The 122500-nt window shown below is 50.1% G+C and overlaps 22 protein-coding genes across 22 annotated transcripts in view; 12 read left to right on the forward strand and 10 right to left on the reverse strand.

Moving 5' to 3' along the window:
* Positions 1-69: 69 nt before the first annotated feature.
* ENH_00042810 (hypothetical protein, conserved) lies at positions 70-6352 on the forward strand (the record flags this gene model as incomplete). Its single annotated transcript, XM_013585278.1, has 7 exons — positions 70-229; positions 1435-1525; positions 1735-1823; positions 3499-4632; positions 4817-5173; positions 5396-5658; positions 5924-6352. Coding segments are annotated over 7 exons (2523 nt in total), but the record flags the coding sequence as incomplete, so codon positions are not given.
* A 1078-nt stretch (positions 6353-7430) lies between these two features.
* Positions 7431-7868, reverse strand: ENH_00042820 (hypothetical protein; the record flags this gene model as incomplete). The annotated part of the gene is made up of 1 exon (XM_013585279.1): positions 7431-7868. One exon carries the CDS (start codon positions 7866-7868, stop codon positions 7431-7433), a length of 438 nt encoding a protein of 145 aa, XP_013440733.1.
* A 1375-nt stretch (positions 7869-9243) lies between these two features.
* On the reverse strand, positions 9244-12394 carry ENH_00042830 (hypothetical protein, conserved; the record flags this gene model as incomplete). Its single annotated transcript, XM_013585280.1, has 5 exons — positions 9244-9665; positions 10608-10652; positions 10877-11623; positions 11806-11877; positions 12157-12394. The coding sequence occupies 5 exons, from the start codon at positions 12392-12394 to the stop codon at positions 9244-9246; spliced, it is 1524 nt and encodes a 507-aa protein (XP_013440734.1).
* An 8220-nt stretch (positions 12395-20614) lies between these two features.
* ENH_00042840 (hypothetical protein, conserved) lies at positions 20615-23655 on the forward strand (the record flags this gene model as incomplete). Its single annotated transcript, XM_013585281.1, has 6 exons — positions 20615-20679; positions 21110-21281; positions 21479-21583; positions 21741-21854; positions 22691-22886; positions 23180-23655. 6 exons carry the CDS (start codon positions 20615-20617, stop codon positions 23653-23655), a joined length of 1128 nt encoding a protein of 375 aa, XP_013440735.1.
* A 1204-nt stretch (positions 23656-24859) lies between these two features.
* ENH_00042850 (hypothetical protein, conserved) lies at positions 24860-28664 on the reverse strand (the record flags this gene model as incomplete). Its single annotated transcript, XM_013585282.1, has 6 exons — positions 24860-24939; positions 25184-25272; positions 25367-25457; positions 26339-26478; positions 27978-28319; positions 28588-28664. 6 exons carry the CDS (start codon positions 28662-28664, stop codon positions 24860-24862), a joined length of 819 nt encoding a protein of 272 aa, XP_013440736.1.
* Positions 28665-29171: 507 nt separating this feature from the next.
* Positions 29172-32457, forward strand: ENH_00042860 (hypothetical protein, conserved; the record flags this gene model as incomplete). The annotated part of the gene is made up of 7 exons (XM_013585283.1): positions 29172-29403; positions 29553-29640; positions 29997-30264; positions 30572-30671; positions 31047-31234; positions 31480-31789; positions 31919-32457. The coding sequence occupies 7 exons, from the start codon at positions 29172-29174 to the stop codon at positions 32455-32457; spliced, it is 1725 nt and encodes a 574-aa protein (XP_013440737.1).
* A 611-nt stretch (positions 32458-33068) lies between these two features.
* ENH_00042870 (hypothetical protein, conserved) lies at positions 33069-39901 on the reverse strand (the record flags this gene model as incomplete). The annotated part of the gene is made up of 16 exons (XM_013585284.1): positions 33069-33094; positions 33218-33331; positions 33547-33906; positions 34240-34497; positions 34610-34651; positions 34903-35016; positions 35153-35335; positions 35572-36039; positions 36218-37117; positions 37278-37556; positions 37703-37849; positions 38061-38297; positions 38451-38615; positions 38737-39219; positions 39437-39559; positions 39658-39901. 16 exons carry the CDS (start codon positions 39899-39901, stop codon positions 33069-33071), a joined length of 4143 nt encoding a protein of 1380 aa, XP_013440738.1.
* Positions 39902-40347: 446 nt separating this feature from the next.
* On the reverse strand, positions 40348-41635 carry ENH_00042880 (hypothetical protein, conserved; the record flags this gene model as incomplete). The annotated part of the gene is made up of 4 exons (XM_013585285.1): positions 40348-40703; positions 40850-41023; positions 41144-41326; positions 41443-41635. 4 exons carry the CDS (start codon positions 41633-41635, stop codon positions 40348-40350), a joined length of 906 nt encoding a protein of 301 aa, XP_013440739.1.
* A 5976-nt stretch (positions 41636-47611) lies between these two features.
* ENH_00042890 (phospholipase/carboxylesterase domain containing protein, putative) lies at positions 47612-50364 on the forward strand (the record flags this gene model as incomplete). Its single annotated transcript, XM_013585286.1, has 9 exons — positions 47612-47687; positions 47830-47874; positions 48026-48088; positions 48183-48305; positions 48631-48709; positions 48939-49110; positions 49385-49489; positions 49813-49926; positions 50113-50364. The coding sequence occupies 9 exons, from the start codon at positions 47612-47614 to the stop codon at positions 50362-50364; spliced, it is 1029 nt and encodes a 342-aa protein (XP_013440740.1).
* A 2051-nt stretch (positions 50365-52415) lies between these two features.
* Positions 52416-59395, forward strand: ENH_00042900 (hypothetical protein, conserved; the record flags this gene model as incomplete). The annotated part of the gene is made up of 8 exons (XM_013585287.1): positions 52416-52431; positions 52550-52603; positions 52739-52849; positions 52960-53083; positions 53226-55288; positions 55605-55969; positions 56096-58212; positions 58477-59395. The coding sequence occupies 8 exons, from the start codon at positions 52416-52418 to the stop codon at positions 59393-59395; spliced, it is 5769 nt and encodes a 1922-aa protein (XP_013440741.1).
* Positions 59396-60897: 1502 nt separating this feature from the next.
* Positions 60898-62526, forward strand: ENH_00042910 (hypothetical protein, conserved; the record flags this gene model as incomplete). The annotated part of the gene is made up of 1 exon (XM_013585288.1): positions 60898-62526. One exon carries the CDS (start codon positions 60898-60900, stop codon positions 62524-62526), a length of 1629 nt encoding a protein of 542 aa, XP_013440742.1.
* Positions 62527-63155: 629 nt separating this feature from the next.
* Positions 63156-64391, reverse strand: ENH_00042920 (hypothetical protein, conserved; the record flags this gene model as incomplete). Its single annotated transcript, XM_013585289.1, has 1 exon — positions 63156-64391. One exon carries the CDS (start codon positions 64389-64391, stop codon positions 63156-63158), a length of 1236 nt encoding a protein of 411 aa, XP_013440743.1.
* A 1230-nt stretch (positions 64392-65621) lies between these two features.
* ENH_00042930 (hypothetical protein, conserved) lies at positions 65622-66122 on the reverse strand (the record flags this gene model as incomplete). Its single annotated transcript, XM_013585290.1, is given in 2 exon segments — positions 65622-66068; positions 66072-66122. Coding segments are annotated over 2 exon segments (498 nt in total).
* Positions 66123-66200: 78 nt separating this feature from the next.
* ENH_00042940 (hypothetical protein, conserved) lies at positions 66201-66557 on the reverse strand (the record flags this gene model as incomplete). Its single annotated transcript, XM_013585291.1, has 1 exon — positions 66201-66557. One exon carries the CDS (start codon positions 66555-66557, stop codon positions 66201-66203), a length of 357 nt encoding a protein of 118 aa, XP_013440745.1.
* A 2607-nt stretch (positions 66558-69164) lies between these two features.
* On the reverse strand, positions 69165-73783 carry ENH_00042950 (CMGC kinase, Lammer family, putative; the record flags this gene model as incomplete). The annotated part of the gene is made up of 8 exons (XM_013585292.1): positions 69165-69299; positions 69690-69857; positions 70184-70299; positions 70571-70721; positions 71117-71170; positions 71626-71925; positions 72166-72836; positions 73066-73783. The coding sequence occupies 8 exons, from the start codon at positions 73781-73783 to the stop codon at positions 69165-69167; spliced, it is 2313 nt and encodes a 770-aa protein (XP_013440746.1).
* A 1077-nt stretch (positions 73784-74860) lies between these two features.
* On the forward strand, positions 74861-78597 carry ENH_00042960 (hypothetical protein, conserved; the record flags this gene model as incomplete). Its single annotated transcript, XM_013585293.1, has 9 exons — positions 74861-75076; positions 75263-75392; positions 75634-75946; positions 76157-76235; positions 76451-76548; positions 76788-76891; positions 77134-77585; positions 77719-77822; positions 78552-78597. The coding sequence occupies 9 exons, from the start codon at positions 74861-74863 to the stop codon at positions 78595-78597; spliced, it is 1542 nt and encodes a 513-aa protein (XP_013440747.1).
* Positions 78598-80478: 1881 nt separating this feature from the next.
* On the forward strand, positions 80479-83209 carry ENH_00042970 (hypothetical protein, conserved; the record flags this gene model as incomplete). The annotated part of the gene is made up of 7 exons (XM_013585294.1): positions 80479-81072; positions 81426-81548; positions 81699-81872; positions 82023-82082; positions 82219-82475; positions 82762-82819; positions 82940-83209. 7 exons carry the CDS (start codon positions 80479-80481, stop codon positions 83207-83209), a joined length of 1536 nt encoding a protein of 511 aa, XP_013440748.1.
* Positions 83210-88773: 5564 nt separating this feature from the next.
* ENH_00042980 (hypothetical protein) lies at positions 88774-90560 on the forward strand (the record flags this gene model as incomplete). The annotated part of the gene is made up of 5 exons (XM_013585295.1): positions 88774-89021; positions 89359-89509; positions 89632-89739; positions 90104-90357; positions 90455-90560. 5 exons carry the CDS (start codon positions 88774-88776, stop codon positions 90558-90560), a joined length of 867 nt encoding a protein of 288 aa, XP_013440749.1.
* Positions 90561-90664: 104 nt separating this feature from the next.
* Positions 90665-95875, forward strand: ENH_00042990 (MIF4G domain-containing protein, putative; the record flags this gene model as incomplete). The annotated part of the gene is made up of 1 exon (XM_013585296.1): positions 90665-95875. One exon carries the CDS (start codon positions 90665-90667, stop codon positions 95873-95875), a length of 5211 nt encoding a protein of 1736 aa, XP_013440750.1.
* Positions 95876-102457: 6582 nt separating this feature from the next.
* ENH_00043000 (glyceraldehyde-3-phosphate dehydrogenase, putative) lies at positions 102458-107133 on the forward strand (the record flags this gene model as incomplete). The annotated part of the gene is made up of 8 exons (XM_013585297.1): positions 102458-102950; positions 103163-103425; positions 103477-103587; positions 103824-103911; positions 104005-104100; positions 104303-104403; positions 105199-105452; positions 106332-107133. 8 exons carry the CDS (start codon positions 102458-102460, stop codon positions 107131-107133), a joined length of 2208 nt encoding a protein of 735 aa, XP_013440751.1.
* A 577-nt stretch (positions 107134-107710) lies between these two features.
* On the forward strand, positions 107711-113256 carry ENH_00043010 (U4/U6 small nuclear ribonucleoprotein, putative; the record flags this gene model as incomplete). Its single annotated transcript, XM_013585298.1, has 8 exons — positions 107711-107778; positions 107869-107928; positions 109131-109288; positions 110483-110736; positions 111082-111774; positions 112173-112253; positions 112622-112816; positions 113059-113256. 8 exons carry the CDS (start codon positions 107711-107713, stop codon positions 113254-113256), a joined length of 1707 nt encoding a protein of 568 aa, XP_013440752.1.
* Positions 113257-120390: 7134 nt separating this feature from the next.
* ENH_00043020 (hypothetical protein, conserved) overlaps positions 120391-122500 on the reverse strand; it is a gene marked incomplete at both ends in the record, with an annotated part of 4326 nt that continues 2216 nt past the window's right edge. The window contains one exon of the mRNA XM_013585299.1: positions 120391-122500. This exon is cut by the window's right edge and continues 2216 nt beyond it. Within this exon, the coding sequence (XP_013440753.1) occupies positions 120391-122500 (2110 nt within the window).

Below are 122500 nucleotides of genomic sequence, written 5' to 3' on the forward strand. Positions count from 1 at the left end.
CTTTAGGGTTTAGGGTTTAGGGTTTAGGGTTTAGGGTTTAGGGTTTAGGGTTTAGGGTTTGTGTGTCAGTTTGGCTCCGTGGTGCCCCTGTGGAGTCGCCAAATTCCCTACACGATGGCCAAGTTTTTCTTCTTCGAAAAAATTGTCGAAACTTTTTATGACAAAGTTTTCACAAAGCCGAAAGAGAGTTATTCGAAAGCCACGCAACTCGGAGTTACTTTTGCTTCTGGTGAGCTTTTTTCGAGGGTTTTGCGAGGGTTTTGCGAGGGTTTTGTGAGGGTTTAGAGAGGGTTTTGCCAGGGTTTAGAGAGGGTTTAGAGAGGGTTTTGCGAGGGTTTAGAGCGGGGTTTTGCGAGGGTTTTGCGAGGGTTCAGAGAGGGTTTAGAGAGGGTTTTGCGAGGGTTTAGAGAGGGTTTTGCGAGGGTTTAGAGCGGGGTTTTGCCAGGGTTTTGCGAGGGTTTAGAGCGGGGTTTTGCGAGGGTTTTCGAGGGTTTTGCGAGGGTTTTTTGGAGGGTTTTGAGGGGGTTTAAAGGAGGGTTTAGGGAGGGTTTAGGAGGGTTTTTAATGAGGGTTTATTGGGGTTTCAAGAGCGTGTTAATGGCATGTTAATGGCATGTTAATGGCATTTTAAATGGAATTCAAAAAGGCATTTTAAGTGGATTTAAATGACATTTGAATGATATTTAAATGCCATTTAAATATTATTTTGACTGACATTAAGTGGTATTTTAAATGCATTTAAATCCAATTTTAAATGCATTTAAATTCAATTTTAAATGCATTTAAATGGTATTTTAAATGCATTTAAATGGTATTTTAAATGCATTTAAATCCAATTTTAAATGCATCTAAATGGTACTTTAAATGCATTTAAATGGTATTTTAAATGCATTTAAATCCAATTTTAAATGCATTTAAATGGTATTCTAAATTCCATTTCGATGGCATTTTAAATGCTTTTAAAGTAGCATTTAAATGCATTTAAATGCTATTTAAAATGGTATTTTTATTTCATTTAAATGGCATCTTAAATGGTATTTTAATTGCATTCAAAAGTACTTTAAATTTTGTTTAAAATCATTTTAATTCCTTTTTATTTTTTTATTATTTATCTCTTTTTAGTTTTCTTCTCCTTAATTTATTTCTTTTTTATTTATTTATTTTTAATTAAACTTTTCAATTTCCATTTTATTTGTTTATTTCTCATTTTGGGTTTTTCACTTTTACCCTCTTTTTCGTTTTCCCAAAAATGTGAATTAATTTTAATTCATTTTAAGTAATTAATAATTATCATTTTATTTATTTTATTTATTTTAATTGTTTATTTCTATATATCTTTATTTGTTTTATTTATTTTTATTTATTTTTATTTATCTTTATTTTTATTTATTTATTTTTATTTATTTTTATTTATTTTTATTTTTATTTATTTAGGATATCTTTCTGGAATTGTTTGCGCGGTGGTTTCTCACCCGGCGGATTCTCTGGTCTCTCTTATGGGCAAGGAGGAGAACAAAGGAAAAAGGTGAGGGTTTAGGGTTTAGGGTTTAGGGTTTGGGGTTTTCTAGGGTTTAGGGTTTAGGGTTTTCTAGGGTTTAGGGTTTAGGGTTTGCAGGAGCGCCGCGTGTGCGGAGTTCAGCAGCGGGCGCCTTGAGTCCGCCGTACCCAGGGTGTGGGGCCTAGGGTTTTCTAGGGTTTAGGGTTTAGGGTTTAGGGTTTAGGGTTTGCGCGCAGCTTTGGACAAATGGCCCGGGACGTGGGCTACCGGCAACTCTTCACTAAGGGTTTAGGAACGAGGGTTTTGATGATTGGAACCCTCACGGGTTTGCAGTGGTGGATTTATGACAGCTTCAAAGTAAACCCTAAACCCTAAACCCTAAACCCTAGCTCTGGCCTGGGGCCCCAAACCCTAATTCCAAACCCTAGCAAGCCCCAGGGGCGCACGCAGTGCCAAACCCTAGAGCCGGGCTAAACCCTAAACCCTAAACCCTAAACCCTAATGAGAAGCGTAGTCCCTGGGGGGCCCCCAGACTGTAAACCCCCAGTAAACCCTCAAACCTCAGCAAACCCTAAACCCTCGATAAACCCTAAACCCTCGTAAGTAAACCCTAAACCCTCGTAAGTAAACCCTAAACCCTCGCTGCTGTTGTCTTCGCAACGAAGGGCCCTATCCCCGCAAACCCAGCAAACCCTAAACCCTAAACCCTAAACCCTCGAGTTGGCTTTTTGCTTTCAGGCTGCCATGGGCATGGGCACCACTGGAGGAGCCTCAACAAAGAAGAATTAAAAACAAAATTAAAAATTAAAATTAAAAATAATAAAATGAAATAAATATTAAATGCACAAACCCTGTCGCTAGACAGACCCTAAGTTGCAGGCAGCAGCAGTGTCGCTTGGACCCTCAGTGTGGGGTTTGGGCTGAAGACGAACGAAGCAGCTAAAGATGAGCAAAGGTAGCTAGGGTTTAGGGTTTAGGGTTTAGGGTTTAGGGCTTCCAGCAACTCTAGGAAACTAGCCAGCAAGCTATTTACGTAGCTAGCTAGTTAGCCAGCTAGCTAATTAACTAGCCCGCCAGCTAGCTAACTAGGTAGCCAGCTAGCTAGCCGGCTAGCTAGCTAGCTAGCTAGCTAGCTAGCTAGCTAGTTAGCTTGCTGCTGTTTATTTGGAATCCGGCTCTGGCGCAGCTACCTAGCTATGGCAGCTGGCTATCTGGGCCAGCTAGCTAGCTAGCTGACTGGGGCGGCTAGCTAGCTGGCCAGCTAATTGGCTAGCTAGCTAGTTAGCTAGCTAGCCAACTAATTAGCTAGCTAGCTCCAAATGGGAAGCCAAAGAGGCAGAAAAGGGGGAGAGAGTGTCAAGACATACAAACGGGCCGGCGGGAGATTGAGAGCTGAAAACGGGGATGAAGTGGTGAGGGAGAAAGGGAATTTAAATGCAAATTGGCGGGAAATGAAGTAATTATTCAATTGCATTTATAAAAATAATAAAAAAGAAATGAAATGCTTTTCAAATGCGTCGATGAGGCGATAATTAAAGCAAGAGGGGGTGGCGAGAGCTGCGCATACACCCCAGGCGGTGTACAGGCAGCTCGTTGGTTCGGAGGCCGAAACGCGAATTAAAAACTGAAAATTAAATAAATTAAAATATAAATATAAAGTAATTGCAATTGAAGAAGGAATAAACGACTATTCTGCTGCAGCTGCGGGTCTTTTGCTGCTGCTGCTGCTGCTGCTGCTCGTGCGGCAGCAGTAGCGGGCTGTTGATGGCTGTTGATACACCTGAGGACTTAAGCCGAGCTCAGCAGCAATAAAAACTTATTTATTTTAATTTATTCTCCACATTTTAATCATTTTTAATCTATTTCTTCACTTGCATGCGGCGGGGCCCCCGGCGGCGACGAAAGGACTGGGGCCCCGGCGAGGTGTCTGTACACCGCAGCAAGCAGCACGCAGAGTTAAGCTGCGCAGCTTTTTATTTTAGCTGACTTTAGTGCCGCAGAGCAGCAGCAGCAGCAGCAGCAGCAGGAGCAGCAGCAGCAGCAGGAAAGGCCAGATGCGGTAGCCGCAAGTGAGCAACTGCGCTGCAGTACTGCCAAGATGGCGTGGCAGCAGCAGCTGCTGCAGCAGCAGCAACTGCAGCAACAGCAGCTGCAACAGCAGCAACTGCAGCAGCAGCAACTGCAGCAGCAGCAGCTGCAGCAGCAACAGCTGCAGCAGCAGCAGCTGCAGCACCCACAGATGCAGCAGCCGCAGCTGCAACAGCACCAGCTGCAGCAGCAGCTGCTGCAGCACCCACAGTTGCAGCAGCAGCAGCTCCAGCACCCACAGATTCAGCAGCAGCAGCTGCAGCAGCAGCAGCTGCAGCAGCAACAGCTGCAGCACCCGCAGTTGCAGCCCCCAATGGCTCGTAGCCAGTGGGCTGAGCAGCAGCAAGAGTGGCCTGCAGAGCAGCGCTGGCAGCAGCAGCAGCAGCTGCAGCAGCAGCAGCATTTGCAGCAGCAGCTGCTGCTGCAGCAGCAGCCCCACGCACAGGCTTCTGTAGCCGGACTCGCCTCCTGGCAGCAGCAGCTGGGGCCTCCGCAGCAGCATGTGCTGCAGCAGCAGCAAGCCCCGCAGCCGCTGCACCAGCAGCAGCAGCAGCAGCAGCACGGGGTGCCGTTGCAGCACATGGGCTTCCAGCAGCAACCTGTGCTGCAGCAGCAGCCTGTCCCGCCGCAGCAGCAGCCTTTGCTGCCACCGCAGCAAGCTGTGCTGCAGCAGCAGCCACTGCTGCAGCAGCAGCAACCTGTGCTGCAGCAGCAGCAACCTGTGCTGCAGCAGCAGCAGCCTATGCAGCAGCAGCAGCAGGCCTCCTCCCCACAAGGGGCCTCCATAGGCCAGCCCCTCAAAGGGCCCCCTAGTGCAGCAGCGCAGGTTATGTGGGGCAGAGAGGTGCAGCAGCAGCAGCAGCAGCAGCAGCAGCAGCAGCAACTGCAGCAGCAGCAGCAGCAAGTACCGCCGCCGCAGCAGCAGCAGCAAATGCCGCAGCAGCAACAGCAGTTGCTGGAGCAACCGTTCGCAGCTGCAGAGGGCCACCCGCAGCAGCAGCAGCAGCAGCAGCAGCAGCAGCAGCAGCAGCAAGAAGAAGCAACTCGTCAGTCTCGTCCCCTAAATCAGAGTTCATTGATGTTTGGGTGTTGCTGCTGCTGCTGCCTGTTAGTTGGTGGCTGCTGCAGCTACAGTTGCTGCTGCTGCACCATGCGCTGCTGGTGTTGCTGCTGAACTTAATGTTGCTGCTGCTGTTGCTGCTGCTGTTGCTGCTGCTGTTGCTGCTGCAGGCGAAGCAGCGGCGGCGCCCCCAGAGAAGTGTGGGCCCCCCCCTGCGTCCGGGGAAGCAGCAGCAGCAGACGCAGCAGCAGCAGCAGCAGCAGCAACAGCAGCAGCAGCAGCAGCAGCAAGCACTCCTGCTACGGGAGGGGAGACAGCCGTGGGGCCGCCTGTGTCTGATTCTCGCAGCAGCAGCGGCAGCAGCAACAGCAGCAGCAGCGTCAGCAGCAGCAGCAGCAGCAGCAGCAGGGGCGGCATGGAGGTGGTGCCGCAAGTGCAGCAGCTGCTGCAGCAGCTGCTGCTGCTGGCTGGCTGCGAAGAGCAGCTCGAGCCCCAGGTTCTGCCGCTGCTCGTAGATCTCTTTCAGCGTGAGGCTCTAGGGTTTAGGGTTTAGGGTTTAGGGTTTAGGGTTTAGGGTTTATGAGGGTTTGAAGAGCACACTTCAGCGTTTTCCCCACGCTGTTGTGCTTCCAAGTCCTGCAGCGCACCGCTTAAGATAAGGGTTTAGGGTTTCAACTCGAGGGTTTAGGGTTTAGGCCCTCGCTAGGGTTTAGGGTTTAGGGTTTAGGGTTTAGGGTTTGCGCGCGCAGGCGAGTCGCTGCGCATCTTATACTCCGCAGCAGAAATTGTGGACTACAGAGCCACGGGAGCAGCACAGGGGAGGCAGCAAAGGGGTTTAGGGTTTATAAAGGGGGGCCCCCTGTCTCGGGGGGCCCCCCAAACCAGGGGCCCCCCAGTACCCAGGGGGGCCCCCCTGGCCAGGGGGGCCCCCCTGGCCATAGAAGAAGGAGATGCTGCTGCTGCGCTGCAGGAGTACCTCCAGGTGGAGGCCCCCCAGTCTTCTTCCATTCAGGTAAACCCTAAACCCTCAAAACCCTAAACCCTAAACCCTCAAACCCCCAAACCCTAAACCCTCAAACCCCCAAACCCTAAACCCTCAAACCCCCAAACCCTAAACCCTCACCCCCAAACCCTAAACCCTAAACCCTAGGGGGCCCTGCGGGGGCCCTCCGCCTTCAGCCGAGCCGCGTCCGCAAGGCGCGCCAGCGAGGGGCACCAGCTGCCCTAGCAAGGGTTTAGGGTTTAGGGTTTAGGGTTTAGGGTTTAGGGTTTTGCAGGACCTGCAGCGGCTGGCGCGGCTGGCCAACACTATGACTCTGGGAACTTCTGCTGCTGAGCTGCTGCGGCAAAACCGCTTGGGAGCAGCATCAAGAGCAGCACTGGAGGAGGACAGCGACGCTGCTGCTGCTGCTGCTGCTGCTGCTGCTGCTGCTGCTGCTGCTGCAGCGCCAGCCACGGGGGCCCCCCCCTTCGGCAAAAAAAACATTTTGGGAAATGCCCCAGGGGGCCTCCCCCCTTATTTGCCAGAAGATGTAAACGCATGCAGTTTAATGCCCCCATGGGCCCTCACATTAGCGGACAGGGGCCCCCCGGAGGGGCCCCCTGGGGGCCCCCCAGGGGGCCCCCCTGGGGGCCCCCCTGGGGGGCCCCCCGGGGGGCCCCTAGAGGCCCAGGGGGCCCTCGGGGGGCCCCTACGGGACCCTTAGCAGCAGGGGCCCCTAGGGGCCCCTGCGAGCTACGGGGAATTTGAATGAGGACTGCGGAAGGGTTTAGTACTTGGCCGATTTAAAGAGGGTTTAGGGTTTAGGGTTTAGGGTTTAGGGTTTGGGGTCTAGGGCGTAGCGCTGCAGGCAGTTCTGCTGAGAGTAAGGGAGTGCAGCAGTGGCTGCTGCCCAGTGTGGCCGCAGCTAGCTGCAGCTAGCCACAGCTAGCTGCAGCTAGCCACAGCTAGCTGCAGCTAGCCACAGCTAGCCGCAGCTAGCCACAGCTAGCCACAGCCAGCTGCAGCTAACTACAGCAAGCGACAGTTCACTACAGCTAGCCACAGCTAGCCACAGCTGGCCTCAGCTAGCTGCAGCTGGCCGTAGCTAGCTGCAGCTAACCACAGCTAGCTACAGCTAGCTACAGCCAGCCGGTGCTGCAGCTAGCTGCAGCTAGCGAGAGCTTGCCACAGCCAGCCGCTGCTGCAGCTAGCTGCAGCTAGCGACAGCTAGCTACATTCAGCCGCTGCTGCAGCTAGCTGCGGCTAGCTGTGGCTAGCTGTGGCTAGCTGTGGCTAGCTGGGCTGAAGGATAGGGGGCTAAGTGCAATGGCTGCGGAAGGGAGAAAAGATAAAAAAGAAATTGAAGAAAGAATTAAGAAGTGAATTAGAAAGTAAAAAATAAATAATTAATTGAAGAATATATTGAAATATAAAAAAGAATTAAGAAGTGAATTAGAAAGTAAAAAATAAATTAATTAATTAATTGAAGAATATTGAAATATCAACTCATAAATTTGTTTGCGGGCCAATACTCAAGCAAACGCGCAGCAGCAGTCGCCTGCAAGAGCAAACGGCGCATGCAGCTGGGCTACTGCTGCTGCTGCTGCTGCTGCTGCTGCTGCTGCTGCAGGAGAGCAGCAGCTGCTGCTGCTGCTCTGCCCCAAGCCCTACAGGGCCGCTGGGAGCAGCAGCTCTTGCTGCCGCAGCACGTGGAGAGCCTGCCCCGTGCTCCCCCCGCCGCTGCTGCTGCTCCCGCTGCTGCTGCTGCTGCTGCTGCTGCTGCTGCTGCTGCTGGTGCTGGTCTAGGGCAAGCCCGCAGCAGCAAGAGTTGCGTGGGAAGCGCTGAGGGAGTCATGTGTTGTGACTATGGCAAATTCGTCTAAGTCAAAAGAGCGTTCATCTTCTGCTGCAGGAGGTGCTGCTTGCCAGTCCCAAACTGCTGCTGCTTGGTTTGCTGCTGCTGCTGCTGCTGCTGCTGCTGCTGGGTCCCCCGAAGCAACCAGCAGCCCCGCGGGCATGCGCACGGCCTTCTGCCGCTGCCGCTGCCGCGGCCGCCGCATCACGAGGGGGCCCAGCAGCAGCAGCAGCAGCAGCAGCAGCGCAGCGCCGCCCAAGCTCTTGCCGCTGCTGCTGCTGCTGCTGCTGCTGCTGCTGCGGCGGCTGCTGCTGCTGGCAGCGGGGTGCTGCAGCAGCTGCTTCAGCGTCTCCAGAAACAAAACCCGCAGCTCCGGGGAATCCATGGGGGGCCCCCTAAACTGCAGCCGCTCGGGGGGCCCCCCTGCTGCTGCAGCACTTTTTATTTCTTCGCATTGCTGCTCACTAGCAGCAGCAAAAGTGGGAGTCACCACGCAGAGGCCCTCCCCTGCTGCCCCCGACAGCAGCCGCCGCTGGAAACCCAGCTCATATTCTGCAGCAGCAGCAGCAGCAGCAGCAGCAGCAGCAGCGGCAGCAGCAGCAGCAGCAGCAGTAGCAGCAGACAGCGGCAGCAGCACAGCAGAGCAGCAGCAACAGCAGCAGCACAGCAGTAACAGAAACAGACTTTTAGTTGCTTTGTTTTCTTCGCTCTTGCGCTTTCAATTAAACTCTTTTTCATTTCTCCTGCTTATATTTACATTTGTATTTATATTTATATTTATAATTTATACTTATATTTATATTTGTATTTATATTTATATTTATATTTATATTTATATTTATATTTATATTTATATTAACATTTATATTTATATTTGTATTTATATTTATATTTATATTTATATTTATATTTATATTTATATTTATATTTATATTTATATTTAGACTTGCATTTGCATTTATTTTATTTAAAATTGTATTTGCATTAACTTCCAAAAAGTCTCATTTTGATTTTCTTTCCAAAAACTCAAAAAAAGAAATTAAAAGTCTTTTTTGTTCGTTTTTGATTTATTTTTTTGTTTACTCCTTTGCAAGCTTGCCTGCATACTCTTCGACGTCTGAAGAAAGAAACAAATGCGTCACTTGAGCTTCTTTTGGAAGATTTATTTCAAAATTTAAAATTCCGACAATTCGGCTTTCCGGGCCTGCGGTCTTCGCTGCGGTGTACGTACACCCCAAATTCGCGCAGTGTACGCTCAGCTTCTGTCGCGCTTTTCGCGAATTTCGACTCTTTTTTTCCACAGTTTACGAAATTAAAAGAATGTTTTTTATTTTAATTTCAAAATAATCATTTAAATGGAAAAAAATCGGAAAAAAAACCAAAAACAAACCACGGGGGACTGACAAACGGACCAAATTCAGATTTATTCATCACTCATTTGCTTTTGCCCATTACTCGCTCATCTATTTGCCTTTTATTGTTTATTTATACATTTATTTATTTATTTATTTATTTATTATTTATTTATTTATTATTTATTTATTTTCATTTGAATTGGTAGGTGTTCATTTATTTGGCAGTTCTGGCTTATTCACTTCTAGTAACTTGCCATTTGCGGCAGCAAATGGCAAATAAATAAAAGCCGAACGACTTGAGTTAATAAGCAATTAAGAAACAAATTAATTACGGAATTAATAAATGATTAATTATAAAATTAAATAGCAATTAATTAATTAATCATTTGACCATTTAATTAATTATTAATGTTTGGACTTGCCCAGCAAGGTGTGCCCGTGGGGAATTCCATGTTTGAGAGCAGCAGCAAAAGCCCGAATGTCTTTAATTGTTTCTGCTGCTTCTCTTTGCATCATTTCTTCTTCCTTTCTTTTCATTTCCTCTTCAAGCCTTTCCGTAATCTGCTGCTGCTGCTGCTGCTGCTGCTGCTGCCGCTGCGGATACTGATGCTGCTGCTGGTGTTGCTGGTGCTGGTGCTGGTGCTGTTGTTGCTGCTGCTGCTGCTGCCTCTGCTGCTGCTGCTGCTCGCGCTGCAGCTCCTGCAGCTGCTGCTGCTGCTGCAGCGCAGCAGCAATTGAATTCAAAAATCTATCGGCGGAAGGGTCTTGGGGGGCCCCCGGGCCCTCGATGGAAATCACTTCTACAGGGGGGGCCCTCCGCTGTTTGCCTGCAGCAGCAGCAGAAGTGCATTTTGGAGGATTTCTTTTTAATAATTCATTAATGCATTTAATAAAACAATAAAGCAAAAGAATAGACTAGTAGCTGAACAAAGATGGCTCAATAGGCCCTTTATAGCATTTAAAAATATTTAAAAACAATTAAATGAAGCTAAGTTGTTTTAAATTCATTTAAATGGTCTTTTAAAGCACTTGAAAATTTTTAAAAGCACTTTAGAGCTTTTTAAAGCGTTCTGAAGCATTTAAATGCTCTTTAAAAGCGTTTTAAAAATGCTTCCTTCCAAAATATACAAATATTAAAATTTTAAATTAAATGCTGTTTTCTAAAATGCAAAATGAGGCCCGCACAAGGCCTAGAGCGCTTGGGGTGTATGTACACCTCAGGGCCAGCACAAAATGCAGAATTTGAAAATAAAAGAAATTGCAATTAAATGCATTTTTATAATTCATTTAATCTTTCTAAAAGATACAAAAGGTCACATTGAATTAAAGTTGAAGAATTTTCATTAAAATTAAAATAAATCCATTAATGCATTCAAAATTAAGAAGGGTTTTTGGCTGCACATTGCCGAGGGTTTTTTATTTTATGTTTGCGGATTTTAATTGTTTTAATTAATTTACCTTTTATTTATTTTTGTGATATGTTTATCGTTTATTTACAAATAAATGACAAACAAATAATAAAAGCAAATAAAGTATTATTTAAATGAATTATTATTTATTTATTTTTACCATTTGTTTATCATTTATTTGTTTTTTAGTTTTTGTTTTCAGCACTTTTTCTTTTTTTGCATTTGTTCAGCTTCTTGGCAATTCTTTTTTCTTTTTTTTGACTTATTTATTGTTAATTATTACTAATTATTATTTATTATTATTTTTAATTATTTATTTTTAAATAAATAACTAAAAACTTAAAGTGCTCTTCTGCTTGCCTGCAGCAGCAGCAAGAGAAACAGCTTGGGGCAGCAACACGTCTCCTGCAGCATACAAACCCCGCAAACCCTAAACCCTAAACCCTAAACCCTAAACCCTAAACCCTTAACGCCAAACCCTCGGTTTTGATGGCTCCGAGGGTGCCCGCTCTGCCTGTCTGCCTCGGGCGGAAGCCAGTTTACGGCACGCTGCAAACCCGCTATTAGGGTTTGGGGTTTACTAGGGTTTAGGGTTTATCAGGGTTTAGGGTTTAGGGTTTAGGGTTTACGTATTTCTGCCAAACGCTCTAAAGTAAAGCTACTGGGGCCATTGTCGTAAGGCAGAGTCAACCGCCAATTAACTGTGGGGGCCCCCTGAGCTGGGGGGCCCCCCGGGTCATCTTGGGGGCCCCCAAAGTCATCTGTGGGGCCCCACAGGCCACTGTGGGGCCCCCCAAAATCACCTGTGGGGCCCCACAGGCCACTGTGGGGGGCCCCAAAACTGTCTGTGGGGCCCCACAAGCCACTGGGGGGCCCCCCAAAATTGTCTGGGGGGCCCCACAAGCCACTGGGGGGGCCCCCAAAGCCATGTGTGGGGCCCCACAGGCCACTGTGGGGGCCCCCCGAGACACCTGAGAGGCCCCACTCCTCTGAGAGGGGCCTCTCACCATTTGAAGGGGGCCCCCCAGCCTCTGGGGGCCCCATTTGGTCATATTGGGGGGCCCCCCTAGGCACTGTGGGGCCCCCAGAGGGGGCCCCCACGGTACCCAGGGGGGCCCCCTCTTCTGTGTGGGGCACCCCATCGGCCTCGAGGGCCCCCCCGGGGGACAGGGGCCCCTGCTGCTGCTGCTGCTGCTGCTGCTGCTGCTGCTGCTGGTCTGCTGCCACGTCTGCGGTGGCCCCTAAACCCTCAGGGCTAAACCCTAGCCGCAGCAGCTGCTGCACTGCAGCAGCAGCAGAAGCTGGCGTTGCTGCTGTCACCTCCAGGGCCCCTTCCTCTTCTGCTGCAGCAAGCCACTTCAGCAGCAGCTTCTCTTCTGCGCACGCACGCAAACCCTAAACCCTAAACCCTAAACCCTAAACCCTAAACCCTCGAGGGCTCGAGACTTCCGGGCTCGCGCGACGCCGCTCCGCCCAGCCCTGCCCAGCCTCCGCCCCCCGCCAAACACCTAGGGTTTAGGGTTTAGGGTTTAGGGTTTAGGGTTTGCAGGCGTCCTACCCACGAAGCTGGAGTTGGGGCCCCCCGCCACTTTAAACACTTTTAAATGTGCTTTATCTTTTTCAACAAACCCTGAAATGTACCCTAAACCCTCGCCTTCGCCATTGTACGCAAGGTAAGTAATATCACCAGAGGGGGGCCCCCGTGGGGGCCCCCCGGGGGCCCCCCGGTGGGGGCCCTCCTGGGGGCCCCACACGGGGGCCCCCATGGCGCTGTGTGTGGGGCTCTCCTGGGGGCCCCCCTGGGGGCCCCCGGGGGGGCCCCCCTGGGGGCCCCCCGGGGGGCCCCCGGGGGGGCCCCCGGGGGCCCCCTCGGGATGGAGAAGCTCCTGAAGGGTACCTAAACCCTCACTTTGTCGGATTTGTTCTGCTATTGAACGCCCCCAAGTGGCTAGATGGTGGGGCACTCTGTAGAAGCCCACAGAGAACTCCAGAGGGTCTGTTGCTGCATGCAAGTTGCTGAAGAGCTGGTGGAGGAGTTCGCTGCTTTCGCTTGCGCGCGCAGCAGCAGCAGCGGCGCTGCTGCTGCTGCTGCTGCTGCAGCAGCAGCAGCAGCAAACCGCAAAGAACCGCCTCCAGCGGGGCCCCATCGGCTTCGAGGCCCCCAACAATTCGCACGGACTAAAATGATAAACCCTGCCTTGTCGGTTGCAGCATCATCAGCAGCGGCGTGGCTCCGCGCGCCTCAAACCCTAAACCCTAAACCCTAGACCGTAAACCCTAAACCCTCTTCGCAGAGCAACCCGGCCTGTGCTTTCCCTTAAAGCGGCAGAGGCAGGCCGCGCGCCGGTGCCAGCCGAGCCCAGAGTTCGGTTTCGTTCACCAGAGAACTCAATTGGTACGCCAAATTAGGGTTTAGGGTTTAGGGTTTAGGGTTTCAGCTTTGTGGCCCTATTTCCAGAACAACCGATGCTGCGCCAGCGGCGCTGCAGCGGTTTCTGGAGATCGGGGGCCCCCTACAGCCAATTTTAAGAAATTTTTTCTCAAATTCTTGAAGTTTAGAGTTTATTTAATTAATAAAAAAGAGGGGTTTGCAGCAGGTAGGGTCTGGCGGCTCCCGCGCTCACTGAGTGCTGCTAGGGTGCCAGCGCCAGCCTTGCGGGGAAAGGGGGTAAAAATAGATAAATGACATACTGTTGGAATCAAAATCAAAAAAGAAAGACATTTGCAAAATAATATTGGAGTTAAGGCGCTCGATTAAGGGCAGATCACGCGGTAGAGTGTCTTTGCGTTGCCGCTCGCAGTATCGGCTCTGCAGCCTCCAATCTGCATACACCTCAAGTTCCCTCTTTTTTCCTAGTTTTCCCTCGCTAAATCAATTTAATTTGAAGGAATAGTGATTTAGAAGCAGTTTTTTTCCATCAACTCTGCGTAAAAACGCAGCCCTGGCGCACTTCAACGCTGGGCAGGCAGGCCCGTGTTCGGTTTCCTCTTTCCTCGTTCCCCCCTGTACATGCATTTCTTTGCAATGCACTTCTCCATTTTAGCATTATTCCCCTTTTATTCAAGTTTAAATTCAATTACAGGGTTCTTCTTGCCCTGCTACGCTAATTCCGCCGAGCCACTTGCTAGACTAAGTGCCCAGCCCAAGTTTGCAAGAAGAAGGTAACAGGAAATCAACTTTTATCCATTTCACACAGTAACTAGCCGTCATTAATGGATTTAGAAGGCTAAAGGAGCCTCTCCTTTTCTGTTTTCAGAGCTGTCTCGCGGGATTTCCCCTTCCTCATTTCTCGCTGAGTCAACGCCTGGAAGTAGTATTTTTAGTTTTTCCACAGAGGCCAAAGCGCCCACAAGAACCCTCACTGTGGACGCGGGAGGCCTGGGAATATGACTAAACATCTTTGGCCTATGCCCTGCCAGTTTGAGTCTTTCTTTCCTTCTGCAAAACCGAAAAAGTAATATCAGGACTAGGGTCACTTCTGCTTTCTAGTGATGGGCGGCGTCTGCGTGCATGCAGCCGAAGACTTTATCAACTAAATGACATTCGAGCTTCGATTTAGGTCTTTTGCCTTCCAATTTAGAGCCGGTCTCCTCCATTCTTTGGCTTCGCTTCGAAGCAGTTTAGCTTCCCTTCAGTCCCAGGCACCCTCTAAAGGCTTGCTGCCTGAGCGTGGCCACCTCATTCATCTTCCACTGCAACTGCATGCATTACAACTGCATGCATTCTACTTCATGTACTCCACCTTTTTCCCACTTTGGCTCACCCGAAGTCTCGATAAAGGTCCCTGCCTTAGAATAAGAGTTCCTATTGACAGCCTTGCCGTTTTGTTCTCATAAGAACGCGAACAAGAGCCGAAAGGAGCCTCGAAGAGAGTTTTTGTAGCGATTTTAACTTTCAAAATAGACGGTTGAATTTGCTGTTGCCACTTTTACGCCTGCAGAGTTTCTAGAGCCACGCTGGGCAGCAGAAAGAGATATTTGGGGAGAGCTCTTCTTCAGACTGCTGGACTCACTGAACAGAAGAAGCACGAAAGAGCCAGCAGCAAGCTCTAGCAATATTGTCTGGCTGTAGAGATTAAAACGTCCTTTTTTGTTGCTGCGCAGCACCGAGACTGCTTCTGTACTTTTGTGCAAAACTAAAACTATAAACGAGAAGCTACAGACTACAAAACAAACCAGGCTGCTTCTTGCATACTAGCTTTAAAATGGACTCACGTCTTCCCCCAGCTGGTGAAACTGAAAGCAGTTTTAGGGAATCATCAACCATAGAGCAGGACTACGAGGGGTAGACGGTCAACTTGCAGGATGACTCCATGGGCTGGAGAGGCGTCAGATGAGTTGGTGCCGTTCCTTAGATTTGAGGGTTTTCAAGCCCGTTACTAGAATATCAAGAAGCAGTCCGCCTCCCTTAACGAGGCATGCCGTGGTCGTTCATAAATGGATCTCCTAAGCAAACTTAAGCTCCGTCTGAGTCAGGAGGGAAAGCCAGCTTATCTTCAGAGTCCTCAATTAACGAGGAGCCTTTAAGCAAAGTGAATTAGACATAAGTTTATCGCAGATGCTCTAAATGCCCACCCGGTACACTCCGCAGCTTCTTGCCCTAGTTGGGATTTTGTCTTTTGGCCGCTCACATTCCAGGTGGAGCTTAAGCTCCTCTTTTCGCGTCAAGAGGCCAACAGTAAAGCCTCTTGATGTAGTAGCATATGACAAAGAGACTTTGGATATGATTCTCCGTATGAACAGCACAACACTACACTTTCCTGGAAATTGTGCAGGTCGAGCAGCCTCGGCCATTCCCCCTTTCAATTTCTAGCAGGGTAAAAGACACCTTCAGCCTCAACTCGTCCTTTTGCATACAGTAGAAATGCTGGTACTTTCTCGAGCTCAGGCACAGAGGGTCACTTTGCTTCTGCCTCTGCCCAAAATGGCCACATGCCTATGGAGAAGGGGTCTCCAATACCTGTTTGTTGCAAGCCCCCAAAATGCATGCGCAAGTATTTGCGTTGGCATGGGCAAAGCCAAGGGGAAAGAGCTCCAGGGGAGTTCGCTGAAGCAGGGCTCTTGAAGGCGACAAGCAGTTTTCTTTGCCCGCGCGTCAAGGTAGCTGCCTGCTTCGGGGCGAAGCTTCGGGGGCATTTTCATTAAAGGCCATTTCCCAAGGCTCAGCTCCCGGGGAAAAGTGTGTTAGTGTCGGGTGGACAAGAGTCAAAAGAAATGATTTCAAATGCTTTTCTTTGCTGGGCCGAAGCCCCGCTAGGCCAGCCCCTCCCCCCCGGGCCCAGGCGCCCTCGCGCAGCCAGGCCTCTCAAGGTCGACACTCACCTCCACTTACGCATGCAGAGTCTTCGCCGCTGGCTGCAGGCGGAAGGAAGCCAGGGGATATCTCTTGGCTCAGGCTTCTGCGAAACGGAGGAAGAGTGACCAGGAAGGCGCCCTGCAGATTAAAAGAGTTGCTAACTAGGCAAAGTGGCTGAAGTCGGGAGGAAGCTGGCCAGTTTAAGCTGAAAGAAAATGGTCTGGGATGCTTAGGTTCCGGCTGAATGTTACCGAGACCTAAACAGTGGGGAAGAACTGAAGTAATAGTACTTTTCTCTGTTTAAGTTTGATTTCAGTGACTGATGCATGGATGAACAGATGTCCAGGGGAGTAGCAGACAAATGCATAGGAGGATGCCACGGGGTGATTGCGCCCAAGCTGAAACTGGATGTAGGGATAAGGCTTTCGCGCTGCTTGTTGGCTCTCCTGACAGCAGAATTTAAAAGTTAGAAGTCTTTTTACTTGTTTCTGCATGCCTGATGCATTCGGGTGGGACTATTTGTGAGCCAGTAAGCCCACAGCAGGGATGCAGCTCCGGGGCCAGTGGCTGTAGGGAGTCTGTTGCCAGTGGAACCCTCGAACCTGCACAGGGTTACCTGCACAGGGTTTCTTTTAGTATACAATGGGCTCAACAAGGACCAATGCAGCCAGACGGCAAAAACAAAACTTCATTGGAAATATTCACAAAGCACTTCAGCGGTAAACTTGAACTTAGACTGATGGGAGTACTCAATGCGTTCTGAGCAATCATGACGAATCTATAGCTTTATTTATAGGGATTGATAATAGCAGCTGAGGGCGTGTTGAAAGAATGTACACGATTTCTTGATAAAGCACTGGAGAGATTATAGACAAACCAAATATTAACTAAAACTGCGAAGTGCAAATTGGCACGGCAAAAGGCTGAGTGTGTGGGGTTCTCCACTTGGGCAAAAGATGTGCATTCAGCTCGGGAAAAGGACAAAGATTGCTTTGCGTGGCTTGTTCAGCTATACAATGCTTTCTCAAGGTAGAAATGTAAATTGGGCAAGAAATAGCTCTCAGATATGCAGCTCTTGCACATCCGCTGAGGCCAAGCAGTTGTTCGTTCTGTCTTTAAACACTAAAAGACTACGTAGACACTTCGGTACAAAGGTACGTTCAGCGCAGATCTCCGAAGGCGCTTTATCTTGAGTAAAGCAGCAGATACAGAAGTTCATTTTGCCCTCAGAATGGTGAGCAACTGTATCAGGACTTCAGTGGATCTACTCTTGAGCCACTTGCTATTCGAGCAGTGGCTAATAGTTCTTTCAAAATGCTCCTTTAATCTCTCAAGGCGTCTGTGGATGTGGCACCGCAGCAGTTCTTGAATTTCACTTATGGCACGAGGCTTCTTTTCCAAATTTTAGGAGTTATTCTTTAGAAGCTCTTTGACTTTTACCTAAAGCCTCGAAAGGACAGCCAACAAGTCCAAAGCTATGATCTACACAAACCTAAATACTTGCATCAAGGCATTTTAAAGTCAGTTGCTTGGGTGTGAAAGCAGCAAGAAACGGACACTTGTTGCTTTTGGTGGCAACAGGCCAGGGAATGGAACACTCACATACGTGGTCTCGCGCTCCTGTGACGCAGAAATGTCGCTTAGAGATTTACTGAGGTGGGCTTGTACACTAAATTGAATTATTTGAGCTTATTTAAAAGGAAATAATTATTTCCTTTTAAATAAGCTCTGAAGCACATGCTCAGCAAGCTGGTAGGAACCGAAAAACATGGAATCCAACAGTTGCAGCTCTTGCGATCACAAGTCTAATAACCAGACTCTGCTTCGCGGGTGCTCTTGTTGTTATATTTTTTAAAGCTAATTAAACATATTTTTGCATTTTTGAAACTGTCTGCTGCAACTTACCGTTTTGCTTTTCTGAGAAGACTGAATTCGATGCTCGGATCGTTGCTGCATTGAGACTCTGCACGATCTCGCCTGAGCGCTGCTTCGACTGTTCAAAACAAATGCCTAGGGGCAAATAATTAACATACTAAATAGATTCCAAACACAATTACAAATATGCTTATGTGACCATTTGACCGGTGGACCACCGACTGCAGCAACAGGAGCTACTGGGGCTGCAAAGCCATCCACTGCAACACGAGCTTCAGGCTCTATTCCGCAGCAGCAGAAGCTGCAGCAGCAGCAGAAGCAACACGTTCTGCAGCACCAGCTCCACAACAAGCCTGAGCAGGAATAGTTCCCGCTGCAGCATCGGCGGAAGCTGAATGCGCTCTGGAGAGGGGGCAGGGTGGAGGCAGCAACAACAGCAGCAGCAGCAGCACGTGCATCAGCAGGTGGTGAAGCACTAATAACGGCACTAGTGGGCACAGCGACAGCAGCAGCAGCAGCAGCAGCAGCGGCAACAGGAGAGGCCTTGGCAACAATGCGGCAGTGAAAATGCTGCGGTAGCAGAGGCCACAGCAGCAGCAGCAGCAGCAGTAGCAGCGGGAGCGCCAGCAACTGCAACAGCCTCCGTAGCAGGAGGGTTTTTTGGTGCCTTTTTTTAATGCAGCAGCAGCAGCAGCAGCAGCTGCAGCAGCAACGACAGAAGTGGCAGAGCAGCAGCGGCAGCAGCAGCTGGGAATCTGCTCTTTTTTCAGTTTTCCCCGGAGAACGCACGGACTTTTTAAAGGCTTTTTGGAAAGACAGACGGGCAAGCTTTAGGGTTTAGGGTTTAGGCCTTGGGAGCTAGGGTTTAGGGTTTAGGAGCCAGGATGCCTCGGTGTTCTCGGGCGGGAGTTATTTTGTCTCGCGTCGGCCTAGTGGGCAGTTTGCTGCTGCTGGTTACTCTTGGTAAGAAAAAGGACTTTTTTTGTTTGTCTTTTCTTTATATTTCCTTTAATTCTCTTTGTAATACAAATGCATTAGAAAGAACTTGTAGCTGCTGCGGCTGCATTGGTCCATCTGCAGGTAGCGTGGCAGCTAGCTAGCTGGCTAGCTAGCTAGCTAGCTAGCTGTTGAGCTGTTTGATATGTCAGTTGTGTTGCTCTCTGCCTGCGTAGCTGACCCGTAGCTGTCCCAGCCAGCTAGCTAGCCGGGCGTTTAGCTATCTAACTATCTGGACTCGAGCCTCGCGAATTAAAGGGCAAGCTTTCGAAATAAGCAGCTAGCTAGCTAGCTAGCTAGCTAGCCATCTTCGAGAAACGCGTGCGTGTTGTTGTGTCTCAGGCTTGCTGTGGTGGTTCCAAGAGAAGCTCCTTTTTTTCCCTCAAAGTCAGCAGGGGCTGAAGAGCATTCATTTCGTTTAAATTGTTTTAATTTATTTTCCAATTACTTTCTTTGGACTTGTTCTTCTCTTTCCCCTTTTACTATTTTTGCTTATATTGGTGCAGCCTGCACTGTGCGATTTCGTGCCCCTTCCGCTGCTGTGGCTAGCTCGCTGGCTAGCTAGCTAGCTAGCGAGCTAGCTAGCTAGGCACAGCAACTGGATGACGCGCTGGCGAGCAAGCCAGATAGCCATGTCAGCTAGTTGTGCTGCTAGCTGGCCAGCCAGATCAGCTAGATAGCCAGCTAGCTAGCCAGCTGACTGCGCCTGCCAGTGATACAGCAGCTAGCCGCAGCGGCTGCTGGCTAGCCATGCAACACAATAGCCAGCTAGCTACACAGCCAGCAGCTGTGTGCTTCTGCCTTTTACAGCTTTTCACATTTTCATTGTAGCTTTGTCGATTGTTCGTTGTTTGTTTATCTTATTCTTGCTTTTCTAGTTTTTAGTTTGTTTTCTTTGTTCGTTATTTGTGTTGTAATTGGTTTCTTTCTGTTTATTTTATTATTATTTTTTTCCTGTTTGCCTTTTGCAGTTCCTTTCGAGTACAGGACCCCCAAAGAAAACCCTCGCGGTCTACGCAGCCCGGCAGAATGGGGTGGGTTGTGGGTCGAGGGTTTAGGGTTTAGGGTTTAGGGTTTAGTGTTTAGACAGGACTTGATGCTTGTGGGTTGGGGTTCAGGGCTAAGGAACGCTGAGGGTTTTGGCTTTGGGAGCGGATCCAAGGGTTTAGGGTTTAGGGTTTAGGGTTTGCGCAGGCTATAAGTACGACGATGTTGAGCTGACAACTAGGGACAATTTAAAGCTGCACTGTTGGCTGCTGCTAAACCCTAAACCCCAGGAGGTTCCTACTTTTATATTCTTTCACGGAAATGCCTCAAGTAAGACACATTTTATGAATGCTTACGTTTTTCCTGATAAACATATAAATTCATGTGAACGCATGCATATAAATGTATATATATATATATATATATGTACAAATAGAGATATTTATGCATCTTTCCGTGCATCAAAATGCAGTCCTATTGTTAGATGTATATTTCCATCTGTCTACATAAGCATCGGTATACATGTGATTGTATATAATATATACAAATTCTATATAGAGTTCATATCCACATATGCACATATTTATTTGCAAATATATATACTATATATTTACGCATCTCTATACAAATACATATAGTGATTTTTTTGCATTTGTGCATACTTCGCATATACTGTATGCAAAAGCACATATGGAAATTGTGTTGTCTTGTAGTATTATGCTTGAACTATGTTTACAACTATATTTAATATTATACATATATATACATATATATAGGAATATTGTTACATTTATACATGCGCATATGTCTATATTTAGTAATTATATGTATATATGTGTGAATTGCTGTTTCATTGAGTTTGTTGCATCCTTAGGGTTTAGGTCTTTTGGGTCTAGGGTTTTACTTTGATTCATATTTGGGCTTGCTTAGTTGAGCATTCATTGGTGGTTTTGGGGGTTTAGTCCTGATTTCGGGTGTACGTACAGCTCTTATTTGACGTGGTTGGTCTGCCTTTTCGTTTCTCATTGGCATTAATCAAAACGTTTCTTTTGGAATTTTTTCCTTTTTGCAATTTTCTTTTGCTTTCAAGACGAACTCGCCGGCGCCTACTATCATGTTCATTCTACTCTTGAATTGTTTTGTTAATTGCTTTTCTAATCGGCAGTTTATTTGCTTTTTTTGTTTTGCATCTTTTGCAGACTTGGGATTCCACATGCCCCACGCAGACTTCGTGGCGGGCGGCGTGGGGGCAAATGTGCTGGTAGTAGACTACAGGGGGTGAGGAGGCACAAATACAGGGAGCGGGGAGGATAAATCCACCAATGTCTTTAGTGTCATTATTCAATTCAGCTTTCAATTTGTTGGATTATCATGCACCATCTAATTGTTTCAGTTTGGCGTTTCTCGGCTTCTATTGCCACCGCAGGCGCATGCGCATTTTAGCCTTCAAAATTAATTCATTTTGAGTTTAGGGAAGCATTCAGTTTGGTTTCTTTTGAAAGAAAAGGTGCAGAGGCAAATGCTGAAGTTTAGGTTTTTGGGCTTTTGCTTCTGAAGTTGCTGTTTCTAAGGTCTTGCTGCTGCTGCTGCTGCTGCTGCAGCTGTTGCAATGGCAGCAGTAGTCAGCGGGCATAAAGGTCTACTCAACTGGACTTGGGAATGAGGCGGAGTCAGGAGAAACGGGAAATGTTTTTATTTGTTTTTGCAGATTTGGAAACAGCCAGGGCACCCCTACAGAAAAGGGTGTATATACAGATGCGGATGCTGCGCTGGACTACATTTTGCAGTGTGAAAAAGTAAACAACAAAAATGTTTTTCTGTTTGGCCACAGTTTAGGCGGCGCTGTTGCCATTGACCTGGCAAGCCGCAGAGGAGATGAGGTGCGCAGGGCTTAGGGTTTAGGGCTTAGGGTTTAGGGTTTAGCGTTTGGGTTCTGTCTGAGTTTTAGTGAGGAGGCCGCAACCTCGGCTGCGACTCCGGCTTTTGATTGCTCGGCGTGTTCTTTTTTCCGTTGATGACGAATTTTCTTTTTAGATTTAATCTTATTCTCTTGTTCATTTTGCTGCTTCTTCTCCAGATTACCGGGGTAGTTGTTGAAAACACCTTCACTTCCCTCCGAGGTGCTCTGCACGATTTGCTGCCGTTTACAAAAAACGTGACTTGGATATTAAATGTGATACAGGTAAGTGCGCGAGGGTTTAGGATTTTGAGTTAAACCCTTAGGGTTTATGGTTTAGGGCTCGGGCTGTTTGTTCAAGTTGGTGCTGGCTCCGCTTGGTTATGCGGCGTTTCGAGTCAGGGGTTTAGGGTTTAGGGTTTAGGGTTTGGGATTTGCGCAGCGCATACAACTAGCGAGCATCGACAAAGTGCGTTCGCTGAAAGTCCCAATTTTGTTCGCTTCGGGAACTGATGATGAGTTGATTCCTCCTAGCCATTCTGAGAAGCTCTACGAGGTAAGGCAGTGGTAGAAATAGAAACAAGTAAAACTTTTAATAAAAGTAACTATAATAATAGTACTAATGGTGCATTTACAATGAAGTATTAGTGGAGTAGAAATGGTTAAAAAAATGTGCGATGAGCTGGTCCCTTTCCGCTCTTCAGATGAGCTCTAGATGATGCACTTAAGTCAAAGAACGTGAGAACATGATTAATAGCAGCAACACAATTGAATAAACAAAGAATATAATAATGATAATGATAATAGCAAAAGTAACATTGCAGGCATGGTAAAGTGGTAATGAAGTAGCGCTGAGGGGGTATTATGAGTAGAAATCGTAGGAAAGATGGCATGGCTCTTTAGCGATATCCCACAAGTGCCACTAAAGGGGCCAAAGCGTAGGGACCTCCTCCTGAGGGCCTCCTTTTGGGGGGCCCCCCTCTAGGGGTCCCTCTAAAGGGGCCCCCTAGAGGGGCCCCCCTTTAGGGTCTGGGGTTCTTTCTGTGAAATTAAGTCAACTTGCAAACCGCCGCCAGACAAGGCTCTCCTTACTCAGCTTGGAAGGCAAAAAATAAATTCTTTATCCTGGCTGTCTGTTATTAAAGAGCAAATCTGTTTGTATGCATTTATACAATATTCAAACGCTTCCAAATCCACTAATATACATGGATATATAGAACACTGTGTGGGTCAAATGTGCAAAAATAGACGTCTTATCTGTATATTCTCCGCCCAGTTTCGTAGATTTTTCGGTGTATGCACGTTGTAGCTGTGCGGTTTTATTATACTTATGAATCTTTTGTTTCATTTTTAATCTAATTTTCATATTTCTGTCTCCTTTTTTGCCTGCAGGAGTGCGGGGCGAACACGAAATGGAGAGTTGAAATCCGGAAGGGCACCCACAACAACACTTACGGGGTTGGGGGCGAGAAGTACGCGGCTTTTATAAAGGAATTCATAGCAACAGCAACAAAGGCAACAGCAAGAGCAAAAGCTGCAGCACCAGCAGCGGCAAAAGAAGAGCAGCAGCAAGATCTCGAAGACGCAGGTCAGCTCTGTGGCAATAAAAGAAACCAGCAGCAAGCACGAGCCCTGCGCGGCGGGTGGCGCATGGACGCACTTCACCTTGGTGCTGCTGCTGTTGCTGCTGCTGCTGCTACTGCTGCTACTGCAGAAGCTCGTTGTTAGCAGCGATGGGTTTATGGATACTTGTGTATGCTTTTGTTTCGGTGTTTGCTATGACGCACTGTGGGCTGTACTTTGGAAATGTAGGTTTAGGGCTCATGGCGAATGCCAGTTTTTAGTCTTTATTTCTGTTGATAGTGATTCCCCTGAATGCAGGCACCTCCACAAAGGCGCTCGCGGGGTCAGAGCTTGCCGAAAGTAGCAGCAGCAGCAGCAGCACTCGCAGCAGCACCCCAGAAGCACCAGAAGCAGACACAAAAGCGGAGCCAGGGGGAGCGGAAACAGGAGCGGCTGCTTCAACATCAGGGACTGATGTGGCAGGAGCAGGTATACAAACAGCAGCAACAGGTGCAGCCCCAGCAACAGCAGCAGAAGCGCCGCAGATCGAGTCGCTGCTGCTGGCTGGGCTAATCTCAGGTCTGCTGCTGGTGTTGCTCAACCGCCGGATGCAGAAGCAGCGGAGCAGCAGCAGCAACAGCAGCAGCAGCAGAGCGAGCCAGTCAGCTTCCAATAATGCTATTAGTGATGACAGTCAGTGGGAAGAACAGTCAAGCAGTAGATACACCTCAAAAGGAACAGACGAAGCTCTGGTGCTGCTGGAGCCAGCTGTGTCTGAGAGCAGCTTGTACTAATTGTCGCAGCTGCCAATATTCCGTGGTGTGATTAAGGTAGTTCCTATTATTTTTTTATTTCTTACTATCGCCACTACTACTAGTTTGTTGCTTCCCAGCAGCAAAAAGCTGTTGGGCGGCAGCTTTTTGCTGCTAAGGCTCTCGAGTGCTCTTTTTTGTTTCTTTTTTCCCTTTTTGCTTTGGACCCGGCGTGGCTAAGTGACCGACCGACGCTAAAGACTCACCGTTCACCCTTTTTTAAAAGTTTCCCTGTTTAGGATTTCAGATATTAATTCAGAATTTTTCGTCGCTTTAGTGTCAGCCTCAACTGCCGCTTCGGCGTTGCCCAGCTACCTACTTGTCCTGGCGGCGCCGCCTTAGAACTTTTTGTGAGTTACAATCAGCTCACATTGCTCCAAATCATATGCTATTAAGTTTGATTCCAATCAGAATATCTTTGCATAATGGTTCCTTTGTGCTGAGGACCCTAGGAGACATTTTCTGCGTTTGTATGGCCGTACCCCGCAGCTGGGGTTCCTCTAGGTTCTTTTATTCTTTTGGCTTAGCAGCAGCTCCAGTTGGTGCAATTGAAATAAAAAGGTTTCATTCCATTTGCTGCATCCTCAGCTGGTCTTATTTGTGGTATTACTGATGAGCAGTAAAAGAAACAGCAACTAGAGCTCGGCCTCAGCAACCCTAAACCCTCTATAGAGTTTAGGTTGGGCCTGAGTTTTAGGGGTGAGCTAGGGTTTACGGGGTCTAGGTTTTAGAAGAAGCTACCCGCCGCAAGCATTCAAGTAAATGCCTTCAAAGAAATGAAATTTAAATGTATGCAAATGCAAAGCCGCAGAAACAACCTACGCATGTCGCTGCGTCCGTGCTGTCTTCTGTAAAGCAGATCCTCTGCTCATATTAATGTATCTATATGCAGTCATATTAATGTATCTATATGCAGAAAGGTAAATATGCACTGAAGTCAATTCGTGTGCATATGAATATGTACACATATATGCGCTGTGTACAATCATATATACACTTGTTTCTGCATGCTCGTTTTAGATACATAGTGCCCATGCCCGCCCGCTATAGTAGTTCTACTGTTGTTTGCTCCACCTATATTTGTGTTTATTTATTCTCTTCTCGATTTTCATTTGTTCTCTTTTCAATTTGCATTTGGTCTTTACATCTGCATCGTTTTCTTGCAAATGTTCTGTTGCTGCCACCATTACGGAATAAACGGCCGCTGCATGTAGCAAGCGCCCAGCGCCCCTTCAGACTCAGGGGGAGGGTACTTGAAATCTGGCCCTGCAGCAGCAGTAGCAGCAGCAGGTGAACTGGGGCTGTCGTAGCAGCAGCAACAACAGGCAGCACTGGGCAGCAGCAGCAGCAGCACAAAAGCCAGAAGCAGCTGCGTAAGTTCCAGCAGCAACACCATTAATAACAGGAGCAGCACGAGCAGCAATGCCTGTATCGACGCAAGCACCGGCGCTTGCAGCAGCAGCAGCAACAGCAGCAGCAACAGTAGCAAAAGCAGCAGCAGCAGCTTTACCTGGGTTAAATCTAAGCCTTGCCCCCATATATAAGGAAATGGCCGGGTGGTAGTCGCCCTCGCTCAGGCCAGAAAATGCCCGAGGCAGTCTGCACGCAGAGGCTAAAATGACTTTTGTTGTTAGTGCTAACAATTTATAAATAAGAATTTATATTTTAACACATTTTTAATATTTTCACTCACTTCTTGCCATTCAAGAAAAAGTCTATCCAAGAAACTGCCGCTGAGCTCCTCCGGGGTTGCGGCGGGGTCTCCGGGCAGCAGAGGATGCCGGCTGCAGCAGCAGGCACAAACCCTAAGCCCCAAACCCTAAACCCTAGTGCTGAAGCTCTAAAACCCTACGGAGAGGCTGCGCAGTGGCTTTCGTGGCCTTGCTGGCCGCCGCCTGCTATATCAACGCCCACTGCTGCCGCCGGTAGTAATGCCCTGCCATTCCTGCTGCTGCTGCTGCTGCTACAGCTATTGCTGCTTTTAGCACAACTATTGCTGCAGCTGCTTCTGATGCTCGTACTGCTAAAGCGTAGTTGCTGCTGCTGCGGGCACTGTTGCTGCGGGCACTGTTGCCGTCGCTTCAGTAGTTTCTGCTGCTGCTGTTGCTGCTGGTGCTAATCCTGCTGTTGCTGCTGCTGCTGCTGCTGCTTGCCTAGTAAGAACTCGTAGAGTTTGCTGTCTTCGCGAGGGTCTGGCGGCCACTCGGCGGGCTCAGGAATGCAGATGCAGCAGCCTATTACGTCTCCTACTTCTGCAGCCGCAGGCAACTGAAAGGATATGAATAGATTATCGAAACAAATACAAATACCGCGCAAGAACAATAATTTTAAATACAAGAAGCACAAATGAGCGTAAAGAACTGGAATAAATGTAAATGCAATAATCATAAACAATTATAAATCCAAGAAACGCAGACAAGCGCAAGGAATGTACATTTGTAGGTGCAGCCGCATAGGCCGTCTGTGGCACGCCTGTGCTACGGAGCAGCAGCTTTTGCGTCTTTCTAAGGGTTTAGGGCTTAGGGTTTAGGGTTTGGGGTTGAAGCTAATATCTAGTATAGGTATTCATTAGCAGTAGCTGCCTTTTGGTCTGGCTATAGTGAACTCGCTGTGAGATTCATTCTACAGGTCCCAAGCCCAGGGTTTAGGGTTTGGGGTTTCTCACTGATATTTACGTCGCTCAAAAGCTGCTCCCTCCTGGCCTCATGCACAACAGAAACTTTGTCGAAGTCAGAAATGGCGTAAGAGAAAGAGTTGCTGCCGATGGGAAGGTCAAAGCGTTGGTACCGGCACGCCCAGCCGACTCTGCAGCGCAAACCCTAAACCCTAAACCCTAAACCCTAAACCTCCAAATTGGAGCGTGAAATCTTTTGTGCTGCCCCCTATCCTCCCTAGAATTCGCAAACCCTTCATAAACTCCTAGCCGTTCCCCTGAGGCTTGCGCGAGTTCGCCGGGGTTTCCTCAGGTAGGGCTTTACGGTTTAGGGTTTAGGGTTTAGGGTTTGGCTGCTGGCCTGAAGTAAGGGTGGACCCTGGGCTGCATGTCCGGGGGATAACCGGCAAAATGCAAAGTATCTGTTGTGGGGCTGAGGGCTTCAACCTCGAAGAAGTAGCAGCCGCTGCTGCATGCATGCGTGGCGAAAACACTTGACCAGCCCTAACCCGGAACAGAAACACCTTTGGAATAAAAAATTAACTTAAAATGTTTATAAAAAATATATTTTACATAAATATAGTGTGCAGTTAGCGAGCACCTGTATGGATATCGACCCACTTTAAATGTTCATGAACATGTACACTTCTATGATGAAACATGAATATTCCACCGATGTATGGTAAATACGAAGACAATATTGCATTGGACTTAATGCATAAATGCCTAATTATATGTTTTTTGATATTTATGTAGTACAAGCCTGTGCAGGAGCTGTGCATGCAGGCTACAGTCTCACTAAATGCAGTAAGCAGCAAAGCAACGGCAGCGATCAGCAGCGGCCGCAGCAGCAGCAGTAGCACCACCATCAGCAGCAGCAGCACAGCATCAGCAGCAAGGCACTCGTAGCGAAGCAGCAGCAACAGCAGCAAGGCATCAGCAACAATGCAGCAGCAGCAACGCAGCAGCAGCAGCAGCAGCACCTTGTGTCCTTCGCAAATTAGTCTGTCTTGGTCAAGTTTAATTCTTCTGTCGCGGTAGCGCTCAGACAGCACCACTGAAGGAAAGTCATCTGCGCATCACAGAACAACAACAGATTAATTAAACAATTAATTAATTACCAATTTGGATTATCAATTAATTAAAATATTAATTAATTTCCTGATTGATTAATTGTTTATTAACCAGCTGGCCAATTGGTTGATCAATCACTTAATCCATTTACTGGCTAGTCAAGGAATCACTAACTGAGGTCACCGTGGCTGCTGCTGCTGATGAGTGACACTAGCCTTATTTGCTGCTGCTGCTGCTGCTGCTGCTGCTGCTGCTGCTGCTAGCGAGTGGACCCTAACAACATTTGCTACTGCTGCCTCTACTGCTGCTGCTGGTACCGCTACTGCTGCTGCTGCGAGTGATCCTGTTTCTGGTGCTCCTACTGCTGCTGCTGCTCCTAGTGATGCTCCTGCTACTGCTACTACTCCTGCTGCTACTCCTGCTGCTGCTCCTGCTGCTACTTCTGCTGCTGCTCCTGCTGCTGCTCCTGCTGCTACTCCTGCTGCTGCTGCTGCTGCTGCTGCTGCTGCTGCTGGTACCTCTGGCTAAAGACAGCGGGGGCAGCTTGGCCCTCCTGAGGGTTTCCTCCAACTGCGACCTTTCCTTCGCCCCGTGGGGCACAATGCAGTGCGTCCCATGTCGGCCGTGCTGGTCGTGCGGGTGCAGCTCCCCAGACATCGCTGCTGCTGCTGCTGCTGCTGCTGCTGCTGCTGCTGCTGCTGCTGGGAGTGGCGGTGGTGGAGGTGGTGCTGCTGCTGCGGGCGATGGTGGTTTCGCTGCTGCGCCGGGTAATGGCTGTGCTGCTGGTAACGGTCGTGGTGCTGCTGCTGCTGCTGCTAGTAAGTATGATGGTGGTGCTGCTGCTGCCGCTCCTTTTGCTGCTGCGGCGATGAGGCTGCTGTGGCCGCTGCTTCTGCTTTTGCTGCTGCTGCTGCTGCTTCTGCGGAGGAGCACAAAGACGATAATGCGCTGGTCCTAATGCAGCCTCTGCCCGTGGCACTGCTGCTGCAGCGCTGGCAGCAGCTGCTGCCGATTCCGCAGCAGGAGTTGCTGCTGCTGTTCTTTTCGGTGCTTCACAGCTTTGCTTCGAAAGCAGCGCTCCCAGACCTGCTGCTGCTGCTGCTGTTCGAAAGAAGCAGCAAGGCGTTGTTGCTGCTCTTGCTGCTGTGGCACCAGTTTTTCCGTGCCCTTACTGCCACTGCTTTTACCGCTGCTGCTGGTGCTGCTGCTGCTTCGGTTTTAACAGACTCCCACGAGGCCCCGCTGCAATGGGAGTAGTTGTCATAATCGGGCACTCTTATTGTTGCTGCTGCATCTCTCTGCTGCTGCTGCTATTGCTGCTGCTGCTGTTATTGCTGCTACTACTGCTGCTGCTGCTGCTGTAGCATCTTTGCTGGACTCGGCGTGAACAGTCAAGGACTCGACAAGACATTTCGGGAGCTGAGTCTGTCTCCCCATTCGCATTTGTCTCAAATAATTAAAAACAAAGATAAATTGAACATAATTAAATTTTCAAATAACCCATTAATACGTACTTAGACCATAATTGCCTCCACCGCAGCAAGGCTTCATGGGGGCCCCCAGGGGGCCCCCCGTAGGCAGCAGCCAGCAGGGCCCCCTGCAGTGCAGCTCCGTAGCTGCTCTACGGGTAAAAATAGTTTTTTTTTGTTTAATTAAAAGTTGCATTTGAATTTATAGTGCTGCAGTTGCACTCCTAAGTGGCCTAGGGGCTTCTTCGCGGGCCCAGGCCTAGGGTTTAGGGTTTAGGGTCGAGGGTTTAGGGTTTGGCAAGATGGAGGACTGGAGAGGCTACGCCGCAGAGGGACGGCCAGACTCATCGCCGTCTTCTCTACTTGATGGGGGGGCCTCTGATGTTGCTTCGTACACTCAGCGCTCTCAGGCTGCTGATTATCTCTACTTCTCCCAACAGCAGCAGCAGCAGCAGCAGCAGCAACAGCAGCAGCAGTATGCGCAGCAGCCGATGTACGCCACGCAGCAGCCTCCCGGCTACCCCACTCCGCAAGGTGAGTCTGCGTTGCTGCTGCTGCTGCTCCACAGCACAGCCCCCAGCCTCTTCTTATGCCGGCTCATCTAGCTAGTCAGCTAGCTGCTTCTGCATCCAGCTAGCTGCTGCTACGACTCTGCTGCTGCTGCTACTGCTGCTGCTGCCCAGGGCAAGGGCTGCAGGACCCGCAGCAAACACTAGAGATGGCGGACTACATGGAGAGGGAGCAGCAGCGCGAGCGGGAGATCGCCAGAAAGTACGTTTGAGTTTCTTTTTGCAATTTAAGTATTTATTTGCTTTATTATGTCAAAAATTTCACCTGTGGATGCCATTTTATTCAGATATTTCGAAAATTTTCGTCTTAATTTGCTGTCAAGGAGCTCGATGCATGATCTTCTGAGGTGTACAGCCACAGCGATCTTGCTCGCTCTTGTGCAAGGCTGCTGCCCTCCAGTTCAAGACAGTTGTTGTTTGATTATAAACGTGTTTATATTAGTTGAATTTAGAAGTGTCAAATTCCTTTGGGAGCTGCTGTGTGGTTCTACCCACATGCATGCGCCTGCGCTGCTGCTGCTGCTGCTGCTGCTGCTGCTGCTGGTTTGGGGTGTACAGACAACAAACAGCCCTGCGGCGCGGGCTGCTCTCTGTCTCAGAGCTGGAGGACTGGATGAGTGAAGATTGTCCACAGCTGGATCGCCAAACTTTGATAAGGTTCCCTGCAGAGGTGGCTGAGACGCTGCGCCAGCGGCTGCACAATGCTGCTGCTGCTGCTGCTGCTGCTGCAGCAGAAGGCACTGAGCCTCCCGAGCCAGGAGCTGCAGCACTTGGACTCACAATCATACCGAGGCCTGACTACAACTTCAGAGCCTTCGACGTGAAAGTCAGCCCTCGTAGCCCACCTCCGTAGCTAGCTAGCCAGCTAGCTAGAGATAGTTAGCCGCCATTTAGGCGTTTAAGTGTTAGCTAGCCAATTAGGTAGCTTTCCGCGAGCCACTGGCGAGCTAGCTAGCCATATAGCTAACTAAGCAAGTAGTTTAGGGCTACAAACGATTAATGCTGTGTTACTTGGCTGCTTTCATATCTGTGTGCATGCATGTGCCTTGTGCTTGTTTTCCTTTTCCTGCTTTTTATTTCTTTTATATTTATTATTTGTTATTCATTATTTATTCTTTTGTCGGTTTTCACAGCTATCGGGATACCGCGGGCGCCTTCGCGGAATCTTGGTGGAGTTGCCAACGCTGATCGAAACGTATAAGTCTATTGACTCTGACATTTTATTTAAATCAGGTGATAGTCTTTCTTTTCATTTTATTTAGCATTTTTTTTTTCACTTTTGCGCAGTCTGAATTTCACGAGGAGTTGTTCTTGTCCTTTTCCGGTGTATTGGCGGCCACTAGCTTGTTCGCTGCATATTTATCTTCAGAATATTTTAGTTTTGTTATTTGCATTTCATTTGCAACTCGCTTTGGTTTTTATGTGCTAAGTTATTTCTTTGTGGCTCAAAGGTGCGAACACTCTGGCAGTCTGCATGCAAGTGGCTGGCTTTTCTCTGTGGCTCTTTATGCGCACGTTATTGCAGCAGATGGCGAGCTGCTGATTCTACCAGGCTGCCGCAAACCCTAAACCCTAAACCCTGAAATGGAGGTTTTCGTTGCTGTTCAGGCGACGTGTGCCAAATGCTGTACGTGTTTGACCCACAAGTGAACAACCTCGATCTAGCCAACCTCTGCGACAAGCAGCAGTGGGAGTGGCGCGCAGGGCTGACGCCTCCCACCCACCGCATTCGCAGCCGCAAATTCAAAAACATAGATCTTTTTGACAGAGAAGAGATTAGAGACGCAGAGCTGGAAGTGCTGCAGGCAAGGAACCAGTAGCAACGCTCTCCCCCGCTGCAGCAGCAACGACCGCTGCAGCGGCAGGTGTATGTCTGGTTAGCTGATGTCTGTAAGGCCCAAACTAGACCGTGCTTGCTGCCTCTGGGGACTTCTGTAGAATGGCTGCATGCCATTTGCTGTGCTCTTGTGGCTTTGTTTTTATTTAATGTTGTAGTTATTTCTGTTTCATTGTTTCTTGTTATTGTAAAATGCTGGTTCAGCTGTTGCATGGGCTGCGCCGCGACACGTACGAAATCGAAGTTCACACGGAACTGGAAATGTTGGAGGCCCGGAAGAAAGAGCAGGAACAGGAGCAGCAGCAGCAGCCACAGCAGCAGCCGCAGCAGGGGCAGCAGCAAGGGAAGCCCGGCACCTCCTCTGAGCCCACCCCGCGGGTAGAACGAGTGGTACTGACCACCGAAGACGTTACAGAGCTGCTCAACTTGGTGGATGAAGATGACGAGTACCTCTCTGACGCCTCCGATATTTTGTTTTCGATTCAGTCGGACAGTGTTTCTGTGCCTGGCGCAGGTAATTTTTTTGGATTCCTTTGCTTGCTCTTCGCCTGGAGTTCTGTAGCTCAGTCCTAAGCCAGGAGAATACAGAGCAACAGAAGGAGCAAATAGTTCTTTTTCGGCTGTTGAGGCTGCATGCGCGCAGATGCAACAGGACGGCCTAGACGAGGGAAAGGGGGGGCCCCTGGGGGCCTTCCACGGTTATCGGCAGGGGGACCCGGGGGCCCCCAAGAAACCGATACATCTCAGACTGCCATTTTGACCCCTAGCTCTCAGATGCAGCTGGAGTTGACTCAGCAGCAGCAGCAGCAGATGTTGCTGGAGCAGCAACAGCAACAGTTGCTGCAAGGGATCCCAGAAGGCCTAGGCGTTCAACCTGACGTAAACGATGAGGAAGAGCGCGAGCGATTGAGACTTCGCAAGGAGCGTAGAAAGCAAAAGAAAGACAGGAAACGGGCAAGAAGAGAGCAGAAGCTGCAACAGCAGCAGCAGCAGCAGCAAACAGCCATGGGGCAAGGCCCACCAACAGGATCTATAGAAGGCCAAGGGGTCCCTCCACAGCAAACCATGTTGCCACAGGAGGGCCCTCAGGGGCCCCCTGGAGAAGAAGCATCTGCAGTTGCCGGCAATGATGAGGCCGACTTTGATGCTCTGAGTTCACTAGGCAGTGCAGACGGCCACTGAAAAATGACAAAGTGGCCAGTTATGGAAGAAACTGGCATTTACATACCATAGGCTTTTTTTTGGTGGCTGTTCATTTTATGTATTATGCGTATCTGTATATGCACTTTATACATGTCTGTCTCCTTGTGTTATTATTTCTGCAGTATACGTGCATTGTGTTTTCTTTGCATTTCGAAGCAGAGGAGGCAAGCGCTCCAGGTTTCACCTCTTTGTAGGACCAATTCTCTTTAATCTGTACTTGTAGGCGTTCAGTGACAATTTCACGCAAAAACGGCAAGTGTCGCTGCACGAGGCTGAAAGTCGGACCAGCTGCCTGCAAAGCCAGCTCTTGGTTCATATGTGCCCTACGTATTAGATATTAGAAATGAAGAGTTTTATGTTTGTAAAGATATAAATATTAAGATATATTTGCATTATCCCTGCTACATGGAGCCGGAATTTGGCATTTAAATCATAACGAAAAAACGAATTGGTATTTGTGGCCCGCTGCTTGGGGCCATGCTGTCATGTGGGCGTCTTGGCATCTTCGCCCTACACCCTCTAAAGAGTTGCAACCGATAAAGGCACAAACCCCACAGGGTTAGTGGGTTCCGTTATCTTAGTATTTGCAATCAAGCTTCCGTGCTCCTTGCAGATTCTGAAGAACACAAAGCAAACCACAATCAAGAAAGATAACCTGCTGTTTGGTGCTTCTGAGGCTCCATGGTCTGAATACGCTCCACATATCATACTCCTGTTGTAACAGCATTGTGAGGCATACCAGCTACGGGTGCTGCGGCTCCTGCCGCTGCTTCCCCTTGCTCGCCAGTTTGCAGCATCAGGGCAGCCCAGTAGGCTGGATCGAACCTTTGCACGAGGCGCTGCACCTCTTGCCCTGCAGCGTTCACATTGTGGGAACAAAGCGTTTAGCGAACGGTCTTCTGAATGGCCGAATGTAACCACATCAAGATGCTTCATGAAAACAGCTTAGCAGCTGCAGACATGTGAAGGGGCACTGGTTGCAGCGGCAACATTGTGGTGCCTCTGAGCTAATTTCATGTCAATAGCTCAGTCGTCCAACGGCTCACGATAAGTTCTGTATTGGCTGACCTGGTGGAGTGAGCACGCAGAGCTCCTGCGTAAGCTTCTGCTTAGGGTTAGAAGCCGAGCGCAGGGCGTTGACGAGCGACAGGCCGTTGGTAGGCAGCGAAAGGTTCCAATGCGAAAGCATACGGTCGAATGTGGTCCCCGGCGAACTAATTTGTCGGATGAACTCAGCGTAGCGCAGAGCAGCACACAAAGCCGCCACAGATCTATCGGATTTCAACTTCTTGTGAGCTTCCTTAGCCCAAGCTGCCAGCCCCATATCCTGAGACAACCAATTCCTCAGTCCCCCAGCCAACGAGGTCGGGGGCACCCGCCGGCCTGCAACCTTTACCGAGGCTCCAAAAATCGAAGACAGTTCGGCCGCTGCAGCAGGACACGCGGAACAAGCGCACAGTGCAATAGTTCAGCAATGGATACACTCGTAAGGTGAACAGCTATGGACAGAGCAGCGAATAGTGACAGCCGCGGCGTGACGCAAATGCATAGCGAAAAACGCGTACCAATCTTTGAGCACTCTTTGTGAAAACCTGAGGACAGATACAGTAACATCATTGACTAAACCATGACTGAATGCACCACGGAGCTCGTCGCTCTGTTTGACCAGAAGTAAAGTTGAATAAGTTGGACTCTATACCCTAAGCCATAAGCCATTGTTTGTGTACGGTGTATCCCCTTGAGTTTATGTGTTTGGCTTACGCATCTTTTTAGCTGCTGCTCTTGAAAGCCCGCCAAGTGCCAGCAAGAATGGGGAGCTTATATCTGGGTTCCTACGGAGAATTATGCACTTAGCGTTCTGCAAGGACCTTCCCAAGACCTCGCCTGCGGCGCAGACCTCTACAGCTGTTGCTTCTTTCTCAGCTGCTTGTAGCAACGGCTGAGCACCTCCAAGCAGCCGGTGGGATATGGCTGCCGCCTGCAGGTTTAGCTGCACGCTCTTTGTTAGGAGTGAAGCCGCTGCAAATCAAAAGATCGAAGGCAACTTAAGTCAAGTAGTTGTCTCTCTACGTTTTAAGAAACGCTGGCACGAGGAAGTTAACAAATCCTAACGAGTCAAGCATATACTCACGTGTTGCGGAGGCCAGTGGGGCGCCGCCGTCGATCTCATTCGCTGAATTTCGAGAACAGCATTGAACAGGCAAAAGCTATTGAATAGTTTTCTGTTCTCTTTTAATTTTACAGACGACCATGCCATAACAGTTAAAAGGCTAAGCATTTCGTTGTCCGTAACAACTTAAATTTGAGCACAATTTGTGGTACAATATTTAGAAGCAACTGCGCATGTAGAATCGTGTGCAGCTTATCTAGAACAAACTTTGACGAAATGGCTACTTGTTATTTTCCGTTGTGAGTGGGTCTTACCCCATAACGTTTTCTTGTACACAGACGCGCATATATCCTTGCTCATTTCAATAGATGCAGCCAGCCTCTGTTGCTCCTCTCCCGATGCAAGTTGCAGAGCGGGTATGTGTTTAGCTGCAACAGAGAATATCACACTAGGACAGTAGCATTTCCAGTCGTCGTCGCCGAGCAGCGAAGTTCCCCAAAACCCAATCAGCATCCAGCAAAGTTTTCAGTTGGGCAAAAAGGAAAGCAGCAGGTCTTCGCTCACCGCAAGTGACGCATAAAGCCAGACGAAACTGCTGCATCGAAATATCCTTTTGGTCAATCTGAAGTTCTTTCCGCGTCTCCCGATAGAGCGGTACCGCCATTGCCTCTTCGTGTAGAGTTTTGACATCTTTTATTTCGGCCCCTTGTATGTACTTGTTGTAAAGGCGCACAACTTTCAGACATGCTGAAGCAGAACATACGGAAAAATAGGATGCGCAATGTCTAATATGCGAGAACTTGACGAGGCGAGATTTTATATACGCTGTTGACCTTGCGTTTCTGTTACTCCAAGACACATGGTTAGCATACGAAGAGCCAAAGAAACCAGGAAATAGACGTCCAAGTGGTGGTTAATGCTAGAGGAACTACCACGTAGTTATCTAGGCCGGGGGTTGGTCAAAAGCGGGAAGACTATTTTACCGTCTTCCTTATGCTCCAGCTTCGGGGCTTCTTCCGTTTTGGGAGGAATCATGGTAATCATTTCCTCTGGTTCAGTTGCATCTTTATTTTCGTTTTTCTTTATGTCAATTTCTGGTTTCTTTTTCTTTATAGATATTTGTTTAGGCGGTATTGGCACTACAGGGGCTTCTGGAATCTCGGGGACTTTCTCCTCAGGTGGAGGCAAAACGATCTCCTCTGGAGCCGTGGGAGGGGGAGGAGGAAACGGCTTCTCCTCAGGTTCAGGCTTTGGGGGAACTTCAACTTCCTTGGATGGCTCAGGAATTGGAGGCAGCGTAGGGGGTGGGATAGGCAGTACAACTGGAATCACCTTTCTGGTTGGAGCCTTGCAACGCAGAGCGGGGAAAGCAGGAAGCAGCCACCCGAAAACCGCTGCCGCCAAACTCTCATCATCAGTTGCGGGGAAATTGTAAGGGGCAACCGCTGTTGCTGTGATACACACGGAACCAAAAGAAAACAAAGTGATGGTGGCACACGATTTCATGATTTTAGCGATGAGTTGGGCTTTGTGCTTGAATGGAAGTTTGTACGGAGCACCAATGAGCGAGAGTGAGATTTGGCAAGAGCTGAAGTAAACTGAAGTTTTAGGACTGTTATTATCGCGTACTCGAAATGGATATTGAAATTGCTTGTTCTCCTTCCGACCGCAACGTGCAAGAGCTGTTGCAAGCTCCCAAACATTTTACTGTCCAGGCTTCGGTAGCAAGCGCTGCTTCTAGCAAGTGGCCTACTGCATCCGAACCTGTCAGCTGAGTGGCTGAAACATTGCCGAGTACATCCTGTATGTAAACAAATACTTGCATTGCCTTTGCCCCAGATTGGGACAGCAGAGCAGCAGTACTGCTCGGGACGTACGCTGGATAGCGTATCACCGCATCCGGCGCTCGAGGGCCAGTCGCTGTGAATGTGAGCATGAGCTGGCTCAGAACAGGCCTAGCATCAGCAGCTGCAAAACAAAATGAAGATGCCCATCCCATTATACATTGGAGGAAGAAAAACAAACAGCGGGCCTTAAAAATTCGCGTGAAGTGGCGGCTGCAGAAACTGAGTGGGGAGATGAGTTGTAGTGTAATAGTCTTACCAACTGGTGCGGTCACTTGCCGAGTGATATTTTCTTTCCCGGTGCGTCGTTCTTTGATGAAGTCATTAAACGCTTGTAGGGTATAAAAGACGCTTCCAAGAGAGCCTAAAAGTTCCGATATAATCTTGGTGTCTTCGGGTTTGCACTGAGAATAAGAAGGGTCTCCTTTCACTGCCATTGCGAATGCCTTGCTTACTCGCACTTGAGTCTGTGGATAGCCACCGGCGTATTGGAGCGCTAAGGCTGTGGGCGTCTGCAGATCTTGAGGAAGAGGCTCGCGAAGTTTTACAAGCCAATTAATGAAGTTCTCCAGGGTCGGAAACTTCGCCGTACTTGCGAACATTTCAAACAAGTGCTGAATCATTTCCAGCTTAATGGAGTATCGGCCAAAAGAGTCATACCCATGGTGGTCCTTTCCGCAGCCAACTGAAGCATGTGTGAGCACAGGCAATGCATTTAGTGTTCAGCAGCTGCAGGTGAAGCGCTTTTACGTTCTATGCAGGACCTAAGAACAGGCACCTTGACTGTCAAGGCATCAAGCTGCCGGTGGGATGCTTGCTAGTCATGTGGTGTAAAGCTGGCTCACTTGAGTCGAGATGAGAGTACATGAGAAATACCTGCCGCTGCCAAGCTGACGCGTCTTCTTCTTGGAGTACCAGAAGCTCCCTGCAAGCCGAATGAGCTTTGCCCTGTGTCATCCAGTCTTCCAAGAAAGTTGCCCACATTTCCTTGTTAATTATTCGCTGGAACTCGGCAGCCGGATCGGCACATTTTCCAAGGGGCTGTGGCCTCCCTTGAGAATCCGTGCACTGAGTCTGCAGCCGAGTATCAGCAAGCATCGGGATAGTGCACCGATTTAGGCATTCTGCAGCACAAGGTAAGAGCAGAAAGAAAAACAGGTAATCATGCACGGAGTTGTTGCGGTTGTAAGCATCAATGCTCATTCCAGGCATTGCAAAAGAAGCACTCCACAGGTTTGCACTGATGTAAGTCAAGCCTGTACTCGCTTACCGTAAGCGATGTCGATGACGTATGATGGTGGTATATCTTTTCGAAAATCAGCGAACTCGCTTTTGAGCCAGGTGCTCACACTCATTCCCGCTGCTTGCTTTGCCTTCTGGAAAGAGCTGCTAAGACTTATGCGCTTTGCAAATGTTCCTATGGTGCAGAACAAGAAACATAACAAGAATCTTCTTAGGGTCGCACCAAATTAGTTGGGAGCATTGTCATTTGCTGAAGCGTTGTCACTGAGGCAGCCAACTGTCATCATCATTGCATACATGCGTATATTGTAGGTGCATCTTGTTGTGACTGTCAATAAATTTCCCTGGGTACACTGGGGCTGCGTCTGTGACTTCTTCTGACTTACTTAGCACTTCCTTGTTTACTGAACTTGCCAAGGCAACAACTTCGCCCGAGACGTTCCCTCCGAATGAGGACTTTTCTTCTTCTGGCTCTTTTTTTCCCACCTTTTCAGCCAAAAATTCTATTATAAAGGAGTGCAGCCCTTCAGCTGTGCTGAATCGTGTTGCGACATCTTCTGGTCGACTGTCTAAAAGTGACTGGATAAATATGAAGATGTGGCGCGCTTGTGATTTGACGAAGGCTGTACACAAAATGCACCCAATTATTGCTGGCGGCACATCCGGTGGGCCTTCACTGACAAACTCAGCTACACTTATTTAAATAATTTCTGCACAATGGAATAGGAGAAGCCACTTTTTTCAGGCATGCTTCGCGTGCATTAAAAAAAGCTTACTTGATTCAACTGCTCTGGAAGATAGCCCTGTTTTGTTCGCGGTGCTGGTGTACGCGCGTCGCAGCGATTCATTCCCAATAACTTCGTTTAAGTGGCCCCTCAACCTCTGCATGATCATGAAAGTCTTCAGTTCGCCTCCGCCTCCTGAAGATGGAGCTTGACGAGCTGAACGACAAAAGTGCACGCGCAAACTCTAAGTAGAAAGTCTTGGTGGAATATAAGTCTTGCTGAGTGACGTGACACGGGCATGCGGTTACAGGTGAAGTAGTATAGACGGGATACTTACATGCCTCGCTGGTGGACGAAACTATTTTTTCATGAATGGTGGGGCCGTAAAGGGAAAGGTCTCCGTCTTCAAGGAAAGTGACCCCCATGGGAAGTAAGTTGTCTTGTAGTGTGCGGCCAAACTGCCGCAAAGCGTCCTCCAAAGGAAGAGCAATACGACCTCTGTCGACTTTCAGATCAAGGGCGCCATTAGAAACTCCTGCTGCTTGACGTAGAGTCTGCACAAGCTTTGTGGCTGAAACGGTGAAATTTCTCAAAGCTTCTGAAAAATCAGGTCCTTTGGGCAGCAGATCAGGCTTCTCTGCGAAGTATGCAAGGGCATTCAGGTGCTGTTTGAGCAGTGCCCTTTGGGCCTTCCAACCAATATTTTCAAGGCTGTTGGAGACGCAGGCCAAGTATGAACTGCTGGGGGCTGCTAAATGTCCTTCTTTTCCGCATGCGGTGCCTATCATTTTTGAAGCTCCACGGATGAGTGCTAAACCAACTGTAGAAACACAAACACACCATTAATTTACCGGTTCTTCGCATATTTATCTTAATTAACGCATTAAAGTCTGCAATTCAAATTCTTCAGAAACATATGGCTTATCTTTTTGAGGTCTCCGAAGGCTAACGTTTCCACTAAAGAGTCGCAGACAGCTGCCTAGCTCGTTTCAGTCTGGATGTTGGTGACAACGTGTGAATGAGTGGGAAAATCGTACGCGCTGATCCGGTTTGGCGCAGTTTCTCGTACTCCGACTGGAGGGATTCCGGTAGCTGAACGCCGCTTAGCGCGAAAAGCAATGGTGCATTCTCTAGGGCGACGGAGGCAAACAACACTGGGCCTGATGTAATCAAACAAAGACATTCACTTGGCAGAAATGACCCGACTAAACTGAGTTCTCTGAGTGGAAGGCAGGCCAGGCATAATTCAGCAACTCACTGGAGCTTATTGCTTCGAGACTCCCAAGAGCTTGCAAGTGAGCATCAAGTGATTCCATTACTTCCGCTGAACAAGCTGCGACAGAGACAGCTACGGCCTGCTGTAGAGAAGAAAGAGAGCTAGCTTCTGGTACCTCTCCTAAGGCAGGAGTTCCTTGGGAGGCAACCAGTCTCCGACCTCGCAGGGTTGAATCGAGAACTAGCAGAGAAGCTGACAAGGAAAAATGCGACAAGTTGGAAAGCATTTGTTAAGAAGGCGCGCACAGCAGCTCGATAAGTCAAGAAAAATGTCACTTTCGGATGTTAAACTATGCAGCACTGTCTGTAGAACCCATTTTAACGGACTTGCAAAGACCTGGGCAGCTACGCTATCCTTCTTGGTAGGGGCAACGCGAAAAAAGTACTCCAACACCGAGGAACTCTTCACCCTTTCAGACTCAACACAAGCTTCAACGGTTTTTCGAAATCCTTGTTCGCCGATCCCGAAGCAAGCACTTCTGGCGACACAGTCGACCAGCTGCAAGATTCCTTTGGGTGAGCCTTCCGTGAGTCTCTCCTTTCCTTCTGTTTTAGCGCCTTCGACACCTTGGGGCTCGTAGAAGAGGCCTGATAAACGCGAACGACGATGACAGTTGCATGAAGTCGGCCACTTATGGCGAACCCTCAATAAATAGCCACATCTGTTCCTAACTTAGCAGACTACACCCACTTGCTCAAAAGTTGAGCATGTAGACTCAGTCTGCCAAATTTCGTTCACTGAGAACAAATCTGGTGCAATTTTGGCTAGCTCACGCTGGGCAAGGCGGAAAGCTGATGCGAGCTTAAAAGCTCGGCCAAATCGGGACCACTGAAGTTGCTGAAAGCCCTTTTGCATCTCTATTTGAAGTTGGATGCCTTCCATGAAAAGGCTCTCCGTTTTTTCGTCTGTTGTTGACAACGAAGTTTCCTCAAGCGTAAGGCTCCGTACCTGTTCTGGGCCCAAGCCGGTACCTCTTTGTGAAGCCAGCCTTGCGGCGGCATCATGTCCAACGTGCCGTATTGCAGCAGCTAAACGCATCGAGCAAAGGGAGCAGAGCTGAGTGTCTCCATATTCATAAAAATGAGGCAAGTTAATGGAAGAGATCTGAACAATAGCACGATAGACTGAGCCATTCTGGTTAGTGTATATGAAGATTAAACGTTTAGAAACGCACCACATATAGAGGCCTCAAGGGCTTGTATGGGGGTTCGCTCCTCTTCGGCTAATGGAATACTGAGTGCAGTCAAGGCACAGGAGAAAGTGCGGTTAGCGGGACAAACGACTCTGCTTGTCACTCCAAAGATTCCATGAATCCCTCTCAATGCATTTTCTTCAATTGGAAAACACGCTGCAGAAGCACCAGACGCAAACAAGCAGGGTCCATGAGCAGAGGCCATTGGCCATTTTCCAAAATCACAAACTTCCGTGGGCAAAGGCAAGACTTCCAAGGAGTGGAGAATTAACTTACACGTCAGCTGCCATGACAAAAGATCACGAAATTCGTCTGTGACTTCTTCCCCTGAATCGCGTAGTCGGCGAATTGTTGTTTCAACCAACTCTTGAGCCTTGGACCCCGATAACTCCACGGGCTCCCCATTATGAGTTATTTGAGTCCATAAGGACGTCAAAGCCTCGTTAAGCTTTGAAATTACTAAACAAACAATCAAAACAGAAGGCACATCGCAACGCAAATGGGTTCAGAATCTCCAGCGGCCATTTCCAGTCAGCTTCACTTCAGAGCTGTATGCAACTCTCAACTTGTCTTACATGGAGCCCTCAGTGAAAACCTTGTTCCAACTTCAACTGTGCTATCTTCAGTGGCAACTGACGAAAGAGAAGAAGTTAAAGAGGCAAAGAAGGCCATCAAAAGGAACGCAAGTCGAGCGACCGTGAAGAGACCGCGGGACCAGGAGAGGCCGTCAGCCCTCTGGGGGCCTACTGAATGTCTCGATCTATTCATTTTTATGAAGAAAATCCAATTTAAAAGCCTACTTTCCCAAAATATAAAAAAGATCCATGGTGTGAGACTTGGTGTGCAACAGCCGACTGCGTCGAGCACCCACCCAGTGGGGCCCGCGCCTTGAACAAGCTGCAAACCCATGAGTCGGCTGTTTCTGAAGCCATTCATCCTTCGTGTGGCTAGCAAAAGGCTACATTTTGTATCTTTGAAGGCACTCATATCAGCGGTTTACGTAGGATTCAATCGTTCCACTCTATTTAAGTTATTCTGGCTCCCGAAGTGACCTGGCGGCCATCTCGGCCTCCTGCCTGTGGTTAGCTGGCGACCAAATAGATACCACTCACACTATACATGTCCTGCGACTAAGTATGCCAGAAGGCTCCAAAACAGCCCAACTAGAGATGTTTAAACGGCTTAGTGAATGGCAGTGATATAACTGTCACCGTTTTTGCCGGAGCGTTCCGCCCTTTGCCGCTATGGTTATCATGCCCATTGTACGCCAAGCCAGGGAATGAAACGCACAAGTCGAAAGGTCTACTTGTTTTCGTTTATCGAATTCAAAAGTGACTTCCGAGCTGGCGACGACGTCGCGTGAGAGGTGGCCTTAGTAACTGTACATCTAGTCGTGCAATGTGCATGCTGGCTGGACACGCCAAGGCAAACCTCGCAAGGGATAGTGATAGCTCACACAGCTTATCTACTCAGTTTAGAGGTAGAACGTAAAGCACTGAAGTGGCTTGACTGCAGTCAACTTGGGAGAAGGGCTTAAGTCCACACCTTTTACGGCTGATCTTCGAAGTCTCATAAAGGGCGCTTCGTTGTCTTGTCTCCGTGTTCTCAGCTCTGCGGTGGTGGCAACAAGCTGCGGAAAAAAATACATAGCAGTGCTTCCTCTTTCAGTTCCATATTCGTAGCTGTCCTTCGCACTATCGGTTGTACAAAAATGGACACTGTGGACGAGCCATCGCAGCACCTTCGCTCTCAGGTCCTTCTATTGAAACGGGAACACTTTGCAATCAAGCTCCCGCCTAGTGACTGTTTACACTTCAAAGTATCCCTGCTGGGCGCTAGTCCCAAGGCAACAATGTCACTGTTTTCTAGGCTGCTAAGGGGAAATGCCCCTTCGAGCGCTGAGCTGCGAGACCCTGTTGGCGTTGATTGGGGGCTCCGTCGCCTTCAGCACAAGTGAGCTTTACCTTGTCTCACCAGCAGCAGCAACTAATATCGTCTTTGGCCTCTACCAGAGAGAATGCCGCCGCAGACAGTCTCGATGTCTATTCTTTTGAGATTCTGTCGATGTGTCATAGTGGTTCAGAAGCCCGCATGACACTGTGGGCACTAAGCAGTGCTGAAGAATTCTCAGAGCTGAGGGCGGAGCTCTGCTCACAGAGCAACGCGCTGCTCCTTGTCCTCGACGTAGAGAGTAATAACACGTCTGATCAGCTACAGCAGCTCCAGAGAATGCTCCACTGTGCGCAAGCCCAGATAAGACCAAATCGTCAGCCTGCTTTGTTTCTTGTTGCGGCAGTGAGTGCAACACTTGCAACGGCGCATAATGCTCTTTGCTAACCGCAAAACTCCTACCTTCCTTGCTGAGCCCTGAGTAGTAGAGTTAGTCTCTAAGCTCGCACGTCTGGGACGATAAACAAGCCTGCTGCCAGCAACTTCTGTAGAATCAGCAAAGGTAGAAATCTCATTAGCTGCACTGGCTGTACGTACTAGTGCGATTTGCCCCTCAGGGTGGTGACTGGTCTCTGTGGGCTAAAGCTGCGGCAGAATGCCGGCGGTTTGCAGCTGTTCACCGCTGTCGCTTTCTCGAAGTGCAGCCATTCAATACTGCTGGGACAGAGTCCGTGTTGCATCTATTAACTTCAAATACTCCGCATAATGTTGATGATGTGCGCTCGACCAGCCAAACAGGAAAGCGTGAACCCTCCAACACCCTTGATCTACTAACGGTATGTTAGTGCCTGCAATCATACTGGGAGCGTTCGACCCCATCAAAGCTTGGAGCCCCACGCTCTACCTCTCGGGAAAACTTATACTATGTGCTTACCTAGCCCACCCTTTTTTGTCGGTATCTTATTTTTGCATGCACGTAGGAACCCTCAAAAGCTGCAGGATGGCGGGGCTGATGTCTATTTCAAGTGCTAATCGCTTAATATGGCAAATCGATGAGGTGGTATGCGGCAGGCTTCGATGCCGCAGGAAACCTTGTCATGTGGGGACCCCACCAGAGCTCAGATTCTTCATACAGTCTCAACCCCTTCGCAGCTGCACTTCTCTCAGGTTGCTTCAGATATGAGCACACGAAAACAGTTTTGCCGTACAACCTGCAATATTGTGCGGGTGAGCATGCTGTAGCATTTGCATATTCAACTTCACTCATGCATCTGATGCACTTGCGAGTGGGCCTTTTGTTGCTCGAGACAAAAAACCGTCTTCGCACGTTGAAGTGCCTCTGTAATGTATCTGCTGCTCTCTGCAGCTCTTCTAGAGTCTACTGCACTAATGGTGCATGCATCAGTGAACACCTGAACAGTGAACACCTGAATAGTGTTGCGCTGCCCTTGTTAGGTTTGCTCAAACTAATGTTCCGATAAGACTGGACATGCACAATAAGGTCTCACGATTGTGGGCTTGTTCACCTCTGCGTGCTGCTATTAGGCGCTTGGCCCTGTTGACTGGCTTGCCAATACTTCAAGTAGTTCACTAGTGTGCTGAGCGCATCTGACTAATCCGCAGGGGCGGCATTTTGTTCAATCTAGAAACCTAATTTCAGAAACTCGGGAAGTTTGCAAACACAAAAGCTTGCAGTAGCGGTTCTGGCTTAATATCAATTAGTTCCGTAGAATACGAGCATCTCTCGGTATTTTTGAAACAGGGGGAATCGACTGTGAACGGAACAAAGTGCGCTTCGAAGCTTTAATGATTTGAGTAAACATTTTTAAGAAACCATGCTGCCTTCAGAAATGTACGACATAGGTCTGATTATTATGAAGGAAGCAGCAGTTAAAGCGAGTATAACATGGAGATAATGCTTTGCGCATGTAGGTCCTAGCTTGACCCATGCTTCGGAATTAAGGCGTTATGTACAAGAGCATGTGTTTGCAATTTCAAGTCCCCGAGGGCTTTTACAGTGTATTTATTGCTGATGGTTGCGCTGAGACCTGGAAAGCTCTTGCATTTCTTGCAATACCCTTACATTAGAGGGATACTTCTGAACACAGAATTTGTAGTCAGCTGACGTTTTCGATATATGCATAGAGTTCATCTGCTGACAGTTCACCGTGAGCCGAAGGCAGAATTCTGACCGTTTTCCACGCAAACTGTCCTCAGCTACAGGCGTGGCGCCTTAGGGATGTTTTAATGTGGCCCCTAATTCGTTCGATCATACTGTGGCGTTACTATCCAATTATATATGCGGAAGTCGGCAGGTCCGGTGCAGCTTGATGTTCCTCAAATCCTTAGCGACATTGAGCAAGTCTTCTCCTGCTCAGAAACCGTCCTTGCAAGTATAGCTTGCATGGGTGTAAATTCATAAAGGCCTAAACAAAAGCATGCAGACCATGCTCACGACTGCGGATGATATAAGCCCAAGTGCACAAAAAAAAATTAGTGCATGAAACAGAAGAAACAAACGAACACTCAAAGGATGCTAGAACGCCCCCGAAAAAATGTTCTGCGGATTCCCCAACTTAAAGTTTGTCACTAGGCGCGACTCCTGGAGGCGTTGCCAACCATCCAAGGCCTGAATTATGCCCTGAATGATCCTTTGCGCGTGACAAAAATGCAAAAGAAAATGTTGGAGACCCATTTGAACCACAAAGACCTCGGCCAAAGGCCGCGTTAACGCCAGGCTTTTCGGTTGTTGCGTCTACAGAGGTGATAGCGCCTCAACAACGGACAGTGCGCAAATAGAAGCACGCGGTGTCACACCAAAAGACTGAGTGGAAACTGAAGAGCCGATATGAAATAAAGGGCTTCTTTTGGCCGTCAGGAAAACGTTCAACTTCCACGACAAACCCGTGCCATGGCACCTCCGTGGCATCTACAATTGTTAACTGCCAGAAAGTCTCGGGAAGGAAATGTATGGAATCAGTGACATACGGTGGAAATAAAGGAAATTTATGGTAGCAGTGACATACGGTGATAGTGCAGCCGCATCCCCTGCACAAGGGTGGATGCCGTTCTGCCTCTCCAACAGCCTTACAGCTTGCCTTCAGGAATATCATCCTACACCCCTCCCCTCCATATTGAGTAATGATAAAAGGTTTTCTATGCCGCTTGCTCTATTTCTGTATATTTTCGCCGCCGCGAGTGGCATGCCTCTAACGGCCTGCTATGTTTGCTCCGCCCTTTGGCTGATGTGGAGCTATCATTGAGAGGTCTTTGATTTGGGGTGCTACTTTTCTCTCGCAGTCACAAAATGATCATTGAATGCAGCTCACTGAATTACCAGAGGCGCGTATGCTTTCTGTATAGCCAAAACGGAGCCAGTTTTGGACTCTGAAAGTAACACAGCATCACCTGCATCGGTGAACAACTCCCTATGAACGGTCGTAGAAGACGGCTAGATCTTTACTTCAGGTGAGTCATACATTTAGGAAGCCCTCTGCAACGATGTTCCCTTTTTGTAACCTCGGACAAACGACGGTGAGCCGCTCAGGTTGAAAATTTGCTGCTGTTCTCCTCCTGTCCGCAAGGCTCTCAGATGCCGCGGCTCATGCATATTAAATATCGCCGGAGGGATGATTCCCCGCATGAATTCGCTGCAAACTTCGCAGCAATTGCAATGTAGAGGTGACGTAGGGCCCACGGTACCAGAGTACTTCTGGAAGAAAAGGACACTACACAAATCTGACAAACAGTTGGAGCAGGCCTACTTATGGGTGGTCTCACATCTATGTTTCGGGACTTGTACTGTGTGAGTTTCTTGCCACGTGATCGATGCAGGTATTGCACCTGCAAAATGTGGGACGTCACCGGGACTTTTCGCCATAAGCACCCTACAGCCTAACAGGGGGAAGATGTATGCAGACCAGGCAACGCACGATAATTAAGGTAAAGAATAGCTCCAGGCCGGCACATGTTAATCATTGCAAAGGTTTAGTGGAAGGTTTTGCACGCACCGTCGCTCGCCCGCCAGGGGACATCCTCATGTCAGGCCTGAGCAGGCGTAGCCTCAAAAATAAACATTTCGGCTAAATTACACGATTAAATTTGCCCTTTTGCTTATTTCATTGACAATATGAGAATAATACCAGGTGTAGCGCAGCGGCTCGATGAATCTGCAACAGTCAGAGATGTCGGGCCATCCGAAGCCAATCAGTGGCTGCGGTAATGATACTCAGAGACCCAAGGGGACTTGGGGCCGCCTCTTCCTGCTCGTTTTCCCAATGAAAGAACCGTCAAGCAACAAAATTCAACAATTCACGTCCTATGTATGTTTAGGGGCTGGTTAAAAACATAGAAACCGCAGCAGGGTGGGACAGTTTACGCGCAACAGTTGTGCGACGACATGCATAGGCGGTCGTTCATTGCGTTACTGGGCAGCAGCGCCTAAAACGAGTTTCCAGCAGACCATTGAGTCATGTTTATATGTCTCCACAAAGGGATGTGATAGCTGCAATCGTTCTACCACTCGTAGGGGGCCTCGCTTACCCAGGTCCCGCAGTGGCAGCACCTGCATGTCACTTGCACCACTGAATTCGTCGTTTGCATCGTCACCTGAGCTCTGCAGCTCTCATTGTCAGATTCGAAAACAGAGGATCTGCGTAGGGACGAATCGGAGCAACCAGAACTGACAAAAGCGCCTGGGGGAAGATAACGGCCCGCACAGACATTGGCCGTAGTTGTGCACGGACAACAAGTGCAAGAACGGCTCACTGGAGCCGTTAAGACGGCGAACAGTAACGTTATGCTGAGGAAAGTTATAGCGGATAAAGGAACGGTGTCCACCTAGTACAACCACAGATGTCCTGGTGGAGCCTGGCCGCCATCCTAACCCGCGCGGCCTGGGTGGGCGGCTTTCTCTTATCTGTTGTCGTTGGTAAGCACCCAATGTGCTTATTTGCAGTTTTAATCTTTTTTTCTTCTTTTCAACCCCAGCTGGGGCAGTTGTGGCACTCCAACCATTGATACCCTGCTAAGGTCTTCCTCGTTTTTCATAATAATGCGTTTTGCGGACGCAGGTCTTTTATGGTTTTTCCAAGAGAAGCTCGTCTTCTACCCTGCAGGTATTTGCACACGTAGCTTTAGCATTGTGTGATGTCAACGCCGTAGAAGCAAGAGCCATAGGGAGGCTTGTTACAGGGAATACGTGCCCCCTTCGGTGTTTGAGCGGTCATGTTTTGTTCGTAGCGCTTGCTTGACTGTGCCTGTGTGCAGTTCCAAAAGGATATGAGACTCCGGATAAAAATCCAAAGGGACTACATCATCCCGGAGAAAGAAGTGAGACGGCATTTTTCGCATGTTCAGAGACTGCAGCGCCGTGTCAGTTGCACTGAAACGTCTAGCAGAGCTTGCGATTTTCTCTGCTGAACAGATTTACCATATGAAGATGTTTATATTCGGACGAGCGATGGATTAACTCTTCACGGGTGGCTCTTGCGCCAGCCTAACGCTCGACAAGCACCTACCTTCCTTTACTTTCATGGAAATGCCGGCAGTAAGTGCAGTAGCAGCTCTTTCAATTCCGCCTTACTTCTATGTATTTCCGTCGCCATCCTCGTGCCTTTTCATGCCCAGTGCACGTCTCCAGCCCTGTGCCTCCAGTGGGACGGTTTGTAGGGTGTAGGGTCTAGGATTTACGACTCAGTCTATTAAGAGGAAAGCTAGGAAGGACTTCAGCATTGTTTGCCTTCACTGCCACATACGATGGGATTTTTCCTGTTGTAAGCGAGATAGTCTGCAGACTCTCTCCACAGGTAGTTCAGTGTTCATTTTCATCTTTCCAACCCCTCGGTGCCGAGATATTGACTGCGTGGGCTCAGACATCGGATTTCGGCTACCGAATTTGGAGTTGATGTTCCGCATGGTTGGTGTGAATATTCTGATAATATCGTACAGAGGGTGAGCAAGCTTGCTCCTGAATGCACCCAATTGCAACAGCAGTTGCTTGCACGCATCTTCTCCAGAGGAAAAATCGGCTCAGCACGGCATGTGCGTGCCCTCATTTAAATCCCAGTTTGCGGTCGTTGTGTCTTGGTGGGATGCATAGAGCCACGGGTGTTCATCTTTTGGTCGCTCGGCAGCTCATGTTCTTTGTTTCTGTACATGCCTTTTTTGTGTTGATCTGCAGGTATGGGTACAGTGAAGGCTCACCCACGGAGGAGGGCGTGTACACAGACGCGGAGGCCGCCTTAGACTTCCTCTTGGAGAATAAGACGGTTAACAATAGAGATATTTTTGTCTTTGGCCGCAGCATTGGAGGAGCAGTGGCGATAGAGCTTGCAAGACGTAGAAGTGATGAGGTACACTCTCCTAGGGATCCTCCGCTGATCACTCTAAGAATAAATATGCTGCTATACGCAACGAGGCTTTTGCTTGTGCTAGAAGGCTTGAACTCACAACATGATTACGCAACAGTACTATTTTACAAAATAGCATCCTTATGAGGCAAGAACAGTGGAGCGGTATATTGAGGCAGTGGAGTCAACATCATTTGATGGCTGGTTGCCGGCTGCTTCCCCAATCGGTGAGTAGTCATGTTCTTCTTTGCTCTTGAGTCTTCGGCTGTTGGTGCAGTTGAAGGGGATTGTGGTTGAAAATACGTTCACGTCGCTCCTGGAGATGTTGTACATTGTTTTTCCCTTTTTGGGGCCATTCAACCTGCTGGTAAAAGCCGTGCAGGTACGCATGACTCCCCCCCCCGATTCATATGTGCAGAACCTCTCCCTTCCCATTTTTTAGCCTGCAACTATCACATTAGCCGTGAACGCGAAGTTTCAGTTTTTCTGAGGAGCATTCTTCATTGGTTGAGGGTAAAGGTCGTGTATGGCAAAGTACTGTGTGGCTAAGTACTGTAGAGATGATGAAGAAATGACGCAGATTCTCGCAGTGACAAGTTTCTAGTTAGCGTTACAGATCTTTCCTGGCATTTAGCTGAGAGGGAAAAAGGATCTTGTAATAGATACGTGGGCGATTGAAGGGCTGTGACGTCTTGCGGACTGCAGCGCATGTACATGTTGAATGACGAGAAGGTTCGCACACTAACTCTACCTGTTTTATTCATTTCTGGCCGCCAAGACAAGCTTGTACCTCCTTCGCATATGGACGTGTTATACAGTGTACGCTCAACCCTAGTGTACCCTGTCAGGAAAGCTGCTATTGAACAGATGTCGCTGTTCTTGGACAGTTGCTTTTGCCTTTTTCAATATTTCTCTATTTCCTTATCACTTGTGCCATCTTGATTGTTGGGATGGGCGATTCATTTAATTACTTTGTGCACTGGTTTGTTCTGCTCTTCATTGCAGAGCTGTGGTGCGCGTCTGAAGCTGAGAGAAGATGTTGAAAATGGCGGCCACAACGACACGTGGGAAGTTGGGGGTCAAAGATACTACAACAGACTTCGCGAGTTCGTGCAGGTGGCGCTTCCGGCGTCGACGTCTTCTGAAGTCAGCCGTGCCTCGGGGGCCCATTCCACCATCAGCGACACGTCAACAGATGTTTCGTTGAGGCGGTTACAGTGCAGCTCCGCTGCAAAGGAGAAAGCCGTGTGCACATAATTGTTTTGCTACTGCTACTCCACTTGCTTGTGAGTGGCTCTTCCAGTGCTTGTTTCACGACACGACCTGTCCATAAGGCGCTCGTCGGGTATAGTGTACATTCCCCACGTCAGCTGATATGCTTCGTTGGTGCTTCCACTGCGGAGTAAGGACCACCAGTCGTGTAGAACGCACTTCGCGTTCGGCTTCTCAGAGCGTCAAGTTTGACTTGTCATCATTACTGCCTGCTTTCAAGGCAGAATATAAAACACAAGCAGTTTGCTCTCTACAATTCTTGCGGACCCACGGGTGTGTGGCTGTGTGCCCCGCAAGTGGTTGTGAAGCACTGACTTACCTACCCTCCATTATTAAGTGGAGCATATTCTTTTGGTTCTTGATGCCCAGCTGAGACAGCAGTGGAGTGTCTGTGACTGAACTGGCACTCTGCCGACGGTGGAGGTGCAAGCACTCCCCGAATGGGGCGAGACGGAAACTTTCTCCTCTTCCGGCGAAAGTACGGGAAGTACGCGCTTGGGACCCACCTTAATCGGCCACTCGAGAACGGCGAATTTGGTGTTTAGCTGGCTAAAGGGCTAGACAGATTGTGAACAGTTTCTGCCATTTGAGAATGAGACCTACCATTCTGTAATGTGGATGCACAGGTCATGATACTGAGCCCACAAAGCTACGCTGAGCCTAGCTGGGTAGCAGACGTTAACATGGCATATTTGTATACTTTCACATACAAGGTAGTTGAATAGTTAGGCCTTAAACCCAAGAAGAGAGGCCTTGAAGGGCTGCATGTGGACCAGTGAACAAATGCGAGACGCACAACTGCTCGACGTACACATCGTGCGATGGATAAAAGCCTTGCGGTTAGACGGCAATTAGCAATTGAATCCGTGGAAGACATTAGAACATACCATACATTCGCTCATTGTGTTTAGTACATGCCGCGCAAAGAGAACGGTCCGGGCAGTGTGGAGAGCCAAAACAGCTGCATTTCCACTTAACTGTTAACCTAGCCTTCCAACATTTCGTTCCACTAAGAAAAGTTCGCATCTCGGCAGTGATTGTTGTTTTTTATGCTGCATTTGTCTGGCACTTCAACACGGGAGGGGCCTGTAGCGCGCAATGCCGCAAGAGAACAACCTCCCAAGCTTGTAACATTTACTATTCTACATACAAAAAATAATGAAAGAGGCTATAGATAGAGAAACGTGGCTCCTGCTGCAGACTTAGTCCAGCATGGTCTGTTAAAAGCCCAGGGAGAGGGGCTGGCAGTGCCACCGACACTGAAGGGCTCGGCGAAGTTGAAAAACACAGAGACCTCAGTTATTATGCTTTAAATGGGTTACTTGGGTGCCTTTGTCCTTATTGATTTCGTGCGCACCTGCTTAACGAGTTGGGAGCCCATGTAGGGGCGAGGCAAGGCCGCGGTCACTACAGGGCCCGTAGTGAGCTAAGCCCCGCATGATCCTACCTGTGGCTCTGAGAAAGCTAACCAAGATGTAACACTAGGTGGGATTTCGCGAACACTTTAACTTAATGTAAAAGAACGGCGGTAACTGAACCCGCTATTCATGCTTGACCGCGCAGCGCGCAGAGTCTCTGTGCGCTTCATGGTCCGCCAGTGTCAAAATTTGGCCTCACAAAGCAGAGCGGCATCGTTAGTCCCCCACCTTTGTTACTTACTATTAGCCATTTCGATTTAAATACGTTTCAATTGTTTTGCTCAGTTTCATGCACACGCGTTCATGCTTTGTTCCAGTGCTCAGCACTAGAGGCTCATGGGTGTCTGGAGTGTACCATGGGGGCTTGCCAATCGCTCTACGATAGGAAGTACAGGCTGCAACGTCCTATCAAGTTTGAATCAAGATAAGCGACGAAGGGAAGGAGCTTCGTTGGTAACTCCGCTCATGGGTTGCCTTGCAGTCACTAGCAGTCGACGGTTCTCCGCGAAGAGGTGTTCGTAGGCCATTCCCTTCGTCTTCTCTTTCCATTCTAGAAGCCTCAAGATGAGCTACGAATCGCCGTCTACAATACAGTCCGCCCTAAAGGGCAGCCGCGCAATGCAACAATATGCAGGTACTAATGGCACTGCAATACGATTTTTCATAGTTTGTCAGTCAAAGCATGGGGCACATCAATATAGATCTTCAGCACAGGCTAGCTTTTTGACTTGGATTTTGTTTTTTTCATGCAGAGGCGTTCCGGCGAACTACTTCCAAAGTCACATTTGACCCGGGGGGTGCCGCTAGTAGGACTCCACACGAAGCTGCTGCGATTACAACATATGGATAGCAGCTTGCCCTTATTTCTTGCAAGCCTACCTCTCCATTGCTAGATCTTTTGGTGGACTTGACATGCAGCTGTTGATTTATGTGCGGTGCAGTAACAATGCCAAACGAGAACCCCACGTCGGATGGCGCCAATCTTTCTTTGCCTGGAGAAATGCAACCGCCTACAAACTTCGATCGTTTAAAGGATCTTAGCCTACTCACAGGTGCGTGAAGTCTCCCTCCATCCTTGATCTAATATGTTTTCTCCGGCCTAAAGAAGTATGGCGTCATCATTGAAAGGTTGCTTCGTTTCTTTGCGCACCTTGATTGATAGAAAGGGATGAGGCTGAAATTTTCCCCCCGTATCGCCGAAACATCACGTACACCCTGCCGACGTGGCCAGAAACGCAGGAAACAGAACCTGATTTATGGCATCCAAAGAACCCATCGACCATTGCGTGAGCCGTTTGCTCCCTAAAAGGAGGAATTCTATTGCGTTTGGTGCTTCCCTCGCTCTCTCAGGCGTGAGCCTGTTCTCATCAATGATTGAATTGTGCCGCTCTTTCAGCAACTGCCTGCTTGCTTTCTGCATCTTTGCAGGGCCAGAGAGCTGCCTGTCTCGGAGATGTTTTTGGGCGGTGATACGTTGCCAAGACAGTTGATGCCTCGTTTGAATCCCAGTGACGTGCGTCTGCTTGCTGCGGAGACAGAGCAGCTCACGGTACCGTACGTACGCGTGGAGGGTACTTCCGAAAAATATAGATTTTTCCCTTCATCGGAAGAATTGCCTCTGTCTGGCCTCTGGCATGACCCAGTGTCCTTCAGTGATGCAGGAAAGGGTCAAACTGCCTTGAAGTTCAAACCAAAGGGGCCGCAAGAGCCTACTACAACCGACAACTGGAGCCAGCTGCCACCCGACCCCTCTGGACTTCCTATGATGCCTCCGCGGCCGCTTTCTTTATCTGAGCAACAAGCGAAAGAAGCACCAAGGGCGGCTATGCAGTACGCGCCAAGAGATATTGCAGTATATCCAGGAGGTATTCCAATGGACAGTGTAATAGATCTTCAAGAAAAAGCTCTATTCAAGACCTTCGAGGAACCATCTCAAGACATTCTTGTAGAGAATCTCATGTTGGAGGCAGTGCGGCCTGGATTTAAGCGGGGCGTAATCCAGCAGCTTCAACAGCCTACGAACAAGCAGTGGAAGGAACAGAATGAGCGGAGACGAGCAGAGTTCATCAAAGCTGAGGAATCAAAGGCAAAACGTTCACGGCCTCCAGAGCCGCCACAAAAAGCAGAAGCAGCAGTAAAGTCCGCAGGGAACAAGAAGGTAACCTTCGCCCTGCCTGAAGCCTCTAACGAGCAGCAGCGGAGCCGTGATGATTCCAAAGACACTGAGAAAAATCTACAGGACCTAACAAGGCAACTGCGCGCGCTTCAGCGAATGCATCAAAACTGCGAGGCTCAGGAAAATGTACAGGCCTCCACACTGTCTCCCGTCCGAGCATCTGACGTGACATCAGAGAGTAAGGGGGAGGCTGGCAGCGGTGCTTTTGTGAACGAGCTCATAGATCGGTGCTCTTTGAAGCTGAAAACTTTAAAAAGTGACAAGAGGGTCCGTGCAGAAGAGCCGGATCCTAAGAACTCCGCTGTAGCACCGAAGGAGATGGGACGTCCCTCTCGCCTCTTGAGAGATATTGAAGCAGCCGAGGCCCGGAAATACTATGAAGATAGGAACAAATCAGGGTTTGACGTGTTTGACTCACAGCAGCAGAGGGATGGCACCCTATATTTGCCTCAAGCGACTGAAGAGCCCATTTCTCTTGCTTTCGTCAAAGGCGTGCGAGGACTACGCAAGCTTAGAGGTAGACCAAAAGCAAAGCTTCCCCATTCTATGCCGAAGTCGGAGCTCGTATGCCTCTCGCGTTCGCTCTTGCAGGAAGAGTCGAGCGAAGAACAAGACGAGCTAGTCAGTGAAGAGGAGCCTGTGGAACAAACGCTGGAGAAGATTTCAGACCATATTGAGACGCCGTCTTATGAAGTGTTCCACGGCTCTCCAACACCTCTAGAGGATCTTATCGATACGACACCCAGCTTGGAAGGGCTTGCACGAAATTTCGTGCCGACCACGGGATACCCGCATGATTCGACAAAGAATAATTACCCGGCTGCTGTCCCCGCTTATGTATCGCGTCTAAATAAGACTCAAGACAGCAGAATGTCGGTACCACCAGCGGCGGCAGTTCTGTACGCCCTGCCGGAGGAAGCAGCTGGCTCTTCAGTGGTAGAGGCAATGCCGACAGATCCACGTTCAGGCACGTTCCAAACTACAGAAGTTGCTCTATCGAAAATGACTGCCAGGGAAATAAGGAATATTGAGGAACTTGTAGCTGGTGGTTTTGTTGCCCTTCAGCGTCAGACTCACACCGTAGACTATAAGCACACATGGGAAAATGAAAAGATGCGTCTTAAAATGATCGTTAACGAACCAATCCACGCCAGAGATCCGCAGTTCGCAGAGCGACAAAATCAACTCTTTGAAAAATGGAAATACCCCGCCGACGAGATTTCGCCTGGATACTACATCAAGGAAGCGAATTTGGAAGACATTCGCAACTCGATTCTTGCCAACAGAAACAAGCGTTCCATCTTCGATCTCCAGAGTGAGTTACAGCCCCCCTGGGCCATGACCGTGAAGCTCAGCAATTCACGGCGTCTAACAGAGTTTAAACTGGAGATCGCTGAGCGCACTACTCATTTAACCATTAGAATATACTGAATTGAGATAAGCTAAGCAGTCTGCTATGGTACGCAGTATGCATCCTACCCTTTTCGCGTGGAACTTAAGAGCTCCAGAAATCAGAATGCCACTCATTTGAAATATAACTGCCTATTTTCTCATCCTTTCTCGAAAAGATGAGGTGAACGTTGGTCAAATTTCTTCGCGTACAGATGCGCGAATTCTGCCGTGCGTTGCAGAGGCACTGCGAGAGGCAAAGGAACGGGAGGAAGAAGAGCTTCGTAAACGGCGTGAGGCTGAAGAAAATGAAGTTGCGAAGCGTTTGAAGGAGACTCGTGAGAAAGAGCTTATTGCTGCAACCAAAATGCTACAAAAAAAGGAGCCTGAGGCCAAGCCACTTGTTGAACCGAAAGGATCTCTTGCGAAAGAGGGAGAGGCCCCACACGCTGACGAGAAGGAAAGAACCATTGAGGAGCTCAAGAAGGCATATCGGCGACTTAGGAAGCAATCAAAGACAGAAGAAAGATTAACGGAAATGAAAAAGATCAAGAAGCGTATCGCTGAGCTCACAGGACACAAAAAGAAGAAAGAGCAGCAATCCGAAGTAATACATTTGTTGACAAGGCCCACTCTCAAGCAGGAGCATCTGAAATACTCTCTTTAAAAATACGAAGGGCTAGAACCTACATACAGTTTCGTGTGCTGACACATCTGGGGTTTTTGTATGCAGCGTCGACAGGCCTTGAATCCATCGCCCGAAGTCGGCCCGAAGCTGTGGAGAACGGACGAGCAAATTGAAGACGAGAAGCGGAGAGAGCGTGTCAGAGAAATGCTGAAATCAAGGCAGACAGGGGCGGCGGCAATGTTGGCAAAAATAATGAAAGAAGGGGATGTTGAACCTCTCTCCGGGGAAGAAGACCAAGAACCAGCAGAAGAGGGAGAAGAGGAAGACGTGGAAGAAGAGGAAAGTGAAGAAGAATCGGACAAAGAGGACGAAGAGGTGGCGACAGAAAAAGAGAGCGACACATTTAGCATGGAGGGAACGATCTCTTCGGGCTCTGTCAGCAGCTACGAATCAAGAGAATATCCTGTATTCCAACGGTCTGAGTACCACGCACCGGAGTACAAAGCTACACCGGAGAATTTGGAGGAGTGGATGAAACTCCCTGTGGACTACTGCGGCAGGATGCTGCTGGAGACGAAAGAAAATGCAGAGAAGCAGCGGACTCGCGCAATGACAACAGCCCGAATTAAAGCCCCTACACAGCAGCCAGAGCAAGCCAGAATGCTTCTTCTGCTGGAGGCAAGAGGACCTGTAATACTAGTTTATAGTTCAGCTGAGCCCCCAGCTCCAAAAAAGAGATTCAGCCTCGCAGCCCTCTGTAAGAAGGAAAAGCCTGAGGAAGAGCCTGAAATAGCTCCGTTACGGTGGAAATATCTCTGCGCCTTTATGCTAGACAACACAGGAGAAGCGCAGGAAGTAAAACTGGGAAGCGGTAGTCCAGGACAAGTATACAAAGCCATCAGAGTAAATGGTCGAATCATTCCGGATCCAGAATATTCTGCTTCAGAAGATGGTCCGCCACGCTTTACAAAAGCAGAGCTTGCTCTGCGTGAAAAGGCTTATTTCAGCGGCTTCCTCAGTGCAGATACTGATGCGGAAACTGAGGAATGGCTGGTGGTCTTCAACGGACGCAAGACTTTCTTTCGTTATCTCTCTGTATGTGATGGTGCAAATCAGAAGCCCACGTTGCCACTCGTGGCAAGTCTGTGGAGTCCTGGGCCAAGGGAACTTGTCCTTGAAGGAACCCGTTACCATAATGCAATAGACAAAGCCCTTTTTTCCTCATTGAAGGTGCCATACTTGGATGCGGTGTATTGTGGGTGGAGAGATATGGATGGCGACGACCTGGCAGCAACCTTGCAAAATATTTCATGTAAAGTGAGAACGCTGGATCTAACGGCAAACAACTTTAGCTCCGCAGTATTGAAACAAATTGGCGACGTTTGCGTGAAGCTGAAAATATCATATCTTTCCGTATCAGAAAACAACATTTCTGGAGACATGCTTGGAGTCCGGGGTATTGTAGAACTGATCGCAAACCCTCAGCCTCTGTTGTTGGAGATGAGGCGCACAGCAATGACGGACGAAGACTGTGCCCATATTGCCGCAGAGCTAGGGGACGTAAAGCAGCCTTGTTCACTGCCAAAGACAATTAACGTGGGAGAGAATGACATATCTGTGGGAGGTTTGAAAGTTCTTGCTGCATCTGTCGCAAGAACGCTCCCCCGCTTAAGGGCTCTCTGTGTTCCAAATATACCTAGTGTTGGTCCGAATGAAGTAGCGGAAGCTCTTAAGGCAGTGCCAGATATGCGCCCGGCGCAGCTATCTACAGACGATCTCCTTTTTCCTTTTCGTTCTCTAAACGAAAGAGAGCTGCCGGAGAAGTGTCTGTCATTGCCTGCCACTTTCAGTGGCAGACTCTTTATGGAGAATGGCAGTGTGGCCACTGGAGCCAATGACCCAGAGCCAGTCTCCCAATTGTGTTTAGCTTTTTTCGAGCTCAGGGGTCCTGCGCTTTTCTGCTATAGAACGCCAACGAGGTCGAATTCTCCGTCTCCTATGGCGGGCCGGAAGTCACCGAATAACGCGCTTTCACCCTTTTTCGGGGACGGGCTGGAAGGCATTTTCATTTCGTCTGCCACGATCTCAGGTTTAAAACTTACTGCAACGGGGAAAAAAATTGTGTCTGCCGATCTTGTTTCGAAAGACAAATCTGAGACGTGGGTTCTTGAGGGAGAGTCTGAAGACTATGTACGAGAATGGTTCAGGGTGCTTACACTCAGGTGCGCAGCAGTCTCCACGAAGTCGGTGTTTTTCTGTACGTGGTGCTGGTTTTGTTCCTTACGTGTCTCTAATTTATTTGCCTTTTGACAAGTGTCAGCTTTTTTTTTCTTGTAGAAAGAAAACGTCACCGCATGTGTCTGCATGTCATTCTCTTCATTTTCTGGACAGCGAAGAAGCGTTGTTCACAATTGCATTAATGCATAGACAGGAGATCTGAGGTATTCAGAAGTGTTTTCGTACTAATGTTCTCTGATTTGTCTCAGGCAAGCTGGTGTGGCTTGCAACACGATTGCGAGGAGCAACCTTGAAGCACTCCATCCGGGTGTAGGCCAGTACTGCAGCAGCTGCTTTAGGCGAAGCTTAGAGCTTGGCGGTCGTCCATTGGCTGTTGGGCAGTTTATGCGCCTCTTCTCTGCTGTGGCTGAAGATTTTCGTCTCCAAAGCGTGGACATGAGCAATATGAAGTTGGGCAGCGAGGCGCTGCATTGCTTTCCAAGCTCGGCTTTTTCCAAGAGTGAACTCACGCTTCTCGACTTGTCTTTTAATTCCATAACGCCGCTGGAGGACATGAGCGGCGTTGTGGCGTTCTGCGGTAGCGCGGCGAAATGCGCTCGGCTGGTACTAGACGGGAACAACCTCGGTGACACTGAGTTAGCTGCAAATTTCGTCTTCAATCTTCTTGGATTGCGCGTTGAACAACTGTGCCTCAATAAGTGCGGTCTTGGCGACGTTTTTGCCGAGGCATTGTGCAAACGCGTGGTGGCGGAGACAAAGCGATTCCCATTCGTCTCGGTTCTGGAGCTTCAGTCGAACAAAATATCTCAAGGTTGCATGAAGGAACTTTTAAACGCCTTAATAGGTCGTTCTCCTGGCCTTACGAAGATTAGCTTGTTTGGTAATGGATTCGATACCATTGGCCCATTCAGCCGCCGCGTAGCCACTGATTTCACAAAGACTTTCCGCGAGGTACCCTATCGACAGGTACCGTACGGCCGTCGTCTTGTTAAGAAGCCACCGAAATCCAGACCGCCGGAAATAAAGGCAAGTCAGCCTTCAGAGAAGCGAGATGCTGCAGCACCAGAGGCCCAGAACTCTGGAGGAAAGAAAGATCCTCCTCAAGCTCAAACCGAGGCGAAGGCTGCTCCAGCCACAACCCCGAAAGCTGCTCCAGAGGGCAATTGATAGGTTCCGCAGTTCCGGAGCTCTCTTTGGCAGGTGCTACGTATTTTCGGAAGCGAGGTGGGTGGCTGTGGCTCCCGCGATCTGCACTTTATGCTTTTGTGTCGCCAGAGCTGCGCCCTTTGTCCAAGTGACTTTGGCATAGCTTGTTGTCCCGAGCCATTTGAAAGGCCAGTGGGAAGGTCAATTGTTGAGACTTGCGCAGAAAGGGAAACTCATCATAGCTGAGCAAACGGTGTGAAGTCCCTTCTGCACGCGATTTTTGAGTTCGGCTCGGCACCGCCCCCGAAATTAAGCCATGAGCGTTCAGTGCATAGCAGCATGAGACTGTGACAGTTTGCGCGGCCGTCGAAGTGCTTCAGTGAGCAAACACTTCATTCCTTACGCTACCATACGGTTGCGTTACCTATTTGGACACTGTTATAATAATAGCCATATACTGCCAACCGCGAAGCCCAGCTCAGCCTTTGAGTTCGAAACTCTTCCCAAACTGTTCTGACGCCTCGAATGAGTGTAACGCTCAGGTCTTTTTTGGATAAGTATACATATTTTTTGTAATCTAGATACCCGCCGCACGAAAATCATCTGATGCAACTGAAACTTGGTATCCGTGTTCTACAGAGAGTGCTTACGGAGCTAGGGTTCGTCTCCGCACAGGTGTCTGGTGGGCATATTCTTTTCCAAGGGCCGCAGTGGGCTTTTTACTAAATGGCTGCCGTTTTCTTTTAGTATTTCCCTGCATGTTCGGAAATTCATGGGCATCGCAAGAGATGTGTCTCTGCACGTGCTCCTGCATCCCCCCGTAGCTCTGTGCCGCAGTTCTTCGTTCGGCTCCTCGCATATCCCTTATTTTTTGTTTGCATAGATCTATCTATATCCATATAAAGGACAGGGTAGCACATTTTTCAAAGAAAAGGCAACTAAGCTGCCGCTACGGGTGTATGTCGGGCAGCATCACGGCGAGAGCGCTGCCTGGAGCTCTCCGCCGACGCTAACTCGGCTTGTACAGCGAAACAATAGCTATAAACTTTTGATTGATATAATGACTGAAAAAGTACATTATCTGTGATTTTGGGGCAAAAGTACCTCTGCTCTGCGGCGGTTTGAGCGTGCAGACGAAGAAGTGACACTGTGGGGTGGCCGCGGACGACAGAGTCACTCAGTCTGGCTTCACAGGAGATATTTTTGTTCTATAGAAGGTCTTCAAGTTTTTAAATGTGTGTTTGAGGTATGGTTTCAACAACAAGATTTGTAGTTATAGATTTTCGGGAAAGAAAGGCAAGGAGCGGCCGATAGACGCTGTCACCTTCCTTGCCCCCCATCGCTGCTGCGGCCGTAGCGAGACAGCGGCTGCAGACCGAAAGTGACTGACTGACAAACTGCATTTTTCTCCAAGAGTCAGCTGTCGCTTTCATCTTGATTTTCAGGTATAGTTGTTGAATTCATAGCCAATTGTCAGGTGTAGCAGTTGGATTCATCGTTAGCTTCTTGTTTCATACCCTACAATGACCCGCCTCATCTTGGCGGCACTCGCCGCCTCCGCGGCGGTGTTGACTGCTGAGCAGGTATCTGCAGGTTTCATGCCAGTACACGATGGCAAGAAGACGCCTATGTATTCCAAGTCTAAGGGCCCTCCTCCTCCCCAGGAGATCTGCCAGACCATTCCGGTGCAAGTTGACTCTGTCTGCTTCGAGAATGTACCTTTCAAGGAGGCGTATGTATGCCCTCAGGTAGTTGAAAAGCAGGTTTGTGAAAAGGTTCCTGTAGAGGTGGCAGACACTTGCTACAAGCCGACCACGGCTTTAGAGGCTTATGATTGCAAAAAAGAAGTCAAGAAAGAAGAATGCAAGATGGTGCCAAAACAGTGCTTCAAAACCATAACCGAGCAGGAAGAATACGAATGTGAGGAAGAACAGTGTGAAACTGTGGTGAAGAGAATCCCCCAGACTTGCTTCAAGAAAAAGAACGCTAAGGAGAACTACCCGTGCATGAAGCACAAAAAGCAGAAGGTCTGCCAAGAGGTACCTCAAGAATATGAAAGCACATGCTTCCAGGAGGAGACTCAGCAAGAGCTGGTTCCCTGCAAAGGCAAAGAGGAAGGCAGCGCTGTCAGCTTTGAAGAGAAGTGCAGCATGGTGCCGAAGGAGGTGGAGGCGACATGTGAGCGGCAGGTTATGGCCCAACAAGAGTACCAGTGCATGAAGAGGGAAAAGCGCCGGGACTGCGAAGTTGTACCTCAGAAGGTGACAGAGATGTGCGAGGAGATCGTGGAGGAACAGAAACCGTACAAGTGCAAGAAGAAACAGATGGCCCAGAAATGCAAAATGGAGAATGTCAGCGTGCCTTCTACTTGCGAAAAGAAGAAGGGCGACAAAACTGAATATTATGAATGCGAGAAGAAAGTCAAACAAGAGGTGTGCAAGGATGTGGAGGAGAACGTCGACGCCGTTTGCTACCAGCTTGTCTCTTCGAAACAGACGGTTCCTTGCAAGAAGAAAAAGATGGGCGAGGTGTGCGTAGAGAGGGAGGTCGAGGTGCCCAGCACTTGCTTCCGTGAGGTGCCTGTCATGGAACCCTATCCTTGCATGAAGACGGTTGAAGTGCCAAACTGCATCAAGATCCCCATGTGCCCAAGGGTTCATACCCACAAGAAGGCATACCCATGCATGGAAACCAAAATGAAGCAGGAATGCCACGTTGAAGAGGTGCCGTACGAAGACACCTGCACTCGTCAGTTCACTGAAGAGCAGCCTTACGACTGCAGCAAAGAGGTCAAATCCAAGGAGTGCAAGATGGTGCCCAAAGTTTGCAAGCGAAAAGTCTCAAGAGATGTCGCCTTTGAATGCAGCGAGAGAGTCTGCGAGAAGGTCAGCCAGCCCCAGGCCTGCTACAGGAAGGTCAAGGGCAAGGAGGCTTATCCTTGCACGCGCACAGAGTATAAGGAGCAGTGCCACATGGAACAGCAAGTCATGAGCAAGACTTGCTACAGCCAAGGAATGAAACCTCAGCAGTACCCATGCAAGGAAACCAAGTACGAGACAATCTGCAAGCAGATCCCCTCCAAAACCCCTGTGGTCATCCCAGCCCCTCTCAGGAAGGAGAAAGAGAAAGAAAAGAAGGCCAAGAAGCTCTGAGCCAATTGTATGTGCGTGATTCGCATGCGTTTTAAGCTGCACAGCCACCAGCTTTCATCATTGCATAGATTCAGTCAATCTCTATTCGACAGCTACGGCAGCCAGCGAATTCTGCTGCTGCGGACGTTATCCTTGCCCTGCCTTTTCTCTTCGGACTGGTTATCTTCAGGCGTGAGCAGCGCGTAACCATCTTAGTGTAGACTCGGACTGTAGCTAGCGCGACAGTTGAAACATTTAATAAGTCATGAAGCAAAGCAACAGTGCGCCAACAAGAACTCTTTTCTAAGCAGCGTTTTCAACTTCAGAATCTGACTACGGTCAGACTCATTAATACGACAGAGACAGCAGACAGCTCGAATCAAACAGCAAGTGTCAATTAGTGAAACGATCAGTCTGAACGCTGCGGAAAAATCACTCATTGAAAGAAAGGTGAAACATTTCTCAGCAACATCTCATACGAAGTCACTAAGCACATCTCAGTGGCAAGTTCACAAGCGCCACTGTAGTTTGTTGGCACCTTAAGGCGTGACTGAGGGCCTATTTCGTTCACGGGCACTAAGGAACTCTGGAGCTGGAGTCCAGTAGTCGCATCTTAGGGCTTGATGCGGTCAGGCCGTGCGCATCTTTCTTCACTGGGATCTCTCTTGTTTGTGAGAAGTCTCTTTGTGGGACTCCTCCTCACTGCGGGAGGACTCCTCCTTGTGAAACTCTTCCGAGTGCGACTTGCGGGAAGGGATCTCGTCACTCTTTTCCTTTTTTTCCTTTTTTTCATCATCATCTTTCTCGTCGGCTTTTTCCGCTTCCTTTTCCTTCTTTTCATCATCTTTCTCGTCGGCTTTTTCCGCTTCCCTGCCTTCTTTTTCCTCCTTTTCTTTCTCTGCCTTTTTTGCCTCTGCTTTGCCTTCCTCTCTATTCACCTTCTTTTCCTTTTCGTCATCTCCTCTATTTTCCTCTTCTTTCTTCTCCTTTGCAGCCTCCTTGAGAGCTTCCGCCTTCTTTTTGGCCGCCTCGTCCTTCTTTTCCTTTTGTTCCTTCGCCTCCTCCTTCTCATCCCCTTCTTTCTTTGACGCCTCTCTCTTTGCCTCTTCGCTCTTTGCTTCTTTTTTTGTTTCTTCCTTTGGATTCGCCCTGTTCGCCAAAAAGCCGTCGTTTTCTCTGTCTTCCCGGTCGCTCTCTGCATTTGGCTCCTCCTCTATACCCATACCTGTTGCGGTGGCTGATTCTTCCTGTGCGCTCTCAGGGTTGGATGCGAACCAGGCGTCATTTGATGATGGGGCTTGGTTTGTAAGTCCTTCTTCGTCTTGCGTCATATAGTTGAATAAATTGTTGGACACATGAGGGACTTCCGGGGTTGACTCGGCCGCGGGAGCTTGCTCGCCAGGTACTTGGGCGCCTGGTGCTCCGTGGAGAGGTGCCATGGGCACAGAAGGGTATTGCGAAGAGGGTCCGAAATTTGACCAATGAGATGCGGAGCCGTAGTTGAAGGGTCTTGGGCCATGGTGTACCGGAGGGTGCACTGGTCCAGGAATGACAGGGCCCGGGCCTCCCCCAAACCTACCAGGGACATGAGGAGGGTGAGGTCCATATGGACCACGTACCCCGTGATACCCTATAGGATACCCGGGGCGGTGAACCATTGGAGGGCGAAACCCACCATGATAGCCACCGGGCCGCCCGTGGACTGGAGGGTGAGGGCCACCCATCCCTGGCCCATAATGGCGGTATCCCGGTTGGGAATGTCCAGGCGCAGTGCAGAAGAACAGGACGGCTACGAGGACGATGGCTGTGGCCAAGGCGCTATAGGGCTTCAGCGCGCCAGCGCGAAACCCCTTTTTTGCCGGAGACCAAGTGTTGGAGTGACTCATCTTGAAGAACTAAGATGATATATACTCCGCCTGAAAGGACAGTAAGCAGAGAAAAAGAGAGCAGGTACTCGGCCGAAAACAGCAGATCAGCCGGCATCACTATCCAGCCAAGCAAGCAAAAACAATGGATTACGTGCTTGCTTGGGTGTGTATTGGCAGGATAATTGTTGGACTAAATGGCGAATTCTGTACCTGGGTTGGAAGCAGAGCTGCTTCGCTGGAAGTGCTGGTTTGTTGATGACCAGCTGATGGACTGGTCCGAGAACCGCTCGAAGTGACCCCGTCGAAGGATGACGGTGTGTGTGCAAAAGAGCTACCGACACCGAAGAACGAAAAAATTCAATTGCGTAAGCACCATACAAACTGCAAAACGGAAAGTGAGACATAAACGGGAGAGGTTAAGCAGCGGCCAACGGGCACAAGCGACACCCAGCGATCAGCGATACGGGAGTGCGAGAGGCCAGCCAGCGAAGGTGAGGCAGCGTGGCTGTAAATATCGATCAGCGTGTTGGTAATACAAAGCAGTTTCGCTCTAAATACATTTCTTAAATTGGTTCCCAAACAAGTTTTGAGCTGCGTAATCCGGTTTGCTGCTGTGCCTCTATCACACAGTTACTCGCTGCCTTCCTCGCCAGTCAAGTGCCTCCTGGTCTGTCTAGTTGAACACCTCTTCCCTTAATTGCGTATGTTGAAATAAGAGCCATCAATAGTTCAGCAGAAGTAAATCTAAAAACTGAACATATAAAGTCTGAGCCCATAGCCATCATGTTGGTTCACCAGCTGTATGCAGCAACTGTCGAGGCAAGCAAGCCACGCAATTTCTTCGAAACAATCTGTCCAGCTCTTCTAAGCCAACAATTTGAAGCAGACAACGGGCTCAATTTTATTCACTGTAAAAACTCAACAATTCAGCGCAGTTTTGGCGTTAAAATGAGCTCTTGCGAGTGAGGCAGGCCCGCTCGTCCGGAAGTTTGAGCTTTCGGCGCTGTGCGGCGCCTACGTGTCTGTGGATTGTGCTGGCACAACGTGGCTCCAGAGTTTCTCTTACTTGCATATGTAGCATTGCTAGTTTGAGTCGGGAGACAGCAGTTCCCGATTGCAAGCTCTGCAAGAGAGCGAAAGCCAGTACTGAGGGAGCGGGCAATGCGCTTTCCAAAAAATATACCTATCCTATTTTCTCCTTTTGCTTCCTCTTTGCTTCCTGTGAAAGCCCATCTTGGGAACCAAACACTACGCCTGCTGGCTCTGTTGGTGTGCAGATGACCCCTCAGCGTCGACTACTTTGAGGAACTCCTCTTCAGTAAATTGTAACCAACGCGCAGCTTCTAGGTGCGCTTTTTGTTGCTTAAGTACTTCAATTAGTTTGAACTGTTTCTTTATTGCCGTTGCTAGTGCATCTCTCTGGGTCGTGACCTTTCGCAGTTCCGCTGCATGGCGCGCTGCTGTTGCTGCTTCCTTTGCTGCTGTTTCCATCGACTTGTCCGCACGAACTTGCCGAGCTAAACTGCTCTGTTGCCGCCGGAGCTGCTGCAGCTCCTCAGTTTCGCGGAGCCGGAGTGCCGCCACTTCCTTGCTGCTGGCAAGCGACCTGCAGCAGCACGAAATAAAGCGCGAAGCTTCAACAGAAACCAGCGTAAAATATTCAGGCTTGTAGTTTTTTTCTGGGGTTAAAGCACCTCAGCACAACTGAGATTCACCACCGTATGTGTTTTGTTCGTCAATTTTTTCCATTCAGCATTGTTTCACATGCGTGGCAAGTTACTAAGGCAAACCCATGGGTTGTAGCTACAAGTCGACGCGTTCTACGACTTATGCATGCTTCCATATTGTTTTCATCACACACTTTTCAAGTTCTTCCTCTAGCTGTGTGGTGCGCGCCTTTTGTTCCTGCACCAGCTTCTTCTGTTGTTCATTTACAGCTGCAGCTGCCACTGCTTCAGTTTCCATTTTCTCGAGTTGCCGCTGCTGTTCCGCAATCACTGCAGCAGCTTGCTCCGCTTCTACCTTTCGCTGCTGCAACTCTGCTTGCTGCCGCTGCAGTTGCTCGTGCTGCCGCTGCAGCTGCGCTTGCAGGGACTCAATGTGACGTCCCTGGGCTGCGATAACTGCCCTCAGCTCGTCAACATCATGAGCTGTCAAACTGGCTATTTCGCCTTCTGCCTGCATGCATATTGATACATGCATGATAGAAGCGCGCATCCTGTACCTGAGCCCTAGTGTCATGAGTATTCTCAAAGTATGTATACCAGCTTCCGCTGAGGTCCTCATGAGACTAGCAGTGCATCAATATTGCCCACATTAATATGAGCAGTTGCAGTGATAATAAAAACGGAGTAACTGCAGTGGTAATAAAAACGGTGAAGACGCATAGATTCTGCTAATTACAAAATCTTGTTCGACGTATTGTTCCAGGCAAAGCATAACACAAGCGGAAACTCTCTGGTTAAGGCTTACTACACCCGGCGCAATATATCTCTACGCACGGCATGAAATTACAAGGCTCTGGGTCAACAGTTTATATTTTATGTGCAAGGGTCAAGGCTTAGGGCTCAGGGTTCAGGTTCATGCCCGCGCGAATTGCTTGGCGAACTCCTGTGCGACTGGCGACCCCCTAGCTACGTCCTCTCGGAAAGGGCTGGGGAAGGTTTCTGGCCCCACGCACTGAATCTTGCTGTGTATTTGTACACATTGACGGGTGTCTGTTCCTGTTCCTTGGCTGGCAAAGGCACTGAGAGGACGCGGCCGACTATGGGTCAAAGGCGTCCCCCCCAAGGCTGCCTCAAACTGCTGCCGCCGCCGCAAAAAGTACCTCTCAGCTTCCTCCATTTGACTGTTTATGGGATTCCTTACAGCAACAGGTAAGGCTACTACGGATGGCAACGCCATACGATCTGGTAAACAGCAACGGCACGGAGTTGCAAAGCCAGCTGGCTGGTGGCGTGTGGGCCTGTCAGCTCTCTGCTAGTTCAGCTCCAGGAATAGCGACAGATTAGACACTATAAGGAACCTGTACAGATAAGAATACGCCTTCTTTGCATCATGCAAAACTGAAGGCAGACAGAAATGGCCGATTCACTTGCATGTCGGGAATCGCTGTCAGCCATCGAGTCTCTCAAACTGCAAGCGCGGTGCGAATTTAGAGTTGAATGAAAACCGCGATTCGTATCTAATCAAGTTAGTTGAACAAGTCCATTTAGAAACCGAGGCAGCACCTGGTGCCTGCTTAGCTGGCCGCTGATACTCGCGAGGTCACTGTGGGAGGACCCGTGGTTTTCTTATTCTCTCAATGCGGTAAATCGCGCATACATTCTTAATCGCATACCAATTTTTAAAGCCTTTTGGATATATTCTGTGTATGGTTTGTTCTCTCTTCTAGGGCACTAGGGGAGATTTCCCGAAAGCTAGACACTGCGGCAACACCAGCCCCTAGAGCAGCAGTGCGATCAAGGCCAGTAAGGTCACACTAACACTGCAATTGACAGAAAAAGTGTACGATTCCGTCATTAAATATAACTATACTTGACTAGGTGAAGGAGCTAATAAGTCGAACGAATGAAAACATCGACTCTCTCGTGGTTGTGTAGCGATGGCTGTGTTTCTCTCCACATCTGTGCTCGTTCCTTAGTGTTGCGTCTCGCCTTTCCTGTGCATTTTCTTCCTTCTCTGATAGCATTGCATTTATTGGCTACAGGAGAAACTAACGAGAGCTGCTGTAGCCGCTTTTGCCGTTGCACCACCTAATTCTCAACCGTCCAATAATGCACAATTTGTTCTCACTTTGCAGGACCAGCAGGATAGGCCTCTCGCTTTCTACAACACACCGGCAGGAGCAGCAGCTGCTGTAAGAGCAGTAAACCCCGCACTTGCACTCCTCTGCACTCCAAGCCTCTGTGTGCATCTTCTGCTCCGTCACCCCCCTCTTTGCCTCCACCGCAATAGCGCATGAATAGAAAGTAAATAAATCTTTGCAGGGGATCCCCTCAAATATACACTCTGTCCCTATTTGCTCCTGTGTAGCCTCAAGCTGATTCCAGTTTTGAAGCAAATGAGGGCAGCTACGTGGCCCTCTTATTTTGTGTTATTCGACTATCCTACATCGCTGCACTGATGACCCAAATTTCGAGAACCACAAACGCCTGAAAGCTGCTGGCGACATCCTGCAGCTGCTCCAAAACACTATGGTTAGAAAATCGGCAGACATTACGGTGATAAAATGAGCGTAATCATCGGTAAACACAAATACAGGTAGAGATAGACAAAACACGTCGTTCCGTTTGCTTGGTCGCTGGTCCCTGTTCCCCTCAGCGCCGCCTGCTGGGCCAATCGCGTCTATTTTGCAAACTTGAGAACTGGGGCTGGGCATGCATGCCACCGCGGCATGCATGCAATTACGTTTAAACGCGAGAACCCACAGGACACACTCACTCTTTGTCTCAGTGTCTGCCAAACAGCAGCGATTGCTGCTTGCCGTTACTTGTACGGAAACTTACGCATATGTGAGCACAGACCCACAAGGAGGCCTCTCTTACTGCCAATCTGTAATCTGTAGCAGGGAATGCTTAGTTGCACACGCCCCAAGCTCTCCTCTCTGCTGCATGGCAGCCGGGGTCCGCGCGGTCCCCAAACAAGAGCCAAAACAAACAAAAACAGTATCTCTTTGCATTCCAACTGCAGTGTACGTGCATATGGGTCACTAGGTGGTGTGCGTGGTCGCAAAAAGCGGGGATAAATACACCATTTCATCCATTAATGCTCAACCAGCAAATAAACCTATCAACGATCCCACTTATGAAGAGAAAAGATAGGGTGCCGCAAGGCTTCCTTTGGCTCTGGCCGCTTGCGAGGATCCACTTGCAGCAGATAACGTACAAATTCGGCCAGGACTCGGTCTTGAGGTAGCACCAAATCCTAAAGGCAAGAAGCAAAAATCCTGAACAGCCCCTCTTCATGTACTTTAGTGGCCGCAAGCATGCACATGTTTCGGATTGACACGAGAAGCAAAGCACATACTACAGCGGCTGCATATGCGCTTAGTACGTGCATTCAAATTGCATGCATGCAGTTCACAAGCTCGGAAACAAACATAAGAAAAATACAACAAAAGCAACTCACGAGCACCTCAGATCAAGCATGAAAACCCCTCGTTCACAGAAACCCCTGGAGCCTCTCTTTTTCACTAGAATCGCAGGCACAGCACAACTAGCTTAAGCTGCAGCTGCAGCAAAACTGCATATGCATTCGACTGCACCGCATGCACATTAGCTACCGTCGGTCTGAGGGAAAACAAGAAAAACACACCTCTAGCGGCACGCAGTTCTTAACTCTGTTCACACTCCCCAGTGAGGCTGCCCCCTCCGGCCACTTGAGGCGCACGCCCCCGCGGCTGTCTGTAGCCAGGTAGCCTTTGCCTGCGCCTTTCTGTGCTTTCATCAGCATATCCTTGGGAAACGGTTCCACTATGCGTTCCTAAAGGGCGCCAACAGCAGCAGCAGCGAAAAGTGCAAAAGCAATAATCCGAATAGCAACAAGGAATGATTGCCCTACTGAAATGCCACGCAAGTGGGAGGCTCAACTCTATAACCTGCAGCTGCAACGGCACTCTAATGCATTGCACTGGGGCCACACAAAACAAATGGAACCTGACAGAACAGACAAACAAAAGGCATCTTGCTACACAAAAAGACAAGTTTACAGGCGAATACATAGGCACACAGAAAACAGACACAGAGACGAAGCAGAAAAAGCATGCAAAACAGCGGGAAATAAACGTGCAGAATATCCAGGCATCCTACCATCATTGCCAGGTGCTCCAAATGTTCATGAGTTCTAAAAAGAACATCTCCAGTGTAAAGCTCCATCAATATGCACCCCAACGACCACATGTCGCTCGCCATGTCCCACCCGATATCTGCAGTGTAATGACACCCCGGAAATGCGGCAAAAACAGGAGGGATAAACACAAAGCCAACACCGGGCCTTCTCCTCGGCAGATACCAAGCAAATCAAGTAAAGCAGCAGCAGCAGCAACAGCTGCTGCTGCTGCTACTGCTGCTACTTTACCAGTGGTTGTTACTTGGGCTAAATGCTCGCAAGAGCTTTTTCAGGAGCCCAAAGTTAATCAAACCGTAGGACTGTGTTGCTAATAACCCGAAATCCTAAACCCTTAGCCCCTGGCCTACCGAGAATGACCTCCGGCGCTCTATACTGCCTTGTGTTAATAAGAGAAGAGTGATAATCTTCCTCAAATGTAGCGCTCCCGAAGTCAATAATTTTAACTTGCATGCTTGCAGGCCTCAGAAAAGGAGTCGAGCAGTCGTCCTCTTCTGAGGGCTGTACATACAACCCAAATACGAACACATACAAACGGGATAAGGCACAAATTGCCATATTAAAGTATATCCATGGATACCTTCTTCCTTCAGCTATAATACAAGTCCACATTTGCAAGTTCATGGATTTGTGTCTACAGATCTACGTGATTGCACGCATACAAGCATCTAAGCTTTAAGATGTGCTTATATCTTTATGTGCACAAACGCATCCATCCATATGCTTACTCAAATGCACAATTAGATAGACGGCAGAGGCGCAAAAGTGTACAAACGAGCAGCTGTGTTTGTATATACACTTGTAGGAGAGAAGCACAAATGTTTCATCATCAAACATTTCAACATGATCACTACTTTTTCTACTGCCAAAGTTGATCATGCATGCAGGTGCCATACCCTGGGCGCTCGCGTCTCATACATCTCTTCGCCTTGCAGCAATATGTTCTCAGGCTGCATTCAAAAAAAACACCAAAGCATAAGCCATATGCAATGCACACTAAACCCTAAACCCCAAAGCCTAAACCCTAAACCCTACGCCCTCGTGCCTCCGCAGCCACATCTTCCAACCGCCGTCATCAGCTGCAGCAGTGGGCGCAGCAGCAACTGGTGGTGCTGCTGCTGCCACTCTCCGCACATCTTGCTGAACATGAATCCCCAAGTAACTCGAATGCTGCCCAATGCAAGCACTGCGCAAAAGTCTAACGAGCGCATGCACGCACTCCGGCCGCGTGCGCTTAGCAAAGAGCGCACGCAAAGTCCATGCATGCACGCATGCATGCGTGCATGCATGCAGGCATGCATGCGTGCACGCATGCATGCATGCATGCATGCATGCAGGCATGCGTGCATGCATGCAGGCATGCATGCGTGCATGCATGCGGGGGGAGGCCGTTGCTAGGCCCTACCTTGAGGTCCGTGTGGGCGAGCTTGCAGTCGCGCATGAAGGCCAGCGCCGTGAGGCCCTGCTTCGCAACCTGGATGATGTCTTCGAGGTAGAAGCCGCGGTACTTGTTTTCGGACAAGACGTCGTAGAGGCTTTTGCCGAGGCACTCGAAGACCAAACACATGTGCCGCTGGTGGTGCATGAACGCGTCCAGCAAACTCACGCAGCCGGACTCTTGTCTGCGGTCTTTGCGGTTGACTTCTCGCAAGATGTCGGCCTCGATCTGCGCAGCAGCAGTGTAGCGCGTCACGTCCCGCACGACCTGCACGGCCCCATACCAAACCCTAAACCCTAAACCCTAAACCCTAAACCCTCAGCCCCAGCCCTCGCGCACTCGCCACCGCCCGCGCGCAGCCCGCGCCCCTCGCGCGAAACCCTTTGAACTCCGCAAACACTGGAACGTCTACCCCTTAAGCGAAGACCAGCAGCAACAACACCGGCAGCAGCAGCTGCTGCAGCTGCTGCTGCTGCTGCTGCTGCTGCTGCTGCTGCTGCTGTGGACGCTCGCCTTGATCGCCACCTGCGTCTGCAGCCGCACGTCCGCGCAGCGCAGGACTCTGCCGAAAGTGCCGTCGCCCAGTTTGGCCAAAACTCTGTAGCGGTCGTTGAGCCACATTCCTGGCTGCCAAGAAAAGTGGGTAATTTCATCTTTATTTGCTTCTTTGTTTTGCTTGCGCATGCTTTTGCGCGCACTTTGCTGCTGCTGCTGCTGCTGCTGCTGCTGCTGCAGCCCCTGCGCGGCCTGCGCTGCTGCGCCCCCCCCAGAACCCGCCACCCCCGAGTGGTCCGAATGCATGCGCCGCTTCTTGCTGCTGCTGCCTGCTGCAGCACGCCGGCTCACTCTCTCTGTCCTGTGTCTGCTGCTGCCTCCCTTCTGCGAGACAGAAGGGGGGCCCCCCCTGCCGTTGGCCAGGCTGTAGTGGCGCTCCTCATAGGGGGACCCGGGGGGCCCCCTGTGCGTGCTGCTGTGCTTCCGAAACCTCGACCCTGCTGCTGCTGCTGCTGCTGCTGCTGCGCCTCCCCGCCGCCGCTCCCCACCTCTCCTGCTGCCGCCGCTGCTGCCGCCGCTGCTCACCCAGTTGCTGCTGCTGCGGCTCCTGCTGCAGCTCACTCGCCGGGCCCTGTCCACGTAGTAGCGGCGCCCCCCGTAGCGCGGCGGACGCCAGCTAGGATCTGCAGCAGCAGCAGCAGCAGCAGCAGCAGCAGCGATACAGCGTCAGCAGCAGCAGCACAGCACAGTACGCGCAGCAGCGGCAGCAGCCACCACGGCAGAAAACGCAGCGGGAGCAGCAGCAGCAAACGGGGCAGCAGCAGAAACGCCAACGCAGCAGCTGCCGCAGCAGCCAGCCAGCCGTCGCCAGCAGCAGCAGCAGCAGCAGCAGCAGCAGCAGCAGCAGCAGACCTGTGTCGCCTCGCGGCTTCCTCGGCTTGTGTCGCGGGGCTGGCTGGGGCGAAGGGGAAAGAGAGGGCAAGTCCGGTTTGCTGCTGCAGCGCCTCGTGCTGCTGTCTCTCACTTTTCTCCGCTGCCGCAATCTGCTGCTGCCTCTGTCTCCCTGTTTGCTGCTGCAGCGCTCGCGGTGTCTCCCGCTGCGGCGGGGCCGCTGTCTGCTGCTGTCGCGGTCTCTGTCTTTGTCTCTGTCTTTTTCCCGCTCCTTCTCCCGCTCCCTTCCCTTTTCTCGATCCCGATCCCGATCCCGATCCCGATCCCGATCCCGATCCCTGCTGCTGCGGTAGGACCTGGGGTAGGCTCCGGTGTCTGCGGAGGTTCTGCGGCTCGCGCGGTGCGAGCCGGAGGGCTGCAGCAGCCGCTGCTGCTGCTGCTGCTGCTGCTGCTGCTGCTGCTGCTGCGCTCGAGAGCTGTCCCTGTCGTGGGGGCCCCTGTCATCTCTCTCCCACTCCGGCCTGCTGCTGCCCCCCGCGCGTCTCTTCATGCTGCGGTGCTGCAGCACGGGGGCCCCCAGGCTGGGGGCCCCCAGGCTGGGGGCCCCCAGGCTGGGGGCCCCCGAGGGCCTCCGGGGGCTGCGGCTGCTGCGGGGGCCCCCTGCCCTTGACCTGCTGCGGCTGCGGCTGCGGCTGCGGCTGCGGCGGCCGGGAGGACGGCTGAAGCTGCTGCGGCTCATTCGCAATAGGACTTGCTGCTGCTGCTGCTGCTGCTGCTGCTGCTGCGGTTCGTCGGGCTGGCGCTACTGCTGCTGCTTATGCTGCTGCCGATTTTGCATGCTACCGGCTCTGCTGCAGCTGCAGTGCTGCAGCGGCTGCTGCTGCGGCTGCGGCTAAGCAGGTGCTGCTGCTGCGGCAAGGCTAGACGTGGCTCCCTCAATAGGCCTACCGAAACCACGGCAGCAGCAGCAGCTGTTTGCTGCTGCTGCTGCGGCTTCTGCTGACACGGATGCACCAAAGACAGATACGTAAAAGCTCATTAAGGCCCTGGAGGAGCAGGAGGGTGTCTGGGACCCCTGCTGCTGCTGCAACTGCTGCTGCTGCCGCAACTGCAGCCACTGCCACTGCTGCTGCTGCTGCTGCTGCCGTCGCTGCGGCTACTGCTGAGCTCCACTATCTCCTTCTCCAATGTTGAGTGCACGTGAATCTCTTCAGACCAGGAGAGGGCCTCCGCAGCAGCAATCCTCGCAAGCTGCTGCTGCGCTCCTGAAAGGAATGCCGCTGCTGCTGCTGCAGCAGCAGGGGTTCCGAGACAGACAAGGGTGGCAGAAAATAAAAGCACAATACTTTTAATAAATTCTTCGGTTTGCTGCAGCGCCAGCTGCCCTACTAGAAGATAAAACTAAGGCGCATGCAAGCAGCAGCCGTGGGCCGACTCGTTGGCTGCTGCTGACGCTGCTGCTGGTGCTGCAGCTGCTGATGCTGTGCTTCGTTAATTACAAACATTTAAGCCTACACAGCGGGAACGTAGGCTGAATGCAGCTACTGCTGCTGCTGCTGCTGCTGCTGCTGCAGCGAACTATGTGGGGTGGCCCCACGGGGGCCTCCGATGCCCCACGCAACACAGCTGGAACAGCAGCAGCTGCAGCAGCAGCAACAACAGCAGCAGCAGCTGACGCATTTTGCAAATTTCTAAGGCGAAGCTCGCAGCAGTGGCATTCTCTTCAACGCCGCTGGCCGGCTGCCCCGCCAGCAGCAGACAGTGGGAGTTTTCTGATGAAAACCCTCTAGGGTTTAGGGTTTGCTGCTGAGGGTTTATGTGCTGCGGGGTTAAAGTGGATTTAGAGTGTTTGGAGTTGAGAGAAGATACTTACCTGAGTGGCGCCGCTAGCTGCAGACAAGCAGCAGCACGGCTCCAAGGAGCAGCAGCTGCAGCAGCTGCAGCAGCTGCAGCAGCGGCTGCTCCTCCCAGTGTTGCTGCTGCTGCTCCTGCAGCAGCAGCAGCAGCAGCGAGCAGCCAACAGGCAGCCCTTGCAGTTTTCAACTGCGCCGCGGGCGAATGGACGTCACCGACTGGCAATGGCACCAGGAAGTGCGCATGAGCTTTCTGCTGCTGCTGCTGCTGCTTGTGCTGCTGCTGCTGCTGCTGCTGCTGCCTTTGTCGATGATGTGTTCCCACAGCCGCTTTTGCTGCTGCTGCTGCTGCTGTGGTGCTGCAGACACTCCGGCGGCGCGGCCGCTGCGCCGTGGAGGGCTGGCCTTCAAAGACGGAGTTGGATTGCGAGTCAGAAGCAGCAGCAGCAGCAACAGCAGCAGCAGCAACAGCAGCAGCAGCAAAGACAGAAGCAAGTGAAGCAACAGGAGCAGCAGGGATGTGACTGAATGGCAGGATGCGCTGTTGCTGCTGCAGGCGCTGCAGCAACCGCTTCTCGTCTACTCTGCTGCTGCCTCGGCCCTCCCGCAGTGAGTCAGCAGCAGCAAGCGCCCCCTGCTGCTGCTCTGCTTTTGCTGCAGCTTCTGAGGGGATATGTGTGAGCTGCTGCAGCACACCATTGCTGCTGCTGCTGCTGCTGCTGCTGCTGTTCCTCAGGAACGTCCGCAATGGCTTCCCTGTTGCTGAATGTGCCCATCACATCTGACCGATCCCAGCAGCAGCAGCAGCAGCAGCAGCAGGGTGCTGGAGGGGCCAGGAGTCCCTTTTGTGGGGTTTTGCAGCAGGGCCCGGGTTCTGGGGTGTACGTACAGCCCGGAAGCGCAGCAGTGGAAACAGCAGCAGCACCTGTGCTGCTGCAGGAGCTGCAGCGGCTGAGGGGAAGTCAGTGGCTCGATGATGCTGTTATAAATGCTTTTTTGAAGCAGCAGCAGCTTTTGAATGCAAACAGACACAGAGAGAATCCCACGAGGTTTGCTTCTGGCTGCTGCTGTTGCTGCTGCTGCTGCTGCAGTTGCAGTTGTTCCTGCTGATGCGGCCGCTGCTGCTGATGCAGCTACTGATGCAGCAGCTGCTGCTGCAGTTGCTGCTGCTAATGTGGCTGCTGCTGCTGATGCATTGAGCGCAAGCTGGGCCGTGGAAGCTGCTGCTGCTGTTGCTGCTGCTGCTGCTGCTGCTGCAGCGTGCCGAGCGTGTGCATCCTGAACACTTTCTTCTTCGCGATGCTTCAGAGTGGGCTGGCAGATGCCGCGAGAGTCCAGGTGCGAGGGTTTAGGGTTTGGGGTTTGAGTTGGGGTTTAGGGTTTAGGGTTTAGGGTTTAGGGCTCGAGAGTGCTTCAGATTGCGACGACGCAGCGACGGGCCAAGGGTGTTAAGAGCACAGAGCTGATGAGGGTTTGCATGCGTGAAGCTAGGGTTCAGGCTTTAGGATCTAGGGTTTAGGGTTTAGGGTTTAGGGTTTAGGGTTTTCCTTCAGAGGTGGACTCGTGGAACAGACATTTTCTCCTTTCGCTTTTTGTTGGTGCCGCTGCATCTGCACACAGTTCACTGGGCCCTGGGGGTTGCCGATTTGGCGTAAGTTTGCTGCTGCTGTTGCTGCTGCTGTTGCTGCTGCTGTTGCTGTTGCTGCTGCCGTTGCTGCTGCTGCTGCTGCTGCAGTTGGGCTGCACCTGTCGATGCTGATGCTACTGGTGGCGGTTTACTGGGCAGCCACGGTGAAGTAGTGATTTTTCCGGAAGTCATTTCGTGTTGCTGCTGCTGCTGCTGCTGCTGCTGCTGCTGCTGCTGCTGCTGCTGCTGCTGCTTGCTCACAGGCGGGGCCTGACGTTTGTTTTCGACGCGCTGCCTCAGCAGTTTAAACCTTTCCATGAAGTTATTAAACTTTTTCTTACGGAGTGCTGGGAAGCCAAGAGGCTAGGTCAGTCTGCTGCTGCTGCTGCTGCTGCTGCTGCTTTTGCTTCTGCAGCTTTTCCTGCTCTTGCTGCTGCCCCTCCACGTGCTACGCTTTAGCCTTATCTTTCGACTGATGCGAGCTAGCCCAGCTTAGCTGTCTCTGCATTGTTGGTCCGTTGCTGCTGCTGTAGATCATGCTGCTGCTGCTGCTGCTGCTGCTGCTGCTGCTCTTCATACTTAATGGCATTTGGTGCTGCTTTACCTCAGCTGTGCCTTCACCCGAATGGCAAGCGGCACTGCCTTGCGAATTCTCTTACGAACTTCCTAAAGAAGGGGAGCGCAGCTTTCAGCAGCAACAGCAACAGCAGCAGCAACAGCAACAGCAGCAGCAGCAGCAGCAGCAGCAGCAAGCGGGAAGGGACGAGCGTGGGGGAGGGTCACCCCACACTAGTGAAAAGTCAAGTGGTTTGTCGCAGCTGTCTGCTCATGACGCCCATGCAAGCAGCAACAGCAGCAGCAGCAGCAGTTGCTGCAGCAGCAGCAGCAGCGGCAGCAGCTGCTGCAGCAACAGCAGCGGGCGCTGTGGTAGCTTCTGGGTTCCCCCGCAGAAGGGGTCAGACGACTGCGGTGTCTTCTTGTGCCTCTTCGCGGCTGCCATTTGCAATGGAAGGCCTTTTTGCTTCTCGCAGCAAGACATTGCTGCATGCAGACTGAGACTGGTACGTACGCTACTGCTGCTGCTGCTGCTGCTGCTGCTGCTGCTGCTGCTGAGCCTCAGGTAGAGCTGCTGAGGCGGGGTGCTGCTTCCTGCAGGCGGCAGCTCTTCTTGAAGGGCCCTGAGGGCCTCCCCAGAAGCAGCGGCAGCTGCAGCAGCTGCTGCAGCTGCAGCAGCTGCTGCAGCTGCAGCAGCAGCAGATGCAGCAGCAGGAACCGCAACCGCAGTGGGTGCCGCTTCCGTGCGTCCCTGAAGCCAAACAGGGATATATTCGTTTGCATTTTGTTTCTTAAACTGATCCATGAATTTATATTTCCTGTTATATTCTCTCACCGCAGTGGCCCTTTCTATTTCTGACTAATTGACTTCTCAGATACAAAGGACTTCGCTGTATGAGGCAGGCCAGCTGTGGCTAGCTAGCTGTGGCTAGCTAGCTGTGGCTAGCTAGTTGTGTCTAGCTATCTGTGGCTAGCTAGCTGTAGTTCTTGCTGAATGGCAAGAGTTCCAGCAACTCAGTGCTAGAGTTTAGGGTTTAAAAGGGTTTAGGGTTTAGGGTTTAGGCATTTTAGGGGCTGCGCCAAAGCAGCTAGCCACCTAGCAGGTCGGGGTTTTCAGGTCCTGCACAGCTAGCCAAGAACTTCCCCAACACAGCTGCTTTGCCTCTTCTGCATTTCAGTGGCTTTCTGAAAACATAAAAAACAAAAGATGTTGCCTTTTTTAAGAGCAAGACGTCTTCCTTGGCTAGCCAGGCAGACCTGGTAGGCTAGCCGCTGGCTAGCTGCTGAAGGCGCTGCAATACCGATACTAAACCCTAAACCCTAAACCCTAAACCCTGCTAAACTCCACTGCAAGCCAGCAGCTGCAGCTAGCCCCGCTGCTGCAGATCTGCTGCGGAGGCCAAAGGTTGCTGCTGGAGCTCGAGCTGCATGCTGTGAAGTGCAGCAAGATTCAGGTTTGTGTTGCTTCTTCGGAAAGCAGAACGCAGCAGCCGGAAGCGCCTTCAGACGCTTCATTGAATAGCATTTCACAACTTATTTTTCATAAATACACTTTTTAAAATAATTAGTTTATCAAATAATGGCGGATCAGCCGGAGAAGAGCAGAGCTGAAGCCCCACCAAGGGCTGATCGGACTCCAGTGGAGGCTCTGCTGCTGTCTGCAGCACTTTTAGGCAAAATTTGAATTTTGGGGCAGCACTCGAAAACATTAAGCGCTTTCAAGCAGCTAGCCAGTGGCTAGCTCGCAGGATCTGTTCATCGCAGCTAGCCAGTGGCTAGCTCGCAGGATCTGTTCATCGCAGCTAGCTAGTGGCTAGCTCGCAGGATCTGTTCGCCGCAGCTAGCCAGTGGCTAGCTCGCAGGATCTGTTCATCGCAGCTAGCCAGTGGCTAGCTCGCAGGATCTGTTCATCGCAGCTAGCCAGTGGCTAGCTTGCAGGATCTGTCCATCGCAGCTAGCCAGTGGCTAGCTCGCAGGATCTGTTCACACAGCTAGCCAAGAGAGGATTCCTTTCGTTCAAGTTCAACTTCCAAAAGTGGTTGTGTCAAACTCTACAGCTCGTAGCTGTGGAAGAAAGCCTTTGTAAAAGACCTCAAATGGAATTATATTTTTTGTTATAATTCTGAAAGCAACTCTTGATTTTCATGCAATCCAATTTCTGCATTTCAGGAATGGTTTGCTGCGCTGCAGCAGCTAGTTGGAAGCAAAATGAATTTACAATACAATGTGCAAAAATATATATTTAGAAAGTCACCGGCAAATGTAATTAAAACCATCTTGAAGTTGAATCAACTTTAACTTTCTTGTCATGTTCTAAAGGAAACGAAATTGGCCTGTAAAAGGCGGGGTAACTGTGGCCGTGCAGCGGCTAGCTGCGGCTAGCTAGCCATAGCTAGCTGGCCCCAGATGGCTAGCCATGTCACGCTAGCTAGCTGGGCAGCTGGCCGAGCCAGCTGCTCACCACCAGCTAGCCACGGCTAGCTAGTAATCATCAGCTCACCGTAGCTGCAGCAACTAACTAAGGCTAGCTAGCCAAGGCCAGCTAGCTGCGGCAAGCTGTGGCTTGCTATGTGCAGCTAGCTACTTTGTTCCAACTCCGGGGGTGTGGTGCATGCACAAGTGAGGCTTCATCACTGCAGCAGCAGCAGCAGCTGCTGCTGCTGCTGCTGCTGCTGCTGGCTGCGCGAGGTGGTTCCTTTGCTTATTGGTTCTATCCCTTGGCTTTCTATTTGTTTTTCCGATTTCCTTTTTTAATTCAAAGGCTTCTCCATTACACTCTCGTGAGCTGCAAACCCTTCAGACAGACACGCTGTGCAAATCCTTGGCCCTACACCGCAACACACTGCGTAAACCCTAAACCCTAAACCCTAAACCCTAAACCCTAAACCGTCAGTTGTCTTGCAAGGTTCTGCGGTGTTTACAGCCTGAATGTTGTGTCTCAAGAAGCCTGAAAGCCGAGAATTACAGAACACTTATAAACCTCTTTTTAGGGTTTAGGGTTTACTGCAATCGATTGCTTGCTGATGCTTGGGGCTGTGGCAATTGAGGCCCAAGCCCCAAACATCAAACCCTAAACCCTCAAAAACCCTAAACCCTAAGGCGTTAGCAATTTAAAAAAAGCGATCAATTAATTAGTGAATGAGTGCAGAGGATCAATTTCAAACCCTTGAGGCCAACAAGAGTTAGGGCGGGTTTAAAAACCCCCGGAGGCTCAAAGGGTTTAGGGTTTAGGGTTTAGGCATTAGGGCGTATGAAACTTCTCAGTTTTGTCCTACTGCGGTGTCTTGATATTGTCAACTCACCAAAGTCTAAATCATTGTTTCTAAACTTCAAGCCCTAAACCCTAAACCCTAGATTAGCGACTACAGTCCTCTGTGCAGCCTAGTTCCAGCTGATGGCATGGCCGCCTCGCTCCGCTTTTTGTTCTACCTTCTTAATTTCTCCTTTTTAATTTTAATTAAATTAATTAATTGTTTACAAACAACAGAATCTGTTTCTTCTTGCGGCGTAGCTACACCTGCGGCCTTTGCTGCTGCAGAGTACCAGTTGCTGCTACGGCAGCCACTCCCCAGGCGATACGCCACTGCTGCGGCTCCCGCAGCAGCAGCAGCAGCAGCAACTGCAGCAACAGCAGCAGCAGCAGCAGCAGCAGCAGCAGCGAACTCGTTTGCTTTGCCCAAGTGCCCCCCAGCCGACGCGCTGCTGTCGGCCAGGCCGCCGCTGCAGCAGCCGCCGCCAGGTGTGCACAAAACACCAGCAGCAGGAGCAGCAGCAGCTGCTGCTGTAGCACTGCAGCAATATGCAGTGAACGCCACGAGAGCAGCAGCAGCTGCTGCTGCTGCCCTCAAGTTTTTCCCTGCCAGAGTCCAGAACCCAACAGCGAAGCAACTGCTGCACCTACTCATGCAGCAGCAGCAGCAGCAAGAGCAGCAGCAGCAGCAGCAGCGGCTACTAGTGCAGCAGCAGCAGTTGTCCAGAGAAAGAATCGAACATGTTCGGCAGCAGCTGCGACTGCTGCATCAAAGCCTTATCTCCTCAGGCAAGCCAAGCCCTAACCGCTGCTGCTGCTGCTGCTGCTGCTGCTGCTGCACTGATTGCTACTTTTGTTGCTGCTGCTGCAACAAATGCGTGTGTCTCGTTGTTGCTGCTGCTGCAGCAAAACTGCTCTCCAGCGAAGTGAGCGCAGCAGGCCGTCGCGGCTCGCGTTTGGCCGTGCGGCGGGTACGTGCTGCTGCTGCTGCTGCTGTTTCCCCTGCTGCTGCTGCTGCTGCTGCTCCACCTGCTGCTGCTGCCAGCGCGGGCCATCACGAGCGGCTGCTGCTGCTGCTGGCGGTTGCTGCGTTCAGCTATACTCCGCAGCAGCAGCAAAGCTGCGGCAGCTGCTGCTGCTGCATGCACCCGCGCTGCAGCAGTACGCGAATCTAAGGGGCTCAGTGGAGTGGCTTTTGTCTAAAGGATTCCTTTTGGAGGTACAACAGCTGCTGCCAGTGTTGCTGCTGCTGCTGCTGCTGCTGTTGCTGCAAGTTGCTTTGCTGCTGCTGCTGCTCGTTTGCTGCTTCCCCTGGATCCGCTACTGCTGCCACTGTTGCTGCTGCTGCTGCTGCTGTGTTGCGCTGCAGCGCGGGTGGAGTCGAGGCCCCTGCGTGTGCTTCGTCTCAGCAGCAGCTGCAGCAGATGCAGCAGCAGCAGCAGCAGCAGCAGCAGCAGCATCCATGCCCGCAGCGCTGGATGTTACCCCGCCTTTTCTTGGGGGCCTTCGGCTGCATGTGGCTTCTGCTGCAAAGAAAGGACAGGTGAAAACCCTAAACCCTAAACCCCAAACCCTAAACCCTAGGCATTTTTATCTAGGGCGCTCCGGAGCAGCTGAAGTTCCTGCTGCTGCTGCTGCTGCTGCTCGTCAGCTTGCTGCTGCAGCTGCCTTGGTGGCCTTTCTTTTGCTGCAGGTGCTGCTGCTGCCTGCTCTCACTGAATGCACAGAAGTTCATTGGTCTTTTCTTTTCGCAGTGAGTTGCAGAAACAAAGTTTGTCCTTCAGGGTTTTGCATTTTGAGGCTTAGGGTTTAGGGTTTAGGGTTTAGGGTTTAGGGTTTAGGGTTTAGGGTTTAGGGTTTGGGGGCCCGTTTTGTGAGGTCTGTAACAGCGCGCAGTTTTGGGATCGACTCCTGCTGCTGTTTGCTACGTCACGGATGCCGAAGCGCTCAAGTGCAGCAGCAGCAGCAGCAGCAACAGCAGCAACAACAGCAACAGCAGCATCACGAGCGGCAGCAGCAACAGCAATAGCAGCGGCAGCGACAATAGCAGCAGCAACAAAGTAGGCAGCAGCAGCAGCAGCTTAGAAACCAGTGAAGTGCTCTCAACGCGTTTCACGCTGAGACGCCTTTTTCCCCGGAGGCCATGGTCCGTCTAGGGTTTAGGGTTTAGGGTTTAGGGTTTAGGGTTTAGGGTTTAGAGGTCTACTTAATGCTTCAGGTGAATACTGGGTGTGCTGGACAGAAATGCTTTGCTGCTGCTGCTGCTGCTGTGGCTGACTGTGCTGCTGCCGCCTGTGCAGCAGCCACGGCTGCTGCTGAAATTGCTATTTTGCTGTATTGGCTGCTTCGAGTGTGGCTGAGATACATTCATGACACTTCTGTTGCTGCTGCTGCTGCTGCTGCTGCTGCTGCTGCTGCTGGGTTTTGAGCAGGCTGGACGTTGTCTGCAACGCCTCTTGCCTCTCTTCTGAAGCTCTTGGCTCTCTGCAGGTCCTTTGCTGCTGCTGCTGCTGTTGCTGCTGCTGAGGCTGTTGCTGCTGTTGAGGCTGCTGCTGCTGCTTCTTTTTGCAGCAGCTGCTCGTACATGAAATGGGGTTTATGTGTGCTCAGGACATTCTGCCAACGGCGCTGTACATCGATGGCTCCATCCAGGAGCAGCAGCAACAGCAGCAGCAACAGCAGCAGCAACAGCAGCAGCAAGAGGAGCAGAGCTCGCCGCTTGCGCGGAGTATAGCAGAGCTTTTACAGCAGGTAAAGCCTCTTGCTGCGGCTGCTGCTGCTCGGCAGCAACAGCAGCAGCAGCAGGATCCATCAGAAGTCCTGCACGATGCTCTTGGAGTGTACGACTTAATGCGGCGAAAGCGAGGAAACATAGATTGAATCTGAGTTGAATTCTTTTGCCGAGGGTTTGGGTCTTGGGATTTATATTAAACTTCTCCGAAAAGCCCAACTAAATCTTCGTCAGAAGGAATGGACAGAAGGCAAGAGCCACAGACTGGGGGGAAGCAAGAAAGAGAAAATGGAAAAATGCAACTTTTCGTTTATTTCCAATAAACATTTTCATTGCCTATTCTTTTTGTTGCATTTAAAAGCTCTTTTCAGCCCCAATTAGTTCCAGCTACGAGAAGCCTCCTCGAGCGTCAGCTAGCAGCGACAAGTCCCAGCTAGCCACAGCTAGCTGCAGCTAGATGCAGCTAGCTAGCTGCAGCTAGCTAGCCACAGCTAGCTAGCTGTGGCTAGCCACAGCAGCTCAACGGAATGACTGCCAGTGTGTTGACTAGATGCGGAGCTTGCCCATTATTCAAGTAAAGCCAACACTTACGCTAGCTGCGTCTACAGCGTTAACAAAGAATTAAGTATCCGGCTGCACATAAATACTGACAAGAACTATTTCTTAGTATTTTTATTGCATTCAATGCACAAATCGGTGAAAAGAATCTCTAGAGGCATAGGGAGGGCGTGGCTCTCGGCTTTCCCTTTAGCAAATCTTTGGAAAGCAAGTCTTTCGGAAGAGGAATGTTTTTGGGTTTGAATAAGGGCTAACAGGGAAATGAATGAGGCATTAAAGAAACTCCTAGTTCATTTTGAGAGCAAGACACTGAGTAGGGAGTCGCAGGTCTCAAAGAATCGCAGGAAGTTTGCGTGAGACGAATGAACAGCAACCTAATGTCGAATAAATGAACAAGGCCGATTCAAATTAGGTTTTATTAAATCATTTGGCCTTTTGTATTAACGCTAGAAAGCCCTGAGGGCCATAGTAAAGACTTCGCATGCCTCTGTAAGTGGCGGACTCCAGGGCAAATGGGTGGCAGCAGAAAATACTTAAGTGAGAACTCTGAAGAATGAAATGCAGAAGAGTTTTGTTTGGACTGATTTGAAAACTGAAACGCAAAGGGGTTTTGTTTGGACTCACTCCGTGTCCCAATTTAAAATCCAAAGTTTTTGCGCGGCTTGCTTCTCATTTTAAACTATAAAGCTGAATAAGATGATTATTTCTAATCATCTTTTAACGAAAGTTGTGTGCACTGAAGAGTGCTTCGCAGGAGCGGCTTCTGCCTCGAGGTGCTCTACTTCCCAGAAACCATATTTGCTGAAGTGCATCAGATCCAGTCAAAACTCATTCCTTACAAAGTAATCTACGCTGACCAATTATTGATTTCTGGTTTTTATGAGAAAGCTTTCTTCCCCGTGCGAAGTATAGTAGAGGGATTCAAATGAAAGTGATGGGACTGTTGCGTGATATCTTCTTTTCTATGCCACCATCTGATATTTCCTTTTATTCCGTCGATGCCTCTAGATTGAACTTTTTTTTCATAAAAGTTTTCTAAAAGGTCACTTTATCTGCTATCGTTAGGTTTTCAGGTAGCTGCCGAGGAAAATAAATCTTTTTTTAGTAATTTAAACATCTGTCGCCCAGCTGTCAACCTGAAATGGCTTCCTATGGTCAAGATATCGATGATTGCAGCTGTCCTCCACAAAATGTTGTTTTAATTTTCTTTTTTTTCCTTACTTTTGTCTTGTGGTGATCGCCAGTATAAGCCTTCTCTGTAAGGATTCAAATGCCCTTTTTAGCACTGATGAATAATAGTTTCTCAAAAATGTTTTTGGAGAAACTATGCTTTCAGCATTAGTCTGAGCCCACGAAGAACACTCCAAACTCTGTTGTCCAAGTCGTAGTGTGTTGCATGCAGTGATTTGCTCCCCTTTTGAGCAAAAAGAAAATCTTTTTGGCGAGGAATTTGTGCTCAAGCATTTGTTCAAAAGCACAAAACCCTTTTGTGAGTTAGAAACGACTTTAAATTGTATTTGGAGTTGGCAATTGATTCAGTTCTTCTGCACTTTCACGCAGAGTTCGTAGATGAGCTTCTGTGGACAAGTCACAAGTCCTTGACTTTACTAGGACCTCTCTGCCCTTCAGTTCCAATTTTGGATATTCCATTCCGTTTTGCTTTTTCTTGTTTTGCTGAGATCGAGTTTTGCAATCTATTTTTGCTAGAATGCTCGCATTTTTGAAACAATTGCAGACAATAAGCAATGCCACCTGTGGCCCTGCAGCTGCAGCTGCACAACTTCGCAACAAACTGCTGAGTATAATCATTCTACAGGCTGCTGAATAAACACATTTTGTTTTCTAAAGCATAACTCCATCAAATCTGGCCCTTAGGGGCTGCAGCGAAAAGTAATGAAAGCTCTCGAGCATCTTTTAAAGTAGCAGATCTGTCTTGCTCTCTGAAGCACTTTTGGAGCTTGTCAAGTTGCATTGAAGAGTTCTGTTTCCCTCACTGAAATTCTTTAGCTAGTATTTGCTTTATATGTTTATTTTTGGGTTTATGATGAAATGCTTGACACTTTTGTGCAGATAATATCTCACGAAAGCGAATACGAGGTGACGTGCTAAGCTCTGCAGGCAATTCCAGTTTCGTTTTCCTTTTGTGCAGGGAATCTTTTCTTTGCAGGTTTAATTCATTTAAATCCCTTAACCATTCGCTGAAATATTTAAAAAAGAACTTTTAAGTTTTCCTGGAAACCTCAAAGTTTATTATTATTCTTCTGCAGACTTCTACAGCAACACGGGCGTCCCCGGGTGCAGCTGCGCGATGACAGTTTGAACTAGGGAGAAATCTGCACAACTTTCTTCCCTTTTGGTCTTTTTCTGCGGAAATTAGTCTTTAAAATTGCTAAATAAAGAAACTTGAAAACATTTTAAAGCTTCTGTTGCAGTACTGCAGTTAATAACTCAGAGATCGCGTGAAAGCGATCCGAACTTGCAATTCCGCGTTTTTGCAAATGTGCAGGAAAGCTGCTCGCTGCTGCTCATGTGACCAGATCCATCATTACTTGATTTACACAATTGCAAAAGTTTTACTTTTTTAAAAGAGTTTTACTTTTTAAAAAGGTTTTATAAATTGAAATCAAGCCCGAACATGAGGTATAGTGTAGAGCTCGTTGAACTCCGATCTATTCTGACTTTCCCGAACCGCAGAGCCTGCAGCTTCGAAGATCTTGAAATGATGCTGCTCTGCATGTTTTTCCACCAATTAATGTTTTTCCACCTATTAATTTATGATAATAAGTGCAAATGAAAGGCAATTTTCCTTTGCTGCTGCCAGAAAGAAGCTGACGAGAGCCGAAGGGTCACTGACACGGCAAGGCGTGTTGTCTCAGCAGCAGCAGGCGGCCGGAAGTCAGCAGGATGGGATGCACTGAAGCTCATAGTTTCCCTGAAATTGAATAATTTATTTTAATTCAACGAAAGAATAATTTATTTTAATTAAAACAAAAGAATTTAAAAGAATGCGAACACCTCCGGCCATTTCGGCTGCCAAAGGTGGTCCTTGTGCTCTCCCACCAACCACCTAATTTGGATACAAGTTTGGGGCGACTCACATGTAGAAAAGACCCAAATTAAATTAAATTAAAATTAAAAAACAATGAATTAATAAAGTACAGAAATTCCCCACCTATATTATATATTATATGTTATGGCTGCAGAAAGCCGGGTCCTTTGACCAGTGCATGCAAAGCCTGTTCACGCGCAAACCTTTGTCTTCTGCGCATGCAACGGCCAATTTGCATTTCAAATCTTTTTAAATCTTTTTTTCGCAACTTATTTGAATTTATTTTGCCATTTTTTGCACAATTAAAGCGAGAAAAGTTGCAAAAGGAGCCCGCAGGCCTGTAGCCGCGATCTTGGAAGACTGACGCGGCTACTTAGCGAATTTTTGAAGTCATTTGTGCAACTTTAGAACAGAAAATGATATTAAAATGGCAAATAAAGTGAAAAATGTGAATTAGAAGCCACTTTAATAATAAAACTCGCAAATAAATGCAAATGGGGGGGTGGAAAGACCCTGCAGGATCCTGTGACAAGCTCAGAGTTTGCTACACCTGCGAACTGCAGCAAAGAGGAACTCCGTGCGCCTTAGAGAGCCAGCCGCTGCTGCAGGTCTTTAAATTTAATTTTAATTTCCAAAGAATTACAAATTTGTTCATTTTAACTTCATTTTGGCAATTTGCAGCGGGAATTGCTGCAGCCGGTGCTGACCCGACTTGCTGCACCAATCAGCAGCCTTAGAAGGTGCTGCTGCGCCGCTGCAGCTGCCAAAAGTGGTGCAGCATTACATGAAGCTAAAGAGAGTCATAAAAATTAATTAAAATGGCTAATACTTGTGCTGAGGAGAAAGACAACTGGGCTTTTCTTGCTGCTGCATTATCTCATTATCTGCAACGTGGGAACAGAAGTGCTATCTAAGAAAGCCGTTAAAATGCTGCAACAATATTCCAGGATGTGTTGGATCTACAAAATAGTTTTAAAAGGAATTATTGGTGAAATGTTTCTGCAAAGAATTGTGAATAAGATGAGAAGAGGAAAGAGCGGCGAAGATCGCTGGCAGCTTTCCCGGTGAGCGATGGCTGCTGCGGTGACTGCGGGAAAGGGGGCACGAAATTGTTTCATTTGAATCCAAATATTCCAAAAAATGATTTTAAAAAGATAATTTATCGAAATAAATGCTTTAAAAAAGATCTAATCCGGAGAAATCTTCTTTTCACGAAAGCTGCCAGCCCTAAGGATCTGCTGCTGCTGCAGAGCTGCGCATACACCGCGTCTGGGCCTGGCCTCGTTTTCAGCAGAACTTTTTGCAAACTTTTTGGAAACTTTCGGAAACTTTTGGAAACTTTTTGAAAACTCTTTTTAAACTTTTTGCAAAACCATTTGCTGGCTTTTGCTGCTGTTTTCCCGTGTTATTGGCATTTAAAAAGGCTTTTTCTGCACTAGAAAGCCCCGCATCCGAAAAGTTGAAACTTGAAAAGTTGAAAATGCATGCAAGCTTTGCTGCTGGGGTTTTTGGGGGCTTTTTCACTTTTCTTTGAAAACTCTTTTTTCCTTTTTTCTCTCCAACTCACAAAAGCACATTTGCTGCAAAAAGAAAACCTTTTGGAGCTCTAATTGGCACAAAAGCTCGCCCTGGCTGCTGCTGCCACCCTTTCCCGGGGGAAACCCACCGCTTTCTTGCTGCTGCCGCTGCTGCTGCTGCTGCTGCTGCTGCTGCTGCTGCTGCTGCTGCTTTAGCAGCGCGGCTTGCTGCTGCTGCCTTCTGCTGCTTTCTTTGAACTCGAAACTTCCCCGAAAATAAATCCACTTGAGGAGCCCCACAGCTCTGTTAAGCAGCTGCCAAGCAGCAGCTTTGGGCTCAAAACTTAGCCGAATTTTGCAAAATTTAAAAATTACTTCTTCTCCATTTTGTGCCTCTTTAGGGGCCCCAGCAAAGCTCTCAGGCCCAAGAGGCCAGCGGGGCCCCCAGGGTTTGCTGCGCTTTTCGCTGCAGCACGCAGCAAAAAAAAGAAAATGCACTTGCAGCAGCAGCAGCAGCAGCAGCAGCAGCAGCAGCAGCAACACCAGCAGCAGCTAAAGGGCCTGCGTAAACCAACAACAAACAGACTTAATGTTGACAGCGGCTCTCGCAGCAGCAGCGCACGTTTACGTGAGTGAGTTTCTGCTCGACAAACCAAAGCTAGCTAGCAGCAGCAGCAGCCGCAGCAGCAGCAGAAGCAGCCGCAGCAGCAGCAGCAGCAGCAAGAGCAGCAGCAGGGTGAACAGCTGCAGCAGCAGTTGTTGTCGTGGTAGCCCGCTGCACCTCTTGCGGCAGTCTACCGGGGAAGCCACTGCAGCAGCACTGACAGCAGAAGATGGGTGAGACAACGCAGCAGCAGCAGCAGCAGCAGCAGCAGCTGCTGCTGCTGCTGCTCCGCTGCTGCTGCTGTGGGGTTGCAGCGAGAAGCCGGGCCTCTAGGCCCAACACGAAGACTCAGACAGATTTTCTAAAAGTTTGTAATTGAATTGAAATTAAATTTAAAATAATTAAAAAGACTTTTGAAGAAAAAATAAACCGCGCAGCAATCGAGGGGCAGCCGCCGGCGTATCGGCGCTGCAGCAGCAGCAGTGGCATCAGCTGCTGCTGCTGCTGCTGCTGCAGCACAAATGGCATTGCTGTGCGCTTTCGTAAGTGGCCTGCTGCTGCTTTATCTAGGCTATTCTGCGCAGCCCCAAAAGTAGAAGAAGTTCCCACTAGTGCTGCTGCTGCTGCTGCTGCTGCGCTCACTCGGCAGCAGCAGACGCCGAAGCTGCTGCAGCAGCAGCAAGTAGAAACGCCGCCTTGCTGCTGGAGAGTTAGACAACAAGTCAGCAGCAGCAGCAGCAAGTTGAATGTTTCTGAAAATGCTGCTGCTGCAGCACTAGCAGCGACTGTACGTGGTACGTAGGCGGCGGCGCTGCCGCTGCTGCTGTTGCTGCTCCCCCACAGCTCCAGCAGCTGCTCCTGCTGCAGCAGCAGCAGCAGCAGCAGCAACAGCAGCTGGGTCTGCATCTGTTCTGCTGTTTGTGCGTCGTTTGGGGGATTTTGGAATATCAAGTGAGATTGTGCTGCTGTCCGTTGTGAAGTTTGGGCTGCTCGGTAGGCTTGCAGCAGCAGCAGCAGCAGCAGCGGCAGCAGCAGCAGCAGCAGCAGAACTTGTTGCCGCTATTGCGGCGTTGCCGCTGCACTTCTTTTCTCCTCAATTCCTTCATTTCAGCCACCCCTCTCTTCTGTTTGTCTGTACACATCGCCTGCTGCTCCCCTAGCTGCAGCAACTGCAGCTGCAACTGCAGCAGAAGCTGCAGCAGCAGCAGCAGCGCCCCCCGCCAGCGCCCGCAGAGGGCAGCAGCAGCAGCAGTGACTGAAGCAGCTCCCACAGAAGACTTTCTTGGTGCAACACAGCGCATTTCCGTCCCTGAAGGCGTTTGCTGCCCGGCAGCAGCAGCAGCAGCAGCAGCAGCAGCAGCAGCAGCTGCTGCAGCACTGGGACGCCATCACAACAGAGCGGCTTGCATCTGCATGTGCATGTGATTTCGGGTGTGATGCCCTGCCACTGATACTAGGCCACTGGAAACAGCAGCAGCAGCAGCAGCGGCAGCAGCAGCAGCAGCAGCAGCGGCAGGAAGGCAGCAGCAGCAAGGCAGCAGCAGCAGGCCCGTTTTCTTCTAAGGCCTTGTACCTGCCGCAGCAAGCCAGGCCTCCTTTTTGCTGCTGCTTCCCAACTTTTGCTGCTGCCTCTTTTGTTGCTGCTGTGGGGCGGCGTTGCTTCCAGGCCTGAAGCTCCTGCCAGCCATCTGCGGAAGCTGCAGCAGCAGCAGCAGCAGCAGCAGCAGCAGCAGCAGCAGCTGGTGCTGCTCGGCGACCTCTTTTGGGTTTAGCGTTTCAGAAGCTTTCATAAGACTGCCTCTGCTTCCTCTGCTTCTCCCGTAGCCTCTGCTGCTGCTGCTGCTGCTGCTGCTGCTGCTGCCAGCTGCTCGTCATGATGTCCACTGCCGACACAGACACTCCCCCCCACAATGCGGGCTTGCTGAAGCTGCAGCAGCAGCAGCAGCAGCAGGAGGCAGCAGCAGATAAGTGCAGCTCTCAGCGTCCCAAGGCGAAGAGCAGCAGCAGCAGCAGCAGCAGCAACAGCAGCAGCCCTAGCCTCGACGGCGCGCAGGAGCAGCAGCAGCAGCAAAGCAGCCGCTTGCGCGCTGAGGCCTCTGAATTTAGACCCCTGCCAAAGTCTGTCACTCCGCAGCAGCAGCAGCAGCAGCAGCAGCAGCAGGCAGGCGTAACCAGTAGCAGCTGCAGCGAGAAGGCCAACAGCAGCAGCATCAGCAGCAGCAACAGCAGCAGCAACAGCAGCAGCAACAGCACCACCGGAAAAGCATATCAGTTTAACCGCAACGCGCAGGAGTTTGTTCCGGGGCGGCCTTACGTGCTTCCTGGAACAGCAGCAGCAGCAGCAGCAGCAGCAACAGCAGCAGCAACACCGGTGGGCGCGTCGCCGGCAGCAGCATCCGCAGCAGGGTATGCATGCGCAGTGCAGCAGCAACCTGCTTTCTACGGCTCCCCTGCAGCAGCAGCAGCAGCAGCAGCACGGACTCCCCACCAGCAGCAGGCGTATCCTGCCTACGCCTACGCAGCTGCTTATGGGACGCCGCAGCAGCAGCAGCAGCAGCAGCAGCGCCAGCCGAAGCCGGGGAGGCAGCAGCAGCAGCAGCAGCAGCAGCAGCAGCGGGGGGGCCCCATGAGCGCCCACTCGGGGCGCCGGTGGGCGCCCACACACACTCCAGGCTCTCCCGGTGTGTCCCGCACGCCGCAGCAGCAGCAGCAGCAGCAGCAGCCACAGCAGCAGCAGCAGCAGCAGCAGCCGCCACCTCCTCCCCCGCCTGCCAGCGTTGTCTGTGAACAGCAGCAGCAAACGCTGCCCGGAGGCAGCTTCAGAGACAGGCTGCTGAAGGGAGCTGCTGCTAAGAAACCAAACAGCCCTGCGCAGCAGAAGCAGCAGCAGCAGCAACAGCAGCAGCAGCAGCAGCAGCAGAAGCCGAAGGAGGCAGCACGATCCAGGTCTCCACAGCCGCAGCAGCAGCAGCAGCAGGCGGCTGCAGCGGATAAGGAGCCTTCTATAAATGGCTGTGTGCAAGCTCAGCAGCAGCCACAGCAGCAGCAGCAGCAGCAGCAGCAGCAGCAGCAGCAGCTGCAGGCACCCGCTGCGTCAAAGCGGGGGCCTTCGCCCGCATCGCCTCGCCGTGCAGCGCCTGCAGCAGCAGCAGCAGCAGCAGCAGCAAAGCCAGCAGCAGAAGCACCGAAGCAGGGCACCTGGAGCGATCGGGTGCGAGCTGCTGCTCCTCAGCAGCAGCAGCAGCAGCAGCAGCAGCAGTTGGCACCGACGGCAGGACAAGCTGGTGCCGCAAAGAGAGCCAAGAGCCCAGCAGCAGCAACAGCGAAGCAGCAGCAGCAGCAGCAGCAGCAGGGCCAGCAGCAGCAGGACTCCAAGCAGGCAAAAATTTACTCTCCAGCTCCTCCCGCAGCAGCAGCCACAACAGCTGCAGCAGCAGCAGCAGCAGCAGCAGCAAAGGCAGAACAAACAGCAGCAAGTGCTGCTCCTGCTAACAATTGCCCGAAGGCACAGGACACTCCACCCTCAGCAAAACCGGCAGCACCAGCAGCAGCGGCACCAGCAGCAGCAGCAGCACCTGCTGCTGCAGCAGCAGCACCAGCTGCAACCGCAGCAGCTCCAGCTGCAGCCACAGCAGCACCAGCTGCGAGCGCAGCAGCACCTGCTGCACCAGCAACAGCACCAGCTGCAACGGCACCAGCTGCAGCAGCACCAGCTGCAGCAGCACCAGCTACAGCAGCAGCAGCACCAGCAGCAGCAGCAGCAGCACCAACTGCAGCAGCAGCAGCACCAGCTGCAGCAGCAGCACCAGCTGCAGCAGCAGCACCAGCTGCCGCTACAGCTGCAGCAGCACCAGCTGCAGCAGCAGAACCAGCAGCCGCAACGGCTAAGGCGGCAGAAGTGACAACGCCACCGCCGCAGCAACAGCAGCAGCAGCAGCAGCAGCAGCAGCAGCAGCCGGCCCCAGCAGCAGAGAATAGCGGCAGAAGCAGGGGCAGCGGGGGTTCGAGCTGGGCTGACAGGGTGAAGGCCGCCAAGGCAAAACCAGCAGCACCAGCAGCAGCAGCAGCACCTGCTGCAGCAGCAGCACCTGCTGCAGCGAAGCAGCAGCAGGAGAGCGATGGTAAGCACCAGCCGCCTGCCCGGGCAACACATAGCCCTCAGCAGCAGCAGCAGCAGCAGCCGCAGCAACAGCCGCAGTGGCCTGTACGGCGTGCTGCTGCTGCGCAAGATGCGCAGGAGAGGCAGCAGCAGCAGCAGCAGCAGCAGCAGAAGCCTCAGCATGAGTGGGGTAGAAGGGCGGCAGCAGGAGCAGCAGCTGCCCCCGCCGCAGCAGCTCCCGCTGCAGCCACACCACCATCAGCTGCAGCAGCAGCTGCTGCCCCAGCAGCAGCAGCAGCAGCTGCCCCAGCAGCTGCCCCAGCAGCAGCACCTGCTGCAGCAGCAGCACCACCAACAGCAGCGCCTGCGGAGTCACTGGCTTCTTCCCCAGCCCCCGCAGCAGCAGCAGCAGCAGCAGCAGCAGCAACAGAGAGCTCGGCGGCGAGCACATCCTCCCCAGACTCGAGCGGAGCAGCAGCAAACGAAAGCCCAGACGCAGCAGCAGCAGCAGCAGCAGCAGCAGCAGCAGCAGGCGGCAGCCTGTCTTGGGCAATGCGGGCGCGGCTAGCGAAGGACAGGCCCGACCCCGTGAAGCTGCAGCCGTCGCCGCCGCAGCAGCAGCAGGCAGCAGCAGCAAACGGAGGGGAGCAGCAGCAGCCGCAGCAGCAGCAGCAGCACGGAGGCGCGCAGCGCGGCAGCAGGGGCAGGGGAGGTGCAGCAAGGGGAGGCAGCAGCAGCCACCAAGACCAGCACTGGGGCAGCAGCAGCAGCAGCAGCAGCAGCGGCAGGGGGCCCCACAGCAGGGGCCGGGGGGGCCCCCATGGGGCCCACGGGCAGCGCAGGGGGGGGCTGCGGCAGCAGCAGCAGCAGCAGCAGCAGCAGCAGGAGGAGTGGCCGGGGGAGGCGGCGCGCTCGGAGCAGCAGCAGCAGCCGCAGCCGGAGCCGCAGCAGCAGCAGCAGCAGCAGCCAGAGCCGCAGCAGCAGCAGCAGCAGCAGCAGCAAGTTCCCAAACCCGCAGGAGTTTGGGCTGCAGGCGCTGCGCCTCTTGGCCGGTGGGTGGTGCCTCCCCCCCGCCCTGCAGCAGCAGACCAGCAGCAGCAGCAGCAGCAGCAGCAGCAGCAGCAGCGGCAGCCAGCAGCTTCAGGAGCTGCTGCTGCTGCTGCTGCTGCTGCTGAGGCTGCAGGCGCAGCAGCTTCCACGGCTGCTTCCGGCACGGAGGAGGCAGAGAAGGCTCCCCGCGCAGCAGCAGCAGCACCTGCTGCTGCTGCGCAGCAGCAGCAGCAGCAAGAGCCGTGCGCTGCGCCTGTGTGGCCAAAGTCAAGGCCAACCGTGAAGCGGCCGCAGCAGCAGCAGCAGCAGCAGCAGCAGCAGCAGCAGCAACCCGCAGAGACGCAGCTGCTGCCGGGGCAGTGGCAGCGCTTTGCCCTCCCGAGAGGGAAGAGAGACGCAATGAAGGCGGAGGAGAAGAAGAGGCCGCCGCAGCAGCAGCAGCAGCAGCAACCGCAGCAGCAGCAGCAGCAGCAGCAGCAGCAGCAGCAGAAGCCGCGGTCGCCTGAGTGGGCGCGCCCCACACCGCTCCCTATGGCCAGCAGCAGTATCCCTGTGGCTGTCTTTACTTCGGAGGACAAACCAGCAGCAGCAGCAGCAGCAGCAACAGCAGCAGCAGCAGCTGCTGCTGTTCTCCCGGGGATGCTCAGAGATAGCTTGGCTATGCCGAAGACATCCCAGAAACCGCCGTTGCAGCAGCAGCAGCAACCACAGCAGCAGCAGCAGCAGCAGCAGCAGCAGCAACAGCAGCAAAGGCCCGCCGCGCCGCGCACTTCATCTCCTCGACCCGCTGAAGACCGCGGGTCGGCAGCAGCACCTGCTGCAGCAGCGCCTGCTGCAGCAATGCCCACTGCAGCAGCACCTGCTGCAGCAATGCCCTCTGCAGCAGCAGCAGCAGCACCTGCACCTGCTGCAGCAGCCCCTGCTTCGGCAACGCCGGCTGTAGCAATACTTGTAACAGCACCTGCTGCAGCAGCACCTGCTGCAGCAGCACCTGCTGCAGCAGCACCTGCTGCAGCAGCACCTGCAGCGGCGCCTGCTGAGGCAGCGCCTGCTGCACCAACACGTGCTGCAGCAGCACCTGCTGCAGCAGCAGCTGCTGCAGCAGCACCTGCTGCAGCAACACGTGCTGCAGCAGCAACTCTTGCCACCTCAGAGCCTGCGGAAGCCTCCCCAAGAAGGAGGCGGTCTCGCTCTCCTGCTGGCAGCAGCAGAGGCCGGCTGTCGCCTGCTGCTTCTCCAAAGCCTGCTGCAGCAAGGGCAGGCAGCAGCAAGCCAGCATCCCCAGCAGCAGCAGCAGCAGCAGCAGCAGCAGCACCTGCTGCTGCAGCCGGCAGCAGCAGCGCAAAGAAGACGAGCCCGAAGGACGCGTGGGGTGACGACGATGTTGAGGAGGAAGAGCAGAAGCCTGTGCAGCCCCCTCCTGCTGCAGCAGCAGCAGCAGCTCCAGCAGCAGCAGCAGCAGCAGCAGCAGCAGCAGCAGTTTATTCCATTGGATTCCTAGCCAAAATCAAAGGACACCCCAGCTGCCAGCCCCCCAAAGTGAATGCTGTCTTCCGCGTGGCGGACGGCGCCTTCTACTTGCCGCAGGCAGCACTGCATCCGCAGCAGCAGCAGCAGCAGCAGCAGCAGCACCAGCAGCAGCAGCAGCAGCAGCAGCAGTTCAGGTCGAGGCAGCAGCAAGGCGCCATGGACCACCAGGAGTGGCAGAGAAGGCCTAGAGACGCGGGAGCGCATGAAGACGCAATGAGGAGCTTCGGGGCAGCACGGTGTGTTGCTGCTGCTGCTGTTGCTGCTGCTGCTGTTGCTGCTGCTGCTGCTGTTGCTGCTGCTGTGGATATGCTCAGCAGCAGCGTGCCCGTCCACTCTTTTGCAGAAAAAGCTGTAAACTGTAGAAAAATCCAAAGAGGCTTTCTGCGTATCTTTCTACCGATAGAGTAACATGCTGCTGTTGCTGCTGCTGCTGCTGCTGCTGTTGCTGCTGCTGCTTCTGCTGCTGCTGCTGCTGCTGCTGCTGCAGGTCGGCGGGGCTCCCGGGGGCTCCCCGTGGCGCTGCTTCTTTGGGGGGTTTCTTCTCTCAAGAGAAGCCCCCAGACTTCAGCAGCGTGAGGCGGGAAAGGCCTAAAGCAGCAGCAGCAGCAGCAGCAGCAGGAGCAGCAGCAGCAGCAGCAGCAACACTTCCTGCGCCTTCTAAGGACTCTTGGGTGGTCATTCAGGAGAAGCAAAAGGAGTCCGTGGGGCCCTCAAGATTAAATAAATAAATAAATAAATAAATAATAAATAATAAATAAATAATAAATGGTAATAAATATTTAAATACATTAATGGCAAATTATATTTAGCTGACTGGCTTGTAGAGTTGGCTCGCGTGGGGTTTTGCTGCTGCTGTTGCTGCAGTGGCCGCTGCTGCTGCATTTGCTGCTGCTGACTTGTCTTCTGCTGCTCTTTTGCTGCTGCTGCTGCTGCTGCTGCTGCTGCTGCTGCTGCACTGGCTGTTGCTGCCGATATGTGGGCTGTTGCTGGTCCGTCTGCTGCTGCTGCGGCGCACGCGGCCCCTCTTCCGCTGCGGGGTGCGCTGCACCTGCTGCTGCTGCTGCTGCTGCTGCTGCTGCTGCTGCTGCTGCTGCTGCAGGGACGCGCAAATGGTGCTGCTGCGGCACCTCAAGGGCCTGCTGAACAAACTCACAATAGAACGTTTTGACAGAATTTATCAACAGATTTTAAATGCCGGAATTAAACAAGAAAAAGAAGTCAAGGCCCTCATGCAAATGATTTTCGACAAGGCCGTTTCCCAGCACCACTTCATACAAGTCTGCTGCTGCTGCTGCTGCTGCTGCTGCTGCTGCTGCTGCTGCTGCTGTGTTGCTGCTGTGTTGCTGCACTGCGGGTGTGCTGTCGGGGGTCTGCTGCTGCTGCGGCTGCTTCCTTGCTGTTGCTGCCCTGCTGCTGTGCTGCAGCTGCTGCTGCGTCGCGTCTGTTGTTGTGTTGCTGCTGCGCTGCTGCAACTGCTGCTGCTGTTGCTGCTGCTGCTGCTGCTGCTGCTGCTGCAGATGTACGTGATGCTCTGCGGAAAGTTGAAAACGGACTTCCAAGAGCTCCTTCAAGACGACCACAGGAGCACCAAGTTCCGAAGGTAGCTCTGCTGCTGCTGCTGCTGTTGCTGCTGTTGCTGTTGCTGCTGCTGCTGTAGCTGCTGCTGCTGTTGCTGCTGCAGCAGCAGCAGCAGCAGCAGGCTGCTGCAGGCATTCATCTGCTGCTGGCGCTGCAGCCGACCATGCGGGTTCCACCGCTTCGTTTCTTCCTGCTCTTTGTTCGAAAAACCAGACAAATAAATAAAAATTAAATAAATAATTAAAATTAAATAAATAAAAAATAATTAATTACTTTTGCTGCTGCTGCTGCTGCTGCTGCTGCTGCTGCTGCAGGATTCTTATTGACCAGTGCGAAGATTCCTTCAACGCCAACTTGGAGCCAATTGCAGTCCCGCAGGGCCTCAGCGAAGACGACGCCTACGAGTTTGAACTGAATTACAAAAAGACAATGACAGGTAGGGTTTAGGGTTTAGGGTTTAGGGTTTAGGGTTTAGGGTTTAGGGTTTAGGGTTTGGGGTGCGTGGGGTGCGGCGGTTTCGCGCGGGAGAAGCGGGCGCGGCGGAGGCAGCAGGCGGCCGCGCAGGCTTCCGGCTGCAAGGCTTAGGGTTTAGGGTTTAGGGTTTAGGGTTTAGGGTTTAGGGTTTAGGGTTTGCGAGCAGGGAACATGATATTTGTGGGGGAGCTGCTGAAGTCGAAGATGATCTCGCAGGCCATTCTGCTGGAGTGTATCGACAGGTTGCTGCAGAAACGCTCCGAGTGTATAGACACCTCAAACTCCAAAGACCAAGGAGTTCACCACGTGGAAGCCCTTTGCGCCTTTCTCCACACTGTCGGGCCTTTCTTCGATAACCCCCAGGTGAGGGTTTAGGGTTTAGGGTTTAGGGTTTAGGGTTTAGGGGTTGGGGGTTGGGGGTTAGCGGTTGGGGGTTAGCGGTTGGGGTTTGCCCTTTGCGTTTTTCTCCGCACCGTCGGGCCCTTCTTCGATAACCCCCAGGTGGGGGTTTAGGGTTTAGGGTTTAGGGTTTAGGGTTTGGGGTTTAGGGTTTAGGGTCTACGTTACACTGCGTTACAGTGGCGGTTGTACGGGGAGTTTTGCACTCGAATGAACGCCGCGAAAACCCTCTCGCCGCGCGTTTAGGGCCTAAAGTTTAGGGTTTAGGGTTTAGGGTTTAGGGTTTAGGGTTTGCGCTGCAGTAGCGGTTGTACGGGGACTTTTGCTCGCGAATGAACGCCGCGAAAACCCTCTCGCCGCGCGTTTAGGGCCTAGGGTTTAGGGTTTAGGGTTTAGGGTTTAGGGTTTGCGCTGCAGTGGCGGTTGTACGGGGAGTTTTGCACTCGAATGAACGCCGCGAAAACCCTCTCGCCGCGCATTTAAGGCCTAGGGCCTAGGGTTTAGGGTTTAGGGTTTAGGGTTTAGGGTTTGCGCTGCAGTGGCGGTTGTACGGGGAGTTTTGCACTCGAATGAACGCCGCGAAAACCCTCTCGCCGCGCGATTGGTGCTTAGGGCCTAGGGTTTAGGGTTTAGGGTTTAGGGTTTAGGGTTTGCGCTGCAGTGGCGGTTGTACGGGGAGTTTTGCACTCGAATGAACGCGGTGGAAACCCTCGCGAAAGACAAAAGTCTCCCTTTTAGGGTTCGGTGTTTAATGACGGATGTTTTGGACTCGAGAAGTGTGGGGTGGCGGCGGCAGGCGCCGCACCAGCGGGAGGGCCCCACGACTCTGGGGGAGTTGCATGCGCAGCAGCAGCAGCAGCAGCAGCAGCAGCAGCAGCAGCAGCACCCCTACAACCCCCTGGCCAACCCCCTCCAGTCCAGAGACAAACACCACCACGATGAAGGCGGCTGGGAAGTTGCTTCTGGAAAAAGGGGCGCAGCAACTCACGCCAGGACGCCCTCCAGCGCCGTGAGGGTTTAGGGTTTAGGGTTTAGGGTTTAGGGTTTGGGGTTTGGGGTTTAGGGTTTAGGGTTCGGGGGTGGGGTGTACGGGTTGGGGAGCTGCAGCGCCGGTGGGACTTGGCTGCAGCGCAGCAGCGGATCGGGCGAGGGCTAGTGGGAGCGAAGGTTTAGGGTTTAGGGTTTAGGGTTTAGGGTTTAGGGTTTAGGGTTTGGGCTGGGCTTGCAGACGTCCAACGCGCTTTCGGGGCTCGGCGGAGGCGGCCAGTCGGCCTTTAGGTGAGCTTCTGCTGCTGCTGCAGTTGCTGCAGTTGCTGCTGTGACTGCTGCTGCAGTTGCTGCTGCTGCTGCTGCTGCTGCTGCTGCTGCTGCTACTGCTGCTGCTGCTGCAGGCCCATGCACTTGTAGCTCTTTCCAGTTCGCGCAACTTCGACCTGTTTTATCATTTAAATACTATTTATTATTATTTATTATTTACATTAATTAATTTAATTAATTAAATTAAATTAATTAAATTAAATTAATTAAATTAAATTAATTTATTTATTTTTGCTGCAGCCAATTGGGCCGCATGCGACAAGAGCGCGAGCGGGACCGCCGCCACCAGTCGGGAGGCCGTTTGCTGCTGACAGAAGAAAAGAAGAAAAAGAAGGAAACTGCGTTAGTTCCATTTGCTGCTGCTGCTGCTGCTGCTGTTGCTGCTGCTGCTGCTGCTGCTGCTGCTGCTGCTGCTGCTGTTGCTGCTGATGCTGATGCTGCTGTAGTGGCTGCTGTTCCTGCTGCTGCAGCTCGTGCGAAGCTGGCTGGGGCTGCAGCTGCTGCTGCTGCAGCGGCTGCTGGGGCTGCTGCTGCTGCTGCTGCTGCTGGGGCTGCTGCTGCTGCTGTTTCTGCCATTGCTGCTGCTGCTGCAGCTGCTAAAGGTCCCGCCTTACTGTGTAGTAGTCAAGAGAAGCACAAAGCATTTCAGGATCACTTGCGAGCTAGCATTAGGGTTTAGGGTTTAGGGTTTAGGGTTTGGGTCTTGTTTTCTTCCTGAAGTCTTAATTGCTGCTGTCTTGCGGATCTGCTGCTGCGGCGCAGCAACGCGACGATACCCCCTCCGCCCGCTGCAGCGAGCCCCAGCAGCAGCAGCAGCAGCAGCAGCAGCAGCAGCAGCAGCAGCAGCAGCGGCTTGCTGGACGCGGAAGCTGCGAGGGTTTTGGCCCGGCGAGAGTTTGGGGATTTGCTTTGCATGTCAGCAGCAGAGGCTTTGGAGGTTTTCTCAGGCATTGAGGGGGCAACTCAAGAGGCCCAAAAGGTGAGGGTTTAGGGTTTAGGGTTTAGGGTTTAGGGTTTGGGAGGGCCTGCGAAGGGGCGAGGGTTTAGGGGCTGCTTGGGCTCCTCGGGGACAGGGAGGTTGCTGAAGAAGGCAAAGACAGGGATCTGCAGCGGGGCCCGCAGGCGAGGGTTTAGGGTTTAGGGTTTAGGGTTTAGGGTTTGGGGGTGTTGCGGCAGGCCCTGCTGCTGGAGCTGCTGCTGCTGGCAGCAAACAAACTGACTTCTGACAAGCCGCAGCAGCAGCAGCAGCGCAAAACGCTTTTTAAGAACATGGTGGCCGTGGCGGCGTCTCCAGCTTTTCCTCCCGAAACCCTAAAACAAGGGTGAGGGTTTAGGGTTTAGGGTTTAGGGTTTAGGGTTTAGTGGGGGCACAGGCCGCGTGTGGGGACTCGCGAGTGCCCGGGGCTCCTCGCGCCGCCGCTCCAGCGGCCCCGCAAACCCTAGCAGGGCCACGGCTTAGAACTAGGGTTTAGGGTTTAGGGTTTAGGGTTTAGGGTTTAGGGTTTAGGGTTTGTGGCTGCAGCCTGAGGGAGTTCATGGGGCTCACTGGAGAGGGAGAAGGCCTTTATAGAGACTTGCTGCTGGATGCTCCTCACTTGCCGAGTTTTATGCGAGAGTTCATTGACGTTATTGAAGGCAAACCCTAAACCCTAAACCCTAAACCCTAAACCCTAAACCCTAGTTTGGGCGGGGGGTCTCGGCCCTGCCAAACCCTCGCGCCGCTGCTGCTGCTGCTGCTGCTGCTGCTGCTGCTGCTGCTGCTGCTGGGCGAAGTGCCTAGCGCTTCTTTTTGCTGCTGTTTGTTGTGTTTTAATTTAATTTAATTTAATTTAATTTAATTATTTATTTATTTAATTTAATTAATTATTTATTTAATTTAATTATTTAATTTATTATTTATTTTATTTATTTTATTTATTTGTTTTGCTGCTGCAGCTTCAGACAAAGACCGCCAGCTGCTGAGTACTGCAGCGCTGGATGACTTGCGAGGGCGTCTATGAAATTAGGGTTTGGCAAACCCTAAACCCTCGCGCTTTTTCTAAACCTCTTTTTAATGATAAAGCCTAGGGTTTGCAAACCCTAAACCCTCGCGGCCTGCTGCTGCAGCAGCAGCAGGCGCTGCAGCAGCTGCAGCAGCAGCAGGCGCTGCAGCTGCTAAGCACAAAGCCTTAGGAGTTGCCTGCTGCTGCTGCTGCAGCAGCAGCAGCAGCAGCAGCAGCAATTTCTGCTGCTGCTAAGGAGGCTATTGCCTCTCCAATTATATCTTATCTGAGAACACAAATATTTGAACTTACACGTACCACCGCTGGCTGGCGATGAGGGTTTAGGGTTTAGGGTTTAGGGTTTAGGGTTTAGGGTTTAGGCTTAGCGCGTGGAGAAGCTCTTGAGTCTGCTCGCGCTAGGGTTTAGGGTTTGCGGCTGTGGGGCCGGATGAGGGTTTAGGGTTTCTGGGGGCAGAGTTTTCTCCCGCTAGGTTTTAGGGTTTACGATTTTTAGGGTTTAGGGTTTAGGGTTTGCAAGGGCTAGCCCGAGGGTTTAGGTGTTCCGGGGAAAATGGCTCTCCGCCCTCCAGGGCTAGGGTTTAGGGTTTAGGGTTTAGGGTTTGGGGTTTAGCCCGGGCTGTCTCGGGGTTTTTGGCGAGACGGAGTTGAAAAATTGCTTTTAAAAACCCTAATTTTGACTTTTGAATCTTAAACCCCAAACCCCAAACCCTAAACCCTAAACCCTAGCCACAGGGTGCTGCTGAGGCGCCGCCGCCGCCGCCGCATCGTCTCCCCCCCAGGGTTGAGGGTTTAGGGTTTAGGGTTTAGGGTTTAGGACTTGCGTGGATTTCTTTTTTACTCTTTTGGGGCCTATGGGACAAATTAGTGTTTGTCTTTGTCTTTAAGGTCAGCAACTCCTAAACCCTAAACCCTAAACCCTAAACCCTACCCCCCATGCCTCCTGTGTGCTGCAGCAATCGAGGAAACGTGCAGCGTGATCAGCTCCCAGCGCGAGCACTGCAAACCCTAAACCCTAAACCCTAAACCCTAAACCCTAAATTCTAAACGCTAAACCCTAAACCCTAATGTGTCGTTCCTGTCTTGTTGGAGTTCTGCTGGGGTTTAGGGTTTCGGCGACACCAGCCGCTGTCTGCGCGCCCCACTGCGCCGACAAACCCTAAACCCTAAACCCTAAACCCTAAACCCTAAACCCTGCGTGCGCATTCAGGATTAAAAAATAATGAGGGTTTGTCTCTCTCTCTGTGTTGGCGCTGCTGCGCTGCTGCCGGCCTACGGCCTCAAGCTCGTGGAGGACTCCAAAACCCTAAACCCTAAACCCTCGGACGAGGGTTTAGGGTTTGAGGGACCGCAGCAGCAGCTGCAGCAGGAGGCGGTAGATGAGGCGCAAGCAGCCACCCCAGCAGCAGCAGCAGCAGCAGCAGCAGCAGCAGAGGCGCAGCTCTTTGCAGAGGCAGCAGCAGCAGCAGCAGACGACGACGACGCAGCAGCAGCACAGAACTTCGCCGACGCAGCAGCAGAAGCAGCAAATCAGGCAGCAACTCTGGCAGCAGCAGCAGCAGCAAATGAGGAAGACCAGCAGCAGCAGCAGCAGCAGCAGCAGCAGCAGCAGCAGCAGCAGCAGGAGTCGATTCACATATTTGCTCCTCGGCAGTTCCGCTTCGCCGACCCCGCGAGCGGGAAAGCCCTGACGGTTTACTTCCACAACACATTCGGTAAACCCTAAACCCTAAACCCTAAACCCTAAACCCTAAACCCTAAACCCTCGTTTGGAGAGCCGAGCTGTAGCGCGGGCGTTTCCGCGCGGACTCTGCGGAAGCAGGCTCTCCCCGCGCCCGCCCGCGAGCCCGTAGAGTTGGGGTTTAGGGTTTAGGGTTAGGGTTTAGGGTTTAGGGTTTAGGGTTTAGGGTTTAGGGTTTGCGCGCAGAGCCGTTTGACTGGCTGAGCTGCTCGGCGCTGCACTCCTTGCCGAGTGTATGCAGCCAGCACCCGCGGTGTACGTACACCTCGGGGGCGGCGGGCGGGGGCGGGAAAGCCGGCGGAAATGAAGACTTTTCGTCATTTGATTTAATTTTAAAAACTAAAAATAATTTAATTTCAAATTTAAATCCCAAAAGAATTCAAAACGGCGGCTGTTTCCTCTCGAACGCCTACTTGGCGCTCGCCGCCGACTCCCTCTGCGACCGCGCTGTACGTACACCCCAAACCCTAAACCCTATTTTAGGGTATAACGAACTCAAGGCTGTCGTCATTGACGCAATGCAAGAACTGGGGGCGGATCCCGAGCCCCTGTTGGTGGCTCTCGAGGAGGCCGGAGCAGCAAACCCTCAAAGCATCTGCGGACTCGTCAAAGTAGGGTTTAGGGTTTAGGGTTTAGGGTTTAGGGTTTGGGGTTTGGGGTTTCGCGGGCGGCGGCGAGCTCGAGGAGCCGCTCTGCGGGCTTCACAAGCGCCAGGCGGGGACTGGCAGCTGCAAGGGTTTAGGGTTTGGGGTTTGCTTAGGGTCTAGGGTCTAGGGTTTAGGGTTTAGGGTTTAGGGTTTGGGGTTTAGGGTTTAGGGTTTAGGGTTTAGGGTTTGGATTGTTTCAGGAGCTGGCTACGGAGTTGCTGGCGACGGAGCGGAACTTGCAGCCGCTGCCAGAGGGCGCAGTGGTGGAAACCCTAAACCCTAGCGAGGGTTTAGACGAGGGTTTAGGCGAGGGTTTAGACGAGGGTTTATCCTCTGACTTCTTCGAGGGTTTAGCAGAGTCTTCTTTAGGGTTTGTTGCAGGAAGGGGTTCTGCAGCCAAGGGTTTAAACTCCCCGCGGCTCGTAAACCCTAAACCCCACCTGCAGATGTACTCCAGCAGCGCCAAACCCGCAACGGGTGAGCGAGGGTTTAGGGTTTAGGGTTTAGGGTTTCTAGCTAGGGTTTAGGGTTTGCTGACAAGGGTTTAGGGTTTAGGGCTGTTTCGTTGTTTGTGGGCGTTTTCCTCGGCTGCTGCAGCGGCGGTGCCAGTATATGCGATTTGGTGGGACAGGGTTTAGGGTTTAGGGTTTAGGGTTTAGGGTTTAGGGTTTGTGGGCAGCAACGGCTACGGGAACTGAGCCAAGAATTCGCATAGGCATTAATGGCTTTGGGCGAATTGGGCGATTGGTGTTTAGAATTGCAAGCAAAAGAAAAGACATGGTGGGCGAGGGTTTAGGGTTTAGGGTTTAGGGTTTAGGGTTTAGGGTTTAGAGGCGAGCGCGAGTTCAGATCCCAATCAAAACGCAACTAAAAAGCATCAACGTAATCAAATTAAATTAATTAAATTAATTAAATTAAATTAAATTAAATTAAATTAAATTAAATGAATTTATTTCCAAGCGGTGACTCACATAAACTCTAAATCCATTTCAAATTAAAACACCAAATAGAGCATCAAATTAAATCATTTTAAATCAGTTTAAATCAATTTTGAATCAAATTAAATCAATTTAAATGAATTTAAATGAATTGAAGTGAATTAAAATGAATTAAATGAATTAAAATGAATTAAAATGAATTAAAATGAATTAAATGGATTTAAAAATGAAGTAAAATTGGTTTAAATGGGCTTTTTCAGGCAGTGACGCACAAAAACTCAAATATTAATCAAATTTAAGTGCCATTTGGACCAAAAAAGACCAAATTAAAAGAATTAAAATGAATTAAAATGAATTAAATTAAATTAAATTAAACTAAATTTAATTAAATAAATTAAATTTAATGTAATTTAATTTAATTAAATGAATTAAATAAAAGAATTGCATTAATTGGACTGTTCAGGCGGTGACGCACGTAAACTCGAGGATATTAATCAAATTAAAGCACCATTTGGACCAAAAAAGGCCAAATTGAATGAATTTAAATGAATTTAAATGAACTAAAATGAAATAAATTAAATTAAATTAAATTAAATTAATTAAATTAAATGAATTAAATAAAAATGGAACTGTTCAGGCGGTGACGCACATAAACTCGAGCCTGTCTGCGGAGTACTTGGCGTACTTAATAAAGCACGACTCCGTGCACGGGCGCTTCAAAGGCCAAGTGGAAAGCAAAGATGGAAAATTATTTTTTGGAAATAATGAAATAAAACTTTCGCAAGAAAGAGACCCTTCTAAGATCAGGTGGACAGACACCTCAGCGGACTTCGTTTGCGAAAGCACTGGCGCTTTTTGCACCTTCGAGCTCGCCAGCCAGCACGTCGACAGGTTCGTTTTTTCCTCATTTTTGCGATTTTTTTCCTTTTTTTCTTCTTTTTTTCTCCTTTTTTCTCCTTTTTAACTCCTTTTTCGCACTTCTTTTCTTCTTTATTCCTTTTCTTTCTTTTCTGCGCTTTTTGCGGAACTTTTCGGCTTTTTTCCGCCGTTTTTGGCCTCCAAATGCGCCCGGGGGGGTTTACTGCTTTTCGGCTTTTTTTTCTTTTTCATCCAATTTAAATGCCCTTTTTAATGCTTTTCTTTCTTTTTTTAACTCAGTTTGAATGCCCTTTTAATATACTTTTCTTTCTTTTTTAATCCAATTTAAATGTCCTTTTTAATTCTTTTCATTCCTTTCCTTTATCCAATTTAAATGCCTTTTCAATGCTTTTCTTTCCTTTTTTTGACTCCATTTAATTGCCTTTTTAGTGCTTTTTCTTTCTTCTTTTGTTCCAATTTAAATGCCTTTTTAATGCTTTTCTTTCTTTTTTAATTCATTTCGAATGACCTTTTAAAATACTTTCTTTTTGATCCAATTTAAATCTCTTTTTTAATTCTTTTCACTCCTTTGTTTCTTTTTCCGAATCCACTGCTGCTGCTATACTTTCCGCGTTCCCCCTGCCGCCAGTTCCCGTGCTGCTGCTGCTGCACCTGCTGCTGCTGCACTTGCTGCTGCTGCTGCACCTCCTGCTGCTGCACCTCCTGCTGCTGCACCTCCTGCTGCTGCTGCTCCTCCGCCTGCTGCTGCTGCTGGACCTCCTGCTGCTGCACCTCCTGCTGCTGCACCGCCTGCTGCTGCACCTCCTGCTGCACCTGCTGCCGCTGCACCTCCTGCTGCACCTGCTGCTGCTGCACTTGCTGCTGCTGCTGCTGCTGCTGCTGCTGCTGCAGGCCTGGGGGTGCGCGTCACGTGGTGATATCGGCTCCTGCGAAGGACGAAGTGACTCCGACTTTGGTGGTTGGCGTAAACGCGGAAGCAAATTATTCTCCGGAGATGAAAGTTGTGTCTTGTGCTTCTTGCACGACAAATGGATTAGCTCCTTTATTGAAAGTTTTGGACGAGAACTTCGGGATAGAAGAGGGTTTAATGACGACAGTGCATGCAGTGACGAGTTCGCAGAAGACCGTGGACGCGGCCAGCAGCGGCAGCAGCAAGGCCCGCAGCAGCAGCAGCAGCAGCAGCAGCAGCAGCAGCAGCAGCAGCAGCAGCAGCGCGTGGCGCAGCAACCGCGCAGCAGGCAGCAACATAATTCCCGCAGCAACGGGAGCAGCAAAAGCCATTGCCAAGTGCCTGCCGCAGCTCAAGGGGAAGATAACGGGAATGGCAGTTAGAGTTCCGACTTTAGATGTTTCTTTAATAGACTTGACTTGCAGACTGCAGCGCAGCAGCAGCTACGAGCAGCTGCTGCAGACTGTTGCTGCTGCTGCTGCTGCGGGGCCCCTCAGGGGCCTCCTGGGCTACACGGAGCAGCCAGTGGTGTCTTCAGATATTATCGGCACTGAGTGCAGCACTGTCTTCGACGCTACTGCGGGTTTAATGCTAAACCCTAATTTTGTAAAACTCATTTCTTGGTATGACAACGAGGCTTCTTATGCCGCCAGACTTGTCGATTTAATTGCAATAATGGCGGCCAAAGACGGGATTGTCGAGCCGGGAGTGGGGCTGAATCGCAGGACTTTCGACGAGGAGTGAACCCAAACCCTAAACCCTAAACCCTAATTTAGGGTTTGGGCGCGGCGGCCAAGTCGGGGCTTCTTATGTGGCACTGTCGAGCCGGGTGGGGGGCTGAATCGCAAGACTTTCGACGAGGAGTGATCCCAAACCCTAAACCCTAAACCCTAATTTAGGGTTTGGGCGCGGCGGCCAGGGCCGGGATTCTTTTGTGGCACTGTCGAGCCGGGAGGGGGGCTCAACCGCAAGACTTTCGACGAGGAGTGAACCCAAACCCTAAACCCTAATTTAGGGTTTGGGCGCGGTGGCCAGGGCGGGGATTCTTAGGTGGCGTTGTCGAGCCGGGAGGGGGGCTCAACCGCAGGACTTTCGACGAGGAGTGAACCCAAACCCTAAACCCTAAACCCTAATTTAGGGTTTGGGCGCGGCGGCCAAGTCGGGGCTTCTTATGTGGCGGACGCGTCGGTTCAACTGCAATTACGGCGAGACTGAAGAGCCTGGAGTCGGGCTCAACCGCAAGACTTTCGTTGAGGGGTGATAAACCCTAAACCCTAATTTAGGGTTTGGGGTGCGTGGCCGGCTCGATTCAATTGCAATTATGGCTGCCAAAGACGGCATCGTCGAGCCGGGAGTTGGGCGGAGCCGCAAGACTTTTGAGGAGGAGTGGTAAACCCTAAACCCTAATTTAGGGTTTGGGGTGGGTGGACAACGGGAGGCTTCATATGGTGCCACACTTGTCGGTTTAATTTCTGTTAGGGCTGCCAAAGACGGGATTGTGGAACCGAGAGTTGGGTTCAACCGCAAAACTTTGGATGAGTAAAGCCTAAACCCTAAACCCTAATTTAGGGTTTGGGGTGGGTGGCCAAGTCGGGGCTTCATATGGTGCCAGACTTGCCTATTTAATTGCAATTAGGGCCACCAAAGAAGGGATTGTGGAACCCGGAGTCGGGCTCAACCGCAAACCCTTCGACGAGGAGTGATAAACCCTAAACCCTAATTTAGGGTTTGGGGCCGCGGTTTGGGAACGGTTCGCAAGAGGCAGCTAGGCGCTGCCCTGCAGCAAACCCTAGTTCGGAAGAAATGGAATTAAACAACAAAAGTGTAAAAGTGGGTTTTTTCAAATCTGAATGGTCAATAGAAGTCCAATTAAACATCAAATAAATAGAATAAAAGAGTTTAGAGACAATTTAAAATGAAAAACAATAAAAACAAATGTAATAGATATTCCTAAGAGGCTCTTCGCCGCGGGGTAATAACGCAAAAAGTCCCTTTTTGAAGGAGCCCTTGAAGCCCCTGAAATGAGGACTTTTGTTTGCTATTATTTTCTAAAATATAAATTAAATTAAAACTATTAAATGCTGAAATTGCAAATTATAATTCATTTGATTTTTTCAGCATTTCGCAATTCGCTCGCGGGCCCGCGAGGTGTACGTACACCCGAACGCATGCACCCAAATGCCACTTACGAACCCACCGACGCAAACGTCGAATTAATGATCAATTAAATCAATTAAACCTTTTAATTCTCCAAAAATGCAAAATAAAATACTTTTTGGAGTTGAAAATATCCAAAAATGCCCAAAAGTGTCTTTAATGAAAAGGTTTCCAGACTTGAGGTGTACGTACACCTCAAGCTGCGCAGCCTGTACACCCGAGATGCCCGAAATGAATAAATGAATCCGTCAGCCGGTGAATCAATAAATAATAAATAAAGTAAATAAATAAATAAATAAATAAATAAATAAATAAATAATAGTAACTATTTACTATTCATTCCTTCCTTTTCCTTTCTCTTTTGCTGCTCATGCAAAGGAGGAGGGATGCAGCAGCAGCGCAGCCCCACCTGCTGCGGGGCCCGACAGTCTGAAGGCAGCAGCAGCAGGAGCTGCTTCGTTGCAGCAGCAGCAGCAGCAGGAGCTGCTTCGTTGCAGCAGCAGCAGCAGCGCCAGGGTTTGCTTTGTTGCAGCAGCAGCAGGGGTTGCTTTGTTGCAGCAGCAGCAGGGGTTGCTGTGTTGCAGTAGCAGCAGGTTGCAGCAGCAGGTGCTGCTTCGCAGCAGCAGCAGCAGCAGCGTCAACAGCAACAGGTGCTGCTGCGCTGCAGCAGCAGCAGCAGAAGCAGCAGCAGCAACAGGTGCTGCTGCGCTGCAGCAGCAGCAGGGGCTCTGGCGGTGCGCTTGTAAGGGGGCGCCCGAGTGACTGAATGAGAGCTACATGCTGGGCAACCTCTTTTTGTTAGGGTTTAGGGTTTAGGGTTTAGTGGTTAGGGTTTAGGGTTTAGTGTGTGGGTTTAGAGTGTAGTGTTTAGGGTTTAGTTCGTGTTTAGGGTTTAGTGTTTAGGGTTTAGGATTTAGTGTTTAGGGTTTGGGTTTAGTTTTTGTTTAGGGCTCAGAATTTAGGGTTTAGCTTTTGATCAGGTTTAGGGTTTAGCTTCTGCTTAGGGTTCGGGGTTTAGCGCTTTTTTAGGGTTTAGGGTTTAGGGCTTAGGGTTTAGGGTTTTTGTTTAGGGCTAAGGGTCTGGGGTTCGCCTTCTGGTTAAGGTTTAGTTTTCAAGGTTCAGGGTTTAAGGTTTTGTTCTTGTTTAAGGTTTAGGGTTTATTCTGTCTAGGGTTTAGGGTTTAGGGTTTAGTTTCCCTCTAGGGTTTAGGGTTTAGGGTTTAGTTTTTGTCTGCAGTTTAGGGTTCAGGGTTTAATTTTCGCTGAGGGTTTAGGATTGTTGATGGTTTAGGGTTTAGGGTTTAGTTATCCTCCTGGCGTTTAAAGTTTGTGGTTCAGTTCGCCAAGGGTTTAGGGTTTAGGGTTTAGGGTTTAGAGGTGTAAGAACTGGGCGCTGAGGTGTACATACACCTGGATCTAAATCTGCTGCGCCGGTGTTTGACGAGGTGTATGTACACCTCAAAGGCATAATTTGAACTGCAGCAGCAAAATGAAAAAAACATTTTTATTTTTATTTCCTTTTTCGGTTTGCTGCAGTGCTGCTGCAGCGCTGCTGCAGCACTGCAGCAGCACTGCAGCAGCAGCAGCAGCAGCTTCTGGGGAAGTTGAATTCGAAGTTATGAAAGGGTTTAAATGAATTTTTCATTTCTAATTAATTTTAATTAATAAAAAATGAAATATAGTGAAAAGTAGCAGCAAAAATGCAGCAGCGCAGCTGCTGCATTTTTGCTGCAGCAGCTGCTGCTGCTGCTGCTGCTGCTGCTGCTGCTGCATGCTGCATGCAGCAGCAGCAGCAGCAGCAGCTGCAGCGGCGGAGGCTTCCTGGGGCCTTTTCGGCGTAGTGTACGTACACTGCATCTGGTTAAGTAATTAACTCTTTTATTTATTTGGTGTTTCTCTTTTGGATTCTTTTCCCGAGATTTTGCTGCTGCTGCAGCTTCTGCAGCAGCAACAGCAGCAGCAGCAGAGAGGCAGCAGCGTCAGCAGCAGCAGCAGCAGCAGCAGCAACCTCAACAGCAGCAGCCAACTGGTCAGCAGCAGCAGCAGCAGCAGCAGCACACCGCCATGGAGGCCGCGGGTCCCGCGGATGCTGCTCCAGCAGCAGCAGCAGCAGCAGCAGCAGCAGGCAAGGGAGCAGCAGCAGCAGCAGCAGAGGAGCAGCAAAAACGAAGAAAGACCAGATGGGAGCGAGTGAGTTGTGGAGTGTATATACACCTCAGACACCATTTGCTGCCACAAGTCGGAGGCTCTTCTAGCTTATTGAGTTGCTGCTGCTGCTGCTGCTGCTGCTGCTGCTGATTCTGCTGCTGGTAATGATTCTGCTGCTGCTGCTGATGGTTCTGCTGCTGCTGCTGATTCTGCTGCTCTGCTCTCTTTTCCGCTATTGCTGCTATTAATGGTACAGCAGCTGTTGCTGATTGTGCTGCTGATTACGCTGCTGCTGCTGCTGCTGAATCTTCTGCTGCTGCTGCTGCTGCTGCTGCTGCTGCTTGTGCGCCATGGCTGCTGCTGTTGGGGTGTACGTACTGCGCTTAGGACGGCACAGCCGATAATGCAGCAGCAGGAGCTGCTGCTGAGGCTCCCGCTGCTGCTGCTGCTGCTGCTGCTGCAGCTCCGGGAGCAGCAGCCCCTGCAGCAGCAGCAGCAGCAGCAGCGCCGGCAGCAGCAGGTGCAGCGGGGGGCCTGAAGCTGCCTTTCAGCATTCAAGCAGCAGCAGCAGCAGCAAGAGAAGCTTTGGAGAAGGCGAAGAAGGCAGCTTCGCTGCAGCGGCAGATTCAGGAGCAGCTGAAGCAGCAGCAAGCAGCAGCAGCAGCAGCAGCAGCAGCAACAGCAGGCGCTGCGTCTGGCCCCTCCCTTGCTGCTGCAGCAGCCGTTGCAGCAGCAACTCCCAGCACCACGAGCCCAGCAGCAGCAGCAGCAGCAGCTGCTGCTGCTGCTGCTCTTGCTGCGCAGCAGGCGAAGGCGAGCACGGGGCAGCTGACGGCGGGGATCGGGGCGACGAACCCGCTGCTGCAGCAGCAGCTGCTGCTGCTGCAGCAGCAGCAGCAGCAGCAGCAGCGGCGGCGGCAGCAGCAAGAAGAACAAGAAAGAGAACTTTTGAAAAAAAGTAAACCCTTGAGGTTCGATCGCTTCGGAAGAGAAGTCGACAGCGAAGGAAACTTAGTTGCTGCCAGACCCATTCTCCACTCCAGCCTCAAGATCAACCGCAGGCAGCTGCAGCAGCAGCAGGTACCTGCTGCTGCTGCTGCTGCTGCTGCTGCTGCTGCTGCTGCTGCTGGGGCTGCTGCTGCTGCTGCTGGGGCTGTGGCTGTGGCTGTGGCTGCTGCTGTGGTGGCTGCTGCTGCTGTGGCTGTGGCTGTGGCTGTGGCTGCTGCTGTGGCTGTGGCTGCTGCTGCTGTGGCTGCTGCTGTGGCTGCTGCTGCGGCTGCTGCTGCTGCTGCTGTGGCTGCTGCTGTGTCTGCTGCTGCGGCTGCTGCAGCAAGTTGTGGTGGTGGCTGAGGTGTTGCGGCTGCTACTGCTGTTGCTGCTGCTGTTGGTGCGCCTGCTGCGGACGCTGAGGATCTGCTGCTGCTGCAGACGCTGCTGCTGCTGCTGCTGTGCTGCTGCTGCTGCTGCTGCTGCTGCAGGCTGCTGAGACTGCGTATGAAGACCCAACCACTTGCCCGTGGTATGACCCAACAATTCAAACCAAGACAGCTAGAAACCAGGTATTGCTGCTGCTGCTGTTGCTGCTGCTGCTGCTGCTGTTGCTGCTGCTGCTGCTGTTGCTGCTGCTGCTGTTGCTGCTGCTGCTGCTGCTGCTGCTGCTGCTGCTAGTGATGCTGCTGGATGTACGATATGCTGCAGCAGCTGTAGGTGTCTTGCTGCTCAGCATGTTTGCTGCTGCTTGCTGCTGCTGCTGCTGCCGCGTTGGCTTTCGCCGGTAGTACGGCTGCTGCGGCTGCTGCTGCAGCAATAACTGCAGCAGCAGCAGAAGCAGCAGCAGTCTTTCACTGCCCAATACCTACGGCGCGCTCTGCTGCTGCTGCTGCTGCTGCTGCTGCTGCTGCTGCTGCTGCTGCTGTTGCTGCTGCAGCGCAAGCGCAAGGCTCTGGAGTTTCTGCCTAAGGGACATTATGTGCGGCTGGAGGAAAACATGATTGCCTACCAGCAGCAGCAGCAGCAGCAGCAGCAGCAGCAAGCAGAAGCTGCAGCAGGAACAGACACAAAGACTGAAGTCTCCCCACAAGAGAAACTGGAGACTGCAGCACCAGATTTGGCAAGGATCTGGGTAACTTGCTGCTGCTGCAGTTGCTGCTGCTCTTTTTGCTGCTGCAGTTGCTGTTGTTCTTTTTGCTGCTGCTGCTGCTGCTGCTACAGCCGTTATTCCTTCTTTTGCTGTTCCCATTGCTGCTGCTGTTGCTGCTGCTGCTGCTGCTGCTGTCGCCGCCGCTGCTCCGTACCTCCCTGCTCCTCCTACCGCTGCTGCTGCTGCTGCTGCTGCTGCTGCTGTTGCTGCTGCTGCTGCTGCAGCTGTCGGACTGCCCTGCGGTGGAGCCATGGGATTTGGCTTTGTTAAAACAAACGAAGACGAAGGCTTACGAGATAGATGAGGTGCAGCAGCAGCAGCAGCAGCAGCAGAGCAGCAGCAGCAGCAGCAGCAGCAGAGCAGCAGCAGCAGAGCAGCAGCAGCAGCAGCAGCAGCGCAGCAGCAGCAGCAAAGACACCTAGCGCAGCTCAGGCGGCCATTAGGGGATATCTTTTTGCGGATTTTTTTGCGAATTACTGAACTACAAATGAATTAAATTAATTAATTAAATAATTAATTAATTTAATTAATTAATTAATTAAATTAATTAATTAATTAATTAATTATTTTATTTATTTATTTATTTATTCTTAGACAAAAATTGATGCTCTTATTGAACACCCGCCGCCCATAGTCACCGTCGCGAAGGGCGAGACCATTGTCAACATGTACTTGACCCCAGCAGAAAGGTAAACCCTAAACCCTAAACCCTAAACCCTAAACCCTAAGCCCTAAACCCTAGCGCCAGCATTTGCTGATAGTGCGGCGCTCTACCCCCTCGGTCGATGGCAGCGTCTGTTTGTTTAAGCTCTAGGGTTTAGGGTTTAGGGTTTGGTGCTCAGGGTCAAGGGCCTAGGGTTTAGGGTTTAGGGTTTAGGGTTTAGGGTTTATTTTGTGCATTTCCGAATGGATTTTTTTGCCGCGAACTGCGTAGACCCCCGTTTGTAATAATTTGGGGCGCAAACCCTAAACCCTAAACCCTAAACCCTAAAAGGTTGGTTAAGTAATTTTAATGTAATTGTTTTATTCTTTTTTTTTAATTCAGGACCCTTCGAAAACTGAAAAGAAAGTCCGCGAGCAAATGGCCGCGAGGGTTGAAGGCCACGAAAAGAGAAATCAAGAAAGAAAAAAAACAAAAGAGGAAAAAACAAAAAAGACAATTAATAAATGGAGGGTTTGTCATTTATTTATTTATTTATTTATTTATTTATTTATTTATTTATTTATTTATTTATTTATTTATTTATTTATTATTATTATTTGTTTGTTTGTTTGGTGGGTTAATTGGTCTGCGAGGGTTTGCTGCTCGCGGTTGGGCTTTCGAAGCGCTTTCTGGCGCTCTAGGGTTTAGGGTTTAGGGTTTAGGTTTAAGGGTTTAGGGTTTAGGGTTTAGGGTTTAGGGTTTAGGGTTTTGCGGTGCAGCTGAAGCAGAACAACTTGTGCAGCGTCGCTGTCTTCCGAGTCAAGTCTTTGGCGAACAAACGCCATTTGTTTAAGGTCAGAAACCCTAAACCCTAGAAAACCCTCGCGCGCGTCAAACCCCAAACCCTCGCAGCGAGCTGCTCTCAAAGCCCACTTCATCTATTTCAATTTAATTAATTTAATTCAATTTAATTAATTTAATTTCATTTAATTTAATTAATTTAATTAATTTAATTTAATTAATTTAATTAATTAATTAATTAATTAATTTATTTATTTATTTGTTTTCAGGTTGACACAAATGCCAAACAATTTCATGTCACTGGAGTTTGTGTTATTCCCCCCGCGCCTTTCTGGAATGTAATTGTCTTCGAAGGTAAATTAAATATTTATTTTATTTATTTTATTTTATTTAATTAATTTAATTTAATTAATTTAATTAATTTAATTAAATTAGTTTAATTAATTTAGTTAATTAAATTAATTTAATTTAATTAATTTAATTAAATCGGTTTAATTAATTTAATTTAATTGTCTTCGAAGGTATATTAAATATTTATTTCTCTATTTTATTTAATCAATTTAATTTAATTTAATGAATTTGATTTAATTAATTTAATTAATGTAATTAATTTAATTCAATTTAGTTAATTTAATTGAATGAGTTTAATGTAATTAATTTAATTTGTCTTCGAAGGTCAATTAAATATTTATTTTATTTATTTAATTTAATTTATTTAATTCAATTTAATTAATTAATTTAATTTAATTTAATTAATTTAATTTAATTTAATTAGTTTAATTTGATGAATTTAATTGATTTAATTGATTTAATTGATTTAATTAATTTAATTTAATTAATTTAATCAATTTTAATTAATTAAATTAAATTAAATTAAATTAATTGTATTAGAAGGGAAATTAAATATTTATTTAATTTATTTAATTAATTTAATTAATATAATTTAATTAACTTAATTGAACTTAATTAATTTAATTTAGTTTAATTCGATTTGATTTAATTAATTTAATTTAATTAATTTAATTTGATTAAATTAGTTTAGTTTACTTAATTTAATTTAATTATCTTCGAAGCTAAATTAAGTATTTAATTGATTTAATTAATTTAGTTAATTTAATTAATTTAGTTAACTTAGTCTAATCGATTTAATTAATTTAATTAATTTAATTTAATTCAATTTGATATGATTAATTTAATTACATTAAATTAGTCTAATTTAATTCATTTAATTTGTCTTCGAAGGTATATTCAATGTTTAATTAATTAATTTAATTAATTTAATTTAGCATAGTTTAATTAATTTAATTTCATTAATTTCATTAATTAAATTAAATTAAAATTTATTCATTTAATTAACTCAACTAATTATTTAATTTGATTTAGTTCAATTGACCCAATTAATTTACTTTAAGTAATCTAATTTAATTTAATTCAATTAGTTAAATTAAATTAAATTTAATTAGTTTACTTGTGTTCACTTGAATTAATTTAATATAATTTAATTAATTATTTAATTCGATTTAATTTCATTGATTCAATTTATTTAATTTAGGTAATTTAGTTTAATTTTATTTTATTTCATTTTATTAATTTAACCAATTCAATTTACTTAAACTCAATTTAATTTAATCAATTTAGTTAATTCAAATATTTAATTTGATTAATTAAATCAATTAATTATTCAAAAAGGTAAAAAGTTTTGAACGAAAAAGGTTTAGAATGAAAACATTCAAATAAATAAAAAGGATTTAAAGAAATAAAAGATTCAAATAAATAAAAAGGATTTAAACAAATAAAAGATTCAAATAAATAAAAAGGACTTAAAAAAAAAGAGACAAAAAATAAATAAAAAGGATTTAAACAAATAAAAGATTCAAATAAATAAAAAGGATTTAAACAAATAGAAGACTAAAATAAATAAAAAGACTCAAATGGATTAAAAGGTTTAAATAAAAAAGATTCAAAAGATGAAAATCAAAAAACAAAATTTGAATAAATAAAATTAAAATTAAAAAATAAAAAATTAAACCAAAAGTGCACTTTTTGGGGGTCAAAATTTTCAATTTTTTTCGATTTTTTTCAATTTTTTTAAATTTTCTTTGATTTAAAAGCTAAATAAACCATTTTTTGAATTAGAATTGAATTTGAATTGAATTGGAATTAAAAATGGATTCAAAATGGAGAAAAATGAATCAAAAATGAATTAAAATGAATCAAAATAAATTAAAATGAATTAAAATGAATTCAGGATCGAACAAATCGATAAAGCGGCTGAAGGCGCTGATGCTGCGGCGGATAAAATGGGTGGAGGCGGAGTTAGGGGGCGGGGGGCTCGAAGAGGTGAATTAAAAACGCGAAAAGTGGCCAAAAAAAGGTCTTTTTGGACGAAATTTAATCCAATTGAAGAGTTTTTAATTCTCTATTCGTTTAGATTTTATTCTGCTTCGCAATTTGCTCCAAATTCCAGAAAAAATGAGCTCAAAGTGGTGCCGGGAAGCCCCAAAACAGAGTTTTCAGAAAAGGGGTTTTAAGTGATTAGGTGCAGTTAGTTTTCATTCGTTTGAATTAATTTAAATCATTTTTAATTAATTTAAATTAGTTTAAATTAAATCAATTCTGCATCCAAATTGCATTTAAATTGCTTTTAAATTGCATTTAAATTGCTTTTAAATTGCATTTAAATTTATTTTAAATTTCTTTTTTTTTAAATTTTTTTTTTCAGGATTCGGATGAAGAGGAAGACACCCAAGAAGAAGCCTCGAGAGAAGAATGCTGTCTTTGCTGGAGTGTAAATTTAATTTTAATTTAATTAAATTAATTAATTTAATTTAATTTAATTAATTAATTTAATTAAATTAATTAATTTAATTTAATTAATTTAATTTAATTAACTTAATTTAATTAATTTAATTTGATTTAATTAGTTAGATTGAATTGAAATGGATTGAATTGAAGGAGTGGAAAGAACGGAAGAAAAAGAGATTGAACTTGTGGAGTCAAATTAAATAAAATTAAATTAAATTAAATTAAATTAAATGTTTATTATTTATTTATTGTGTTTATTTGTTTATTTACTTATTTATTTATTTATTTATTTGATTGTTTATTTATTTATTTATTTATTTATTTAACTCTTTATTATTTATTTATTTACTTATTTATTTATTTAATTGTTTATTTATTTATTTATTTATTTATTTGTTTATTATTTAATTAATTATTTATTTATTTATTTGTTAATTTAATTAATTATTTATTTATTTATTTATTTTTAGGGCAGCAGCAAAAGCCCGAGTTTTTCGAGCTGGAAAATTCACCGAGTCCATTCTGACGCAGAAGCCAGAAGGATCTTCCGCAATGTCCACGTTGTGAGGGTTTAGGGTTTAGGGTTTAGGGTTTAGGGTTTAGGGTTTAGGGGGGGTTTAGGGGGGAAGGTTTAGGGTTCAGGGGGGGTGTTTAGGGTTTAAGCGGGAGGGTTTAGGGTTTAGGGTTTGGCGTGGAGGGTTTAGGGTTTGGAGTTCAGGGTTTAGGGTTTAGGGTTTAGGGTTTAGGGTTTATCTTTGTTGCATGTTCAACTTCTTATTCAGGAACATTACTGGGAAACTGCACAAAAGTTCAGAGACGCCTGGGTTGATTACTAAGCGGTGCAGCAGCAGCAGCAGCTGCTGCTGCTGCAGCTGCTGCTGCAGCTGGTGCTGCAGCAGCTGCTGCTGGTGCTGCAGCAGCTGCTGCTGGTGCTGCAGCTGCTGCTGGTGCTGCAGCTGCTGCTGCTGCAGCTGCTGCTGCAGCTGCTGCTGCAGCTGCTGCTGCTGCAGCAAACTTGCTGCGGGCGAAGCTTCAAAGGCTTGGCTATTAGGTGTATTGAGCTGATATTTTGAGGTGTATGTACACCTGAGTGCTTGGATTGAACTTTTTCATTTAATTATTTGCATTTAATTCATTTTTATTTTTTATTTCAAAAGCTTTTCAAATTTAATTCTCAAATGATATCCTTTGTTTCTCAAAGCTGCACTGTTTAGGGTTTAGGGTTTAGGGTTTAGGGTTTAGGGTTTTGGGCTCGGCCTAGGGTGACTACTAGGGTTTAGGGTTTAGGGTTTAGGGTTTTGGGCTCGGCCTAGGGTGACTACTAGGGTTTAGGGTTTAGGGTTTAGGGTTCGAGGTTTTTCTAGGGTTTAGGGTTTAGGGCTATACCACTGCCGCAAAGCCTCTGGTGTAGGCACTAAACCCTAGCTGTACACCCTAAACCCTAGCTGCTAACCCCAAACCCTAAACCCTAGTAAACCCTAAACCCTCGCAAACCCTAAACCCTAGCAAACCCTAAACCCTAGAAAGCCCAAACCCTAGAGACCATTTTATATCTTCTTTCTTTGTTTGAATAAAAGCAATTTAAAAATTGCTGAGGCTTTTATTAAACCCCAATTTCATTTCAAACAGGGTTTAGCAAACCCTAAACCCTAAACCCTAGCAGCTTCGGGTTTGCAAAACCCTAAACCCTAGCAGCCTAGGGTTTGGGAAGCCCCAAACCCCAGCAAACTTGAAAGCCCATGTCCGAACCTAAACCCTAAACCCTAAACCCTAAACCCTAAACCCTAGGCACATGAAGTCTGGCTGCAGCGCGAGCCGCGGCTGTATGGCGGGAGCAGCAGCAGCAAACTTTGCTGCTCTTGCTGCTGCTGCTAGGGCCTGCTGCGGCTGCTGCAGCAGCAGCAGCAGCTGCGCGTACACCACAAGTGCTGCTGCTTCTTGGCTCCAGTCCGTTGAGGTGTCTAGACACAAGTCGCTGCTGCTGCATGCAGCAGCAAGGGTTTCTGCTGCTGCTGCTGCTGCTCCCAGCAGCAGCAGCAGCCGCCCCTCCAGCAGCAAAGCGTTTCTATAGAAGGGCTGCCGCTGCCTGAATTGCTGCAGGTCCCTGCGCAGCTCTTCTTCGCTGCTGCAGCAGCAGCAGCAGCACAGACTGCCGCTGCTGCTGCTGCTGCTGCTGCTGCTGCTGCTGCTGCTGCTGCTCTGCAGCAGCAAAGGGTCTTGCTGCGGCTTGAGAGAGAAAAAGCGAATCAGCAGCAGCAGAAATTCTATTTCGACACTCCAGGATGCCACTTGCTGCAGCAGCACATCAAAGGAAAAGGGCCCCACTGCGTCCCCGCTGCTGCTGCTGCTGCTGCTGCTGCTGCTGCTGCTGTTGCTGCTGCTGCTGCTGCTGGGCACTGCGCCGAAAGGGTCTGTGGGCAGCGCAGCAGCACGGAGGAAGGCCTCAAGTGCTGCAGCATGAGCAGCAGCAGCAGCAGCAGCACGCCAGGCCAGCAGCGGCTGCTGCAGCTGCAGCAGCGCAGCAGCAATTCCGGCCCAAGCCTCAACCTCAGCAAAGGCCAGCTGCAGAGAGACCACGTTTTCTGCGGCGCCGCTGCTGCTGCTGCTGCTGCTGCTGCTGCTGCTGCTGCTGCTGTGCAGCTGGCAGCTCAGAGCTGCTGCTGCTGCTTCCAGCCGCCCCCCATCTAAGCTGCGAACTGCAGCACCAATTTGGTGAAAGGCTCTGAGGGCGCAAGGCAGGCGCGCTATTGCTGCTGCTGTTCCCTTGCTGCTGCTGCTGCTGCTGCTGCTGCTGCTGCTGCTGCTGCTGCCTGCTGCTTCGGCTGCAGCAGCAGCAAGGCTCCCAAGGGACGGCCACTCCCCTTCAGCGCTGCTGCAGGCTGCATGCAGCTCACTCCACTCTCCGCCGCCAGCAGCAGCAGCAGCAGCAGCAGCTGCTGCTGCTGACGGCGGCAGCAATTCGCTTTCAAAGGCTTCGAAAGAAGCGAAAGAAGACACAATGCATCCGTCGCATGCTGCTGCTGCTGCAGCTGCTGAAGCTTTGTTGCTGCTGCTGCTGCTGCTGCTGCTGCTGCTGCTAGGCTTGTGGCTGCAGAACCGCATCGGCTCCAGGAAAGCTGAGATCTCTCCCTGCTGCCGCTGCTGCTGCTGCTGCTGCTGCTGCTGCTGCTGCTGCAGCCTGCGTATGTTTGCTGCTTCCTCTGGGGCCAGCAGCTTGGTGTGGGGCGCCTGTGCTGCAGCTAGCTGCAGCGCCGCCAGCAGCAGCAGCAGCTTGTGCTGCAGCGGCTCGCACTGCTGCAGCGCCTCTTCAATCCTTGCTGCTGCTGCTGCTGCGCATGCATGCGTTTTTGTCTGCTTCAGGTGTCTCTCCAGCTCCCCCAAAGACCCCACAGGGACGCGGTGGGGGTGCAGCACGGGGCTGCAGGGGAACAGCAGCACGCCCTCTGCTGCTGCTGCTGCTGCTGCTGCTGCTGCTGCTGGTGTTGCTGCTGCTGCTGCTGCTGCTGCTGCTGGGGTCTGGAAGCAAGCTGACGGGAGCTGCTGCGCTGCAGCGGGCGCTGCAGCAAAGCGCAAAGAGGCACCAGGTGCGGGGGCAGTCCTGCTGCAGCAGCAAAGCCTTCCGGGCAAACTCAGCAGCAGCTTTGAAGTGAAATGCATGCAGAGCAGCAGCAGCAAGAAGTGCCCAAGACTGCGGTGCTGCTGGCAGCAGCTGCGCAGCAGCAGACAAGCAGCAAACGGCGCGGTTCACTAGCCCCACGTAGCAGCTCAGTTCGACGCATTCTCCTGCTGCTGCTGCTGCTGCTGCTCCTAGTGCTGCTGCTGCTGCTGCTGCTGCTGTTGTGGACCCCGCAGGCTCGCCCGCTGCTGCTGCTGCTGCTGGCGGTGCTGCTGCTGCTGCTGCGGAAGAGCTCCCGCTTGCTGCAGCAGCCGCGTTGCAGCTGCTGTCCTTGCTGCTGCTGCTGTCTTTGCTGCTGCCGCAGGTGGTGCTCTTGCTGCTCCGCCTGCTGCTGCTGTCGCTGCTGCTGTTGCTGCTGCTGCTGCTGCTGCTGCAGCCGTAAGTCAAAAGGGGACCTAGCGCTGCCCGCATACGCCTCTCCAAAGACAGCCGCAGCTCCTCATCTGCTGCTGCTGCTGCTGCTGCTGCTGCGGCATTGCTGCTTCTTCTGCTGCTGTGGCTGCTGCTTTTGCCGCTGCTGCTGTTGCTGCTGAGGTCTTTGCATGCAGGGGGCAGCCAGAAGACCTTCGTGGAGCGGCACTGCAGCAGCAGCAGCGCAGCAAATCTCCTCGAGTCTGCTGCTATTGCTGCTGCTCTTTCTGCTGCTGTCATCAGCTGCATTTCTTCCAGCAGCCGGGGGGGCACGTCTCCCGCCAGCTGCTGCTGCCGCTGCTGCTGCTGCTGCTGCTGCTGCTGCTGCTGCTGCTGCTGCTTGCAGTCCTGCTCGTCCGACTGCGCCTGTTGCTGCTGCTGCTGTTGCTGCTGCTGCTGCGGCAGCAACCCTGTTCTGGCGGCGTTTGAGTTCAGCGTAGGCTGCTGCTGCTGCTGCTGCTGCTGCTGCTGCGGGTCAGGAGGCTGCAGCGTTGCTGCCAGCAGAGCTCCTGGCCTTGGCCGTGCTGCTGCTGGGGGCTGCAGCGGGAAAGGCGTTTCATCTCCGTTGGCCTGTGCTGCTGCTGCTGCTGCTGCTGCTGCTGCTGCAGCACGCTGCCGCACGAGGAGCTCAGCAGCAGAGCGCTGCTGCCACAGCAGCAGCAGCGCCTCGTACTTTGCTGCGTTCGAATGGCCCTGCAGCAGCAGCAGCTGCTGCTGCATGCGTTTAACAAAGGCATAGGAGAACGAGCAGGCGGCCGCAAACGGACTGCTGCTGCTGCTGCTGCTGCTGCTGCTGCTGCTGCAGTGGGGGCGAGCAGCAAAGCTGCGCTGCACTGCAGCAGCAGACATCAAAGAAGGGGAGTCCGGAGAGGAAAAGGGCCGGCGAGGAGCAGCAGCAGCAGCAAGAGACAAGCAGCAGCAAGCTGCTGCTCTGCGGAGGTCGCCCTGCAGCAGCAGCAGCAGCGCGAGGCGCTCGTAGCCCCTGGCTGCTGCTGCGTCTGCTGCGCCGCAGCAAAGACACAGCAGCAGCACCCCCTCCAGCAGCTGCTGCAGCAGCAGCGGGAAGCAGGGGCCCCTGCTCAGCAGCAAATCTCTCTTGTGCTTCTCTGTGCACTGCTGCAGCGGCAAGCAGCAGCTGTGTCTGCTGCTGCTGCATGCATTTGGCAGCAGCGCCAGCCCCAGCCCGTCCACCAGCCACAGCAGCTGCAGCACCACCCCCAGGCTCCGGCCAGCAACGCTGCTGCTGCTGCTGCTGCTGCTGCTGCTGCTGCTGCTGCTGCTGCTGAGCAGCAGCAGGCCCTGGTGCAGCAGCAGAGGCACTTCTGTGGCC

Source organism: Eimeria necatrix, genomic scaffold (assembly GCF_000499385.1).
Source record: "Eimeria necatrix Houghton genomic scaffold, Enh_scaff31, whole genome shotgun sequence".
Classification (NCBI taxonomy): Eukaryota; Apicomplexa; class Conoidasida; order Eucoccidiorida; family Eimeriidae; genus Eimeria; species Eimeria necatrix.